The sequence below is a fragment of the Olea europaea genome, chromosome 8, assembly GCF_002742605.1.
Source record: "Olea europaea var. sylvestris chromosome 8, O_europaea_v1, whole genome shotgun sequence".
Taxonomy (NCBI): domain Eukaryota; kingdom Viridiplantae; phylum Streptophyta; class Magnoliopsida; order Lamiales; family Oleaceae; genus Olea; species Olea europaea.
Window position 1 is genome coordinate 16,120,434 of NC_036244.1, and position 108,957 is coordinate 16,229,390.

General features: G+C 34.7%; 6 protein-coding genes across 7 annotated transcripts; 3 read left to right on the forward strand and 3 right to left on the reverse strand.

Annotated features, from left to right (window-relative positions):
* The first annotated feature begins 31,493 nt into the window (after positions 1-31,493).
* On the forward strand, positions 31,494-34,241 carry LOC111398974 (receptor protein kinase-like protein ZAR1). The gene is made up of 2 exons (XM_023026157.1): positions 31,494-33,160; positions 33,274-34,241. The coding sequence occupies exons 1-2, from the start codon at positions 31,678-31,680 to the stop codon at positions 33,936-33,938; spliced, it is 2,148 nt and encodes a 715-aa protein (XP_022881925.1). The 5' UTR covers positions 31,494-31,677; the 3' UTR covers positions 33,939-34,241.
* Positions 34,242-37,022: 2,781 nt separating this feature from the next.
* LOC111398975 (elongator complex protein 2) lies at positions 37,023-50,700 on the forward strand. Its single transcript, XM_023026158.1, has 10 exons — positions 37,023-37,280; positions 37,378-37,465; positions 37,673-37,758; positions 39,811-39,961; positions 42,163-42,323; positions 42,427-43,083; positions 44,018-44,339; positions 48,164-48,381; positions 49,737-49,914; positions 50,058-50,700. The coding sequence occupies exons 1-10, from the start codon at positions 37,131-37,133 to the stop codon at positions 50,546-50,548; spliced, it is 2,502 nt and encodes an 833-aa protein (XP_022881926.1). The 5' UTR covers positions 37,023-37,130; the 3' UTR covers positions 50,549-50,700.
* A 4,611-nt stretch (positions 50,701-55,311) lies between these two features.
* On the forward strand, positions 55,312-56,909 carry LOC111398976. The gene is made up of 5 exons (XM_023026160.1): positions 55,312-55,691; positions 55,792-55,935; positions 56,112-56,185; positions 56,270-56,407; positions 56,528-56,909. Exons 1-4 carry the CDS (start codon positions 55,644-55,646, stop codon positions 56,403-56,405), a joined length of 402 nt encoding a protein of 133 aa, XP_022881928.1. The 5' UTR covers positions 55,312-55,643; the 3' UTR covers positions 56,406-56,407; positions 56,528-56,909.
* Positions 56,910-57,496: 587 nt separating this feature from the next.
* On the reverse strand, positions 57,497-60,240 carry LOC111398977. Its single transcript, XM_023026161.1, has 8 exons — positions 60,166-60,240; positions 59,782-59,873; positions 59,584-59,649; positions 59,404-59,501; positions 58,587-58,712; positions 58,247-58,480; positions 57,902-57,967; positions 57,497-57,822 (listed from the first exon to the last, which is right to left on the reverse strand). Exons 1-8 carry the CDS (start codon positions 60,213-60,215, stop codon positions 57,670-57,672), a joined length of 885 nt encoding a protein of 294 aa, XP_022881929.1. The 5' UTR covers positions 60,216-60,240; the 3' UTR covers positions 57,497-57,669.
* An 8,978-nt stretch (positions 60,241-69,218) lies between these two features.
* LOC111398978 lies at positions 69,219-71,728 on the reverse strand. Its single transcript, XM_023026162.1, has 2 exons — positions 70,503-71,728; positions 69,219-70,388 (listed from the first exon to the last, which is right to left on the reverse strand). The coding sequence occupies exons 1-2, from the start codon at positions 71,696-71,698 to the stop codon at positions 69,557-69,559; spliced, it is 2,028 nt and encodes a 675-aa protein (XP_022881930.1). The 5' UTR covers positions 71,699-71,728; the 3' UTR covers positions 69,219-69,556.
* A 4,298-nt stretch (positions 71,729-76,026) lies between these two features.
* Positions 76,027-86,291, reverse strand: LOC111398979 (uncharacterized protein At4g17910). Of its 2 annotated transcripts, none has more exons than XM_023026163.1 (16): positions 86,041-86,291; positions 85,885-85,948; positions 85,744-85,792; positions 85,441-85,556; positions 83,760-83,833; positions 83,532-83,607; positions 83,343-83,432; positions 81,823-81,896; positions 79,812-79,899; positions 78,944-79,070; positions 78,748-78,852; positions 77,906-78,035; positions 77,765-77,816; positions 77,577-77,621; positions 76,413-76,511; positions 76,027-76,334 (listed from the first exon to the last, which is right to left on the reverse strand). In XM_023026163.1, the coding sequence occupies exons 1-16, from the start codon at positions 86,109-86,111 to the stop codon at positions 76,182-76,184; spliced, it is 1,413 nt and encodes a 470-aa protein (XP_022881931.1). In that variant the 5' UTR covers positions 86,112-86,291; the 3' UTR covers positions 76,027-76,181. The 2 variants fall into 2 exon arrangements, with proteins under 2 accessions (XP_022881931.1, XP_022881932.1); XM_023026164.1 differs by having other exon boundaries at positions 86,062-86,290.
* Between the last annotated feature and the right edge of the window lie 22,666 nt (positions 86,292-108,957).

The following is a 108,957-nucleotide window of genomic DNA, read 5'->3' on the forward strand; positions in this document are numbered from 1 at the left end:
CGAAAAATTGTCTTAAAAGTTGCCCAAAAAATCTGAAAATCTGGACAGATTTTCAGATTTTTTGGGCAACTTTTAAGACAATTTTCCGATCGAATCCCTTGGAGTTATAATGAGATTTTGGTGGGTAATTGAAGAGGACATCGTGGGCTTTCCAACGGTATCAAAATTCGACATTCTTTGTGGTCGAAAGTTGTCGAAAATTTGCCATAAAAGTCGTCCAATTATTTGAAAAAATGAGTGGTGAATGAGTAATTATATGAAAAGATGAGTAAGCATTCAGTAATCTGTGAAAGATGAGTGAGCAAGTAGTAATCAAGGGTAAAGTTCAGTGATTATTAGTTAAATTTACTCCATGTTTGGTACAACTTGAAATCCAATTAAAATTAATTTTTTAACCGTTATTTCACTATTTTAGCCGAAATTTTTGAATTCTTCTCCCACAGATAAAACCCAATTTATTTCTAACAATTACAAGGTGAATTAGGGATGCAGAGATACCTTTATTACGATTGCAGAAAAAAGTTGGATCTCTTCATTATCCGAAAAGGACTGGGATTCTTTTGACCATTTATTTATTTGTATGTATATCCAGTGAGTCAGAGGAATCTGCCTTGCTCAACAATTAAAGATAAGAATTGCTCATTCCCGGGTAAAGGAAATCCCAGTCTAGATGGTAAGACAATGGAAAAAAGCTGCAAGTGACGGTGATGGAGGAGGCGGTGGAGTTTTGGCTGCGGCGGTGCTCTTGCTCGGCCTTTATATTGTCATAACGGTTATATTTACATGCGCAGGAGGTGCTTCCAAGGACAAGGCTTCGGCAACCCACGGCGACACCTACGGTGGTGCTGGATGCTCCGCCGGTTGCGGCGCCACATGCGGCGCATGATTCAACCTAGCTCCTTCATCTTTTCTAATCTTTCACGTATCTATACTGATTACTGATAGAGGGGGAGAAAACACAGAGATTTATATTTCTTGTTTAGTTGAATTTTGAGTATAACAAGTACCGTTTTAATTTTTCAGTAATCCAATTGACGCAATTTTATTTAGTAGATTTTAATAAAAATTGATGTAATAAGCATTTGAAAAGTTATGAATTCTATAAAAATATGTGATTTTAATTAATTGTGAACTTTATTTTAGCTTTTAATTCTTCTTTTATTTTTATTTTTTTTTGGAAGGTTTAGTAGTTTGATGGCACTGTATATGCATAATGAACCAAATTGCTTAAAATTGAGTACGAGTGTCATAAGAAGAATTTTCATGGAATCCATAGGTTAGAGTCGAATAAGACTTCTTTTACATTTACTCGGATTTCTTGAAACCTCTTCTCTCCTCTCTCTCCAACCATTTCATTTCAGGTTTTTTTTACCCAATTTTTATTTTTTTATTTTTTATTTTTTATCAAGGTGTCCCCCTTCGGCGCGTATTCCTTGAGTCTGTGATCCGGCCCTCTTCACACAGACCAGTTAAACCGCGGGATGTGCCTCCAACTGACCAAGATCCGAGCATCTCTCCAACTGGACTGCCAAAGTGCCTAGTGAGCCAATTCATGTTGCGCCTTGCCTTCTAAGACACTCTTGCCTTCCAGGGTAAATCCTGCCTTTCAGTCTGTGCCTTGTCTTCCAAGAGCCTCAAGAATCGAACCCACGACCTCTGATCTGCCAGTTTTGAGGGAACCCGTCCTTTGCCAGTGAAAAAGTGCCCTGAGGGCTTTTTTACCCAATTTTATACCTTATGAACAAATGGTGGGAATACTTTGTCAAGATTGTCGAATCAAAATTAGCCTATGTTTGAACCCATTTTTTTTGTTGAAAACGAGTGTCGTAATAATGATTTTTTTTCAGAATGTTTAATAAAATTAAAAAAAAAATTTGATTTTGAATTTATGAGCAAAATATTTTATTAGGAGGATGTGTGATTGAAAATGAATTTTTAGATAATATAGCTTAAACAAAAACTAAGGGGTTGTTTAAGCCTCATTTTTATCAAAAAAATGCATTTTGAAATAGTGTTATGATGGAGAATGTGTGGTTAAAAAATAAAGATAAGTTTTGGATTCATCTGTAATATTATTTTATTGAAAAATATGTGATTAAAATGATGTTAAATTATTATTGAAAAATGTATTTTGATGAAAAAATGGGACTCGGCGAAATCTCAAAAATGCAAATTTTGGCTCATATTGAAATGACTTGACCCGGTAGTCAGTAGGCCAAGAGATGATTATAGAATTGGGCTTGCGTCAGTGAGCTGGGTTACAAGAGTATGTTGTATACCATATTAGACAAATTGGCTGTTGGGAAATTATCAACACCGAGAAAAATGGAGAATAATCAAGATATAGATAATATCAAGAAGATGAAGATGCACTAAAAATTATGACGAAAATGAAGGCTCAAACACTACATTATATCGTTGTCCTCAAATAATATTTGCCCCCTCTCGGTAACAATTTCAGTGCTTAAAGGTTTTGCGGCAAACGATTTGTAGAATTAAATAAGCCTTGTAGAGAATAAAACACTTAAGCACATGTGTGATTCTCCAAAACTTGAAGAACACAAAGAGGAAAAATGAATATGGAAGAAGACGACTTTGGTTTCTTCTTGTGGAATGAAAAGATGGTTATTTCCATATGTTTGTGATATGATTTATATCTCTTTGTAAACACCATCAAACACCTATTTATAGCCATGAAACATTATCACATGAAATGGTGCCAAAAGGAAGTGAAAAGCCGCCAAAAATCAAAACTTAAAATCGTCCAACGGTCATTTCTCCTTCCATGCGACCGCATGGTATTACTCCATACGGTCGCATGGAGTAACTCAAAAAGGCCTTTAAGTTTCGGGAAGTGGTCATGCAACCGCATAGCAATCTCGCATGACCAGATTGCTATGCGGTCGCATGTTATTCATCTTTGACCTCCGATCTAAGTTTCATTCCACACACATGATTCTTTTGATCTTGAACAGCAATATATATCATTGGATATTTATTTGTCTACAGCTGCATGAAAAATGGAATAGGATTTCAGCAATAATATTATACTAGGGTTGGAAGAAGTGAGGTGCCATAAAAGGAATTGATACTACCAAAATTCGTACTAAGTTTTGGACATAGACTTGAGATAATCACGAACAGTGCTCCTGAAAACAAAGGCTAAGAAGTGTGACTTCGTAGCTGGTTTGAAACTTAAGTGTAGAGAAAAATATAAGCAAAATGTTATGAACTGAAAGAGGAAAAAAAATCAATAATGATGTAATGTCCGCAATGAGGCAAAGGAAGCCCATAAATAATTAAATATAGTTTTTTGAGGAGCACTATCTCAATAGAACTAGGATGGTTGGAGTCTTGGGTCGATTGAAAATCCTAGGAGGTAGTGTCCCTATAGGACTTTATTGTTTAGCCAAGATCCTAATTATGAAAGAATCGGATTTTCTTGGATAAGGCTAAAAGGAAGGTAGAAGTTTAATAGCGTTCTTGACGCTGGCGCAAAGTCAAGAAGAGTACCCTGTAGATAATCAACAAGGCCCTCTCACTACATCGGGAATACCAACGGCCTCCTCAGACTCTTCATCATATTCCTCCCGTAGACCCAAATACTCGACTTGCATCTCTGATTCCTCATCTACCGCCCATGACTCTGGAAGCTTTCAAGCAACTCAAGTAGCAGATTGCCGCCATCACACAAATCCTCACCCAACAAGTGGTCCCTCCTATTTCGATGGTCATAAATTGGAATGTTGGGCTCCTAACAATATATGCATCCATTACCTCAAGTTACTTTTGCAATTTTAGTGACATATCTACAATTATTATACATGTTGCAGTGTTGTCACCATCATTGTTTTTATTGTAGTCAAGCACTTCCTCAGACATTGCTTCCTTAGCAGGAGCTTCTGACATTAACTTCTCTATGATACATTTATTTTTTCATGCTTGAGGATAATTCTAAATTTGTAACGTCAGCCCTAGGGATGTTAAACAAGTTGAGCGGCTTGTCAAAACTGGGCTCATGGGTGGCTCGGACTCGTCAAATCACAAGCCGGAGTGCAACGCCCCGTTTGGTGAGCGAGTCGGCTCGGCTGGCCAAACAGGCAAGCCACTCGTCCTCGAGCCCACGTGGCTCGTGTGCTATAGTAGCTGAATTTCGGCCACAAATTTGTTTTCCCTTCAAAATATTTGCCTATCAATATCGGCCATAATTTTTTTCCTCAAAAACAGTTGCCTATAAATACCCCACACAAGGCTCACCCATTTTCATCTTGCGTTACACAATTACAATTTTCTTATTGTTCCAATTTATCGTCTATGTGGCATACGATAAACTGGAAACTGAAAATGGATCTAAAAGAAATTGGTTAGATATCTACCTAATACATTTTTCAGTTTCCAATTTTTCGTATATCACAACTCACAACAAGTATTTTGGAAGCATTATTAATGTGCGTGAACGATTGGAAAGACGCTAATTTTCGACTACAAGATAAATTTTAATTTGTTGAAATTAAACGTTGTTAGGTAAGTCATAAGTGATATTTAATGCAATTTTAATCATATTAATCAGAATATGTTATTTTATAATATATTTTTTTAATTTTTAAAAAAAATTGTACACATTACAACATATAAGTCGTTCTGTACAATTTTTAACTCCGCCCACTCAAAATTTAAGTAGTCGGTCTCAATCTCAGATAAAGGAGGAGAGTTTGTTTAATTGTATTCTATTTTTATCTATTTAAATTTAAAAAATAAATTGGAAGTCGATAAGCTCGCGAGCCGAAGCTCAGCTCAGCTCAGCCCGAGCACGCACCTCAAGTAATGAGCCACCGCTAGTCAACCGAGGACACTTGGTCTAGTAAATTTGTTAGAATCTAGTACGTCTCTCAACTCATGTGATTACTCTTACTTCAAAATGAAATTACAGAATAGAATGATTAATTAAATGCATGAAATTAATTTAACAGTATTTTATTAAATTAACACAATTGCACCATTTGAATTAAATAAGTGCCCCTCAACATTAATCAGTATAACCCAATTATATTTTTAATGGGATAGGATCGCTTTTGTTTTATAAAAACCTTGAGATGCTCAACAATGCTAGTAAGACATCCATGTAGATAACAATTATTAATTAAATCTTCATGTAATTCCTATATCATCAAGTTGACAATTTTTTTGTCGCACACATCGTATGTGTTTACTAGATTGTGCTCCTAAAATTTTATTTCTTTAAATCATTCAATAAAAAATAAAATTTACTTAAGTCTTGCCCATTATTAAAAATATCCACAATCAAATAACTTCGAGTTACTCGATAATCTAACATCAATAAGGACTTTGATTTTTTTTACCATAACAATGCAAAGCACGTTGTATCGAATACTTGAATACAAACTTACTTTAAAAAGATAGTTTCGTCTCATCATAAGTATGTATATAAATTTGAAATGTGCCGTATGATCAATCATAATAATTAAGGGTGCTGCCACTACAATTTTTATTAAATACATCACATTTTAATTGAAGTTAAACTCCTTAATCTTCATTAGTTAGTACGTCCTCATCCTTGATAATGATTTATATTAAAATATTTTTCTTTCATGTTTTGAAATGAGAAAAAAAAACATTTTTCGCATTATTTATTTATTATTTTTTAAAAATATGATGAAAAATAAATTGTTTTACGCTATTTTAAGGGACTTTTGGACGTAAAACTATCATCAAATACAAAATATAATAACTAATAAAAATAATGAAGAACATAAGTGTTATAATGAGCAAAGATTAAAAATCTTAAATAAAATTAAAATGTGGTGTTAAAAATAAAAACGTAATGTTAATATAATTACACAATAATTAAACCATGGATGATTATGGACTAAAGCATCTTAGCTTTATCGAGACAAAAGAAAGACTGGTTGATCAATTTCTGAGGAATATTGCATCCCATTAATTTCTTTTCTCATTATTTAATTGATAATTGATTTAGATTGTATCTTCACACCCAAGTGCGGCTAGAATCTTTTACACATTTGGATGAAATAAGGAATTCGTCCATACCATCAGTAAAGTTTGGAAGACTGCGATTGATCCTGAAAGGGAATGAATGGAAAAAATAGCATGTTGTATCAACGGAGAGTTCCGAGTCTATTTCATTTCTATCAGATCGGTACAAAACCCTGTTCGAATTCTTAACAGAATAGAACAAAAAAAGTTGGGTCGAATGAATAAATGGATAGGGCCCTATGGCTTCGATTAATTGTGGGAAAGAAAAAGCAACCAACTTCTGTTCGTAAAATTGAATAATTTCCCGATCTAAATAGATATTAAAAGTAAATTAGTGCCTGATACGACAAGAAGTTCTCTCCTATGAGTGAATTCTATATTTTTTTAATGAATCCTAACTATTGGCATTCTCCATTTTAGAATGCTCTAATACAATAACTTTCATCTCCTGTTGCAATCCAGGCCATAATTACAACATCAAGCTTGCAAAGTGTGAAAATTATAAAATGGGCTTTAAGGTCCTAATGATTAGAAGTGAAAATTACGGATTCTAATAGATTAAAAATCCCAATTTCATAAATAAGATGTCATGTTTAATATTTCACAAATCATAAATTTTTTAATTAATTAATATATTTAAAAATTTATCTAATAAATAATAATTTCAAACTATAATCTTTCATATATAAATATTAAATATTAATTATACAAAATTCATTCTAAAACCCTAATCAATTTATTCTCTCTCCATCTCCCTTTCTTTCTTCACAGCCTCTCCATCTTCTCTCTCTCTCCCCCCTACGACTCTGGCAACAACACATAGAAGAAAGGCGGCTCAAGCTTCGACGATCGTTGCTGGTTTTGGCGGTGCATTGTAGGGTCCGGTGCACTGCTGCTAGTGACGATGGCGGTGACAATGAGTTTGTGTCGAACGAACGCGATGATACAATTTTGGATCAGGTTCTACTTTGATTTTGTTGACATTGTTTTGTAGTCGATGGTCAGGATGTTGGCGGTGATGTTGGCTGCGTTCTAGCTTTAGATCTAGCTTTGGGCTATGTTTTTTGTGGAGAGAACAAGGAAGAGGTAGGGATGGTGTGATGTTGGTAGTGGTTGGGGCGATGATCGATAAATTTGGATCTAATTTTTTTTATAGTGGCCATGGCCGGTAGTGATGAATTGTTGTGGCTGTGTCATGTTGCTGGCGACTGGACTGTATTAGTGGTGATGACGCTATTATTTGTGTTGTTGGTGTGGCCGCAAGTGGCTTTGGTGGCAGTCTGTGACCAACCATCTTGTTAATCTGTGACCAACCATTTGGTTATTCGTGACCAACCAATTAATTGTGACCCAAATATTCAATAATTTGTGATCGATGAAATTAACCAGGACCAATAAATTTGAAAATCTGTGACATATAAAAAAATTGTGACCTATAAATTTTTTTATTTGTGACCGATAAAATTAACAGTGATCAATTAATTTGATAATTTACATTGAATAAATAAGTTGTGACCAATAAAAGTTTGATTTTTGTGACAAATGAATAATTTTTGACCTATAAAATTTTTGATTCGTGACTGAGCAATAATTTGTGACCTATACAATTTTTTATTTGTGACAAATAATTTGATAAGTTGTGTCTGAAAATTAATCTGTGACTAATTAATTAGGTAACTGCGACCAAATTACATGGAATTGTGACTTCAATATATTTAATAAGTAAAATATATGTTTAATAAATTAATTTGTGTCATGAAATTTATGATTTGTGACTAAAAAATAGTAACTAATTAAATTGTTAATTTGTGACCAAATTGTATAGATATGTGACCTAAATATATTTAATTAAAAAATTAATTAATTAATTAATTAATTAAATCATATATAAATTTTAATAAAAATATGATTTTTAAAGTTTGAAACTTGTTTTCTTAATTTAGAAATATGCTGGACATAATCTCTTACTTATGAAATTTTCCCTAATTAGAATAACAGGCTCCTACGCCAAAATCGAATAAATAAATAAAGCAAGAAAGAATATTGGCAAATTTTCATATCTAAAAGATAAGTATGATCCATTTCAAAGTTAAGAAATTAGGTTTAAAATTTCAAAAATTAAAGATTAATTAAATTTTATTTATGAAATAATTAATTAAATATATTAAGATCACAATTTGGTCACAAATTTTCGAATCAATTGATCACAATTTTATCCTATTAATAAGTCACATATTATTCCTTAATCATAATTAAAAATTTATAGGTCACAACTTATTTAATGGTCACACAATATCAAATTAATGGGTAGGACTGGGCAAATCTCCCGAATCGAACCAAACCCGAACCGAACTGAACCGAACCCGATGGTTCTTGTCAAATTAAATACCCGAACGAGTATCTGAATTAAGAACCGACGGGTACGGTTCGGTTCTCGGTTCTAGACCAAGAATCAAAGAACCGAATAAGAATCGAATCTTTCTAATTTTATTTTTTATATTGAGTAAATCAAATTATTTTAATTTTAATTTTTTCTAAACAAATTAACAATTTCTAAATCCAAATTTTTGGCCCAATAATTTGTTTCATTTCTAATTTTTTAATTTTTGGCCCAATTACCCATTTTATTGTTTCATTTCTTAGCTCAACAAGATCCAATCCACTAAATAACCCTAAACACCTACACTAAAGTGCATAACGTTGTCTCGACTCTCATACTCATTCTCGCAACTTTGCTAATATTCCAAAACCTATACAATCGTCGACCGATACTGTGACCTCCCATCGAAACTGTGACCTTCGTCGACCGAATCTTTGACCGTAGTGATCATTTGAATAAGGTAGTTTACTAGTCTCTAACATTTCAAAATCATTGAATGTATCATTAGTTGTATTTATATAATGTTGTTATAAATGTCAAAAAGTTTAATTGTAGTACAAAACCGAATGGAACCGAACCGAACCGAACTGAATCGAACCCGAACGGTTCCATAATTATATTTGGACCCGACGGTTCCATTTACTAGATACCCGAAAATTTTAGTTCGGTTCGGTTCTCTTTAGAACCGAACCGAACCGACCCGTGCCCACCCCTATTAATGGGTCACAATCCCTAAATTATCAAATTATTGATCACAACTTAATACATTTTTAGGTCACATATTAGAAATTATCTATTTCATTGGTCACATATTATTTTCTAATCACATATTAACTAATTTATTGATCACAATCAGCCAAATAATTTGTAACACCCCGACCCCTAGTGGACCGGAACGCTACTTACTTTACTTAGCTTAACCGGTGGTTTAGTAACAAGTGTACACGTTTTAGCGAAAGCTTACATCTTCGAATAATAATTTAAATAACAATACTTCAAATACTTCAAACAAAAACACTGAATCATTTTTCAAAACAAACAAATGTAATTTATTTGAAGAAAACATAACTTGTTCTCGCATTCTACGTTATTCAAAACTTTAAAGAAACAACATTGAAAAACATTTCATAAAAATAAATCCAAATAACTTATTCACCGGATTTCCATGAGCTCGTTGCATCACTCTCTATCTTCTCCTCCATCCATTCCCGAGGTAGAATTCTTTCAATCTGTAGAGATGGGACTAAACCCGTGAGTTGAAAAACTCAATAGGTGTCATAGGTGCATTCGTGATCAAACTATACATTTCAAAATATTAACTTTATAACTTTCCATACATGTCGTACCCGAGGGCACCATTTGACATACGAACCTTTCTTCAACATAGAGGGGTATGCCGTACCGGAGTACCATTTGACTTACAACATTAATATAGAGGGTTATGCCGTACCGGAGTACCATTTGACATACAAACATTAACATGAATCGAAACTTATAACTTAACACGATTAAACACATTGCACCTCTACCTACCTTGATTGATGCTTTTGAAACATTGAAAACTTGGATTGAAAACTTCGATGAAACTTGGACGTTGAAAGAAATGCACTCCTTGGATGTTTGAAAACCGTTGAGAATTGATACTTGAAAACACTTCTTAAACTTCTAGGAAAAATAGTTTCCCTTCCTTTCTTTTTCTCTCTTGGAAACTCTTTCTTTAGTATGTAAAAGCTCTTGCTTTTGGTGTGAGAAAAATGAGTGAAACGAGGTCTCTATTTATAGGTAAATATCCCATAACTTAAAGCAAATGAAGGGTCAAATTTCATTTAAGAGAGAAAACATGAGTGCCATTTATGTTTGAGGTTAAATGCTTCAATTTAGTGGGATTTTTATTGCCAAAAACGTGGGTGGCCCTTTGAGAAAATAATTGATGAAAATAAATATTTAAATTCTAGAGAAAAACGAGAATTTTCATTTCAGGCAGTTTCGGTCGACCAGTTGTAATCCGGTTGACACTGCACAGCTTTCAGTGTTTTTATCATAACTTTTTCTCCCGATATCCGATTGAGGTAATTCAAAGTGCGTTGGAAAGTTAACTCAAACAGCTACAACTTTTATTTAGATATTATTTTTCAAATCGAATATTTCCTATATCGAAAATGGGTCTCAAATGAGACTAAAAATCTGAAGTATACTTTAGTTATCCAATATTCATGTCTTCGTGCCACTAAGGTGTCTAGAATTATTTGGGGTTCTACATCCCCCACACTTTAATTAAAATTTCGTCCTCGAAATTTACCTTCTGATTGGGCGAATAGTGTTGGATACTTGTCTTTGGCTTCTTCTTCTTTTTCCCAAGTGGCTTCTTCTACGCCGTGATGATTCCACTGTATCTTAACCAGCCGAATTTTTATTCCTTAGTTTATGCACTTTTCGATCCAATATCTTGATCGGTAGTTCCTCATACGACAAATCTTTCTGTACCTTCAAGGTTTGATAACTCACATCATGTACATACTTCTTTATCATCGATATATGGAACACATTGTGCACTGCCGACAATTCTGGTGGCAAAGCTAGTCGGTAAGCCACATTTCCGACTCTATCAAGTATCTCGAAAGGTCCGATATACCGGCGTCGTAGCTTGCCTTTCTTTTCAACTCTAAGTACACCTTTCATCGGTGCTACTTTCAGAAACACTTTATCCCCAACTTGAAATTCTAAATCCTTCCTCTTTGTATCTGCATAGCTCTTTTGTCGATCCTGTGCTGCCTTTATTCTTGCACGGATCTTATCGATTACCTCGACCGTCCTTTCAACTATTTCTGGTCCTAAAACTCTCTTCTCTCCGAATTCATCCCAATAAACAGGGGATCTACATCTTTTACCATAGAGAGCTTCGTATGGTGCCATTCCAATAGTTGTTTGGAAACTGTTATTAGAACCGAACTCTACTAGAGGTAAGTATAATTCCCAATTACCTCCTAGATCCAAAACACATGTTCTCAGTATGTCTTCCAAAATTTGAATGGTCCTTTCAGACTGACCATCGGATTGAGGGTGATATGCTGTACTAAAGTTCAGCTTCATTCCCATAGCTTCTTGTAGACTTTTCCAAAATTTGGACGTGAACCTTGGGTCTCTGTCAGACACAATGGATACAGGTACACCGTGTAATCTCACAACCTCTTTAATGTACAACTGTGCCAATTGGTCTAAACTAAATGTCATTTTCACTGGAAGAAAATGAGCTAATTTCGTTAGTCGATCCACTACTACCCATATAGCATTATTTCCTCTTGCTGACTTCGGGAATCCACTACAAAGTCTATCGTGATATTTTCTCATTTCCATTCAAGTATATCTAGTGGATTTAACAATCCAGTTGGTTTTTGGTGTTCTGCCTTAACCTGTTGACATACCATGCACTTCTGCACGTACAACCCTATACTTCTTTTCATATTTCTCCACCAAAATGTATCTCAAAGATCTCGATACATTTTCGTACCACCGGGATGTGCGGTGTACGGGGTGGAATGAGTTTCTTTTAATATCTCGTTTCTCAAGGCTTCATCCTTGGGCACGCAAATTCTTCCTCTAAATATCAGTGCCTGATCCTCAGCTACTCCAAAGTCCTTTTTTCTTATCGGTACCAATTTCATTTTTAATCTTCTGCAAAAATGAGTCTTTATTTTGTGTTTTTATAATTTGATCTCTAAGAGTAGGTCGAATTATTAAAGCTGCTAGACGAGCAATGACTTGTCCTGGTGTGGTAACCACTTCGATCTGCAACTTTTCCAAATCCTTGACTAACTCTACTTGAGAGGTGGGTAGTGACGTCAATTGTCCCATTGATTTTCTACTCAAAGCGTCGGCCACAACATTAGCCTTACCCGAATGGTAGTGAATAGTGCAATTGTAATCGTTCACCAATTCCAACCATCGTCTTTGTCGCATTTTCAATTCCTTTTGTGTGAAGAAATACTTGAGACTTTTGTAATCTGTGTAGATATCACACTTCTGTCCATACAAGTAGTATCGCCATATCTTCAAAGCGTGTACTACCGCTGCAAGTTCTAAATCATGCGTCGGGTAGTTCTACTCGTGTTTCTTCAATTGTCTTGAAGCATAGACTATCACTTTTTCATTCTGCATTAGTACAATCCCAATCCTCGCTTGGATGCATCGCTGTATATAACAAACCCTTCCGTACCTTTAGGTATTATTAATACTGGTGCTGATATCAACTTCTGCTTAAGTTCTTGGAAACTTTGTTCGCATTTTTCCGTCCATTGGAATTTTACTCCCTTCCTTGTAAGCTGCGTCATTGGTCCAGCTATTTTGGAAAATCCTTCTATGAATCTCCTATAATATCCAGCCAATACTAGAAAACTCTGTACTTCGCCAGCATTTGTTGGTGTTTTCCAGTTGGTTACTGCTTCTACTTTTGCTGGATCTACTTCAATCCCTTGGACAGTAACTACATGTCCAAGAAATCCAACTCGTTCAAGCCAAAACTCGCACTTCTTGAATTTGGCAAATAGCTTCTCCTTGCGTAATACCTCTAAAGTTATTCTCAAGTGCTCTTCATGTTGCTCCTTACTATTGGAATATATCAGAATGTCATCGATGAAGACTATGACAAACTTATCCAAGTATTGATGAAACACTCGATTCATCAGGTCTATGAACACTGCAAGTGCATTGGTTAGCCCAAACGGCATCACCGTAAACTCGTAGTGTCCATATCGAGTTCTAAAAACTGTCTTAGGTATATCCTTTGTCTCTACTTTCATTTGATGGTATCCCGAATACCTTAGCTCCTTTCAGTTGATCTAATAGATCCTCGATCCTCGGGAGTGGGTACTTATTCTTGATGGTTAATCGATTTATCTCCCTATAATCGATGCACATCCTCATGCGTCCATCTTTATTCTTTACAAACAACACCGGCGCACCCCATGAAGATACGCTTGGTCGTATGAAGCCCATATCTAGGAGTTCTTGCAACTGCTTCTTTAATTTTTGTAGTTCCTTTGGGGCCATTCGGTATGGGGCCTTAAATACTGGTGCCGCCCTGAAAATTAGGTCTATGGTGAATTCCACTTATCTATCGGGTGGAATACCAGATAGATCTTCTGGAAACACATCTACGAATTTCCGTACTACTGGTACATCTTCAACCCTTATCGTCTCTTATTTCCCTCCTGAAATACTTACTAGATATCCTTGACATGTTTCTTTTCTCAACATCTTCTCAGCTTGTAAAGCCGATAGTAGTCGAATAAGGGGTTTCGTCTTCATTCCAAGGAACGAAAATGGTTCCTCTCCTGATTTCTGAAATGATACTTCCATTTCCTTACATCGGATAGTGGCGTAATTACAACCTAACCAATCCATGCCTAGTATTACATCAAAATCCTTCATTTCTATCATGTATAGATTCGCTTCCATTGGTTTTCCCTCAACCTCGATACTTACTGACTTGGCTATTCTATCAGTATTCAAAGGGTTGCCCGAAGAAATACTAACTTTTAATGTACCTTCGAAATTGCTCGACCACTGAAGCATGGTTTGGAACATTAGGAGCTAGTGGTAGGGGTTGAGCTTGGTTTGGGTTTTGCCTGCCTAGGTCTTGAACCGCTCGGAGGAGATCTCTTATCAAGTTTTGGTTTGCGCGGGCCATTTTCTTTAGACAAAACGTATGGTTCTTATTAGTTTCATACTTCGAATTCTAACAAAGAAGATAAAATTTTATTTCTTGACATAAAGGAAGTTGTTACAAGGATTTAAATCTAATCCTTATAAGTTCTACGGATCTTCTTTGGTGGAGCTTCATCTTCGGATGAGTCTTCCGCCTCAGGTCCGGACTCTATGTCCATCTCAACCTGTAGCTCAGGCTCAGGATCATTCTCTAAATCATTCTCTGGTTCTTCTTCGAGATCTTCTTCCTCAGCTAAAGGTTCTTCCTCAAGCTCCTCATGAATTACATCATCCCACAAATCAATCAGGGTATGTCAATACCTCTAAAACTCGAATAGGTTTAGGTTGCCTTCTAATATTTCATCTCTAACCGTGACTCCCATATCTCCCCGTTGAGGTGGGAGGGAGTGTATGAGGTTATTTATGGCTTCAATATGCGTGATCTCCATACCAGCATTAACCGCCGTCATGCATCTCTCATAGATGTCATACACATGTTCGCTAAGCGGTCGGGTCGGATCAGTTACATAGTTTTCATAGGAATGAATAGCAATTCTACGGTTCAATGCTTCTCTATATGCCCTAACCGTTCTACGAGCCATATCTGTTGCATTTTCACATACATCATACTTTTTCTTTGCTTAAAGAAAACATGCGAATATTTAAACTTTCATATCATGCAATTCCCTTTAAACCTTTAGCTTTTGCCCAAGTCCATCACATATCTTTAAATAACACATCTCTAAATCATATCAAAACATCATAACATAAACATAATCATTAACTTTAAACATGAACATACCTGGGCCATAGGATGAGATTGGTGGATGGATGCACGATGCCATGGAATACCTTCAACTTTTCATTTTCCTTTTGTTTAAAAAAAAAAAATACTTGGTCTACAGAACCGGCTAAACCTTGCTTTGATACCACGCTGTAACACCCCGACCCCTAGTGAACCGAAACGCTACTTACTTTACTTAGCTTAACCGGTGGTTTAGTAACAAGTGTATACGTTTTAGCGGAAGCTTACATCTTCGGATAATAATTTAAATAACAATACTTCAAATATTTTAAACAAGAACATTGAATCATTTTTCAAAACAAACAAATGTAATTTATTTAAAGAAAATATAACTTGTTCTCGCATTTTGTATTATTCAAAACTTTAAAGAAATAACATTGGGAAATATTTCATAAAAATAAATCCAAATCACTTATTCACCGGATTTCTATGGGCTCGTTGCATCACTCTCCATCTTCTCCTCCATCCATACCCGAGGTAGAATTCCTTCAATCTGTAGAGATGGGACTAAACCCGTGAGTTGAAAAACTCAATAAGTGTCATAGGTGCATTCGTGATCAAGCTATACATTTCAAAACATTAACTTTATAACTTTTCATACATGCTGTACCCGGAGGCACTATTTGACATGAAGGGGTATGCCGTGCCCGAGAGCACCATTTGACATACGAACATTTCTTCAACATAGAGAGGTATGTCGTACCGGAGTACCATTTGACTTACAACCATTAACATAGAGGGATATGCCGTATCGGAGTACCATTTGACATACAAATATTAACATGAATCGAAACTTATAACTTAACATGATTAAACACATTGCACCTCTACCTACCTTGATTGATACTTTTGAAACTTTGAAAACTTGAATTGAAAACTTCGATGAAACTTGGACGTTGAAAGAAATGCACTCCTTAGATGTTTGAAAACCGTTGAGAATTGATACTTGAAAACACTTCCTAAATTTTTAGGAAAAATAGTTTTCCTCCCTCTCTTTTTCTCTCTTGGAAACTCTTTCTTTAGTATGTAAAAGCTTTTTCTTTTGGTGTGAGAAAAATGAGTGAAATGAGGTCTCTATTTATAGGTAAATATCCTATAACTTAAAGCAAATGAAGGGTCAAATTTCATTTAAGAGAGAAAACATGGGTACCATTTATGTTTGAGATTAAATGCTTCGATTTAGTGGAGGTTTTTATTGCTAAAAACGTGAGTGGCAATTTGAGAAAATAATTAATGAAAATAAATATTTAAATTTTAGAGAAAAACGAGAATTTTCATTTCAGGCAGTTTCGGTCGACCGGTTGTAGTCCTGTTGACACTGCACAATTTTCAGTGTTTCTATCATAACTTCTTCTCTCGATATCTGATTGAGGTAATTCGAAGTGCGTTGGAAAGCTAACTCAAAAAGCTACAATTTTATTTAGATATCATTTTGCAAATCGAATGTTTCCTATGTCAAAAATGGGTTTCAAATGAGAGTAAAAATCTGAAGTATACTTTAATCATCCAATATTCATGTCTTAGTGCCACTAAGGTGTCTAGAATTATTTGGAGTTCTACATAATTTGTAACCACCATCTTACAACTGCCTCTGACAACACCTCTGCCAAGACTATCGCCATCAAAACCATCACCATCGCCTCACGACAATCGACATCAACACCACCAAGTCCACCATCTCAAACAAACCAATTGCACCACAAATGCCATCACCACCGCCATCTACACAACCACCACTATTGTTTGCAAAACACCAACTACCACAAAACAAAACTCAAACTAACCAAATCTAATAAAAAAAAAGCAAAACCCTGCAATACCGGGGGCAGCGCACCATTGTGTTGCTCGGTAAGAGATACCTTGAGTTTACCATTGTGTTGTCATTCTGCAAGTGTACGAGTTAATTTTTCAAGTATCAAAATTAATTAACCGTCAGTTTCTTTGAAGGTTGACCTTACATTTGAGTGCATACGAGGCATCATGTAAGTCTTGTAATTGTTGAGATATTTTATTGGATCACATTTTCCTTCATATTTGGAAATTTTTGGTGGCACAAAATGATTGGAAACATGAATATTCTTCAACTCTTGTAAAAAAAAGAGGAATATCATCATCATCATTATCATCATCCAATTTTCTGAATCTTTCTTCCTTGGCTTGATTGCTTAACTAGATTCACTTTATATTTCAATGATACCAATTGCTTAAGTAACCTGAGTATCCTCAAGCTAGATAATTGGAAGAATTAATGGACACTATCCAAGTCAATCCCCATGTACCCACTCACAAGCTTGTAGATTTTTTACAGGCTACACTTGATCTGTTTTCCAAGATATATAGAGAGGAGTCATTGGTACGGAGAGAGAAGATAGAAGGCGCCGTTGAGAAAATGGAGAGAGGGAGAAAAGAGTGAAAATGGTTTTTGAATTTTGCTACTTGTACATAAAAATGTACATAATGGATTACGTAATATGATATGGAGGAAAAATATTGAATGAAAAAATTTAATTGTGTTTTATAATGACAATTGGTGGAATGTCATATAACATTATGTAAATATTAATGTACATGTACCAAGATATATGATTTTTAGGGTTTGAGAAGAAATTGAATTGGGGTTGGGCTGGATTAGTTTAATTATTATTATTATTATTTAAAATTTCAATTATCTAATTTTTGAAATTAAAAACTTGTGAATCTTTACTTTCATTTATCACGAACCCATTTCGACGTGGTTAAAGTGTTTTGATTATCATGAACCCCATATCATGAGGTGCCCGGTCGAAATACAAGGCCCAACTAATTAACAATATATTTTCCACTATTTTTTCTAACAATCAACTTAATTAATTAGTTATCTTTGATTAATAAATTGATATTAAAATTTTCAAAATAATAACACTTTTATTTTACAACCCAAACTAGAGTCAAGCCCTAATTTGGAGATTTGGAATATGATATGGTCAAAATTGCAATTTTGATAAAATTGAAAAGTGAAAATTACTTTATTCAAAATACAACTTCGATCAAAATAATTTAATTTGCTCAACCTATCATATTTTCGGTCAAACACAATTGAATTTGGTCAATACTGCATTTTGATAATTTTCAAAGTTTCCAATTTCAAATTGGCCCCTAATTTAAAAAAATTTCAAAGATGACCTTAGTAATTCTAGATTTACACAGTCAATCCATCCCCAATCCGAGTCCCCATTAAAGCCCTATTCATATTAGGGTTCGATCTTGGTAGCACTACCTTAGTGGCTTATCGTCGTGGATCGAGTGTGGGGAAATGGCCACGTCAATGTGTAACATATGTGGTTTCCATCCAGCAATGTAAAGACAATGCCAAATGTGATGGTGCTGCTATTTCGAACGGCGACGTTGGCGGTTTGACAAAGAATATTTACAATAACTGTTGATTTAATAGCAGAGTCCATTGCCTTCAAAAGTCAGTTGACCCACAACATTTGGAAGCGAGTTCGCACCCTGCCTTCAAAGGGCAAACATCTTCAATGGTGGTTGCTTCAAAAGCATCATCGCTGACCATCACTTTCAAAGGATGGTTTAGTGTTTTGCTTATTTTCTTGTGGTAGCAAGGAATGAAGATAGAGTTAAAATCCTAAACAATGGCTAAGTATTTATGAGATTTCCCAATCCTGATGGACCTAAGAACTAATTAGTTTTATTAATTAATCTTAACCCAAATACCCTATACACAATTAGTTTTGCTTGATGCCCAAGGTGGCCCGGGCCCGGGCCCTGGCCATGGCCAGACCCCTCACCAACCGGGGGCGCTACTAAATAATGGCCAGGGCCCCATGGCCAAATAGCTTTATTGATACACAATAAGCTTCCAATAGTAGTTAATTAAGTCCACAAAACAATTGGGCCTATAATGCTTATATTTTCTAGGCAAGTCACAAGTATTTTGGGCAAGTCAGTTCACCTTACAACTTATCTGAAGCAAAACTTGGATCGACCTAAACATGAGTCTGAATCATTTAACTCACTACACATTTCAAGCAAAAGCTTGGATCGAGCTAAACATGAAAAATTCAATTCATTTTACATCTCTACTATCACGTGAAGATTTTTTCTATTAAATGAGAAATGATGGAACACAGGTAGACTTCATAATCATACTCCCTTCATCTCAAAAAGATAATCTTATTTTTCTATTTAGTCTGTCTCAAATTATAGCTCTATTTCTTTTTTGAGAGCGTAGTTAATAAATTAATTTCCTAATACCCTTATATAATGTGCTTTGTTACCACAAATATAACTTAGTGTGTATTCGAGCCACATTATTTTAAAATAGTGGATTAATGGAGAATATGTGGTTAAACAATGAAGAAAATTTTTAGATTTACGTGTAATATTATTTTATTGAAAATGTGTTGTTGAAATTATGTTAAATTACTATTTAAGAATGTATATATATATATTTTAAAGAATGCGACTCAAATAAGGCTTTAATTGAGTAACGCTATTTAAATCCACCGGGATTGTAACCCTAGTTTAGGTGACGTTAAATAATAGGTTGAAAGAAATGCGAAATTAGGGACTTATTTAATTACACCAATCATTTAATGTCACATTAATACCACTTAGAATGAGAATGTAATCCCAGTGGGGCTAAATAACATTATTCAATTTAATTACTTTGAATATTGATTGCGTTAGTGTAGGGATATATTAGAAAAAATGATAGCAAAATTTATTATTTCAACTATATTAACTAAACTTTTTTAATTTGTGTGAAAAAAGAAATATGACTATCTTTATGGGACGGAGGGGACATTATTTATACTAACTACTAGATATAGATATTGTAGATTATTCCCTAAACTTGATTGCACATTCAATAATAACAAACACACTCTTAGGTTAAAATAATGAATGTAACGGCTTTGCTAAAGAGGCTCCAAGTCATAATTACAATTATGCTACAAAAGCTCAACCTCGCAAAAGAGAATTGTAAAATAATAAATTCAGCATGTAAAATAATAAATTCAGCATTTATATAAAAGCTATAAATTCTCCAAGTAGGCTCTGAAAAAACCAAACTTTCTCTTCTCGATCAAAACAACTTTTAGTCGCTAAGGAAACTATTTGGACCATGAATTTCTTTAAGAATGTTTTCAATATAGTAAGAAGTTCTATAATTTCATTTGAGTTTTGTACAAGAAAAATTCCCTAAGTGCAGAGATTTTTTCACAAATTCTCAACAGATGCGGTTGTGGTAGCACTTGATTAGCAGACAATTTTTTTATTATTTTGTTATCTGTCAATAAATTTGTGCCATGTAAAATCCTATAAAATTTATGTGAAGATTTCCCGTATCATTACTCTTTGTACGCTCTAAGCCTTGTTAGACATAATTAGAAAGATTGGTTAAAATAACTTATTAGTACAAAAAAGTATCCCAAGCTGGCTCTAAATATATTTAATTTTGTCTTCTCGAACAAAATAACTTTCAATCGTCAAAGAAATTATTTGGACCACGAGTTTTGAAGAATGTTTTTTTATACAGAAAAAAGCTCTATAGTCTCATTTGAGCTTTGTGCGCGCTATAACGCCTCGACCTGTATGAATCAAAACGTCGCTAGATTAATTGTACTTTAGCCGCAAACTTAATAATTAACTATACTTTAAGTGGAAAGCATAAAATTTTAATTTAAGAATTTATTTCAAAAATTATTTAATTTTAAACAACATCAATTCATTTTAAGGGATCATCTAATTACTTCTTAAAAGTAATGTCACTTTTGGACAGCAGCAAAAATAGTGAAATGACAACGAAATTTTTGAATAAAATCCGTGCAAATTCTACTGTTTACATGAACAATGATATGCACAAAAAGTTAGGTAAAGTTGTTGTCGATTTTATCCCGTAACTGAACGGATCGTAACAAGTAATAGTGGATCTAAGAGTCCGGATTGTCGATCCCACAAGGACTATTTTAAAGAACTTAATTCAATTTTTTTCTTTAACTACTATTTGATGGAAACAAATTAAAAGTTGTATGATTTGAGTTTTAATCTAAAATCTAGAAAATAAATGAATGCTCACAGGGACGGACCCAGACAGTTCAAATTGTGGGGTCAAAAATGAATTTTTTTTGAACAACGTATCATGAACAAAAAGGAGAAATCGATGGTTTGCTGTTCGTGTTCGGTGTTTGCACTTTGGAAAGAAATTGGTGGATTATATGATATATCTATGGATTAACTAATGGATGTGGAACATGTGATATGGATATAAATTTAGGATTTGGGCTTTTTGGGCATTGGGTTAGGGAAATTAATTGGGTTGGCTCACTTGGCTGTTGGCAGCAGCAATAACTTGGCAGAAAATTACGTTTTCAACAGAGACAAAAAAATCCAAAAAATTGTGAGGTCATTTGACTCCACATGGCCCCATAGGGGTCCACCCCTGAATGCTCACACGATTGGTTGGAAAATCAAATAATAAATAGATGTTAAGACAGAATAACTTCACATATTGATCGTCTTTACATCTCAAATTAAAACTCAATTCTAATGTAGTGTTCGGTCAAATTCTCCTATTGTATTCAATTTACCCCTCTCGAGTTCTCATTGAACCTATTTAACTAATTAAATTTCATATCTCTATGCAAATTCAACTTAATTAAACGAGTTCTTTGTCCTCAGAATTCAATTATGATCACAATAAATGGTATAGGTATCTCTACTCGTTATATCAATGTACTGAATTTTACTACATGATTTAAATCCTAAACTCATATATCTATTTGTAAAGAATTCACAAAAATTATCAAATTATTGATTAGATAATTTAATGCATTCAACGCATAGCAAAATTAACACATGAAAAATTTTAAAACTAAAAATCTTAATAAGACGATATAAATGATCTCAATTTGTTACATTATTCGCCCTAACAATGAATTTTGCTACTCATAATGTAAGACGAAAAATAGTAAATTGTCTTAGAATATATCACCGGATTTGTAATAAAGATATAGAAGAAAAAGTAAAATTCTTGTACCAAGATCTCCTTCCCCTTCCAATCAATGCTTCAAATCTTCAATTGCTTGGTATTATTCTCTTTGAATTTCTCTTTTGAATCTCCATTTTTGTTGTCTTGCCTCCCAATGTGAGAAGAACCCTTCAAAAGTATGAGAAAAATATATTTATAGGTGCTCACCTCCATTTTGTGTAGAAAGTAGAATTTTTATGAACTTTAATACGGCCCAAAAACGCGCTCTAGACGAACCAGACGCAGCGCCTAAGAGCTAGGAGCCAGCGCCGCGTCAATTTAAGCGCAGCGCCTAAGCGCTACGTCTACAGCGCCTAGGTGCTGATGGTATTGCTCGTGCGCTATGATTGCAGCGCTTGGGTGCTGCCTCTCAGGTTCAAATTTCAATTTTTCTTCAGTTTTGTAGGCCTAGGCGCTACTAACACTGTCTTTTTGATCTAATTTTCTTATTTTTGATCTCTTCGTCCACTTTAGTTCCTCTTTTTTTCTATTGCCTTTCTTAATCTTCAAAACAACACTAACAAACACATAAAAAACATTCTATACTCACAAGATCTAGCAAATAATCAAGCTAAAATTGTGCAAAATTCATGAACGAAACAAACTCATCAAAAGTAATCATTTTTTTAATACAACATAATTCAATACTAAAAGAAACATATTCAAAAAAAATGTCTTTAGAATAATTACCATGTATGTATTCATTATTGACGTGAAATTCTAGGCAAAAATTTTAAAAAATAAATATTGATGTTTTGCCTGCTATCTCAAGCGGCAATTGACAAAATAAATTCATCAGCATAGCTATCAACCTCGAAATTTTATAAACTTTTAATGTAAAGTAGAAAACTCCTTATAATATGACATATCCAAAAATTGGCTTCCGTTGGTAACATATAAGGTATTAAAATATTTTTCAAACCCTACAACGACTCAGGTTGGAGGGTTACTCAATGCAATTTACTTAAAGTGAAATATAAAATTCTACAGATATTGGATGGACATGATTTTAATTTTATTCAGTACCTAATCCATGAGACTATCAAAACCCGTTGGTTTTGTCCAAAAATTCCAAGTAACGATTCAGAGTCTGAGGGCTAGATTTTTTAGATCTCTTGTGTTGTACTTCTTAAACACTTGATATTTTTGTTGGTTCTAGTGGATTGGAGCGATAACCACTTAAGGTGGATGCTCAACGTGGTAATGAGCCCTTTGTGGGTGAACATTCGAACCTAAGGGCGAAAAATTCTCAGTGTTCTTTTATTTACTGCTGCTATTTTGTTTACTTTTGGGACTGAAAATACCTACATTGGTATCAAAGCCCTTCGATCTGTTCATATAATCTTCGATCTTGCCTTTTGCGTTCTTCTTGATGGTCAGAACCCTCGATCTTCATAGATCGATATTTTAAAAGAGTTCGTGATCACTGCCTCAGTGGAAAAGTAAAATAGTCTTGGTATTCATTATTTTACACTATTGGCCTGAGGCAAGTTTGGTAACGAGTTTTTAACCCTAAAATTAATTTTTTTTGACTCTTTAGATAGTTCTTTCTTTTTCTTGGTTGAAGCCCACCTAGATCTAACTTTGTCTAGGGTTTCACACGAGAACCCTAAAATCTGAGGGGACTGGGTTTAACGGCTTCTTCAAAATTAGTTGTGAAATCTGTCTACTGAAATTAATTGTTCTGTGGTTTATTAGTTACTTGATTTACCTGCTCTTTCTGTTGTATATTTTGTACATCTGTGTGAGAATCAATTTCACTCTAACACTTTGTGTATACGCCTGTGCATATAAATTTGTTTTTTCTCTCACACTGTATACTTCAACTTGCATTGGCCTAAAGATCGTTAAAGTTTTTAAATCATGGCAAGCACTAAGATTGATATTGAAATCTGGAACGGCGAAGGAGACTTTAGTCTCTGGAGTAAAAAATTGAAGGCTCTTTTAATGCAACAAAGATGTGTGAAAGCTAATGATTTAGTGGGGTCCTAAAATTACTGAAAATAGGAGGACTGATCAAGATGAAATTGCTTGGAGTACAATTTTCTTGCATTTATCTGATAGTGTGATTAGAGAGGTAGGAAAAACAAAAACTGCTGCTGAAATTTGGACAAAGCTTGAATCTCTTTATCAAACCAGAACTCTTCCCAATAAATGTTAATGGTGGAAACAATTCTTCAACTTTAAATTTGACCCTAATAGTGATCTTGAAATGAATCTTGATAGATTTAATAAACTATCACAAGATATCACCAATAGTGATGAAACTCTGTCTGATGATCAAAAATCTGTGGCCTTATTATCATCTTTGCTTGACAAATACAAAGAAGTGAAACATGCCATTGAATATGGTAGAACATCTGTAATTGTTGATATCATCATTACTTCCTTGAGGAATAAGGAACTAGAATTCAAAAGTGAATCTAAAACCTCCATAACTGGAGTAGGATATAATGTAAGAGGAAATTCTTCTTTTAAGAAAAAAATTTTTGGAAAACCAAAAGATTTTACTGGAATTTTTTAGAAGGGCAAATTAAAATTTAATAAATAACAGTAAGGCCAAAAGGTAGAAAATGTTATTTTTCTGGTAAAATGGGTTATTATATTAAAGACTGTATAAAAGGAATTGAGGAATTGAAAATCACTAATAAGGTTGAAGGTGGAGCTGCTATAGCTTATGAAAAAGCTGCAGCCTCAAATGAACAAGTCTATGTGACATGTCAATTCCCAGTCAAAGATGACTGGATTCTTGATTCTGGATGTACTTTTCATATATCACCCTATAAAGAATACTTTATTGATCTTTATCAAATTAATGGGGGACATGTAATAATGGGAAATGATTTTTCTTACAAAATTAAAGCCATTGGTAAGATTGTATTAAAACTTGAAAATGGAAATGTGCTGATCTTAAATAAAGCTAGATATATTCCAAATTTAAAGAGAAATTTAATCTCTTTAGGAACTTTTGATGATGAAGGTTTTAATACAATCATAACCAAAGGAATTCTATCACTTCAAAAGAATTTTGCAAAAGTTATTCAAGTAGAAAAATCAAATGGCATATATGCTTCAAAGGCTATACATCTAAAGAATCAAAACATTGCTGCAAATGTATCCCTGTCTGATAAATCTGAAATTTGGCATAAAAGGTTGGGATACATAAGTGATAAGAGCCTACATGTTCTTAAGAAACAAGGTGTTTTAGGAAAAGATAAGATAGAAAGGATGTCTTTTTGCGAACACTGCATATATGGGAAGCAAAAGAAACTTCCTTTTTCTACTGGTACCCATAAATCTAAATCCACTCTTGATTACTTGCATGCAGATCTATGGGGACCAGCTACCGTGTCCACTTATTCTGATCTTAAATACTATCTATTGATTGTTTATGATTTTTTAAGGAAAAATTCGGTGAAATTTTTGAAAAATAAATTTGATACTTTTCAAAGCTTTTTCACTTGAAAAATTCTTGCTGAAAATCAAATAAATAAAAGTGTTAAAACTCTTAGGACTGATAATAACATTGAATTCTGCAATGAAGAATTTGGTAATTCTTGTAAGGAAAATGGGTAAGCATAATGGATAAGTGAGACCTGGATTTTGGTAACTAAACCTAAAGAGGAGAGACTTATTGACTACAAATGGGTCTATAAGATAAAGGAAGGTGACCAAAAGGATGGAAATGTTAGGTTCAAGGCCAAATTAGTTGCAAAATATTTTAACCAAAGAGAAGGAATTGACTACAATGAAATTTTCTCCCCTGTAGTCAAATGTACATCTATAAGAATCTTACTTGCTCTTGTTTCACATTTTAATTTTGAATTAGAACACTAGATGTGAAAATTGCTTTTCTTTATGGAAATTTAGATGAAAAGATTTATATGACCCAACTTAAAATTTTTGAATAGAAAGGCAAAGAAAACTGTGTTTGCCTTTTGCAGAAATCTCTCTATGGCTTGAAACAAGCCCTCGAGCAATGGTACATCATGTTTGATGCTTTTATTAAAGGTCTTGATTTTAATAGAAGTGAATATGATCCTTGCTTTTACTATAAAGGAAATGGAAGACCTAATTCTTATTATCTTTTGTTATATTTTGATAATATGTTACTTGCTGGACATGATTCAACTGAGATAAATAACATTAAACAAAAGTTAAAACAGGAATTTGAAATGAAAGAATTAGGTTCTACCAAGAGAATTTTAGGAATGGAAATTAGTAGAAATAGAAATAATCACAATCTATTCCTCACTCAACAATCATATATTTCAAAAATATTATGCAAATTTTCTATGAATGAAGCCAAAGAAGCCAATCTCCCTTTAGGCAGCCATTTTAAATTTTCTACAGAGCAGTATCCTAAAACTAAAATAGAAAGAAATAGAACGAAAAAGGTGCCTTATGCAAATGCTGTTGGATCAATTATGTATATCATTGTTTGTACTAGACTTGATCTTGCCTTTGCTATTAGTATTTTAAGTAGATACATGAGTAATCCAAGTGAATATCATTGGAAAGCAATGAAATGGTTGTTAAGGTATTTAAAAGGGGCATCACACTTAGGATTAATGTTTAGTGAAGGAAAAATAGGGATAAAACTCAAAGGTTATGTTGGTTCAGACTTTGTTGGTAACTGTGACAATAGGAAATCAACATCTGCATATGTTTTTACTCTAAATGATACTTGCATAAGTTGGAAATCACGACTGCAAAAATTGGTTGCCTTGTCATCAACAGAAGCTGAGTACATTGCAGCTACTGATGCTGTAAATGAAGGAATCTGGGTGAAAAATCTGTTAAATGAAATTGGTTTTTCTGATAATAATGCTACTATATTCTCTGACAGTCAATCAGCTATAAATCTTAGTAGAAATCCAACTTTTCATGATACAACTAAACATATAGATATGAAATTTCATTTCATAAGGGATATCATAGAAAAAGAAATCATAAAAATTGAAAAGATTTCTACTAAGTGTAATCCAACTGTATGGAAACAAAGATACTTCCTTTACATAAATTTAGGGATTGCTTAAATCTCCTAAATATTGTTACTAATTAAAGGTTTTTTTTGCAAGTAATAAGAGCAAATGAAACCTAAAGGAAGAGTTATTCTCTAATCCACATGAAACCCAAAATGTCAAAGCAAGGCGGAGAATGTTGAATTTATGCTCGACATTTTAAGTGTATTGAAGCCCAATGATGCAGCCCAATTTAAGTGGCCTTTTTTTCAAATGGTATGTGACTCGGTTTTGGCCCCTTGTGCACATCTCGCGTTACTTAAAAGCACGCCTTTGATAAATGGCTAAGATTGTGCCACTTGTTGCCGGCTGGACCGTTGGATACAAGTGACCTTTTATATATCCCAACTTTTCCTTTTCTGAGGCACAAATTCGAGAGACTGCTAGGGTTTTCGTGAGTCTTGTTCTCTGTTCGTCCCTTCTCTGAAAACTCTTGATTTTCATCTATAATCTTTTGGTTCTAGGTGTTCTTGGTGAGATCTAGTGTAGATTACAGTGTTCTTGTGATGATTCTACTAACTGATTTGGTATATGTTACTTTGGTATAATCTACGTGGGTAAGAATTCGTGTGTTTTTCAGAGTCTGAGGGCTAGATCTTTTAGATATCTTATGCTATACTTCTTAAACACTTGATATTCTTGTTGGTTCTAGTGGATTTGAGCGATAACCACTTAAGGTGGATGCTCAACGTGGTGATTAGTCCTTTGTGGGTGAACATCCGGGACTAAGGGCGAAAAATTCTTAGTGTTCTTTTATTTTCTATTGCTATTTTGTTTATTTCTGGGATTGAAAATACCTACAATAACCTTTAACATTTTAAATTGTTTTGTACAAATGTGTGTGTGTGTGTTTATTTTTATTTTTTTTATTTGCAGAAAAATAAAGTGGGTCATTAAATAAATTTTATACTTGTTCCCTACAATTTATTTACTTAACAAGATAAAAAAAATATCAACATAAATAATCAAATAGAAACTTATAAATTCTCTTTTCAAATCATTTTTAAACTTATAATTCGGTTCCTTTAAAAAATAATGTGTAAGCAAATTTGGTTTTAAAAATATTTATTTTAGACATATCGAACTAGTATTGACTTTTATTTCATACGTAGACCGGACATAAAGTTCGTCTAAAGGTTAGGCTCATGGTGCTAGATCATCGCATTAAACTGACTTGTGAGCCTTTTTTTGGTCCGCATAATAAATAAATAAAAAGATTGGTTAAAATTTGAACAGTACTTCAATTAAAATTTTTTTTTTTTTTGCAACGATCTTTCTCCCATTATGGTTTGTCTTCAAATAATAATAAGATTTTGATATGGACATAAATAATTGGGCCTAAATTTACAATTTTATCTAGAAATAGGACATAAGTCACTGTATAGGTGCGCTGCCCCGTGGCTTTTCGTGAAACAGTCCAATTTCTTTATCCCCACTCAGAGGCTCCTGTCTCAAACGGCTATTTTCCAAGTTCACAAGTCATTTAATACCAATTTGTCCTTTCCCATCTCGTGCTGTTTCTCTAGAACATGGCTCCTCGTCCATATGAGTTAACAATTCGCGGCAAGAAATGATAAATTAAATGAAGAAAATTCATTTAACTGGCACTAAATCCATTTGATTTAGATAAAAATTAAATTTTTAGTAAATTTTGATTAAATTTGATAGAAAGTATTGTTAAAAAGTTATGATTTCCATAAATATGTGGTTAAAATTAAATTGTTGATTTTGATTTAAATTTTAATATAAATTTTTAGTTGAACAAAATAGGAGCTAAGCAACCCCATTAAAAATAAGAAATTTCACATATTTTGATCAACTTCTACATAGGTAAATCTTTGCTCGTTAAGAAGAGATTCTCAATGTGACTAAAAGCCCGTTTGATAGGACTTTTAATAAAGAAAATATGCCCATCAAATTAATAAGTTATTTGTGAATATATTTGAATAATTTTTTAAAAATATTTTTTTTGGTTAGTAGAACTTTTAGAGAAAGCTGATTTAAGATTATTTCTTCAAAAACTCTTTTACAAGTATTATAAGCAAAAATAGAAATCTCATAACAAGTATATGTGACCGTTTGCGTGGACAATAAAGTGCACAGAAGATATGTGTGTTTATCTCGAAATAAAACTATTATGTGCGTTTGTCTCGAAATAAAACTATACTATCTTTTTTCTTATTATATTGAATCAATAAAAAGAGGGTCAGTGCTATAATCCCCTTTTGTCGACTTTACTTACTAGTCTCACAAATTTTTGTGTCGCTAAATTAAAAAATATTGACAGTTAGGTTTTTATAGATATTTTTTATATAGATAAGGTTAAATGGCATGTGTTCTAATTATAGCAGTCAACAAAAACTATGGTATTTGCTTGATAACAGCATTGGTTGTAAATTTCTATTTGTTACATCCATAATGGTCCAACATTTTGAAGACAATCAAGACTGTCAAGTGTACTCACTTTTAATCTTGGCCTTCAATTTTACTTTGTGATTCCAATCAAAGAAACAAAAGAACACATCTTCAATTAATATAATCAAGAAAACCCATTTAGCTATTCTCATTCAAGTTGTCATGCCTCTACTTTGTAGAAAAAATATAGTTAAATCATTTCATCAAGAAACTACAAAAATATAGTTGAGCCATTTTTTCAATAAAGTTATGATTAAAGATGAGAAAGTTATCAACTTATATCTTTGTAATACCCCTTCACATGCACATTAAACTAGTCTATATTTAGCTAATGTGCACAAACTATTCATAGTCAATCAAATACTTTTTATTTAGACATTCGTAAGAATTATAAGTGAATATAGTTAAATCATTTCATCAAGAAACTACAAAAATATAGTTGAGCCATTTTTTCAATAAAGTTATGATTAAAGATGAGAAAGTTATCAACTTATATCTTTGTAATACCCCTTCACATGCACATTATACTAGTCTATATTTAGCTAATGTGCACAAACTATTCATAGTCAATCAAATACTTTTTATTTAGACATTCGTAAGAATTATAAGTACAATAAACTTTTTCTCCATTCATTTCTTTCTATTTACAATTTAAATAATTTATAAACACTTTCCATATATATTGATTTGAAAGTAAAACATGAATTTTCCATTCTGATGTTTACTTCCACTCGAAACTACTAGTGAATTGCACCAATGGCCCCTAACTTGTTGTTTTGAAAATATATTCTATTACCTTCATTGATAATAACGAAAAATATTGGACGTATGTTATTATTGCAACTTCCTGAATGGTATGAGGATTTAGAGGAATGGAATAAGGAGATGCATGTTAAATGTACCTATAATGGTGTTCAATTGTCCTACGAGAAGGGGGCTCTTGATGAGAGCATTGCTAAACAAATTAGTCTCAAACTTACGGAGCATAACGATTGTAACCTCTCAATCCATCTTCAAGGATAGAAATAGTTCAAAATGATAGAAACACGTTGTAGATGATGGCCACATATTTATTTAATCAAGATTTGGATAGTTTTTGTTAAATTGATTGTACAATTGTAATGAAAACTTATATGATAAACTTGTTCATTTTTCAAGATTAGACACCAATTTATTATTTGAATGATAGATTAAGCACCAGTGTTGAAAATTTAACATAAAGTACAGTCTTTTTCACTATGGTTACAAGCTTATTTTTCAATTTTTTATTTCCTGATTGTATTTGGTAGAAAACTAATCTATTCTCCCAATGGCCTCTTTTGCTGTGCTGAAAATAACTTTACTATTCCCCAACACACCTTTTCGAGTTAATTGTTCCCATGGTCACTGAACTTAGATCAATATTTTTGATTGGTCACTAAAGTTTAAAACGTCAAGTTTTGGTTACTTAACTTAGGCCAATATCTTTGATTGCTCATTGAAATTTAAAATTTCGAATTTTGGTCATTGAGTTTAGGTCAATGTTTTCGATTGCTCACCAAACTTAGGTCCATGTCTTACATTACTCACTTAATTTTAAAATGTCGAGTTTTGACCACTAAATTTTGGAATATGCTGTATATTACTCACTAGTATAACTGTTGAACTTTGAAAAATATCATATTTACAGTGAGTAATGTACAATATTTTTCAAAATTCAGTGAGTAATGTACAATATTTTTCACAGTTCAATGAGTAATGTACAATATTTTTCCAAAAAAAGTGATCAAAACTCGACATTTTAAATTCAGTGAGCAATCGAAAATATGGATCTAAGTTCAGTAACCAAAACTTGACATTTTTCAAATTTCAGTGGCCAAACTTCGACATTTTAAATTCAGTGAGCAATCGAAGATATGGATTTAAGTTCAGTAACCAAAACTTGACATTTTTCAAATTTCAGTGGCCAAATTTCGACATTTTAAATTTCAGTAAGCAATCAAAAATATGAACTTAAGTTTAATGACTAAAACTCGATATTTTAAAATTTGGTGACCAATCAAAGATATAAATTTAAGTTTAGTGACTATTGTAACAATTAACTCCACCTTTTCTCCTCTCCTCTAAAGCTCAGGCCATACTGTCAAAGCATTCACACACTCTCTAACTCTATCTCTCTCGGTCTCTCTGAAGCACCATTCCATCTCTAGTTTTCTTTGCATCCACTTGGGTTTCTGGTGCAAAGGTAAGAGTTATAAAGAACCCATCTTTTTCTTTTGCCTGCAATAATTCCAACGGTTACTTTCTGGGTTTTGTGATTTTGTTGGAAATGTTAGCTTTTGCTTATTTTCTCATATTACTACTATGTAATTGTGGTAATGTTCTTGTGTATTCTTTGAATGATGAAGGTCATACCCTTTTATCATTCAAACAGTCAATCAAAGAAGACCCTGAAGGGTCACTAAATAACTGGAACTATACTGATGAAACCCCTTGTTCTTGGAACGGCATTACGTGCAAAGAACAAAGAGTTATTTCTGTTAGCATTCCAAATAAGAAACTCTCTGGTTTTCTTTCTTCTTCTCTTGGATCTCTTTCTGAGCTTAGGCATGTGAATTTAAGGAATAATAAATTTTCTGGAAGCTTGCCTTCTGGGCTTTTCAAGGCTCAGGGGATGCAAAGTTTGGTCCTTTATGGGAATTCTCTTTCTGGGTCTCTACCTTTTGAGATTGGGAACCTTAATTTCCTCCAAGCTTTGGATTTATCAGAGAATTTCTTTAATGGGTCTTTGCCGACATCATTGATTCAGTGTAAAAGGTTGAGGACTCTTGATCTTAGTCAAAATAAATTTAGTGGTTCTTTGCCTAGTGGATTTGGGAAAAACTTGGTTTTGTTGGAAAAACTTGATCTTTCTTACAATAATTTTAGCAGTTCCATTCCTAGTGACTTGGGAAATTTGTCCAATTTACAAGGGACTGTTGATTTGTCTCATAATATGTTTAATGGTTCGATTCCATCTAGTCTCGGTAACCTTCCTGAGAAGGTTTATATTGATCTGACACATAACAATTTAAGCGGTCAAATTCCGCAAAATGGTGCTCTAATAAATCGAGGACCAACAGCCTTTATTGGAAATCCGGGACTCTGTGGCCCTCCATTGAAAAATCTTTGTTCTTCTGATAGCGAGGCTAGTTCACCTTCTTCATTTCCTTTTTTGCCTAGCAATAACCCTCCCCAAGGTGGAGATAGTGTTGGAAAAGTTATTGGTGGACAAGGTCTGAGTAAAACTGCTGTAATTGCCATTATTGTGAGTGACGTGATTGGAATTTGCGTTATTGGTTTGCTTTTCTCGTACTGTTACTCGAGGGTTTGCTCTTGTGGCAAGAGGAAAGATGAAAACGGGTATGGTTTTGATCAGAAGAGAGGCAAAGGGAGGAAGGAATGTTTATGTTTCAGGAAAGATGAATCTGAGACTTTATCAGAAAACATAGAACAGTACGATCTAGTGCCATTGGATGCACAGGTGGCCTTTGATCTTGATGAACTTCTCAAGGCGTCGGCTTTCGTGCTTGGTAAAAGTGGCATTGGAATTGTTTACAAAGTTGTCCTCGAGGATGGGCTTACCTTGGCTGTGAGAAGATTGGGTGAAGGAGGTTCACAGAGGTTTAAGGAATTCCAAACGGAAGTCGAAGCAATTGGAAAGCTGAGACATCCTAATATTGTGACTCTTAGAGCCTATTATTGGTCAGTGGATGAGAAGCTGCTGATATACGATTTCATACCAAATGGGAACCTTGCTACTGCAATTCATGGTGAGTTTTACAGCTTAAGCAACTTGTTAAATGTAGTCAATTTGGTCAATTATTAGTTTACTTGCAATGCTTCTTTCTTTACTTGATTGTTTTGTGTGCAATAATGTCCTCAGGAAAGCCTGGATTGGTAAGTTTTACGCCTCTTTCTTGGTCTATGCGAGTGAACATAATGAAAGGAGTTGCAAAAGGCTTGGTTTATCTGCACGAGTTTAGTCCCAAAAAGTATGTCCATGGAGATCTGAAGCCTTCTAATATACTGCTTGGACATGATATGGAGCCCAAAATCTCAGATTTTGGACTTGGACGTCTTGCAAATATAGCTGGTGGATCCCCAACCCTGCAATCCAGTCGTATGGTCTCTGAACAACACAGACAACCAAGCAGTACACCTTCAGAAGTCGCGACAGCTGCCTCTGCTGCAGCTTTTGGGTCCAACTATCAAGCTCCGGAGGTACTGAAAGTGGTGAAGCCATCCCAAAAGTGGGACGTGTACTCGTATGGAGTGATCTTATTGGAAATGATTACTGGAAGAACTCCATTAGTCCAAGTCGGGAACTCGGAAATAGATCTCGTTCATTGGATGCAGCTATGCATCGAAGAGAAGAAGCCACTTTCCGATGTGTTAGATCCGCACTTGGCTCAGGATGCCGAGAAAGAAGAGGAAATGATCGCTGTTCTAAAGATTGCAATGGCATGCACGCAGAGCAGTCCCGAGAGGAGACCTACAATAAGGCACGTCTCTGACGCATTGGAAAGATTGCCTGTTTTATCCGATTAGCTGAAATTCATATTCATCAATTGATATTAGGGATTTCATTAAAATCGTGACATGTTGGACCTAGGAACGGGATGACGATGCACGCGAGATTTCTTGATCACATCACTTGCTGTAGGAATCTCCTTTCTTAATTGCAAAAAAAGGCTATGCTGTTAAAGACTGCCTGTTTCTTCATGTGTGTGTGTATAAGAATGTTATTTGCTTGTCTTGTTGCTACCCTTATTGTAGACCTTTTGTTTGTTTGTTGTTCTTTTTTGGTGAGAATATTATTTGTTATCCTAGCATGTGAACAATCTACTTTTGGATCTCTGCCCATGGCAACATTAGAGAAATTGGTCTCGTTTGAGGCAGGGGTAGGTGGGGGTATTGAAATTGTACTTCCTTTTAATACAAAAAGAACGGTTTTTAAGTGGTAGTTTGACAAAGTTTTAGGTAATAATTTTAGCAAAATTTAATAAAAATGGATATAATGCGTGGATTCAATGAAATGTGTTGTTAAAATTAATTATTGTCTTTGACATCAAGTTTTTAAGCTATACCAAACAAGCACATAGACTTTGTCGAGGGGAAAACAGGTAAATGACACTAATAGTCTGCAAAGTTCATAAAAGGTAACTCTTTAGTCTTCAAATTCTAATTTTAGCATATTTTATGTTGTAATTTGGTCCTTGTTAACCGTGCATCATCATATGCATAAATTGACTATACTTATGGATATGTAGTTATTAGTGAAATATGACAAAAGGGATTAAATTACATGAGAATCCTAATATTGGATACTAAAATGTTGTAATTAAAATTTATGGTTACTAAGTTGAGACTATTTCAAAATTTAGATATTATGAAGATATTTGACCCAAAAAAGTTTTAGCAATTTCGTTAAAATTGAATGCATGTTTTGTACACGGTACTCAACCGAGTAATACTATATAGTATTACTTGTGTTAAGTACTAGTCTACTAGCAACATATTAATATTAACTGATTTCTATATCCCTGTATTTAATTGGACTTATCATATATTGTCGTGCAGATGCTAAACACGAATTGGAAGTTCTTTCTAATATTTTATTTTGTTATTTCAAACATAGTGGGGTCAAATCAACAAGTAGTACTCAGATAGAATTCTTTATCATTTATCATCCCCAAGTTTATCTCCCTATACATCTTTACTTTTCAAACATGACAATTGTAAAGACATTAGGGCTGAAAAGGTTTGGCCATTGCCATGTCACTCTTATGTATCAAAGGGAACATGGCAACTCATAAGTAGAGTTAATGTTATGTGTATTTAGACATCTACATTACTTAATTCATGCATTCTTTAGCCCCTCATTTTACCTCTATTAATTTTCATTACATTACATTTCATTTTTATCTATCTTATTTTAACCATACAATCTCTCATAAAATAATATTATACATAAATCGAAAACTTTTGGTTATTTTTTAACTACCCACTTTTAAAAAAAAAAAAAAAACACTATTACACATTTTCATTTCCACAAAATAGAGGCCCAACTAGAGTAATGTTCTCGCTCTTAGCTTTTCCTTTTTCATTTCTGTATGATTATCTCTCTATCTAAATGCTGTATTACAGCAATCACGAGTTCAAGTCTCGATGATCGATACCGTGAAGTTATTTAACACTTAGGTGCGATTTATATTGAAATAGGGTGGGGATAGGGGTAGAGTGGGGTCAATAAAATTAATGGGGCCAATGGTTTGCACAAAGAGAATTATCTGACCCAAACCAGTTGTTGACATTGATTGGCAATAAATTGGTATTTTATTTGACTTCTTTAGCAGCGCAAAATTCTTGTTGGGAATAACTTACATTTTCAACTGTTTGAAATAATTGTCATCCGCCAATCATGCCTACTGGGCTGGAGATCTACACTAAGTTGTGGATTTTGGGTTCGAAAATTGTCAATGCACATCTTTTATTCAGTATACAAAATCAAAATGAACTAGTCATGAAACAATATAATAAACGAGAGGAAAGTTTATACGTCTCTTTAGAAAATATAGTTCAGTATTGTACATAGTCGTACCTAATAAGTTATTTCTTCTAATCTGCCATAAATTGGGCTGTCAAGAATTGTCCCAACAATTTATAGATAATTAATAGGGAACACTTATCAAATGCATTATTATTATTATTATTATTATTGTTATTATTATTATTATTATTATTATTATTATTATTTATATAAATTTAAACACATATTTGATGTTACCATGTACTTGGGGATAATCGGAGCAGAAAAAAATATGATGGATGAGCGCGATGTTGTAATCTCATTCGAATTAGAACACTAGGACCACATAGGATTGAATTCTTGATTATCTTAAAACTTGTGATGTAGTCAATGACATAGTGTAAGAGGGAGTAAGTTGGACATGAAATTAAGCCTCTGTATGGTTTTCATTAAATTAAATTTCATTTTTCAATCTTTTCTTATCAATCGCACGTTTTTCAATAAAATAATATTACATATAAATCTAAAAACATTTCCTTTTTTTTTAACCATACATTTTTCAAAAAATTACTATTCCTTTAATTATAATTTGAAATAATGGAGCCCAAACATGGGCTATATGAGTCACTAGAGGCCCAGAGTGCTTAAGCCCATGTCCGGTTTAGGTACACCAAACATGGGTATTAAAAAATCGATGATGAATAGAGAAGAGTCAACATATTTCTTTTCCACTTAACTTACCGTGAGCTATTGTTTCCAATTCTACCGAAAACTTGAGAACAATGCAAAGCAGGAGACCATTTCTAACCAAGGTTTCCTCTTGGGTTGTGCTATTTGCACAGTGTGCACAGGGCCCTGTGCAAGGAGAAATATCCTTCCTCTTATATGCATTATAAAGTAACAAAATTGAAGGCAACGAACTGACCTCCTCAGGGTGACAAAAGAACAAGGATAGAGCTGAGAAGAAAATATAATTGAAATAACTGCGGTTTCAGCCTTTTACTGTGACTTGGGCTTTGTTTATATTGGGCCAACGGCCCACAGTAAAAAAAGAGCTATTGGGCCGTCGAGTTGAACCCATTCCATACTAGACTATCTTCCAGTTCCAGCGTCTCTTCCCCTAAACCTCTCCCTCACGTTAAACCGCTTTCCACTCGTGGTTGAATCCGAACACGCTGCACGCCGCGCGTGCTCTTATATATAGCCATTTCATGGCTGCTAATAGCAACGAAGTGCAAGTGGGACTGGAGAGAGTGTTCATAGGGGCAGGTTGCAACAGGATAGTGAACAACGTTTCATGGGGTGCCTGTGATTTGGTCTCTTTTGGTACCCAAAACGCGGTTGCCATTTTTTGTCCAAAGGTTTACTCCCTTTCCCACTACTTATTGTCAAATTTCATTATCCATTAATAAGTGTGTGCTATGTCAACAATTTTAATGTTATTTTTTTTTTGTCTAGATTGGACAAATCTTGATTACGCTTCCCGGTCACAATGCACATGTTAATTGTACTCACTGGTTGCCAAGCAACAAGTTTGCATTTAAAGGTACAATCTTTTAAGTACAATTCTGCTCAAAATGTTTCCTTTTGTACTGGTTTTTAAGTGTTAGAATTGGGAATTCACGTCATGATTTGTTGTTCAGAAAGGTTTTATTTGAAATATGTATGAATTAATTGAAATTTTTAACTTTTTTGGACAAATAGATTAAGTATTTTGTAGCTTTATGTGGTGAATATGGTTATGCATATGCAGCCAAACATCTGGAAAGGCACTATCTGCTATCTGGAGATGCCGATGGAGCTATTACTTTATGGGAGTTTTCTATTGCAGATAAGAAGGTGCGTTCTGGATATCTTTTTTGTTTTGCTATCACTGTGTATGGTATTATTTCTTATTGTCTCTATCCATAAATGTTTTCTATAGCTGCAATATACTTTGGTTGCAAATTATTCGTTTATTGGTGAAGTTTGAAAGCTACTGGCAATCTTTTATTAAATAAATTGATTATTATTTTTATTATTATTTTTTTAATGGAAACACCGATAGCGTGTGGGTGATTGGGGCCCTTGGGGGTGGTGGTGCTATGCTTCTTGCTTAGCCACCACCCACCAGGCTTTTCTTATCTAGCATTGACCAAAGAAGCCCAGTTTGTGGAATATATATCTCTTGAAAGTTTCTTGATATAGACTCATGATTGACTAGTACTATATGTGAACAAATATATATGTAGATGTGTGTTCCCAATACAGGCACGTCTCTAATATACCCCTCAGTATGCTTCAACTATCATCAATTGATGTGGAGTCCAAGACAATTTATATAAAGCTCTTTCTAATCTAAAGGAGCTTATGAAATCTAATGACAGATATGGTCTTATTCGTAGTTGCTCGTTGTCTGAAACTAACATCAGGTTAGCTAGCTATATGTAGTGAAGAGATTAGGATGCTTATATAATCTTGCATTCTGCGGTTTGCTACGCTTGCTTGAATTTCTTGTGCATGGGGCACATCTTAGTGAAAGATAATCTTCGAAATGGTGCAAACTCATAGCATGTTTGGGGAAGTGATTATAATTTAATCATTTCTTATCAAAACATAATTTTTATTTACGCATTTCATAGGACTTACAACTACTACTAACTTATTATTCATACATTTCATATGACTCATAATCTCTTAAAATTTTAGTCAAAAGCATGTTTGGGAGTTGTTTATAATATGTTTAAATTATAAATATATAGAATTGAGTGGTAGATAAGTGGGGTAGTACTTATGAGTTTCACAAAATATGTAGATAAAAAATGTTTTGACCAATTATAAATAGTTTATAAATAAGTGCCAAACAAGGACTTAATCACTGCCCAAAGATGCAATTAATTACATTTTCTCCTTGTTTCAACTGCATTGTAAGTGAAAGGATTTCTTTTTCCAAATCCAAAAATGTCAGGTTGCTGCAACTTTTATATGTTTGGCACAATATGCTAATTTTTAAGGGAAATTCTGTGTCCTACAAAACTTATACTGGAGGGTGAGTACGTATGGTTTAAAACTTAAGATACAGGAAGTCTTTCCTGTAGTCATTTGATGTTGATGTTCTAATTACTTCTCTTAACAAGTTGATTATTAGGCTCCAAAGTGGGCAGCCTGTAAATGCAGTGAAGCAAACACATAAAATCCTCTAGTATCCTTGTCATAAAAATAAATGCAAAGCCAACAAATAAAAGTTACTAACATTTTCTTTGATGCATCAGTGCCTGGATAAGTATTGATTGTTCATCACTAGTAGTCATGGATGGCGTTGTAGTAGTTTAGTTGAGTCAGAGAACTTAAGATAAAATTTTGGATCGGACCAATTAGTTATTGTTTAGAGTCAATTAGATATGCATCACTTTACCCATTGGCACAAGTCAAGATGATCCATACCCTCGATACAATGTTTCTTTAATGCTTTCGATTTTCCCTTTTGCTGTATGTTTTTGGTTGTGAGAATGTGATTAAATTGGACCTCCCATATATCTAGTGGGCCGAACAGACTGTTGGAAAATGATTCCTGTAGTCAATCCCAAATTATTGGCACTAACACTTACTTTGTTATTATTCTGGGCCTGGACAAGATGGAGTAGTTATGAAGACAGGAAGATAAAAGTGGTCATAAAATGCAAGAAATTATTTTAGAAAAGAACCTGCTATTTATTCCTGCTTTTCAGTTTTACTTCACGATGAAAAAGCTGCCAACATTTATTGCTGTTTGTCCTTTCAATTTTTGATTTAACCTAATGTAAGATAATCAATTTCAAAATGAAATCTTTTAAAAAGAGATGTGAATGGTAATGATCTTTCTTTATAAGCCCTTTTACTATCTCATCTGAATTGCTACCAATTTTTTTGCAGTGGAGGCATGTGTTACAAGTACTCGAACACAAAAAAGGTGTTACATGCTTTACTGCAATCATGGTGTCTGATACAGATGCGCTGTTTGCATCCACCTCTTCTGATGGTGTTGTAAATGTGTGGGAAGTAATCCTTCCATCTAGTTCTGGAGGTGAGTGGCTTGGAGTTGAACTATGCCATGGTCATGCTAACTCCATTTGCATTAATTTTGCTATTTTATGCCACCGTTGCTTAGTCAAGGGAGTTATGTTCATAGTATTTAAATGCATAAAGTACATCAAAGTGCCAAGACTTTCTATTGGCTTAAGTGCAAAGTCCAAAGTGAGTAACATGCTCCATTGAAGCAAAGTTATTCTTAGTGAAAATTTTACATACAAGCATGGTATCTCCTGAAAAATTCTGAAATTATTTTATTTTGAAATCAATTCTGGCAAATGCAGGATTAAGTTTTTATGCACATTCAGCAACCAAAATATCAATGAAACATAACAATTACCTATGATACGTTATTCTGATGAAAAAAGGACTTAAAAGGCCTAGAATTGTTAGAAAGCCAGCATGAAGCTCTGAGATTTAACTCCTAAAAAGTAGCGAGGGCAAGTCTTGCACTTAGGTGCATGACTAGACGCTCTATCGGTAAATATGGTAATGTTCGTAACTGTCAACATCCATTCCCCACTTTCCGTTGCATTCTTATTTTTCTATTGGATGCTAATGATTATTTCCTTCTCCTTGTTACAGATAATATATGTAAATTATATGTAACTAGCATTTACCATTAAGGCAGGGTTTGCAAGTCGTTTGTTTTTTGTTTTATATACATATATATATTTATTTATTTATATTTATTTATTTATTATTTTTTTTTTATGACCATGAATGTCCAGGCCAGCTCACGCGCACCTCGACTAATCTGACGGGGCCTTGAAGTTTTATGTTATATAGTTGTATGAAACATAGGATCATTGTAATTTTATTGTATTATATTTAAGCTAGTGGCTATTGCTCAACTTGGTTCAGATTTTGACAGTCTACATTGAGCAGTTTAATTTGTTTTGATCAATGACATGAAGCTTAAGTTGCAATTAAAAAAGTATCTTGTCTTGTTGACTTATAAATAGTGGAGTGAGCTGGCACAAGGCTCAGAATCTCCTCCTGATAGCCCTTTTTCTTCTGAAGGAATGGCTATGACCTAACTTTCATTGGACCAGAGTAATTCCGTTTGTGCATGCGACTTCAAATTTTGATTCATTGACATGATATTTATTTCCCTTGAGATCCAAAGGAAACCCTTAATTGCATACCTTATACTCCTTTATTTAGTTTTCCATCTTGTTCATATTTAGCCCATGTTTGACATCCATTTTAATGAGTTTTTTGATGGTGAATTATTTATTTATTTTTGGTAAAATGTGTGGTTAAAAAGTGAGGAAAAAGTTCTAGGCTTATATGCAAAATATTTTATTATGTGGATTTGTGGTTGAAAATGAAGGAGAGAAAAAGAGTTTTCATTTAATGGATTTCAAACTGGAGTTTACTTCCATTTTTCTTCATCATTATTAATCTATGCGTTTCTCCCCCCTCCTTTACCAGTTCTAGTTGTTTTGGTGCATTCTTGTAAACACTCGTTGACTATTTATTGGAATCAAACTTTTCCTTGCCGAAATGGTTCAGGTCCTACTAGTATCCATGATACAAGTCAAACTCTAGATGTAGAAATATAAGAAGGTGGGCCTTCTCTCCGTCTTTAATGAATTAGATGTCATGTAAGTTTAGATGAAATGTCATCTGCAAACGGAAAAGAGCAATATCAATTCCTTACGCAGCAAGAATATAAGATTTCAAATTATAGAAATTAATCATAAAATAGCATTCTAGGAGCTTCTGATCCCTGGAGCTGCATTGAAGTCCTTGGTCTAGGCTAGGTCAAGTTGAGAAATACTTCCTTCAGAAAGGCATCGCCACACTCAAATATTCTGGATTAGAGGTTTTTTTGTGTCACTCACTAGGGGAATACTTCAGATTTATTTTTATTTTTTTTAAATATTTCTGCCGGATGCAAGCTGTTCAACAAACAATCTATTATCCACTGCTCTTGCCTTATGAATCTTTATGGCCTTTTTGGGATTATAAAGATTTCAAAGGATGATGACTGTCTTCCAGCTCAATTCTTCTCTCTCCTTAATCTGGAATTTATATTGAAATCTTTACATTTGTACGAGACTATGATAGGTGAGCTAGTCTATTTTGTATATTATATACATTTTTGCACAACATCATCTTCTGATTGTTGTATACTAAATTGCATTGAATTTTAAGTTTAAGATCAAGTTATTAATTTGCATATCGCAGGTGAATGCAAATTGTCTAGTTTGGACTCCTTGTTTGTTGGGAGAAAACCTATGGTGGCTCTTTCATTAGCACAGTTGCCTGGGAACTCGGGTCAACTAGTCCTGGCCACGGGGGGACTGGATAACAAGATTCATATATACTGCGGTGAGAGGACAGGAAAAGTGTGTAGCACCTTATGGATCCTTTTTTTTTTTTTTTTAAACATGATTTCACCACTAACATTTTCTTTTGCTAAAATGAATATTGTGGTTTATTTATTCCCAGTTTGTTCATGCCTGTGAGTTGAAAGGGCATACTGATTGGATTCGTAGTCTGGATTTCTCTTTACCTATATATACAAATGGTGAAACATCTAGTGTTCTGCTAGTAAGTTCATCTCAAGACAAAGGCATACGCATATGGAAGATGGCTTTATGTGATTCTCTTTCTAATAAGGGAACAAGTTTGGCATCTTACATTAAAGGTCCTGCATTTGTAGCTGGTTCATCATCTTATCAAATATCTCTGGAATCTCTCCTCATTGGCCATGAGGATTGGGTATACTCAGTGCAATGGCAGCCACCTCAAAGCTCATCTACTGAGGGTACGGAATGTAATCAGCCTCAAAGCATTTTATCTGCATCCATGGATAAAACGATGATGATCTGGCAACCTGAAAAGACTACTGGCATATGGATAAATGTGGTCACCGTTGGGGAACTAAGTCACTCTGCTTTGGGGTTTTATGGTGGGCATTGGAGCCCAAGTGGAGACTCAACTTTAGCTCATGGTTATGGTGGATCTTTCCATTTATGGAAAAATGTTGGCATTGATTTTGATGATTGGAAACCACAGAAAGTTCCTTCTGGACACTTTGCACCTGTATCAGACATTTCATGGGCTAGATGCGGGGAGTATCTGCTGTCCGTCAGTCATGATCAAGTAATGTATCTGTTGATTGTAGAATCGATTTGATGAAATCTATCTCTCCTCTCACTTTCTTTCTTTCTCTCACACACTACACACGCCACGCCACACCTTCAACCCCCTTTAAAAAAATGCTGAATTTTCTCTTTGAACATTAATGTGACATTTATATTGGCTGGTTTTAATCTTCTCGCTGTGTTGGATTATTCTAATTTTCTGAACTTTGCATGTGTGGCAATCTGTTTCATGTGTTGATATTGAGAAAATATTCAGACAGTCATTGAATATGGATTATTTTGCCTAACTATTCGTGAATTTTTTGTCAGAATGAGATGGATGCTATTTTCATGCTCTTTAATTCTCTCGCCTTGACTCTGACTCACACTCTCTCTCTCACACTAAATTTTATGTGATTGAAGCATTTATCATCGAATTTCTTGAGTTTTTGTTCCAGTGGTGGACTCACACTCAATTAGAAAATATGAAAAAAGAATGAAGACCTTTTCACTGAAAATTAAATGTTGCATTTACATATGTGATTGGACTTGACCTTGTGAATGTATGTGTAGCCCAAGTAGTACTTTACGGTTGCAGAGTTGTGATGTTCGCATATAGTAAGAGTTTCAATATGCAGTGCTCATAATTTTTTTTCTGGTACCTTTTTTTTTTTTTTTTTTTATTCAATGTTCATATTTCATTCTATCTTATCCTGTGGAGAGTATAATGAGGATCCAATAGCTGCCCGGGTAGCTAAGTATATCCAGCAGCCTCTGATGAAGAATTAATTTTGTTTGAACAGACATTGTTTATATTTTTGATGTGTTGAAAAATCTGAAAGATGTAACACTGAGCAAAATCTTGTGCATGTAATTTTTCCCCATCTTTTTCTTGTTTCAAACTTTGTCAGATAAAAAAAATATTTGATAGCAGCTTTCATGTTCTTTTGCAGACAACTAGAGTGTTTGCTCCGTGGTGTAACGTATCTTCTTCAGACGATGGAGAAGCTTGGCATGAAATTGCACGTCCTCAAGTTCATGGCCATGATATTAACTGTGTGACAATAATCAAAGGAAAGGGGAACCACCGTTTTGTAAGTGGGGCCGATGAGAAAGTTGGTAGAGTTTTTGAAGCTCCTCTATCCTTTTTAAAGTCTTTGAATCATACAAATTCATGGAAATTTAATTCTTCCAATGACCACCTAGCTGACATGCAAATTTTGGGTGCAAATATGTCTGCTCTAGGTCTATCCCAGAAGCCTATATATGTTCAAGGTAAGCTTTATGTTATTTCTCTCCTGGAATTTGGCTCTGGTACCAACACTTTTATGTCTTTATACATCCAAGAGTATTGTAAGACTGTGTAAGGCAAAATTGATTGTTCCCTGCTAACTTTTATGAACTCCATCATTCCTCTATGTGTTGAGTGGTGTTTTTGGCTATAAAATAGGTTACCTCCCTTTTTGGATGCAACCCTATAAGAACTTTCAATCCTTAATACTAATTGATAACTAGCCTGACATATGAAACCCAGTGAGACCTTCCTTGAAATGAAGTTACATGGCTTCTGTGAACATAGTTTCTCATGTTATGTTCATCTTTTTATATTTTGGGGGGTGGCAAGCTTCTCTCCTCTGGGTCGAGGGAAAGAAGAGGAGATCTGATCATAAGATTGTTATGTCAAAATCTTGATATTCATACCTATAATGGTGGATTTAGCTTGAGCATGTCATTTTCTTTAGATTTCTGGCACCTACCTATCAGACTACCATTACAATACCTTAATCACATAATTTGTGTATGTGTGTGTGTATATATAAGTAATCAAATATTTTATTAATTAGAAGATAATACACAGGAAGTGTATTATACGTAAACATCATGAAATTGGGCGGCCCATCTATGTGATTGGAAGCCGCAGCATTAAACCAATTATACAATGTCAAATAAAACAATTCTCTAAACTGCTCTATTGTCTGTATTTGATTATCAAAACAGCGTCTGTTTCTTTCTCTCCACACGCACAGTACAACCTGGAATAAGGTCCCAAATAAGTTTAATGTCCTTGTCACGAAACTTTCTCCTCCATGCCTTTAACATATCTTCCATACATATTGGCATCACCCAATCCACATGTTGAAAAGCCTGAATATCATTTCACACCAAGCGAGCGCCCTCGCGATGGAGAAACAAATGATCAATCGTCTCCTCATCATTTCTGCACATATAACACTACTCTGTAATATAAAACCCCCTCAATCGAAGATTATCCGTATTTAACACTTGTCCCCTCACCATCTCCATAGTAAAAACGCCATCCTTGGAGGTAGTTCACATTTCCAAACCACCTTCTAGGGGAATGAATTCTCCGCATATCCTTATAAGGATCTAAAATAAGTGCTAAATGAGAAAATGCCATCCCTTGCCAATGTCCACCTGATGCGGTCACTCTCTCCTAACCTGATATGCACTTCATACAAAGAGTTCAATAGCAGAGCATAATCATCCACTTCCCAATCTTGAAGGTCCTCCCAAAAACAATGTTCCAGTTGATGTTCCCGTTATGTGTATCTAAGATATTCACCATAGCAGATGGCATCACGGCAATACGATACAAAGAAGGAAATCTCTCAGCGGTTGATCACTATACCTACAATCATCCTAAAAGCTGATAGTATTGCCATTCCCCACACCAAAGGTCACTCTATCCCAAAAGTCACTTCACCCTCGCCGGATATACTACCACAAACCTACCCCATGGGTACCACGACCCTCAACTGAACACCATTCACTCTCCATAAAATCATATTTTTCTCCTATAATTTCTCTCCAGAAACTCTCCTCTCCACTCCAAATCGCCATAACCACTTAACCAACAAGGCCTTATTAAACAATATGAGGCTCCTCAATCCGAGTCCCCCCACTCTTATGGGAGAACAAACTGCACCCCAATTGACCAAATGAAATTTCCTCTCTTCTCCCATCCCTCCCCAAAAAAATTCCCTTTGGATCGTCTCTAGTCTTTTACTGAAGGCCTTCATTACAATAACAAATAGTAATAGAGACAAAGAATCCCCTTGCCTCAAACCTCTGCTACTCCGGAAATGACCTTCAGGAATGCTGTTCACCAAAACTGAAAAAGAAATAGTAGAAATACAAAATTGAATCCACTGACACCACTTAGCCCCGAAGCCACATTGCTTGAGCATATACAAAAGGAATCCCCAGTTCAGGTGATCATAGGCCTTTTGAATATCAAGCTTACATAGCATCCCTGGAACCTCTTGACGTAGTCTTAAGTTAATGCATTCATTTGCTATGCGTACGGAATCCAAGATGTGGTGTCCTTTGACAAAAGCATTCTGAACCTTAGACACCACTTTTTTCAGCACATCCTTTAATATATTAGCCAAAACCTTTGCAATAACCTTATACACCCCACTTACCACACTGATAGGTCGGAAGTCCTTAATATGTCGCTCCTGATTTTTTTGGGATCAGCACAATAAATGTGGCATTTGAGCTTCTCAAGAACCTGCCACACTGGAAAAAATAAGTAAAAACATCCACAATGTCCGATCATACCACATCCCAACAAGCCTTATAGAATGTGAAGGCAAATCCGTCGGGTCGTGGGGCCTTATCATCATACATACTGAACACCGCCTCCCTAATTTTGTCCTTCCCAAATGGTCTTTTTACTGACATTCTCCTCAGTAATAGTGGAAAACTCTAGCCCCTCTCTGGTCTCCAATCAAACTGCTCCCTATAAAGATTTTGATGGAAGTTTACCATTTTTTTCTTAATGCTTATATAAAACCTACATTCTAAATAAGTGGGACAAAATAAGTATCATGTGTATTACATATACATTTGTGTCATTGGGTCACTGCTCTTATTGACTTAAGCAACTGTGTAAGCAATTGTGAATTATTAGGTGGTTGTTTCATGATTCAATCTTGGAATTGGATTGCCTCAATTCCAATAAAATTGGCTGAGTTTGATCTGGATCAATGTCTCAGTTAGAGTGTACAACTTGTATGATGTTTTACTTTTATCCGCAATTAACTGAAGTGGGTTCCAGGGAAAATGTAATTTTAGCCTTTTGTTTGTCCACTTCACTATGGCCAATTACTACTCCAACCTTACCTGAAGTCTGGCCCTCCTCTTTGCCATTGTGTACTACAAACGCCCTTTATGTCCTGCACAGTGCATCAAAAACCACCAAAAAGAGGCATCAAAATGGAAAAAAAGGGTATTGACCACCAGCATTGGTGTTGCATCTAGCTCTACCTATGAACCTAGTCACAAAGTGCAATTTGAAAAACAAAAATTCAAAATACCTTTATTTTTATTATTATTATTTTTCTTATGACCGTGTGTGTCCGGACCAACTTACGCACACTTCGACTAATCTTATGGGACCCTGAAGTTTACAGTCGAGTACTCACCTCAATAATCCTGATGGTACTCGAACTGCTGACCATTGGAGAGCAAACCCAAAGTTAGACCACTGAGCTATCCCTTAGAGTTAAAACCTATAGCTATAGTACTTGATAGTAATTTGGAGTTCTATGTATTGTTCATTTCCCTGCCTTGAATTTTAATATTTGGTAATGGGTTTCTTGTAGCTTCCTTCTGTGGTGGTGAAAAAAATGGTGTTTGTTTGGTGGCATTGGTTATATAAAAGGTAGGTGTTAGTAGTGGCAGTTTTGATGTGTTGGAGGAGATGGTGTCTATGGTGTTTAGCCTATGATCATATGTGTGGATTGTATATGGTGGGGGTATAGTAGTTTGGAGATCATGCCAGTTGCAACAACAGCTGGATGGCAACAGCAATGTGGTTTTAATGTTGTGGGGAAAGAGTTTGTTATGAGTGGTGGGGAGAAGATGATGTAATAGGTACTCCCCATGTTTTGATTGACTTTTACTATTTATTGAGTAAATTGTATTATGATAAAGAGACGTTCAGGATATTACCATTTGGATAAGTAGCCATTTATGTAAAACACCCAAAAAAGGAAAGGTTGTCAATCTTTCTAAAAACGTAGTGAAGCACCAAATGGAGTCAAGAACTAATTCGCTATTTTCTTCTGCAGCTCCATCTGCATCAGTTGACAAAAATAGCAACGAAGGCATTGATACCCTTGAAACGATTCCAGCAGCAGTTCCAGTTGTGCTTACAGAACCACCCATTGAAGAACAACTTGCATGGCATACACTGTGGCCAGAGTCCCACAAGCTTTACGGTCATGGTAATGAACTTTTTTCTCTGTGTTGTGACCATGAGGGCAAGCTTGTTGCTTCATCCTGCAAGGTATATCACATTCTCATCCATCATGCTGTGATAGAACTTGGGCATACAGTATTGTATATGGATGTATCTGCTCAACTTTCAACTGATTGTGTTCTCAGGGAATGAATTTTGAGATGTACATGCTGCATTATATTGATGTTGCTATTTTTTGTGAAGACGTATAATTATTTGAAATTTCGAGGGTTGTTGCTTTCTCTTCACCTCACCAACTTCCACATTCTGAACCAATTAATTGCGTGGTTAATTTTGTAAGTCATTCTTATGGATGACTGCCTTGACTCTGTTATGATGATAGAGGACTGGTTAATAAATAAAAAAAGATCTGCTTCTCAGAAGCCACATGCAAATGTTTGTTCGTTTAGTGATAGTGGTCTTCATTGAATATTGAATAGTGTAAAATCATTGCAAATCACAGAAAATAATTTTGAAGAAAATGTCACCACCTTCTCTATATATCCAGTATTACTAGATAGATGGCCAAGAATAATCAAAAGATGCCTCTTAATAGACTAATTCTTGTTGCATAGTCTGTTTTCATATTCTCAAGTCAATCTCTTAATATTGAACTGCTTATGGAGATATTGGAAGCTGAAATTATGGGTGACTAAATTGTTATTCTTTCATGGCCTTTGTCTGCAAATCAGTCGATTGCTATTGCATTCTTCTCATTTTCCAAGACCCCCTTCTGCCAATTTTAGTTCTCAAGATCATCCTAATGTAGTACTCGTAGTTACTTGTTAAAGTGAAGGGAACTACTACATTGGAAGCTTTAACAGTTAGCTACCGTGGCATGAGAATTCTTCTTTTTTTAAATAAAGCATTTATTATTGTGCTTCGAGAAATCAAGGACTAGTGGCACCAGGCTGATTCACACTGTCATTCATTAAAATTCTGTGCTCAGTACATCTATCATTTTCCTCATTGTATAAAATGTATGATTATTTTTGTTTAATTTGAATTGATAACACGATTCCTGTTTGTGATTCGGAAAATTGGTAATCTTTATATGAGATCATTTACCGCGCACATCTAAATTAGGTATTTAAATTATCTAAAACTGGAATCATGATGCTTATGTTAGTCGGATTCATACAGTAGATTGCGAATATGTGCACCTGATGCTTTTGATATTTGAAAGCCCATCAAAATTATCATCAATTCCATGCAGTTTACGCATTTTACCATCTGAAAATTCTCCTGTTACTGTTCCTGTAGTGACCCTGAAAAGTATTAAAAATGCCTGTGAATTGGGATTGTTTTCTTAGTCATTTTACTTTTTCTTTTGAACAAGGATTATTTGTGTCATGCTGACAATTATACTGGCAATCCGAATTCACGGTTGTAGAATCTTGCAGGCTCAGTCAGCATCTGTGGCAGAAATATGGCTTTGGCAAGTTGGCTCTTGGAAATCTGTTGGCCGCTTGCATTCTCACACTTTAACAGTGACACAAATGGAGTTCTCGTATGACAATAATTTTCTTTTGACAGTCTCGAGAGATCGTCATTTTTCTATTTTTGAAATCAAGCAGACAGGTATAGTTAACTTATTCTTTAGTTTTCTGATTAGTTTGCTAGTGCTTAAATAGACTGCGTGCCGTTACATCCCAGAGGTGGAACGAGTACTGACTTATTATACGGTCGTATGTTAAATCTTTGACTTCTTAATAATGAGACAGGATTGGATGAAATTAGTCATCAGCTTGTAATTAGGCAGGAAGCACATAAAAGAATAATATGGGCATGTTCTTGGAACCCTTTCGGTCATGAATTTGCGACAGGTTCAAGGGATAAGACTGTTAAGATCTGGGCGGTTGAAAATGGATCGTCAGTTAAGCTACTTACAACTCTACCAACGTTCAGAAGTAGTGTCACGGCCCTATCTTGGCTGGGCATTGATCGGCAGAGAAACCGAGGGCTTCTTGCAGTTGGGATGGAAAATGGGCTCATCGAAATGTTGAGTCTTTCCAATGCAAAAGCCGAAGATGGAAGCTTCCCAGTGCTGAATGCAACTCTTGTTGTCCAGTTTGATCCACTGATATGCCACGTGTCTACAGTTAACCGGTTAAGATGGAAAAACTCGGACAAGGGTGAAGATTCTTCGGCCGTGCAGCTTGCATCCTGCGGGGCTGATCATTGTGTGAGAGTATTTGAGGTTAAATGTTCTTAATCTTAACTTTAGACATTGGTTGTATCTTTACATAGAATTATAGGTTAGTAATGTTGTCATATCGACCATTTTTCTCCGCTATACCTATGATGGAACTATTCGCTATATTATTGGAATCAGGATAAGGGTTAATTCTTTTTTTCTTCGTGCAACACATTTTTGTTAACTTCGTCAGCCAGCACTGATAGCTGCAAATTTAATCGAATTAATGGACTATGCCCTACGGTTTCCGCTGCTCGGATTGAGGTTGACCGACGTGAGGAATCCTAGAATTACACGAGTGTGTTAGCTCCGACACAGGAAGATCGACTATTCAAAACTCTGGAAGTGGCAAAAGCTCTATTTGTGGAACCACTATATCAAATTCGCTTCTCTGTGAGATGCGAGCATAATGTTGGATACATTGTAAACTTGAATGACAATACTTGCACGTGTAAACAATTTCAGTTGGAGAGTTTTCCATGTGCGTATGCTGTCGCAATGACTATGTATATATGATTTCCACCACACAGCTTATGCAGTCATTATTATATGGCTGATTTTTGGAGAGCAACGTATGTCGAAACTATATTTCCTCTAAGTTGAGTAGGAAGTTCCTGATTATATTGTAGCACTTAATAATTTGTTGCCACTTGAAGTTCCACCGCGTACTCCTAGTCGTAGACGGACGTCTAAAATACCATCTATATGAGAGTTTCCACAACCGCGTAAGTGTGGGAGGTGCGGTGCTACAGGACATACACGTCGATTTTGTACAAATCAGATCCTACTAAACAATGACTCGACGGATGTGTAGTATCTATATAAATAATATATATTCTCTATTTGTAATATGTTTTTTATTTTCTCAATTTAAATCGAATGTAATTTTAATCACATCGTTTAATTACTCTTTCTAACAACATATGTGAATAAAAAAAAAGGATTGATTTAAATATTGCAATTTAATAATTGATATATTGCAGCAGTTAAATATTTAATTGGTTATGTATAATTTGTTAAGTTTTTCTTTAATTAATTATATTAATTGGTTAAGTAAAAAATTAATTATTTCATATTTAATTACTTATTTCGATTATATTAAGTGACAACGATATATATTAACTGACAATATGGAGAGATTACAGACACAACAACAATGTAAATTAAAATAATACTATTTTGTTAATTATGTTAGTACGTATATTAATTATTTTATATTTAATTATTTATTTCGATTATTTATTTGAATAAAAATAATAGCACTTACTTCGAGTTTGCGTTTAAGTATTTCTTTCATTAATTATCTTCATTTGATATGTATATTTGATTATTTATATTCCTTTAAAAATTATATTTCGTTAATTATCTTAATGTGTATATTGTTTATTTAATATTTAATTGCTATATTTTGATTAATTATATAAATTAAAATAATAATATTTTGTTTTTTTCTTTTAATACAAGTGAGACAACGATATATATATATTAACTGACAATATGGAGATGTTATAGACACAACAACAATGTAAATTAAAATAATAATATTTTGTTAATTATCTTAGCACGTATATAAATTATTTATTTGAATAAAAATAATAGCACTTACTTCGAGTTTGCGTTTAAGTATTTCTTTCATTAATTATCTTCATTTGGTACGTATATTTGATTATTTATATTCTTTTAAAAATTATATTTCGTTAATTATCTTAATGTGTATATTGTTTATTTAATATTTGATTGCTATATTTCAATTACTTATGTAAATTAAAATAATAATATATATTTTTTTTGTTTAAGTATTTCTGTAATTAAATATTTAAAAAAATTATTACATTACAACACGAATCATACTGAAGTAAACGACATTTACATTTCAATAAAATAATATACAATGCACTAAGGATCACAATTATATTCATACAAGTCGCAAGCTAATTTATGTCTCCACATATCAATCCAAAATTGATTACGCATATTATTCATTTCATATTTAATTATTCTATTTCGATTATTTTTTTGAATAAAAAAATAATATTTAATTCAATTTTTCATTTAACCATTTCTTTAATTAATTATTTTAATTGGTTAAGTAAGAAAATTATTATTCAATTTAATTTATTCTTTAAATACTTCGTTAATTATTTATATTATTCATTTCATATTTAATTATTCTATTTCGATTATTTATTTGAATAAAAATAATAATATTTAATTCGATTTTTCATTTAACCATTTCTTTAATTAATTATCTTAATTGGTTAAGTAAGAAAATTATTATTCAATTTAATTTATTCTTTAAATATTTCGTTAATTATGCATATTATTCATTTCATATTTAATTATTCTATTTCGATTATTTATTTGAATAAAAATAATGATATTTAATTCGATTTTTCATTTTACCATTTCTTTAATTAATTATCTTAATTGGTTAAGTAAGAAAATTATTATTCAATTTAATTTATTCTTTAAATATTTCATTAATTATGTATATTATTTATTTTATATTTCATTATTCTATTTCGATTATTTATTTGAATAAAAATAATAATATTTAATTCAATTTTTCATTTCACTATTTTTTTAATTAATTATCTTAATTTGATAAGTAAAAAAAATATTATTCAATTTAATTTATTCTTTAAATATTTCGTTAATTATGTGTATTATTCATTTCATATTTAATTATTCTATTTTGATTATTTATTTGAATAAAAATAATAATATTTAATTCAATTTTTCATTTAACCATTTCTTTAATTAATTATCTTAATTGATTAAGTAAGAAAATTATTATTCAAATATTTCGTTAATTATATATATATTATTGATTTCATATTTCATTATTCTATTTCAATTATTTATTTGAATAAAAATATATTAATATTTAATTCAATTTTTCATTTTACTATTCCTTTAATTAATTATCTTAATTCGATAAGTAAGAAAATTATTATTCAATTTAATTTATTCTTAAAATATTTCGTTAATTATGTATATTATTGATTTCATATTTCATTATTCTATTTCGATTATTTATTTGAATAAAAATATATTAATATTTTCATTTAAGTATTTCCTTAATTAATTATATTAATTGTTTCCATAATTAATTATTTTAATTGTCTTAAAATATATATTATTTATTTCATATATTTAATTACTAAACTTATTTAATTACTAAACATATATTTAAGTAAAAAAAATTAAAATTCTATTTAATTTATCTTTAAATATTTTGTTCATTATCTTAACATATATATTATTTATTTTATATTTAATTATATGTTTTAACATAAAAATTAAAATAAACTCAGGCAAAAAAAAACAAAAAAAAAGGAACCCATTTTTGGACCCGGACTCGGACCAAACCGAACTGAGATGGTCCGTAACGGGCTGGAGCTCGCCGGGAAACTCATTTTTTCATTTTTTTTCAACATTTCAACCTCAAATTCAATCTTTTCTTTCATTTTAACCATAAAAATTGAATTTAACTCATTCAAATCCTAAACATTCAAACTTTCACATATTCAAATAAATTATTTATATAGAACATGTCTAACCTTCCAGAAAATGGCGTTCTCCGGCTGATCGAGGTGCGTCCGTTCTTCGTTGAAGTGGTTCAGGTCCAGGTCGTCCGTAGGCAGCGAGATCCGGACTAATTTTTCCTTTTTTTTTTCTCCTCTTTTTCTCTCTCTATGAAACTTTTCTCTTCTTTGCAAATGAGAATGATATTTTCGACCAAAGAGATTTTGTTTATATATATATATATATATATATATAAACAAAATCTCTTTGGTCGAAAATAGCCATTTCATTTGCAAAGAAGAGAGGAGTTTCATAGAGAGAGAAAAAGAGGAGAAAAAAAGGAAAAATTAGTTCGAATCCCACCGCCTACGGACGACCCGGACCTGAACCACTTCGACCAAGACCGAACGCACCTCGATCAGCCGGAGAATGCCATTTTCTGGAAGGTTAGACATGTTCTATATAAATAATTTCTTTGAATATGTGAAAGTTTGAATGTTTATGATTTGAATATGAGTTAAATACAATTTTTTATGGTTAAACCAGCCCGTTACGGACCATCTGGTTCGGGTCCGGACTTGAAAATGGGTTCCTTTTTTTTATTTTTTTTCCTGAGTTTATTTTAATTTTTATGTTAGAAAATATAATTAAATATGAAATAAATAATATATATGTTAAGCTAATGAACGAAATATTTAAAGATAAATTAAAAAAAAATTTAATTTTTTTTACTTAAATATATGTTTAGTAATTATATATGAAATAAATAATAAATATATGTTTAGTAATTAAATAAGTTTAGTAATTAAATATATGAAATAAATAATATACATTTTAAGACAATTAAAATAATTAATTATGGAAACAATTAATATAATTAATTAATGAAATACTTAAATGAAAATATTAATATATTTTTATTCAGATAAATAATCGAAATAGAATAATGAAATATGAAATCAATAATATACATAATTAATGAAATATTTGAAGAATAAATTAAATTGAATAATAATTTTTTACTTAATCAATTAAGATAATTAATTAAAGAAATGGTTAAATGAAAAATCGAGTTAAATATTATTATTTTTATTCAAATAAATAATTGAAATAGAATAATTAAATATGAAATGAATAATATATATAATTAAAAAAATATTTAAAGAATAAATTAAATTGAATAATATTTTTTTTACTTATCGAATTAAGATAATTAATTAAAGAAATAGTGAAATGAAAAATTGAATTATGTTAGATTGATGACATGCTTGCTAAATGTAACTCTGCAATATTTGTTTATCATCTTTTGCAGGTTTACATTGTTTATTCCTCAAATGGTTGTTTTTTAAATTCACATTGCATTCAAGTACTAGCAACAGTCCACACTTCAATATGAATCTAAAAAACAATCATTTGAGGAATAGACAACGTCAACCTGCAAAAGACGATAACAAAATAACGTCCAATAAGATGCTCAAGTATCTAGCAACAGTCCATTCTTCAACATTATTTTTGCGGCTTCAAATTTGTGAATTCTGACATTTCATATATCTACTCGCTCCAGTTTTCACAAATATCATCCTAAATGGAAACTATAGGGACCACTGGCATGGCAAAACGCTTGAAACCTTCAGTATGTTTCTCCACTTTTTCTATTTTAAAGCATTAAGAATGAAAAATAGAGAATATAAATTCACTTACAATTCTCTAATGACCTAAACTTCAATTATTAGGTTGAGAAGAAGGAAACAGTGGTGGAAGATGGAACTACTGTAAAGGTTTCAGGAGAAGAAAGTGAGTCAGGCACTTTGAATTCCGAACAAATAGAGATGGAGATTGCTCAAATTCTGGAAAAGATTGATCGCTTTACTCAGCTGGTAATAGTCTTTAATACTGAGACACATTGTCTTGTCATGAATTCATATAAGAAAGACCTCTGCTTTCAGAGTGGAAAAATCCCTTGGTTAAATGTTCTAAATTCATTTCTATTAGGAAGTAATGTTTCTGCAATATATTTTCCTGTATGCATGAATCTTATTGTAATTTCATGAAGGTGTCTGAGTTGCTGGAATCAGGGAAGGCAATGCTGAAGGAACTGAGCAATGAATTTGAAGAGCGAGTGATTTTGTGAGTGATTTAAAAGAAGTAACTGCCCTTGTAATCACCAAGGATGAGGTTTTGATACACACTGTGACACTTACCTATTGGCAGAATACACAAGGAACAGATGGAAAAATTGCAGGAGGAAATCCAAGAAGTGCGCTTACTCGATGCGACAAATGAAGAGATTGATACTCTTCTGCAGAATGCTAAATACCTATTTCAGAATACTCATGGTGGAACCTGAAGGTAAGCTTCAATACAAGTTACAAAGAAGAGAAACACAAATGGACTGATATAAGTTGATAAATTTTTCTACAATAAAGACATTGCACCTTTTCATGTCAGCGTGAACTGAATTCTGTGCAGGTCCCTTGATTGGATAAAATGTTTTCAGCATCTCACCGGTTGATCCTTGTGAAAATAACATTTCTAGCACTTGGATTTTGTAGAATGTATATCCGGGATGAGTTTGTATATCCTGCTGTTATGGATCTAAAAGTCAAAATATTTTGGCAGCAGAATTTAGGTTTGAAACCTTAGCTGTAAGCGACTTAAGCATTCTCCTTTTGAATATACTAATATAGGAATAATGAATATGCTGAAATTGGAGCATCTAAATAGTTGAAGGCTAAATGTAAAGCTGGTTTGCACTTTCTGAGAATGAAGTACTTAATGCGGAAGCACTGAATGTAACAGATTATGCCAACACAGAGTTTCTCGTTTTGTTGAACTGTAATTTTGTGAGTCACTTCATTTGATTACAATTGATTCCAAGTGCGTGAGTATTATCCTGATGCATGTTACCATTCAGGGGAAGAAATACATACATTTATCTTGTAGTCGCTTTAATGCCTTAGAGATGCTCTTTTCATGTAACTTTTTGGATCCCCTTCCCCAATTCGGAATTGTACTAACCATAGTTAAGCATTTTGCCGGAATCAAATCCCATTACTGAAGTTTAATTTCTCTGGGAGTCCACTAAACTCTGGATTATTATCCACCTGTTTACGTCCCTGATCAAGGAAACATATCTTTCCCGTTTCTGTTTTTACTATGGGACCGATAATTGATGAAATGTAACTTACTGATTTTTCGATCCCGGCCTTGGTTAGAAGGATGAATTTGTAAGCTTCTCTTCAGTTGATGTCAAAGTTCTAGCTATTGTTACTCTAGTTGTTATACATTATTACGATGTTATTACAGTATTCTTCTTTCAAGACATCTTGGTTTCAGGTATGCAAACATGCTAACATTTTGATGCTTCCAGTTTTTTGCTAACTGTTGCTGGTTATAAGTTTCAGTCAAACATTCTAAAAGTTTTTTTTTGTAAATGTGAAAGAGATAAATTACTGTAATCTTATTTTTGCTTAATTATAATTAGTAAGTACGACCAACGCTTTACAGTACTTCTCGATTCTTTGCAAGTGGTCAACTTCTTCCATAAACATACTCTTACAAGTCTAATGAAACCTTCTTCCATAAACTATGAATCTTTAAGCAGATCTGGTCTATGCTAGGACTACTGTTTCTACTGCAGCAGGTTGAATAATTGGTTCCAAATGCTCCTCTTCTTCTTCCCATATCTCAGGCAGGGCTTCTCTAATATTATGGATGCTACTTAGAGCATAATCTGCTCCTGGCACCAGAGTTTCTCTCCCCACCTGCATTTCATAATTTATTGCATCAGAATAGGTCAGAGAATAATTGGTTAATTTAACATTAGGAAATTTATGGACTCACAATGACTGTGTGAAGTCCAGCAGCTTTTCCACTGGCAATGTTGCGAACACTGTCATCGAAGAAAAGCTGAAAGAGAAAAATGAAAAAACGAACGAACGTTTAATTATCATAACGACATGTTTCACATGCAATACCAGACAATACTTTGTTAAGATTTTGAGCTTCTTTGTTAGAAGTTACTGATTTTTGAGTCTTTTAGTTCACGAACTTATTTTCAAAAAGTATTACTGTTAAGCTCATTATAAGCTTAGCCGAAGATATTCAATTTACGCTTGATGCTATGTAATACTATCCCGTCCACCATTGTAAACATATCACGACAATAGGTAAGTTTTCAGTAATTACCGTTTTTTCAGGATCAACATTTGCTACGGCAATGGCAGCTTCCATTGCTTGCACAGAAGGTTTACACAGAATTTGTGTTTGAACATTTTCAGTCTGTCCTTCATCCATTCCATCTGATCCCAGTCCCACAGGAGGGTTAAGTGTTTCAAAGCATATTACACCATGAAAACAATCTTCCAAACCCAACCTTCTCAAAACTTGAGCCGCATGTGCTTCATCACCATTAGTGAAGATCTAAATTCACCCAAAAAAAATAAAAATAAATTAGAATTAAATTTCTTGAGAGTAAGAACTGTTATAATAATTTCTGAAATATAACTCGTCTACGCTTTTGGCGTACTATTTTCCGTTGGGGCATGGAATGTAGGAGATTGCGAAGTATTGGATCGGGTTTTAGCAGCTCATATGGCAACCTTCCATGGACAAAAGCATGAAACTCATCGTTATCAAATTCATAGCCAAGTGCCTGCAAGAAGTGACACAAATGAGAGTTAGTATTAAAGACTAACTTTAGTTCGCAGGGTAGACGTACGCTAAGTCTATAGAGAATCGTGAACCTAGCATGTCGTTACTAGCTAGGTTTATGTGTCATTTTTTACCTTGACAGTTGAATCTTTGAGGAGAAAATTTTGATAAAAAAATAAATTGGGTCAAATATTTTTTCTGGTATGTAAAAAAATTAACAAGGACTTCAAGTTTAACTTTGAGGTGCTTGATTCAATTGTCATCTCAGGTTACATTTATCAATATCTAATTTTAAGAAAAATTCTATCTCCTATGATTCTATTTTCTTATATTTTCAAGAAAATTTTATTATCTATAGTCCCTTTTTGCAAAATATTAAAAAAAAAAGAAAAAAAATCTTCAAACTTGTCCATATTTTCAAAAAATTATTTGATCTAGACTACCCTTAGCATGGAATAGTGCTATCTAGCATTCGTGATGTTTAGTGCCACTACTACTCTTATTATGGGATCATGAAATCCACACTTATCCAATAAATTAAAGATGCATTTTAATTGATTAGACAAACCTAGGTGGACCGTTGCTGCCGCTTAAGCTAGTGCTAAGCACACTCCTTAGCATCTGAATTAACCGTGAAATAATGATTTATTTAACCAAAATGACATACGTAGAATCTACGATGTTAATCTTACCTTAAGACCCGCCATTGTCGTCCCATATTCTCTATACAACTCCAAGCACATTCTTGGGACTTGACTTTCTTCAATATGCAAGTGGTGCAACATAAATTCTACAAAATAAAATAATATAATCAACAAAATAACGTATGAAGTGCCATTAAACTAGGTACAATCATTGCCAAGAATTGTTACCTTCTATATTCCTGCGACAGGCCAGGTTGATACCTAAGCTCAAGGGGTACAATGTATCATCCATATCTGAGAGAAAAACAAACTCAATATTACATTAAAATTCAACCCTTTAATGTTTTGTTTATGTTTATTTATTTTTTAAACTATTTCAAATACTACAATTTAGTTAGAATAATAAAAGGAAGAAGAATAACATACCAAAGAGTAAGCACTCATACATGGCTCCACTGGACCCTCCCACAGCTTCCATTTTCAGTTGAAGAAACAAAAAAACTTCTTCTTCTTTTAAACTAAAGTCAGAAAAACATAAAAGAAACGAAACTAAGATTACTAAGGAAGTATAATTAAAATTTAATTAATGACATTTCCAAGTTTTGATAGTTATGTTTAATAGCTAATTGACAAGTTATCGATCTCGACTTAGAATACACCTTTTTTTAAAACCATATTTCTAGGGAATATGGTATAAGCCATGATGAATTCTATGCATTAAACTTTGGAATAATACATATGAAGAAACTTTGAAAATATAATAAAATATATAGAGATGGCTAAAATAAGTTAAAACATGATTATAATCACCTTATACAAGGCTGAAGATAGACGTTTTGAATACATTGATTATGAGCCATTGAGGGGCTATTTATACTAATGGAAAGAGAGTAAATGGGAATAATTATGGGAGGCAATTATATAATGCAACTGCTGACAATGTGAACATTCTTTTTCTTCCACTCAGTGGGAGAATTTCTTATGTTCCTATTATTTAGTTGCTTTCTTTGAAGTCTAGGTCCTGTTTGGTATTCATTTTTTTCAAAATATATTTTTTTCTCTTCTTTTCAACCACACATTTCTCATCAATTTACCATTCTAAAATACATTTTTACATGAAAATGAAAATGAGTCTCAAACACCCTCTTAACCTAACTCACATGTGTCACGTCATAACACGAGGAAGAAAGAAGTTCGAGATATTTTACTTTAAATGAAGTGTGAGAAAGACTCCCACTTTAAGCCCCTGTTTGATGTCCATTACCTGAAAATGAAAATGGGGGGAATAATATTTTTTAGAAAAATAAATGATTGAAAAAGAAGGAAAAATTTTCGATTTACGTGTAATATTATTTTATGGAAGATTGTGTGGTTGAAAATAGAAGAGAGAAAAATGGAATGTAATGTAATTTAATTTAAGGGGATCAAACAGGGGCTAAATTACATAATTATGTGTTATCTTATAACAATTTTAAAAAATAATTTTTTAGCGTTAATTAAGAAGAGTAACTCAAACATTTAATATTGTTTTTTATATTTGTAAGATGACAACTTGTTTGAAAATATTAATCCAAGTCCTCATCTCAACTTTTTCAGCATTACTATATTGAATCTTGAAATTCATCTTAAAAAAATTAGATTATTATGAAAATGTCGTCCAAACATATAGAACTTATTCTCTATTTAAATTAATCGCGTGTGATGCAATACGTGTTTGCCTCCGCTTTTGACTAGTGTACTTATTTGGGTGGTGCGTAATAATTTATTCATGATATAATATGAGTGGTGTAAGCAATATGCTGGGTATATCTCCACTTGTCTCCTACTTTGATTAATTAGTAAAAAGATATGGATTTCGGGTGAGAATATTTGGTAGGATTAGTATTTTCATTAGAGAACATATTCTATCACGCCAACGTAAAGAATTAAGATAAAATATATTCTTATTCATATTCCATCAAGAAATGGACATTCTTGAATTAGTGGATTGTTGATAAATTTGTAATAGAGTAATGAAAAGAAATTCATGCACTAGGGTTGATGATACAGTATGTACTAAAGTTTAAAATAAGTAGAGCTGATTTGGAAGGCTAAATTTCGGTTCATCGTTTATATACAAGCTTTTGGGCCAATCCAAGAAAACCAAATCTCAAGTTGTGTCGAATTATCCGTTCAGTGTTCAAGATTAGCAACCTAAGTGGGTTGTGCTTCCGTAGTAACAGAAGAGACTTTCACAATCTATGCTTTCAAAAGATACAAGCAATTTCTACTCCATATATTGCTATCGAGATGCCTTTGGTACATTCTATCATCTCTTGGAACTTGCTTACGTTGTGAGCACCCGGACTTTTTTGAAAATTTGTCCTCTAGAAAATCTAGATTATTCCTTCCCTCTTTGACAAGATACTAGAACACTAGAAGAAATCGAGATAAATGAGATCTTCAGCTTCTCCCTTACTCTTCCAAGTAAAAGAATTTTCTCCCTAAGATGGATAATATTAATTATTCGATTAAAGATTTTATTTATGAAATAATGGTATGTATCCGCCTTGATTGTGACTTGGAGAAATTAGTTAGGTTTTGAAATATTTTGAAAATTGGACGATTTGAATATAGTACATATATTTATTAATGAATGTTGTGTAACCAATCAACCTCACTATCCATTTGTTATTCCCTATTTTGACAATATCTGCAATTTAATATCTTTTACGATTTGAGACTCCCAATTTGTGCACCATTTGCTTCTTCCATTTTTGGTACAAAAGTTTCTTCATAATCTGGTGACCGAATTGCAGATGCCTCCCATCAGAGTATCGATTTGAAGCAAATGTAAATTTCTCAATTCAATCGTATGCATGCTTTTTTAAGATCGCGGCTACTCAGAATAAGTCATAATCACTTACATATATGGGTGAATTCATGATTTATACAAGATCATAGCAATGCAGTACAAATGTCACAACTATTCAAAATGAGGAATGCTATATGTACACCCAAATTTTCCACACGAGTGTGACAAAATGCATAGGTGTCTGCATTGGCTAGTTGAATTTTATTTTTTGTCTACCAGCCAATGAACAGGTGACACATCTGCATTCTGTCACCCATGTGGTAAACATTGGTGTACAAGTAGCATAAATGATTCAAAAAATAGGTTACAATCCTTCATAAAAAGAACTAAATGCACAATAATGTCGCATCAAGGAGCTAAAAATATTTCACGAATCAGAAAAAGTCACAATCGCTTATAATGTGGGCATGAATGTATGATTTATATAAGGTCGGGAACTAAAAAGTCATAATTACTCAGAAAAAATCACAATCACTAATAATGATTTGAAACAGAATAATTACTTCCATCTAACGGTTTATTCTTTAAGCCCCGTCTCGTGTAGCTAAAAAATAGATTTTTAATAGGTAAGATTTTGATAAAAATTAATGAAATATGTAATTGAAAAATTGTAGCTCCCATGAAATACATGATTTTAAAATTAATTGTTAATTTTAACTTATATTTTAACAACAATTTTAAGTCATGCCAAACGGAGGCTAATTTATTTTACATAGAGCTTCATGTAGGTAAAAATAACATGTAAGATATTGTTTGGATGCATATTCCATTGAATTGCTCCCCATCTTAACATGCACTAGAATTGTTAAAAGTAATATTTATAGTTGTTGTATAATGCATATCTAAATTAAATGAATATTTTCATGTGATTATGTGACGTGGCTACTGTTTGCAGATTATATTGTTATTGTATAAATTGATTAATTGTTATTTTTGCATAAATTTTGAATTGCTGTGTATTGTGTTGCTAATTTTGAAAAACAAATTTTTATTCAAATATAATCACCTTAACGAATTGTTATTGTATGTGGTATAATCATACTAACAAATGTTTGTTAAAAGATGGTTTATAAAAATGATAATATCTGCTCTATATGTCTTTATAAAAGAAACAAATAATGAATTTATAATTGTGATAGTTTTTTTGTTAATGATTTAAGTCTCATAAGAATTCATGTGGAGCTCAACAAACTGTAAATTGCTTAAAAATTGAATTTGAGATTTAAAAAAAAAATGGAAAAAATCAAATTCCATCTTGGATTGCAAATTGAACATTTTCAATATGGATTAGTTATTCATCAGAAATGTTAAAATATTTTTATATGGATTAAGTACGTCTATTGGCATCATCCATACTCGTTTGATCATTGGTGTTGGAAAAATGATTTATTTCACCAACATAAAGATGAAGAAAATTTTCTTGACCTTGAAGTATTTAAGCGCAATTGGAGCATTAATTTATGGGTAATTAGTACAAAACTTCCTTACCTTTCGATATTTTTGTGGAATACGTCCTTACATTTCATTTTTTAGCGGATTACACTCTCACCTTTACCTTTTTTTGAGCAAAACGTCCTTTTGTCAACTCCCGGTTAAAATGCTCCGTTAAATCAAAGGGTAATTAGCACAAAAGGTCCCTATCTTTCAATATTATTGTGCAAAACGTCTCTACCTTTTGTTTTTTGGCATAATTAGCAAAAAAGTCCCTACTTTTCAATGTTATTGTGCAAAACGTCCATATATTTCATTTTTTTTGAGCATTTTCACCCATACCTTTCACTTTTCATCACGCAAAAGGTCATTTTCATCCATTTTTTCAATAAAATGATGATTTTACCCTTATATTCAAATAAAACAAAAAGAAAAGATGAATTACCAACTGTAATCATAGTCCTTAAATTTTTAAAAAATTACAAAGAAATCATAAATTCTCAACCACTACCACTTTCACAACCTATCAAGCCGTCAACTATAAATCCACATAACACCACCTTTCAACCACCATGCCCACCGGACTCCACCACCGTAAATGTGGTTGTTTCGGACAAATTGGTGACCAATACTATGGGAGAGGATATTGGGAAGAGTGAGGCGAAGCTGGTGGTGGTGGTGGTGGAGTCCGATAGGTGTTGTGGCCAAAAGGTGGTGCTATATGGATCTATAGGTGGTGGCTTGATGGGGTTGTGAAAGTGGCAATAATGAAAAAATTAGGATTTATCTATAATGTTTTGAAAGATTTAGAACTATGATTGTAATTAATTAATTATTTTTCTTTTCTTTTCTTTTTGTTTTATTTGAATAGGAGGGTAAAATCGTCATTTTATTGAAAAAAGGGATGAAAATGACGTTTTGCTCAATGAAAGGTGAAAGGTAGGGGTGAAAATGCTTAAAAAGAAAGGTATGGACGTTTTGCACAATAACATTGAAAGGTAGGAACCTTTTGTGCTAATTATGCCAAAAAATGAAAGGTATGGACGTTTTTCACAATAATATTGAAAAGTATGGACATTTTAATGGACGTTTTTCACAATAATATTGAAAGGTATGTATATTTTGTGCTAATTACCCTTTGATTTAACGGGAAGTTGACAAAATGATGTTTTGCGCAAAAAAAAAAAAAGTAAAGGTGAGGGTATAATCCGCCAAAAAATAAAAGGTAGGGACGTTTTTCACAAAAACATCGAAAGGTAGAGACGTTTTGTGCTAATTACTCTTAATTTATCTTGCAAATTGCACTCGATTAGACATAATTATTTTTAATAAATCTCCTTTCAAAATATAATTCTACACCAAGTCAAAGATATTAGTGTAGCGTTAAACATATTCTTCGTTGCCTAAGAGGTACTGTAAATATTAGATTATTTTATTTACAAAAATTGGGATCCTCTATAGTATGGTGTGCATATTAACATTATATGTTCGATCCATATTCTGTATGATGTGCCAAATTAAGGTTGTTTGTTCGATCTATATAAAGCAAAATTGCAAATAGGATATTTTTTTTATACATGGAGAAACAAACTATACTTTGAAGTTCTGACATTACAATTCATGAAGTAAGTCAATAATATGTATGATTGAGGAATATGACATATCATATACTAGCATTATGTGTGTTAATTCCAAATTATAATTAGTAACTAACAATTTTCTAAATCAAAATCAAGTCCTAGCTGAATTGAAGTAGGACTCTATTGAGTTATAATCAAAGTCAAAATAATTAGAAATTGATAGTATTGATCTTGAAGGAGTCCAAGATGTTAAAGATATTCAAGAAGATCACGTATGATCAAGAGAATGCAATTAGAACTATAAACGATGTTAAACAGCATTACAAGTTATGCTCTAAATTCTTAGTCGCAACTTTTAACCTATTTTTCACATAGAAAATATTCAATTTTGGAGAATGGTAAGAAGAATTGTAGTCATTTAAGTTAGCTTTCCAAAACATTTTGAATCACCTCAATCTAATATCAGAGAGAAAGTTATGATGAAAATACTGATAACTATCCAATTGTCACTCACCTAGTGCAAGCCTAAAGCTCGAGCAACGGTCAACGTCCAGCAATCCTATTTTGCTCTAAAAAAAAAAAACTTGATTTTGAATCCCCTTTCATCCAAAACACTTTCCCTATGCTGTAAACGTCCCATAATGTGTTGAATCGTATTTTCCACAGAGATAGTTCTTTGAAGATCCAAATATCATTCCTTGATCTTCAGATTCAACTACCATATCATTATGTTCATAAAATCTTTCCAAACCAAGATATTTCTTTGAACCATAAATCATTCCATTAATTGAGATATGCATTGAACCGTATATTTTCACATCCTTAAACATTAACCCACCGATCAAGACACAAACACCATCCCGAAGAACGAGGAATTTTTCATTTAATCCATCGGAGATAAATTGATACTAGGGATCAAAAGCTATTCCAGAAGCACAAATTTAGGACTAAGGTGAGGTACCAGGAGTCGAAATGTAACGTTAGAAACACGATGTCCAAAAGGGCTAAGATATAAATTAGGAGTCGGAATTTGTTTTGAAGGAGCATATCTTCAATAGGATCAAGGGAAATTGCAGGAATTGAGGTAAGAAGTTCTACAGGGTAGGCGGGTTTGGACCATACTGTAAGTTTGCTTTGATCTACAGTAGATTACATGCTTGCAAAGTGCTTGGAGTTTTTGCCCAGTTGAGATTTCTTCGTAATCATCTTTGGTGTTCTTAAATTGCTTTAATTATTGATTGTAGCATTCAAACCAAAGGATAATTGAACTTAATTGACTAATCACCTAGAAATAATTAAAAATAACTTGTTGATTGTTTATTGTTTATTTTCACACGTTGGGTCTAAATAAATAAATTAAAACTTTCAAAGAAAATTAGTTTCAACAAATGATAGTCTAACAATATTTTATGAAGATAATGCATCTTATGTTGTACAACTCATAGGAGGAGGTTATATAGAAACAAGATATAATATATTTCTCCAAAATTTTTTCATGCACATGAGTTTCAAAAGAATAAAAATATCGATGTTCAACAAATTCGTTCAAGTGATAATGTGTTTTGACTTTTTTACCAAAGCATTGTCGATATCTACATTCAAAAAATTGGTAAACGAGATTGGAATGCATAAACTCAAAATCAACGGTGATTAATATCAGAAAATTAGTTGTACTCCTTCGTCTGAATTTTCACCAACTGCAATTTTCTGACCAGATTTTAATGAGATAACAATTTTCATAATACTCCAAAATTTTAACAATTATTATACTCTTTTTTTCTTTGTTTTATTTTTTATTATACTTTATTTTTTTCAAACACGAGACAGTTATTATTTCAAATAATCATCAAATGAAAGCGTTGTAAAATTATGAATAATTACTTATTTGTCATGATACTTAGGTAAGTCTTATTCCAAAATTTTGTATTTTGATCAATTTGTAACTCAGTGAACTTTATATACCCATCGTTATAACAAAATTATATTTTACTTTTGACGTTTATTTTTATTTTATTCTCTCAATATCAAAAATGGAAGAAGCATAACAGCATCCTCAGACACTATTTTTGCTGGGATTGTGGTACTTGTACATGCAGTTTGACAAATACATTGACGGATGAAAAATCAGTTTGCCCGTCAACCATCTCACTTATCCGACGGAACCATGAAGTGGAAATGAAAACCTAGTTAGGTGACCTATTTCGATTAAAAAATGAGTTTAGTGCGATTAAAATGTAATATGCCATCAAGGTTGACTGTTAATCAAATAACTGTTCTAAACTAATTACTGTAGAATAACGTGAGAATCAATTATCAAAGTTATACTTCCAAGTTCCAGGCAACAAGTTTAATCAGTTCACCAGAAAACATTGCAATTTAATATTATACTATTTGCTCAATCAAATTCAAACTAAGCTCCCTGTTTGGCCCCCATTCTCTTTCATTTTTTTCTCTTCTCTTATTTTCAACCATACAATCTTCCATAAAATAATATTACTCGTAAATCGAAAACTTTTCATTCTTTTTCAACCACACATTCTTAATAAAAACCACTATTCCAAACATTAAAAATTGGAAAAAAAGGGGGGCCAAATGGGGGTAAGTAAACGAAAGATGAGTACATACCACAATTCCCCAGCGCAAAAAAATATCTACATAACACTGCAAAATGTGTCAATTGATCCTAATAAAAACACAGATTCTTTTACGCGAGCAGGAGTATGGATAAAAGCAGATGTATAAGCTTTCGTGCACAAATGCAAATCACATGGGAAAAATGTGACAACTTTTGTGCAGAAAGTGATCTTAGCATCAACAAAATAAAGTCAGACCTATGAATGAAAAGAAAGATGCAGGTTAGTAAAAATGAATATTCATATTTGATAGGCATGAACCGATATACAAAGAATTCGTATCAACAAATGAAGGCTTTTTCTTTACTTAAGTTCCCATAAATCGAAGTTAGACATATGTAGGGGTAGGAGGAGTCTAGTTCTCCCCTGTTAATCAACTATTTAGAATAAAAAGTAAGGCTTGCAGGAGAAAGAAAAAAATGAGCAGTAAAGTACCAAATGTATAGTGTAAAGCAATACCATCAATTTTGTTTCAAGTTAAATATGAAGGTTGACAGTTTCACATTAACTACCAATCATGAGATGGAGAAGGTATCGTGCTGCATAAAGAATCGGCGAGAAATAACCAATAAAGATTGATATAAACCATAGTATTCAATCACTAAAATTGTATTCGGATAAATCAGATAAATATGCATGTATAAAGATAATTCCAACTTAATAATCCATGACAATATAGATACTGTATACATGCAATGGTCACATCCCCATAGTGAAAAAGGGGTAAAATGCTCTCATAATTAAGAAACATTTTTGTGAAATTATTGGCAACTTGAAGTTCACGAAGTATACCTCATTACTGAACTTATTTCAATTGCAATTATTGCGTAACAGAACAGAACAATTACGTAGACTAGTTGTAAAGTGATAGGGGAAACCAATACATTTTTATGCAGAAGAATATATGCGAGTGCTATCCTTTATCATCCCAAGTATCTAGCTGGAATTACAAGAGGCACATGTGAAAAAGGGAATTTGATAAATTCACAAAATGTGTTCACCATATATGAAGCAATGATGAAACAATGAGCAACTAAACTTATTTGGATAAAAGGAACAACAGGTGCACAGGATAAACAGAATGAAGAGTGTTGAAGAACAAAAAGATGCCAAACAATAGTACAATCTCACCAATAAAGAATATTGTCAACTTTAACCTCATCAATCTATCATCAAACGTATCGTAATGCATTTTTTAATGGTAACCAAAACAAAAAGGCATAGGTGCCAACCAACGCTAATTTTTTAATGCATTCAAATTTTGCATTACAAGGATCAAGAAACAGGAAAGAAGAATAGCAAAGAAATGTATACATATCATCGGCACTAAAAGCCAGCATGCATCCACTGATACATAATAAAGCATGAACTGAAAGTAACCATGGTATAAACTACACATCAGATCCAAAGCTTTGTATACTATTTTTTACATTTATTCAGTAACTGGTATAGAATGACAATGTAACATGAGAGTTTGAGCTTCTGCAGCATGAAATCAAACCACATCAACTTTTACCAATAACAGCAATATGACATACACACAACAAGAAGAAAAACGAGCAAAGACTAGAATATCTTAATACATATCGCAAACCAATGAGCATAATAAAGAGACTCTGTAGTATAAACTGCATTGACAAACCAATCCATCGCTGCAAAATTGTTTATCCAGCCCAAAACTTACCTGTCTTGGCTGTGAAGTTTTATGATGCTTGATGTTCTCTGGATGCTGCAGTTGATGCATCAGGTGATACCACTGTAGGGGCTGATGTCATAGTCTGGTACTGAGCAGCCAAATGAGGTGGCAGAGGCTGGGAATATATTTCGGCGTGTCTAGGATCAGCATATGCATAAGCATAATTAGAATTGGCAGCTGAAGGGGGAGCCATTGATTGAGGAGGATAGATATGAGTGTAACCAACATACTGGGCTTGGTGCTGACTGGAAGGAACCTCGACTAATGGTGACGATGCTGCAGCTGCTGTTCTGTATACACCAATGGCCGTATCAGGTTTGGAAACAGGTGCGTTTCTGCTCTGACCGTAAGTTGCAGATGGAGGCATTGCAGCCAAAGGAGGCTTCTGGGGGTGGCCAGAAGGGGCAGGTGACACTAATTCACCATAATTTGGTTGCTGAATTGGTAAATTATAAGTTTGGGCTGGTCTAGCAGGCAAGAAATAAACTGGGTACTGCTGCTCAAGTGCAGAGTGGTGTGGATGAAATTGTTGCTGGGAAGAGTACACGGGGTAATACGACCCAACTGGCACCGGCCCAGCTGAGATATAAGGGGTACTGGAATGAACAAACTGTTGTGGCTGATGCATATGAGGATTACTTTGGTCAAACTGTCCTGGTAATACATAATAGGATTCCTGAACTTGAGGATGCATCTGAACCCTGCTATAGTTTTGATTCTCAGTCTTCAGATCAACTGGATCAGCCGAAACATTACTATTTCCAGATTGAATTTGTACAGTAGGCTCTTGATAAATAATTTGTCCCTGCCTAAAGAATGGGTTTGCTACACTTCCATCACTGTTCGGTTAAAAATCCCAATTCAGATCAATTTGGATTCAATATACTCAAAATTACACATATAAGTGCAGACAGCAAAAAATGCAAATTCTACTTATAAGTAATTAGGGGTACCTTGAAAGTGAGTCTGGGGAAAGCAAATCAACAGGTCCAGTTTGTTTCTGTTGAAATTGGGGAATCTGCTGTTGTAATTGTACCTGTTGTTGCTGCACTTGTTCTGGTTTCCTATTCCCACCGCGATCTGATCTCTCATCATCGGAGAAAACACGATTGGTATACTCCCCGCCAACCACCATCGGAACCATTGAAACCACCGCCCTAGCCGCGCCATCGGTGGCTACAACACCCCCAACCTCCTCCTGCTTTTGAGGTAAATTAACAATTCCACCAATCCCTACAGCCCCAAAATTTATCTGCTGAAATTGCTCCTCAATTCCCAACCCTCCCACTCTTTGATTTTCATCGACATGTAATTTTACAGGTGGAAGGTTCGCCGTGGACGGAGAACTCGAGGTAGACCCAAATGACGAGGTGGTTTCTAGCATAGGGGAATCCGGGACAGAATGCACGTCATGACTAAGGGAAGTCACATTCTCATTTCCAGTTCCGCCATTCTTTGACGCCTCAATTTGGGCTTCCACATCTTTCCCTCCGACAGCTGCCTTACCCACAAAATCATCTTCCAACCCAAGAAGGCAATTAACCGAAGAAGATTCAGAAAACCCACGATCACTAATCCCACCAGAAATATTACTAGCTTTCCCATTCAATGCATCTAGAAACCAATCCTCCGATTTAGTCGATGATGTCTCGACAAGAAGCTGTTCAATACTCGAACTCTTAGGAAACAAAAAAAGGCGGAGGCGACCAGATTTCGACCCACTCCCAAAATTAAGCCGGTCGTATTCTTCAACCAAGTTCTCGAAATCTTCATCCGTAGTAACAGAAATCAATGAGTCCAGGTCTTCGTTGGGGAGCTGGTATCTGAGAGTGAAAGGCTCGTTGTTGAGGAAGGTTTTTGAGAGCCGGTGGTGGATGTCAGAAACGGAGTCATTACGGTCAATGACGATGATACGGGTGGTGCCGCCGATGTAGCAAAGTGACTTGTCATGCGGACGGGGGACTATGTGGCCGCCATAGCTACACATAAGGCGTAGCTTTGGAAGTTTGGGCGATTTTTGAGGTGGGTCTTCCCAGCAGTTTGTTTGTCGGGAGTGGGTTGAAGAGTCTACAGAATTTGGTTGGAGTTGCTGCGGTGGTTGGGCGGCGGTGATGGGCGGAGCGGCGGAGAGTGGTGGTGGAGACTCCATGGCGTAGGAGTTGGAAAAAAGATGAAGCGAAATGTCGTGGTCAGAGTAGGATGATTATATAGTTCCTGCAGCTCCAGCTGTTTTCCAACTAATGTAGATGAATTTGTAGTCAAGGTCCTTAAACATTTCTTCATAGAGCATTAGATCCTCTTATTTTCTTTCCTTGTGATCACATCCCCTTCGTTTTATTACAGGTGCGCTTTAATCCTTCCTAGATGAACACCGTCTATTTTGCCATCAAAGTGTCACCTTTTACGCACCAAAATTATTTCCGAGAGGCAATTTCGTGAGTTCTTGCCCTTTTTTTCCTTTCAAAAGTTCCATTCTACCTTTTATTTAGAGGAATACTAGAATTCACTTTTAAGTATTAAATGATTTAGACATATACTATTAAATAGGAATTGGGAGTGAAAGATGAATAATGATGCTTAAAAGGTTAAACTCCACGAATCTTATCACATTAGTGCCATATTATATTTTTGTCTACGGGATTTCAGTTGGGTAATAAATTATTCAAAGATTTTGTTGATATAATGAAATAAAAATATTAAAATGGCAAGATTCAATAGTATCTTCAAAAATGAAATAGAATGTTTGAATAAATTAATGGATAATTGCAAAATTAGTATTTAATGAAATTGTTTTAAAAATGTCTATGTGCTTGTCAAATGGATACTTGAAGACGAAACTAACAATATATGTCCTCAATGAAGCAAGTGCATCAATTATGAAATTTTTTGTATTCAATTGCCGTTAAAACAAGAATTAGGACCCCATGTGTTCCAAGCATCAAGGTTTGGCGACCTTGGTTGCAAATTTCCATTAATTTGATGGAAAATATTATTTAATTCTATATTTGCTAATTAAATATTTATTAAATAGTAAGTAAAGTTGTAAATAGTTATAATATAATGAAATTTTAATTCGCATCTCTCATTTAATAATTAATACCAAGTTCCTGTTTGGTACAGTTCGCAAATTTAATAAAAATTAATAAAATATATGATAAAAAATTTGATAACAGGTGTAAATTTTATATATTATATATAGTTGAAAATAAGTTCCAAAAAAAAAAGAATTCTTAAAAAATTGAGGGCTAAACTGGAAGTTTGAGTCCCATTATTTCTTATTACATTAAATTAAATTTTTCTCTCCTACTTTTAACTACACAATCTTCAATAAAATAATATTAAACATAAATAAAAAACTTTTCAATTACTCATTTTAAAAAAAAACACTATTTATCTCATTATAATCTACAAATAATGGGGCTCAAACGGCCCCAAATATATTAGCAGTCAAGAATTTCAGGTATTACGCTTCCATATGCTTGTACAAATGTTTCTTTGACTATGTTTACAACAGATATAGGAAAATTTCTTTAAAAGAATTAAAAAATATGATTAATTCCACGTAGAAAAGGTAAGTTACCAAATTACCAACCAAAAAAAGTTGGCATAGTCATAACTCTTACAATAAATTTTTTATCAAGGAAAGATAACTTATTGAATTATAATAATCCAATTCACGTTCTCATAATAGAGACCGACATTTTTCAATCATGCATTTAGTATTTGTTAATTACGGATGATTTGTTAACTGAATCCTTTTAGATAGGGCTGGGCAAATCTCCCGAACCGAACCGACCGAACCGAACCCGAACCGAACCCGACGGTTCTTGTCAAATTAAATACCCGAACGGGTATCTGAATTGAGAACCGACGGGTACGGTTCGGTTCTCGGTTCTAGACCAAGAACCGAAGAACCGAATAAGAAATAATTAATACCAAGTTCCTGTTTGGTACAGTTCGCAAATTTAATAAAAATTAATAAAATATATGATAAAAAATTTGATAACAGGTGTAAATTTTATATATTATATATAGTTGAAAATAAGTTCCAAAAAAAAAAGAATTCTTAAAAAATTGAGGGCTAAACTGGAAGTTTGAGTCCCATTATTTCTTATTACATTAAATTAAATTTTTCTCTCCTACTTTTAACTACACAATCTTCAATAAAATAATATTAAACATAAATAAAAAACTTTTCAATTACTCATTTTAAAAAAAAACACTATTTATCTCATTATAATCTACAAATAATGGGGCTCAAACGGCCCCAAATATATTAGCAGTCAAGAATTTCAGGTATTACGCTTCCATATGCTTGTACAAATGTTTCTTTGACTATGTTTACAACAGATATAGGAAAATTTCTTTAAAAGAATTAAAAAATATGATTAATTCCACGTAGAAAAGGTAAGTTACCAAATTACCAACCAAAAAAAGTTGGCATAGTCATAACTCTTACAATAAATTTTTTATCAAGGAAAGATAACTTATTGAATTATAATAATCCAATTCACGTTCTCATAATAGAGACCGACATTTTTCAATCATGTATTTAGTATTTGTTAATTACGGATGATTTGTTAACTGAATCCTTTTAGAATTGTTTAACAACGTCACTGTTTAGTTCTTACTAAAATAAGAAAATTGGAGAAATTAGTAAAGAAAAAACGATGGGATTATTTTTATTTTTATATATAAGGAAGGAATAATCGAGGAGGCAAATAAAAATTGAAAATTCGAATTTGAAGGCAAAACCTTGGGTTTTGAAACCGTGGGAGTGTGTGGAAAATTTCACGTGGATTTGACAGTTAGAATTCGGTAATTGATTGGGGTGTGTGGTGGTGTGGGCCCGGATTTGTTCAGACTGGCTTATTTATCAGGTGACTCATCGCTCTCGAAGGATCTTGTAAATGCAGGAAGCTCAAGGGTACTGCACCATCTTTGTAAAAGCTTAAATTACAATTATAGACATAATTTATAATGTCATACGATCCACAATTTATAAGCATTTGGAGTAAGTTGTCAACAGATTATGCCCCCATTAAATTTCATTACATTACATTTCATTTTTATCTCTGCTATTTTCAACTTTACAATCTTTCATAAAATAATATTACACGTGAATCGAAAATTTTTCTTCTTTTTCAACCACTCATTTTTAAAATAAAAAAAAACACTATTCCACTCATTTTCATTTTCAGAAAATGGGGGCCAAACGAGCGCTACGTGCTACTTTCCTTCTCATGCTTTATCTTTGACAAGGCTTACTTGCGAAGGCAATCGTTCTGAATGGAGGTCTAGCAAACATTTGCACTGTAGTCAAGTCAATTGTTGGAAGAGCAAAACGCAAAGTATTTGGGTATAGGGACGTGTGAATGCAACTGAGCTTTGACAGAGGATTTGGCTTTTTGCAAACTTTTTTTCTTCTAGGGTTATCCTACTTATACATCACATACCCCTCGTATGAGAGGGCCGCACGAAAAAATATATACGTTATGAACCCCTCACAAGTGAGAGGATTGTCAAACTTGATGTACACCAAGGTGAACATCAAACATGACTCTTTCTTCAATGTGCACGCAGGAAAAATAGAATGAAAGGTATTTCGATCATTTTAAACATTCTGGACACTTATGGAGCCATGTAAAGCGAAATAGTGTCATTATCTTATTAAGATCTCTTTAAAAAATTGTTCTCAAAATAATGCTGCTTGAATAGGGAAAAAAATTTGTCATTGACACAACTGTTGTTTTTATGATACTTTCATCCTTCATTCATATTAATATCTTTCAAATAAAAATTTGTACTGTGATAACTGCATTAGATCGATTGACTCAATTAGTTGAACAATAAACATGATAATTCTATCCCATACATGAAATCATCCCATTTAATTATTCATATATTACGATTTAATTTGAATAACATAAAAAAAAAAAATAAATAAATAAATAAAAATTGGACTAATTTAAACAAAAAAAATATGCGATCCCTACGAAAATTCCCCATCCTACACTTGCACCACCAGACCTCGACCTTGCTACTTCCCATCCCATCGTCTAAAAATCCTCGACGAGGCAAGGACGGGAAGGGTGAACACTATCCGCCCCACCTGGCTGCCAAGCCTATAATTGTTAAAAGCATAAAAAATAAAGAGAAAAAAATAATTTTATTCAAACATTATTACGTAAATTCAATAATATTTATTTTCGTTTAAAAAATGTGCCATTTGAAAACAATAAACCTTCAGAAATGAGGAAAAACAAGAATAGTAAAATATTATTTAATAATAGTTTAAATTATATTATCAATACTTAAAATAGAAAATTAAAGTATACAATTGACTTACAATTTACAAGGAAGGAATCTGTTATTTAAAACAGACTTTATTGGAGATTTCTGAAATTTTAAAAACAAGAGAACTTAACAAGGAAGAAAACCGTCATTAAAAACAAACTTTAAAGGAGATTTCTGAAATTTTTAAAACAAGAGGTGGTGTCTCTAAAATTAACATAAATCCCGGAAAGGTTTCTGAAATTTAGCCATTTGATTTTCTCATATCGAATCTTTCCTGAAATGTTTAAAAAAGATCTGCTTTATAACACATAAATAAATAACAAGCCTATGCTTGACTACCAAAACTTCAACTTAATGCCAAGAAAATCTGCAAATCCAACAGCAAAAGATAAAATGAATCCGTAGGCAAACAAGATTGCTAGAGCAAAGATTGGTGGAACAAGCAAGGTATCGATAGACAAATTCACCAATCCTGTGAGGATGTTGGCCTGCAGATAGAGTAGGACTCTTGAGTGAACCAGAACAAGATATTGACGGTCAATGAGATAAAGGGAACTTCGTCTCACCAGAAGAAAAGATCCGAGTAAATTTCGATTAAATGCTTCTTCCATAGCTGAAACTTTACCTCCAGGCAAATAATCGGACAGCATCAGAATGGAGAGCACCTAAAAAATCAAATTTTATATAATTACAAAACTACTAAGTATGGATGAGCATTGAAGATGCCAAATTAAGATGAAAAATTTTCCAAAATAATAATAGGAAGAACACACTACCAAAGATTAAACTGAAAGTTTTTCTTGATCGGAAGAAAAACTTGCAAATTATGTGCATATGTTAGAGAGTGATATATCAACGACAGGATTGGAATAAAATATGAAACACCAGCACGAAGGAAGCGCAAAGCATAAGAAATATTATAAAGGGCAAGAAACAAGTAGAGTTCAAAAGATACAACCTGGATATATGAAGCACGTTTCACCGTAATAAACATCCAGAAAAAGGCTAGCAACAGAATAAGTTCACAACCAGAACATGCCCAGTTATATTACAGGATATTTGGGGAACTTCAACTCAGCCATACATTATTTTTATCTTTTTGAATTGAAAAAAAAAAATATATATATATATATATATAGTTGGTGCCTCCATGCTTTTTAATTCTATTTTCTATGAAAAAATTCAAATAGTTGAAATACTTGTCAAACATTATTAATCTTCACGTATGAATCTTCCCCATTACAAATATTGCCTTTTGCATATCTAGTTACCACCTGTAAGAACAATAATTAAATAAAATGACAGATATGTATGTGGTACTCTTTCTTGTCATGACATGTATGTCATACAAGTTTAACTACCAAGAGAAGTTACAAAGGAAGAGCGTGTTAGGTTTACACGGACGACAAATTGTCTCATCCTAGAAAAATAAGACAAAGTTGGCACATAGTCGTGTTTGCATGTAAATTATAGTATTGCTTTGGTTCACATGTTAGTTAGATAGCAATATGTACACGAGATATTATGTTGAACAAATATTCTCACAGGTTATTAGAAAGAATCCTTGTCATCTACCAGGAAAATGGCACAGAATGCAGTGCACTTCTAATCACATGAAGGTTAATTTTTGAATTTTTGTTTATAATTGTAGTTATTGTTGTTAACTTGTTATTATTAAACCTTAATTTGCACATAAAATAGACCCGTTAATAGACAAGAATGAGATTTACCTGAAGGTTTATAGCCAAAACGAGAGAAACATACGCCAAGTTGCACTGTGGAAAATTGTTTAGGTTATTTCCAGCTGAGGGACTTTAAATTTAACGGGTTCTTTTCCTCCTTCCAATAAAGAAAAGAAGGGCAATTGAAAAAGCATGGTTACTAAAAAGGAGTGATGTGGCAGAATTGGGCATTTTACCGTTCTGCGGGAGACTCTTTCTACATGCCAATCCAGAAACAAAGTTGTTAACCTGTGACAGCACAATGGAAATCAAATTCTCCACCAATAAAAGTAATTCGATGATAAAGCAGCACATGCTGTGTTAATAATGCTTCATACCAGAAGAAGAAGCAAAGGAACCAAACTCTAGTTCTTGTCCTTTTATTGTTTCTCAACATAGTATCAACATTGTTCTCAAAGAAAAGATAGTTTCCTATTCGAACACCAATAAGATACATACCCCAATACCCTGAGGCAAGAAAAATCAATGGACAATTACAACAAAGAATTAAAAGCACCGTTTAAGGATAACTTTAACTAATCATTGCTGTGGGTGGATTAATTGATGAACTACTTGCACAATTTTAATCAAGGCCGTAAGTTTACATTTTGACTCGGGGAAATAAAATGTTGAGCTAATCTCTTCCTGCTAGGTACACCAAAAGTAAATTTATTTCCATGGTAGATTATAATATCTTGCAATGTCTGATATGTTAATGGCCTTGCTTTTAGTTGTATTTTGCCCGGTCGGCAAGAGAGGCATATTCTGATATTCTGTGTTAACTTCTATAATATTAAAGCAAACTACTATATGATTTCTACAAAACCAGCGATGTTATGTGGGCTGAGTGTTCGAGACATTTACATGTACCAAGCATATCTAAGATGAGAATGCTGAGACAAATTTTTGTTAAGAAAAGAAAAAAGGGGAGAGAGAGAGAGAGAGAGAGAGAGTAATGCATTCTAGCAAACCATATTATTCTGAGACAAACCCGAGCATCATGAAAATGTAATGAAGTACATCAACTAAAAAAGGTACTGTTTTCTAGTTGACCAGCCCTCCCCCCACCTCCCACTCTCCAGCAGGAGGGGAAAAAAAGGAAACAATAAAGAAAAAAAAAAGGGGGAAAATGATAATAAGAATGAACATTTCATTCATTTTAGTACAGGGAGATCCTCACCAAATATGCTAAATATTCCTTCCTTATTCTGGTTCATCAAGTCTGTTCCCCTTTTCTCAGAAAGCAGATACTTGTTCAACCCACTTGACAGGAAAACTTGATACCCTAATACACGAAATAAGAGGTCAAACATTAACAAGGAAATTCAAAAAATATATGCAATTATGAACCAAAAAAGGAAAATTGTATTGCTTACCTATGAGGATAAGGGAGCCTAGAGTTCCACAATGATGTGGAGGAACATTAAATATGGATGTCAGAATAGACACAGCAGCAAGAGTGAAAAAGAAATTCCAATGGACTCCATATTCTCCAACGTGAACCTATGAGAATAAAAGACGAAGAACCTAAATATTTTAAGGATAAGAATGACAAGGTTATCTAATCCCTTGCAGAAGCATGAGATGAAGAGCAAAGATCATGGCCAACGATAAAATAGGAAGAGAAGATATTACAGGAAAATGCAGAAAGGAGAAAATCTATAAAGAACACCTTTTTCCCCTTGAAACTAATAAAGCATGGGCAAAGTTGCATACTTCATATTGGACTCTCACTAGAAAGTGCCATCAAGCACAGGTGGACCACGTTTAACTTAACCAGCTCTTTAGATCTGTCCAAAATTCTTAATTCCCTTGATTAACTAAAGTGAAACCAGCAAGTAGTAATTTTAACTACTTTCCTGTAAAACATATGCCTACAATTTCATTATCTCATTCCTTTACTCATCGAAAAAGGGATTACATGCAATTTCATTATTAATTCATTCTTTTCTTCTTTAACCCAACACCAGTTACTTAAGGAGAGGTAAAGTTAAAAAATTAACATTGTTATTCATATTATTGTTAACAGTTCCTTTTTATATTAATCCCTTAATTCTAATTACTTTAACAGCTTATCAACTTTTCCAAGTAAATATTAAAATATTATCAATTTAACATACAAATTTTACTTTTAGATTTTGCAAGCATACATAACCAGCATCCTAAGACTGCCAGTGCACAAATGTAGAAACATAGAGCTAATCTATGTTATGCAAAAAGAAGATTAAGATACTCATATCCTACCTGATAATCCACGCTTCTTGTGGAAATAAGTCGAGCAAATCCTAAAAAAATTAAAGGACTCGTCGAACAGAGTGCATTTCTCACTGTCCTGGATAATATGGACGAACAAGAATTTAAAACTATTTCAACAACAACGATGCTTGAAAAGATAAATGAAGTGAAACCGTTGTGTGCAACAGCAATTAACAGGATCATCTGACTGTAAATGGTTATATATATCAGCAAGCAACCAGTCACACATCCATACTGTATAGAGTGGAAAACAACAAACCAGAATCATCTGATAGACTAAGCTCTTGTTCGGGAATAGATTATAATCAGTTCAAATAGAAAGAAACAACTGGTGGATAGGTGAATAGTACTTGTGGGGCCCACAAAATGTGTGAATAAAAAGCACAATTGACCAATTCTGTTTATAAATAAAATAGGTGCCAAAAAAGGGCTAGATAAGATGGCAATTAACAATCTGGAATCCTCTGCAAACAATGTGGGTCCAATTCTTCCAGAAATCAATGCCACGGAGTGATGCAAGAACATAGGCAGCAGTCCTCAAAAAAATAATTATCTTAGAGTTGAAAGAAATTCCATGACTTCAAATCATATGTTTCAAAATATTACAACCCATTTGGATCCTGGATTATAGAGAGAAAACTATTAATAAAAAGACCTTTTGCAGTTGCTTGATTCCAGAGAAAAACCACACATTCATACTTGCAAAAGCCAATTTATACATTTATTTCATTTTCACAAGTTCAACTATATTCAAGAAACTTTTATAGTTGATTTTAGGTGGGAAAAAAAATGGAAGAAGAAGGCAAAATCACAATGTTTTGGATTGGGTACATGTGAATTAAATATCCGGTTCATTAAACATCCAAATTTTAGATACATGGATTCGACAAAATATCAATAATTTTTAATCTTTTAACTTTAATGGTAGAATTATATCTATTATAATTAAAATAGCTCAAAATGTGTATTCAACTTTTTTAAAATTGAATAAATTAAACATCTTTGAGATATGCTTTAGATTTATGATCACATCAGAATACAAGTAAAGCATTCCCTTGTCTGTATCAAGTATCCAATATAGAGGTGCTTTGTGCAGTTCGTACAGTTGACTACTCTCTGCAATTCCAACAATCCAGACACAGAGTCTTGAATTGAAGAATCTTACAATAAACATGTAATCAAAAATTTTATTATGGAGTTCAATGCTTCTACGACACGTATAATTTACAATATCCCACAGAAGGTGCTACATGATTTACCAATACAAGCTTGCAACAATAAGTATAGAATCAATATCACTCACAGGCAAGCACAAAGGCAAGGAAGAATGAGAAAAATATAGTCACCTGGATGAGAGAAGCGGAGAATTAATACTTTTCTCTTATATATATACAATAAAAACACATGCTCATTTAAGGGTTACAAAAATGCACGTGGAAATAGATGAATGGAAATCAATGCAAGTTACTAAAATAAAAGCAGGGATAAATATGAAATATATATCCTACCATAGAGACATAAAAATCTACATAGACCTAACAATATCTGTTTTTTTCTCTTTCAGGAACTATGTACAAGGAGATGGAATAGGCTGCGGACAACTAATATCATTTGTTCCAGAATCAAAGAACAGCAGTTGGTTAGCACCAAGAGAGAAGTATAGCTTGTTATTGAAATCATGCACTTTATGACAATTCACAAAGAAACAAATAATTAAAGGGCAATATACATTTCTTATCTTCTTTTGGTCACAAATAATATGCATGACCTCAAAGATTTTTCTTTGAAGCCAAGAAGTCTCATATTATTGAGACATTTACGAACCACGAGCCTCTATAAATTCAAATTTTAAGTGCCACTTTAATGTTAAAGTGTACATGTAAACAAGAAGCATGAAAAGAGCCAAATAGCACAGCCTATCATAAGAGGCTGAGCCATCTGTCGTATTTTTGGGACATGAGGTCAAATGAAAAGATGAAAAACGCATAGAAACACTTACATATTTGAGATGCCACGTGCCTTTCGTGAAACCAAGGAATTCACTAGCACAAATGAACCAACCCCAAGATCCATCTGATGTGATCACAAGTCAAAGGAAAAGGTAATTAGTGCATACGGATATTTTGCAATCAATAATTGAACTAGTACCTTCTAGATTCACCGGTTTTTAATTAATTATGCAGAACCATATCGAAGTAACCATGTCCGTTCGAACAAGAATCGGACCAGCACTTGGGTGAAAGTAATTTATGTAAATAGAGTCCAAGAATCACACGTAAAATTTTAGCACAATTTCCAAACAAAAATTACTACTACAAATACTGTAGAATATTTTTGAAAAATCCAAAAAGAACAAGAAAATTATAGTATAAGAATTTATTATTTTTTGGGTGGAGTAGGAGAAGGAAGCAAGACGAGCTATCCAAGAATTGGAACTAGATAGAAACAAAAGGAATTTCTAATACACGTATCAAGATTATTAAAGGCATGTATGATTTATTAGTCATGAGTGTGAATGGTAATAGCTCAAGATCTCCCTATCACTGTAGGCTTATACCAAAGTTTTGTTTTTAAGTCATTTTCTTTTCACACTAATCAAGCAGGAGCTGACTTATAGGATACATTCACAATGAGGTCCATCTGGTGTGGTTATGTTCTAATGATCTATTTCAGCGATAAGATTAAGAAGGGTAATCGCAAATTATATCTTAGAATAGTACTTTGAAATCTAAAGGTTTCAACTTTTAAGTTGAGTAGAACCAGCATTGAACAAATGTAATGTGAGGAATGAGGAATTGAAGAGGACGTAGTGCATAGGAGTAGAACAAACATGATGAAATGGAAATTGCTATAGGTCTCTTGAGTCACTAAAAATTTAGTAGCTTAGAAAACAATGAACAGAACGAAGTGGTGAGAGGACTCATTTAGCCAACCCAACTCTATTAGGAACAAAGCTAAGTTTGTTGTTGTCGATACAACAAACTCCTAATCAACCATTATCTCTGATTCTCTAATGCTCAATAGTTGCCACTGGCTTATAATCAAACATTATTTCTGACCTTGTCTTAGAGGAATAGTTTATTCATTTGTTTAAGTTAAAAAAAATCAAAAGACTTGCTCATTGATATTTGGTTTCGACTTCTATGTCAATAAGGACCAAAATTATAAATATTGTTGAAGTGCATATTAATATATCCACTATTCAAGAAGTCATGCTCTCGTCACCCTAACAAAAATGATCATCACGACCATTTTTAAAAACTAATCCATGTGATAACCTAGACAGGCTGGCAATGCAGTCTTTGATTTCAATGAATTGTGTATAAGCTTGGTAAAACATAAGTCTCTTGAGGTAGAACCACCTCCAAGACCATCCAAAAGTGGCCCAAGGAAGATTAGAAAATGATAATAGAGTGAACTCCTATTTATGCCAAAAATGAATGAACCAAATATGAACATATCCATAAATACGTGAAGAAGAAGGCATAGGCTTTATTAAATCAGCATCTAGACTCGTACCAAGCCAGTGCCATAGGTCTCCGTTTTAGCATATCTTCTTGGAAATATCTTGAAATCGACAGCCAGAATACAGAGGCATGTAACAAGCATCTGCAGCAATCATCCTTACAGCGAAATAAATAAAAAATTTAAGAAACATATAATTTAAACAAGAAATGTCATGTGCAAAGTGCACATCTGATCACATACCATAGAAACTCTGTACGTGGAGATATTTGCCCTAATGGAGTCCATGTTGCGTTCCTGAAGAAAAGAAGATCCATTTCTGTTTTGAAGACTTTATTAATTCCAGTTATATGCATTACTGAATTCACATTTTATAATTAGAGAACATCTAAAACTTTAGATTTCAAATTCAAAGAAGGAAAAATAAAAATTTAAAACTAATGTATATATACATATATATAGACAATTTACCTTTTAACTGCTATCATGAAAAGGAGAAGCAAAATCATCGAAATTGCAGTTATACATGTCCATTCTGCCAGAACCTGTCATTGACTAATCAAATTAGATCAACTACATTCAATACACAAAACCCAACTTCTTTATGTAAACGGTGCCAATAAAGTTACGTAAAACTTTCTTCTGTATACACCAATATCAATTTTAGATATTTGATATTGTGTTATATGTTGAAAAGCAACCAGTAAAATTATGCAACTTAATAATATTCCTGGTCAAATAAGAAACAATCTTTACCCTGCCATTGCATGGTACAGATTTCCACATACAATAGAACAAAAAACACGTTTTAGAAAGTAACAGTCTCCAAGTATACCAATATACTTTCCTTAATCATATAATTTAAGCATTGATCTCAACCACATTTTTGAAAGCAATTTTTGAGACTTGACTCTAAGATCACCTCAAGACAATAAAGAGAACCATTTGTCTTCTTAGGCATACGACCTACATGACGAGGCTTTGCCTTAAGTTATTTTAAATGCACTATCATTGAGTCATATGTTTTAACAAAAAATTGACTAAACCTAGGAAAAAAAGGATTTCTTTTTGCTAACATATTAGCAGTTCATGTTTTTGTGTGTGTAATAACTCCAGCCCTCACCCCCAAACCAAGCTAGCCATCCCTGACTTTAGGTCTAGATTTTCATAAATTATTTTCCTTTTCCAAAGACAAACTAGCTTCTATTTACTCAGTTCTTATCTTTTTGGATAGCTATTTCTGTTATTCATGGCCTTCCTCAAGCTGAACCTTTTTTTTTTTTTTGGAGGAAATTTCGTGGTTAGCAGAGAGAAAATGAAAAAGGGTCCTACTTAACATCTTGTTAAGTGGTCTGTATAATTGGTTATTTTATTATACCATTGTATGTATTTGTTAAATAACTTGTTCATCTTCTCCAATTGCAAATCGATTGGACCCAACTCAAGGTCAATTACTAGACCTGACTTGGAGTCCATTTGAGCAGATCGAGGGCCAGCTTTGACCAGGATAGGGATCGATTTGACTCTAACAGTTCTCCAATTTTGCTGACCGAGTGTTCACCAAAGGAAATCATCTAAGACATTTTACACAGCATTAAGGCCTTTTAAACTAGAAATTAGAAAGTAGGGCTATTTTCACCATGAACATTAAAATAATGCCATTTTCTTTCCATCAATTACTTCTGCACATTCTCAACCCTACAGAACTTTATTAGATTCTTACAGGGACCGGCAGTTGTGGAGATATCTATAGTTATAAAATAAAAACAATAATACATGAAGGGCGCACCTAATGCTTGAATCGTTCTCCTAGCCTAACCTTCGCCTTTCACCCCTAAAAACACTGATCCAGAAAATCTTCCACTTCTCTGTCTTTAAAGTCTTTCTAGAAATAGTTCACCAAACAATAACCCATTACTATTTCTATGACAAATGCACCCCCCCAACCCCCCACACACTCATTGATACTTCACTTTGCAACAATGTGAAGGTAAAAAGCATGAAACTCCTCACTCAAAATTCTTTGCTCATAGCAGGCATAATTCCAAAAAGGAGCCTCATTCCTCTTCCTAAATAACAAAAAACACAATTATAACACAGACTATGCTATGTGCTTGACTACAAAGATTTTGCGCAAATTGAGAATACTTACAGTCAAAAATAAGATGTATGGAACAACAATGCAGGTAGAATCAACAACCAGTGCTGCAATATACGCTCTCAAATTCTTGTTACAGTCGGAAGAAGCATCATTTTTCTTAATGGGGCCTGATAAAAAAAGCACGATAAATTTTGCTCAAGGACTCTGACCAGCCAGAATTGATTTTTCAATAAAACATGAAAACTGGCATAGTATAATGTCACTTTTCCTTCAATAGCATCATGGTACTAATCCTCCAAAATTACATTAAACTCTAGTAATAAACGTTTATAGATTTTTACTTTTATTTATTACCGGTAGTGTCGTAATTGAAGCCGATGCAACGCCGTATAAGAATCAGAACCTGATTTTACGAGCAGAGAGTAACAGAATTAACGATTTAAGAGTACAAAAACCAAAAACTAAAACCCAAAAAGAATACGGTTTAGTACTTACGGAGAAAGTCGTGAGTAGAAGGGAGATTTCGAGCTTGGAAGATCCTGTTAAGTTGCTCACAAATCTGAAATCACGTTTCATTTTCCATCATTAAACATAAATCAGAAAAGAAGAAACGTTTACAATATTTGGAAAAAGAAAAAAAGGGATAAATACGCAGATTTTGTTAGCGCATACTGTTCTTTGAGATGTTTGCTGGGATTGAAGGACCTATCGGTTGAGTCCATGGATACTCTGAATAGCTTTGAAATGCAACAAGATTTTGGTGCGTGATTTGCAGGAGACTGTGCAGTTATTCTCGTACGTTTTTATGCGCTTGATAATTTTAGGCGAAGCTTCATTGATCTCGCTAACCGAAGATCTGCTAAGACAACTTTGGGCCACCGTTGGGTAGTCCAACCTGTGTTTTAAGATTAGAAAACCCGAATAAGGCATCGACCCGATCAAGTACAGGTCCTCGAACCTCGATTCAATGGTTCGTTGAGCTAACAGGTCATAAGTCATTGCTAAGAGGTTATACTTAGCCTTTGTTTGAGCTTTATTCTTGTTAATATGGAAAATATGTGGTTATAAAATAAAAAAAAATATTTGAATTTACGTATAATGTTATTTTAATAAAAAATGTGTTATTGAAATGAGATCAAATTATTGTTGAATAAAGTATTTTGTTGGAACTAATGGAACTCAAACAATGACTTAAATAACAAAAATATAACACTAAAATTTAGGACATTCCTAGAATCAACGTCTTCTACAATCATTTTTGTAGTCGCCTCTTATTTAATGTTTCCATCAACATCATCATGCATTTTACTTGTAGTGTTAACGTAAAATTCGTTGAGTAACTCCTTTCAGCAACGTAATCGTGAATTGTTGAAAATCACTGATAACTCTAATGGTTCATGATCCACTCCAATGCTTAAGTCCATTGATTTTTCATAAGTGAGAACCAACAAAGCTCAGTACTCTAAGATTTTTTTTTTTTTTTTTTAACACAATTTCGACACACTACACCAAAAATGGTCATTTACAACATATAAAAGGCAACATTCGGTAGTTAAGTATTGCTAAAGGGATCTACTGCAAAGGCAACATTCGGTAATTAAGTATTGCTAAAGGGATCTACCGCAACATTTTGATAAACGAATGTTGCCATTAGTTAACATAATTAAGCTTTAGCAACATTTTGTAAATGGATGTTGCTAATGTAGCCTTTCGCAATATTTATTGAATGTTGCGAAAAGTTTTATTTTTTGCAATGTTTATTAAATGTTGCTAAAAGTTAATTTTATAACAACGGTCAATCAACGTTGCTGAAAGTCGCCTTTTGCAACCATCACACCTTTTGCAATCTTTATTGAACGTTGTGAAAATGTTCGTCTTTTGCAACGGTTACTAGCCGTTGCAAAAAGTTCACATTTTGGAATGTTTATTAAACTTTGCAAAAAGTTTCATTTTTCTCAACGTTCAATAAACATTACGAAAATATTTAGTTGATTTTACTTTTTGCAATACTTCATAAATGTTGCAAAAGAACTCTTTTCGCAACGTTCGTTCGTTGCAAAAAGTATAATCTTTTTAACCTTTTGCAACGTGCAACACATTCAAAATAGCTTGAGCCCATTCTCTGAACTTATTTATTCTCCTTCTCCATTCTCTCACGAAAACACCCACTATTCTTCCGTTTTCCACACATGGCCATACTTTCAATTCCGGCCAAAATTTCAACACCCATGACCCCGTATGCTCGTTCAATGTTCTTCGTCCTCCCCTTCGACGATTTCTCCAAAGCTATTTTTAGCCCTAGATGATGTCGATACTCCGATTTTGATAAATTCCACAACTCTGGACTTAAACCCGACTATGTCATTGACCTTAGTTCGTGGTCCCACATCTTCGAACCCCCAGCTTGTGTCAATGGTACCAACATAATCAATAATGAGGATAATAAAAATTATGAGGACATTTATTTTAAGGGTCTGAGGAAGATGTAGAGGCAGGGAGTGGTGGGGGATACAGAGTGATAGAGGAGGCTGTGTCTAAGATTGAGGTGGTTGCTGCGGTGGGGCATCCCCACGTGCATTCGGTGATTGGGTCTTGGTATAACAAGGGAATGACGAGGGAGATGAGCCGAGCTAAGGCGTTCTCATTCTTTTGCAACTGAGGGTGGGAATTTGCAATCCAAGATGGCACTGGCTTATTACCATCAGGAGGTAAGTTTTAAAGTTGGTATTGGTCGATTGAATAATTGACAGATAGAAGGATACAAGCATAAGGGTTTTGCATTGCTACCATTCAATTGCGAAATTTTGAATTTTGTATTGGTTAGTCATAAACCCCATAACTTTCAGATTTACACATTGCATTTTTATTTTCAAATTATTACAGTACGATTTGTATACTGCAGAATAAATGCCCGGTAAGAGAATTGACAATGTGTGTTTTGAGTCAATTTTGTTGCTAAACTATTTCTGTTGCAAGTATTATGTTGCTAGGCTGCCTTTTGGTTGAAGATTATCCATTTTCCTTTTCAGATGTCTGGGAATGAATTTATGTTTGGGCTTAAATTTATTAGGGATTTTAATTCTTTTATGTTTATGTTTTGTGTTCATTAACTGTTTAAATGGTTGGATTTGTTGGCAAGGGGGTTACAATAAATGAAATGGGGATTAGATTTGATTTAAAGTACTGAAAAAGGAAAGAATTAGAAGCTTATTGTTCTGTTATTAGCAGATTTTTCTCTTTAATTTGCTTGAGTTATGAATATAATTTCCATCCAAGTGGCTTTCGGTGATCGGAAACATCAGATATTGCGTTGGATGGAAGTGTTTGATTAGTTAGATGAATTAAGTTCCCATTATATCGTATCTTGAAATTAAAGTTTACATCTAAGGTAGAGAAACACCTAATATCTGGAGGTGAATGGGAGTAGATTCAAAGGATCTGATTTGAAAGTTGCAAAACATAATCGATTTTCTATAAAAACTCTTAACAGGTAACCAAATACTATCTCATTCTACTTTTTACATGTAATTTGTCTATACCTCTTTTTGGCTTCATTTTATTGTTTAGATGATCAAGACCATTTTCAGAAATAGCTAACGTTGATAAGTCTTTGGAGCTTTCTATACGAATATTTTTTATTTTTTATATAGATGTTATGAGCTCAACTAGATCATATGTTGATAATAGTTTTTCTTTACAAAGTTAGATTTTAATGCAGCAATTCGCCTTATGGAGAGCTGTCTCAGGACATATTTAGATTTATTATTTGAAAATTTTCTCTTCTGCTTTGTAATATTCATGATTATACTCTGCTATGGTACATTTTTCTTGTTGTTGGGTGTGGGTACATTGACTAAGCCTATTATTTTCATAGGATTGTCCTAACATAACTTAGGTGAAGTGCTATGTCATTATTTTACTCGTAAAATGCATATACATGAGACTCAAAACTTATCACAATTGAATTTCACAGGTTACGTTTATTGAAGCTTTAGATCAACTCATGCCTGATTTTGATCCTGAAATTTGAAAACTAGCTCAACTTATCAATCATTGCAAGATTGACTATCATACCGGTATATTTGCTAGCAAGGATGCAACTCAGTTGCCTGTTGCTCGCCTGCCAATAAATCAACTCAGATATTTAACATATTAGTTGCACATGAGTTTAACTTCTATCTACAGATCACTCCAGCAAAGGATGGAAAACCAATAATAATAGAACTCATCGATGCAAAGTCAAAGGATGGAATCTCTGGTAAAAACCTAATAATTTTTGGCAGATTTTCACTATGTTGCTGGGAACTACATAAAGTCTCTCCACATGGAAGATGTCATGCCTGAAGAACAACCCCTTTTTGCTATAGTTGTGTTCTTTCGACCAACCTTTGTTCGTTCAATTCTTAATGGTAAGAACAATGTCAAATTTTGTATCAATGGTAAGAACAACATTCAAGTAAGAAGTGTAGTTGATGGTTTTGCAGCTTTTGAAGTTGGGTTAAGAGCTTATCTGCTACCGATGCTCTGACCCACAGGGGACGACACGTTGGGAGATGGCTAAAACTTTGTAAAATTGAGAGAACACAACGTCCGAGGCGATGACCCATAGGGATCTCCGCGTGAGGTGCGTTGAAGCTTGTAAAGCTAGTTGAAGAGCTCATCTTCTACCGATGCACTGACTCACAGGGGACGACGCGTTGGGAGATGGTCACAGCTTTGTAAAGTTGAGAAAACGCAGCGTCCGAGGCGATGACCCACCGGGATCTCCACCTCAGATGCGTTAAAGCTTGTAAAGTTGGTTGAAGAGCTCATCTGCTACCGATGCGCTGACCCATATGGGACGATGCGTTGGGAGATGATCAAAACTTTGTAAAGCTGAGAAAACACAGCGTCTGAGACGATGATCCACAGGGATCTCCGCGTTAAGTGCGTTGAAGCTTGCAAAGCTAAGTACGTCATCGAAGGCGTATTGGGATGGACTGTCTCTGATCTGAAGCATCTAATTATGACGTTAATCGATGTGATAGCTGTCGTGTATTTCTAAGGCAAAAGTTGGATGTGCTGCCTGTTCCCAGAAAAAGGGCTGCTGCGGCTACTTATTGCTGACAGCTGTTGTTGTTCGAGGTGACGCGCTTTATGCGTGCGTGAGGGGCACAGTCAAATCTTAGGCGTTAATCAAATCTGGCGTTTCATTTCAACGATCCAGATTTGTAATGAGATGAACGGCCTAGATTGACATCATTTGAATTCAACAGTGGGGATCATCTAGGGTTTCCTATAAAAGGAGGACTTGAGCGTTGTTAGAGGTTTTCACTTTTGCGAAATTAGGCTCTCGATGCTTTCAAAATTCTCTATGATTTTCGACGATTTTCAAGTGTTTTCCGACCGCATTCTCAGTTTTTGGTGAGTACAGAGACCCATTTCTTATTTTTCGACTATAGAAAACCCCAATTCATTTGTTTCAGTAAGTATTTATCTAGTTCTTCGCATTTTTTGAATTCTGGAGATGGCTTCTGAGGGTAGTAAAGCTTCGGGGAGGGAGTTGGAGATAGTGAGGGTTGACTAGCCAGTGTTAGCGACTTTCTCGGAGTTGTTCGAGGTGATATTAGGAGGAAAGAACATTTGGAGGCACTCTGATATTCCGGTAGACACTTTTATACACTGGGGGCGTCTGATTACACTTCCAAACTTAAGTCTGCCAACCTTGATAGACTTAGGACGGAGTATAGGATCTCGGACAGTGTGGGCCTAATTTTGCCAGAGCTTGATGAGCGGCCTATTACCCTAGGCCGGGCTGTGTAGCTGTGAGCGAAGCGTTATTTAGGACTGGTCTTAGGTTGCCGATCCACCCTTTCTTTCGTTATGTTTTGAGGACTTATGGTCTGGCCCCGACCCAACTGAACCCCAATTCTTGGAGCCAAATGGTGGGGTCATGGATGCTATGGAAGGAGGAGTCGTTTGGGATAGAAATGCCCTTTTCAGTGCTTCAAACTTTGTATATCCCTAAGGTAGCGACAAGGGGTGGCATTACTTGACTTCATGGGGTTCCCACACTCCATTTGTGCTTGATCTGTCGAGCTCCATCAAGGAATGGAAGAACTCATGGTATTGGGCCTTAGGGAGATGGGACACAATGGAAGGGGCCCCTGGCGCCTCTTACGGTCCCCACAAAATATTCTATACTTAGTGAGTATTGAGCTTTGTGATTTTTTGTGTTTCGCATCAGCTCGGTAATTATCTCTTTGTTATTCTTGCAGATATTCTTCCTCGGTGCGAGCTCTCTGCCAAGGAGTTTGACATAATCTGTATCGTTTATCGGCTTTTGCTGAAGAGGAAGTCTTATAACGAGCTTATCAGGAAGAACATTCACTTCGTTACGTACGAGTTGATGGCTTCCCAAGGTAACTATCTGGAGTGTACCTATTATAATGTGTTTTCGAACTCATTGTACTTGTGTTAATCCCTTTTGTTTTGCTGTAGACGATTTCAACAAGAAGAGACTGGTGAGGCCCGACTTCAAAACTATCCAGCGGATGATAGCCGAGGCAAGGGCCCTGAAGACCTCCTCCTTTGCTTATAAAAAGCAAATGGAAGACATAGTGCTGCGAACAAACCGCTCCAACCCGCAGCAAAGGAGGAGCCAAAGGCAGCTCTCCAAAGGAAGGGGAAAAAGGCTGCCAGCTTGTTGGAGCGGCCTACAGTGGCAAGGGCTGCTCCGGTCCTTCACCAGACAACCATCCCTACTGGTGTGGCCATAAGGGAGAGGTCGACGGCTCCTGCTGCGACTACTGCTGCCCCGGTCGGTCCCCTATCACTGTTATTCCAATCGCACAAGTGCTGGGACAGCAAAGGAGAAAAATGGCTCGTCCAGAAAAGGAAGTGGACTTTCTGGGCACCAATAAAGAGGAGCCAGTGAGGGAGGTGTTGGAAACCTTGCCTCCGAAGACGGCGATCGTAGCCCTGGTCCACAGCAAGTATTGGACCGAGAAATGGAAACATCATACCTCCTCCTGCACCGCAGAGGAGTTGGTTGCTACTAACAATGCTTGCATCGCCCGGGCTCTAAGTACAAGTGTCCAATTTCAGCGCTTGGTCAAGGACCTCGACGCCAAGAGGGAGGATCTAGCCAAGCACCTAGAAGAGGCACTGCTCTACTAGGATGCGGTGCGAACTGCCCAAGATAAGGCCTCAGAGGCGGACGGCCGACTGGTGAAGGCCAATGAGGAGGTAGAGAGGCTGAAGAAGGAATTCTACGAAGTGGAGCGCCAGGTGGCTACTATGACGAGGAGGATTGATAATGCCAATGAGCACCACCGACTCATCACTGAGGCTCTGGATGCCTCGAACCAAGAGAAGGCAGAGCTGAGGTTACGGGCAAAGGCCCAGGTTGAGGAGATCGAATCTCTAAAGGCTGAGATGAAGGTGGCGAAGGAGTCAGCGGTGCAAAACTTCATCGATCATTTCAAAGAGCACCCACTGTATGACGACTTTGCCAACTTCCGAGCCTCGTGAAATGCCCAGGCAATGTTGGATCGCCTAAGGGAGGTCCACCCAACTCTGGATTTAACTTCATTGGAAGTGGAGTTTGCTGGGCCTACTGGAGGTTGACTCGATAGGGTCGTCGAGGAAGCAACCGAAGCCGTCCCAGAGGTCGAGTCGGAGACCGGAGCTAAGGATGACTCGAGAGTAGAATAGGAACACCTTGTAACGGCTTCAGCCTACATTTTGTACTTTGTTTTGATACTAATGAGATTAAAATTTGTCCAAGTATTGTTGCTTCTTCTTACTTTACTTTTATATTGAACTGTTTGTATCTTATGAGTAAAGTAAATATTAAGCTCCACTTACCAATAATAACCAGTCGATGATAGCAGAACTAACCCATATAAAGCACTAAAGAACTGAGGCACCAATTGGTTAACCAACATGCAATGGAGAGCTGTGGTGTTATAACTTTGAAACTTCCATCATCTTTTTACCAAGGCAGTTCAACACTTAGTAAGATAGGAATGTTATAATTCCAGACAAAATGTAGATCGGATCAGGACATACACATCATTGATAGTACTTCCTCAAGTATTTAGTGTTCCACTGATGAGGCAGTATCTTCCCTGCAATGTCTTCGATTTCATAAGTGCTGGGTCCGGACTTCTTGCAGATGCGATAAGGACCTTCCCAATTCGGTCCAAATACTCCAGACCCAGTTGACTTTGATGATTGGAAGACCCTTCTGAGGACAAGGTCCCCCACACGAAGAGTTCGATTTCTGACTTTCGAGTTGTAATAACGGGTCATCTTTCTTTAATACTTAGCCAATTTTATTTGAGAGGAATCACTCCTTTCTTCAAGGAGATAAAGTTCGTGCACTCGAGCTTCGTCATTGCTGATTTCAATGAAATGTGTCCAATAATGAGAGAGGACACCCACATCGACAGGACTCATGACTTCGGATCCGTAGGTCATGGAGAAGTGTGTTTCACCTATTGCAGTTCGATTGGTTATTTGAATGGCCCAGAGGACATGGGGAAGTTCATCGACCCACGTCCCTTTTGAGACGTCAAGCTTCCTTTTCAGGATATGCTTGATAGTTTTGTTCACTGCCTCAACTTACACAGTTGCTTGAGGGTGATGAAGTGTTGAGAAGTCCTTCCTTATGTTGAGTTTTCACACAAGTCTCGCATCTTTTTGTTGTCGAACTGTCTTCCGTTATTAGACACTAAAGGCCGGGGAATGCCGAGCCTGCAAATGATATTTTTTCAGACTAATTTTGTGATGTTCGCTTCAGTGATTTTTGCCAAAGGTTCAACTTCAACCCACTTGATGCAGGGGCGGACCCAGCCTTCTTGGGTTGTGGGGTCAAAAATTAATGTGTAATTTTTTTAAACAATATAATATTAATGAAAATAAGTTAATACACATTTGACACCTTGAATAATTATACCATTATCAATATTGTTAAATGAATTTTGTTATTGTATAGTTTTGTTTACCAGGTTACTTATGGATTTTGAGCTAACGACAAGTAAATCAAATTGGATGTAGCAGTAAATGAATTGAAATAAAATTCACATTGAATTTATGAAGTAAATGAAATTTAAGTTTAATGAAAAATAATTTAAAAGTAATTCAAATTACATTTAATCCGTAACGATTTTAGAATTTTTGAAGTCATTTTTAATGTAAAATTTTCTAATAAAATGATGTAAATTATATTGAAAAATTCATCGTGCAAAAATAATAAACGTCAAGGAAATAATTGATTTTTTTAAAAAGACAAGACGAGTTAAACGCCTCTTTTAGTACGTACGTTTGACGCATATTTAACTATTTTCAATATCTGTTTAACCCATTCGATATGACTACGATGTAGTTCTCAAAACAAGTTTTTAGATGATGTAGATGATTTATAGATTCAAAAATTTTAAAAGTTAGCATATTGCCAAAATTTTTGAAATATTAATTTGAATCGGCATACTTTAATACGTCGTAACTTTTCATATGATTGATCATTTCGCACGCTATTAAGAAGCAAAAAACTAGGCCATGAGCGCTTCGAAATGATATTAAGGATGCAATGTTTCGACTTCATTTGGCATGTATTAAAGTAGGTCGAAAATGGATTAAAACAACTATTTTTTGGGAAAAAAACCAAAATTTTGTGGGGTCATTTGAACCCACATGACCCCATGTGGGTTCGTCCCTGACTTGATGAAGTAGTCAATGGCAACAATGATAAAAGTAGCACTTCTTCTTCCTTTTAGGAACGGGCCAATAAAGTCTAAGCCCCACTTGGCGAACGACCACGGGCTATGACCACGGAGAGGCTTTGAGAAGGTTGCCTTTGAATGTTTGAGAAGTGTTGGCACTTGTCACATTTTAGAACAAACTGGCAAGAGTTCCTTTTTAGGATTGGCCAGAAGTAGCCTTGTCGAAGTACTTTGTGTGCTAGAGTCGTTCCTCCGGAGTGGTTACCGCACTCCCTCATGGATCTTTCTAAGTATATACACAATTTTTTCCCCTCTCACGCATCGGAGAAGTGGGGAGGAGAAGCCCCTTTTGTAGAGCACATCATCCTGGAGATCAAAGTGAACAGCTCTCCTCATCAATTTCTTCGACTCGCTTTTCAAGGCTGGCAGTGATTGATCTTTGAGGTAGGCTCCAATGGGTTGCATCCAAAGTGGAGTGCCTTCAATCCACAGTACTTCTTCACCTCTAAAGATGGAGGGCTTCGGTAGGCGCTCAATTGGGACAATTTTTAGTAACTCCGAATCCCTGGCCAATTTGGAAAAGGCGTCGGCGTGTGTATTTTTAAGGCGTGGGACTTGAACCAGTTTGAATCTCTCGAAGTGAGAGACTAGGTTCATAATCAATTTTAAATACGCAGCCATGTCACTGTCTTTGACTGCAAATTTTTCGTCGACCTGACTTACCATAAGCTGCGAGTCACTACTGGAGCCTTTTCACTTGCATTTCTTTGGTTAGTCTAAGGCTCGCTATGAAGGCCTCATATTTTGCAGGGTTGTTCGAGGCTTTAAAGCCGAACCTGGCCGCGTAGTTTAGCTTATGGCCCTCTGGGCTTTCAAAAATAACTCTTGCTTCGGAGCCAATTTCTCCAGATGATCCATCCACAAACAGGTTCTATGTTGGGTGTTCGGTCGATTCCATTGTCGCCTCCATTTCTGGGGCTTTGGCGAATTCAGCCACGAAATCTGTGAGGATTTGGCCCTTGATGGCGTTTCGGGTCGAAACAGTAGGTCGAACTCGCTGAGCTCGATTGCCTATTTTAGCAAATGGCCCGAAATGTCTATTCTCTACAACACTTATTTCAGGGAGAAGTTAGTGAAAACCTCAATCGAATGGACCTGGAAGTAAGGTCTCAACTTCATTGATGCTGTAAGAAGGGAGAGTGTAAACTTTTCCATATCTGGGTAGCGCGTCTCCCCTGGGAGTAGTGCCTTGCTAATATAGTACACCGGTAATTGATGCGTGTTTTCCTCTCTGACAAGGATTGCGCTGACAACCTCGTTTGAGATCGCCAAGTACAACAATAGTGGTTCTCGTGGTTTAAGTTTTGATAGTAGGGGCGCCTCTCCTAAGTGCTTCTTCAGCGTTTGGAAGGCTTCCTCGTACTCATCTGTCCATTGGAATTTCTTTCCTTATTTCAAGATTTTAAAGAAGGGTAGGCTCTTGTCAGTGGCCCTGGAGATGAAGCGGCTGATTGCGGCTATTCGACCGTTGAGGCTTTGGACCTCTTTTGGCTTCTGAGGTGACCTCATTTCCAGTAAGGCCCTTATCTTTTCTAGATTTGCCTCGATTCCTCTTTGGTTCACAATATACCCTAGAAATTGACTAGAAGCTACCCCGAATGTGCACTTCAGTGGGGTCAACTTCATTTTATACTTTCTAAATATCTGAAAGGTCTGGTCGAGGTGACCTACGTGTTTTTTCACCTAGAAGCTTTTAACTAGTATGTCGTCCACGTAAACTTTCATAGTTTTGCCAATGAGCTCGGCAAACATCATATTAACCAACCTTTGGTATGTAGCTCCTTCATTTTTCAACTCGAAGGGCATCATCTTATAGCAGTACAAACATCTATCTGTGATGAACGATGTGGATTCCTCATCAGGTCAGAACATGGGTATTTGGTTGTACCCTGACTATGCATCCATGAAGCTCAGGAGCTCATGTCTAGCAGTGGAGTCCACCAGTTGGTCTATCCTTGGAAGAGGGAAGCTGTCCTTGGGACATGCCTTATTCAGATTTGTGAAGTCTACACACACTCTCCATTTCCCGCTTGGTTTCTTTACGAGGACCGAATTTGATATCCACTTCGGATAGATAGCTTCTCTGATAAAGCCACTCCGGCTGAGTTTGTCGACTACTTCTTTGAGCATCTCATATCGCTCTGAATTGAGAGCTCGTCTTTTCTGCTGGTATGGGACGCAGGAGGAGTTGATATTGAGGTGGTGGCAACTTACCCTTGGGTCTACCCACCATGTCCTTGTGTTTCCAGGCGAAGACATCCAGGTTTCTTTTCAGGAAGTTCATCATTTCATTTTTCACTTTAGGGGGTAGCGCTTTCCCTATTCGCAAGACCTGAGTAGGGTCTTCATGGCTGATGGAAAAAGTTTCCAGTTCTTCCATTGGAGTAGCATTTGGTTTGAACTCGATAATTCAAGGATCTAACTCATCAAGAGGGTACCCTTCTTCAGGGGCATCTGCCATGTCGACGTCTTCCTCCTATTCGGAGGTATGCCCTTGTTTAGGGGCGTCGAGCATTTCTATGTCCATGTTGGCTTCGTCTGTGATACCTGTTATGATGACATTAATAGTGGGGGGTTTGATTTTTCGCAGAGAGTTCAGGTAACATGCCCTTGAACCCATTTGGTCACCTCGTACTGAAGCAATTCCCTGCTCAGTTGGGAACTTTATACACAAGTAATGGATGGAGGTAACTACCTAAAGACCTTTCAAGGTAGGTCGGCCTAATACTCCATGGTAAGTTGATCTGTGGTCCACCACCAGGAACTCCATGAAGTGGTGGGCCACTAGGGGGGCTGACCCCATCTCGATGGGTAGAGTAATTCGCCATCGTGGGACGATGTTGTTGCCCGTAAATCCAAATAGCAGGTCGGTCATGGGATCAACCCGTGTTCAATTGCATCTTATCAAAGGTGGATCCGAACAGTATATTCACCGAGCTGCCATTGTCGTCGAGCATACGTTTGAGTCCGTTTCGAGCCACTACAGCTCTTACCACTAATGCATCACAATGGGGGTGGTGAACTCCTTGTACATCTTTTGGAGAGAAAATGATTGGGGCCATTCTATTAGCCACTTGGGTTTGATTGACAATGTAAATAATTATTGGTGGATCATTTGCTTCTATTGTATAGCTCTTGGTGTTGCCCCCGATGTGAGGTCATCCAATGATTGTATCAATTTCCCTGATAACTTGGCCTCCAGATGGGGCCTGGTCCCTATGTCTGGATTCTCCTCTGTCCTTGAATTCTCTTCGGGCGATTGGCCTCTATATCGCCTTTCTTCCCTATTCGGGGAGATGAACTTGCAAGGATATTCTTCCCTCCGCGGGTTACTCCGGTTCGAGGATCGAGGAGCATCCCTATATTCGTTGGTGGCGTGCCCGTAAAGTTGGTGAAAGGTACAGAACCTTGCCCCTTCCAGGGGCCTGTTTCATCGCTTCTTCTTCTTCTTTCGATTGTTGTTTGTTCCTCCGGATGGTCTCGCTTCGGCAGGAGCATTTTCATATGCTAGCACTGGCACTGAATTTAGAGTAGCTGAAGCCAGTGCCTGTCCGGATGTAGGGGCTACCGTGTGATCGACCTGGGTCCATTGCTGGGTGACAAGGTGTGTTGTTGGTCCTCGACCTACCTGTCGCTTAGGTGGAGGGAGTCACTGCGTTGCACAATTTCGATGGTCAATCATCTCTTCATTGACAATCTCTACCCTCATCATTTCTACCAGTTCATCATAGGTAGTGGGATTCTTGCTACGTATATCCTTCCAGAATAAAGTGTTCATGTTGAGGCCACCTTTCAAAGCTGAAAGGGCTTCTCTATCAGTGACTTGCTCGTAATATGTGATTTCATTAGCGAATCTGGCAAGATAGCTTTTCAGCGTCTCGCCCTAAGCTTGCCTCATATCTTGCAGGCGTTGCACTGGGGCCTCTTCTTCCCTTCATGAAAGGTATTGATTTAGAAATGCTTTCTTCAAGTCTAGCCAGCTTCTGATGCTCAAGGGTGGTAATCTGTTGTACCACACTTCCGTAGCTCCGGTGAGAGTTAGATGAAAGGCCCTACATTTTAGTATCGGGGGGCTCATCTGAGGCTCATATGCGTCATGTACTTAGTCAGGTGTTTTTATGGGTCCCCCTTTCCTTTATACTTTGGGATTTTAGGGAGCATGAAGTTTGCAGGCATCAGGCAGCTTCGAATTTCTCTAGAGAAGAGGAGATTGTCATCATTGTCATCAATTTCGTAGGAGCGACATGGCCCTTCGAAGCCCTTTCCCTCTAATTCATTTTGGGAAGGTGGAGGTGCCTCTTCTCAACTACCCCAATCCACTAGGTTTCTCCTCTCCCGCCTATTTCTAGGCGAAGGATGTACTTGTCCTTGTTCCTGCTCTTGTCGAACTGATCTTTATGCGGAGCGAACCCTATTGTTAGGATTCTGCCATACTCTGTCAAAGACACTGACAGACCTTTGTGGTTCGTATTCTGGTGAGAAGTTCTCTCCTAGCGGTGGTTTTGCTGGTTGGCTCCCCTATGCGTAGGATGTGACATTAACACCCATTTCTCTTTCAAGGCGATGTTTTCGGCGCTGGCTCGACTGGCCTCGGCCATAAGACACAGGAATTTCTTGGGTTAGATATGGCCTTTGATGCATCTGGAAGCCTTGATAACATCGGGTCTGCATGAAGAATTCACACATCGCCATATTTTAAGCAACAATGTCCCTCATTCCAGCAACTATTTGAGTCATTCCTACAATGAGCGTTGTTGTCCTGTTGCCATGGTGATGCTGGTGATGGGTCCCCGATGCGTGACATTGGTCCGAATTACCTCTTCTTCAGAGGCATCTCTCTGCCCTGCGTAATTTGCATCTTCATTACTATAACTTATTTTGTCTACCTTTTCAAGAGTGTTAAGAACTTTGTAGGTTGACTTTGTTCTTTTTCAATAACGTGCCCTTTTCAGGGTAAGTCGGTGGTTTGCCAGTGGACAATGTGGAACTTTTGGACGAAAAGTTTCCACATACAGCGTCAATCTGTTGACCTCGAAATTTGGACCCTCCATGTGGCCAACGGATAATTACTCCACATAATCCTCCTTGTGCACAACAACACACGATCAGAAGCCCACGGTCGGAACCAACGATGGTGGTGGCGGTCGCATACACTCTGACGATCAAGTCAACGTTGGGTGATCAGCACAGTGCTCAAGTTATGCAAGAGAGTGGGGAGGAGAATGTATATTTCTTAGTATAGAGAGCTAAGTTAATAAGAGTTTCATTATCTCTTTCTCTTGCCAAACCTTGGGTATTTATAAATGTAGAGTATCGTTGGATGTAAGACACGTGTATGCATCTGACGGTGTGAGGCGTCCGCTCATAGGTGTCAATCAGTCGCGTCTAGAGTGGACGGACAATTAGTTCTTCTGAGTTGAATTAATATAAAGTTGATACGTCATATCAACTAAACCTATGGAAATGTCACATCAATTGATATTTGGAGATATCTGACAGTGGCGACGGGGGATCTGTCAATGGAGTGCTTCGGAGTTGAGGGACGCTTCAGTGGATCTACTCTTCACCCTGCGGCGCGCCATGTTGAGGTCTTCAGGAGTGGGCATCACTTCTGAACCACTTCAGACGAGCACGTGGCACTTCGGGGGTGGTGTGACTGTTTCTCCGAAGTGATTTAGTTAAGGGTGTAATAGTGTTGACCTCGAGATTTGGACCCTCCACGTGGCTAACGGATAGCTACTCTACGTAATCTTCCCTGTGCACAACAACACATGGTCAGAAGCACACGGCCAGAACCAGCGACGGTGGTGGTGGCCGCATACGTTCCGACGATCAAGTCAACGTTGGGTGATCGGCACAGTGCTCAAGTTATGCAAGAGAGTGGGGAGGAGAATATATATTTCTTAGTATGAAGAGCTAAGTTAATAAGAGTTTCATTATCTCTTTCTCTTGCCAAACCTTGGGTATTTATGAATGTAGAGCACCGTTGGATGTGAGACACGAGTATGCATCTGATGGTGAGAGGCGTCCGCTCATAGGCGTCAATCAGCCACGTCTAGAGTGGGCAGGCAATTAGTTTTTCTGAATTGAGTTGATATAAAGTCGATACATCACATCAACTAGACCTATAAAGATGTCACATCAATTGATCTTTGGAGATATCTGACAATGGCGGCGGGGGAATCTGTCAATGGAATGCTTCAGAATGTTCAGCACTTTGGAGTTGAGGGACACTTCAGTTATTTCAATGGATTTACTCTTCACCTTGCGGCGCGCCATGTTGAGGTCGTCAGGAGTGGGCATCACTTCGGAACCACTTTGGACGAGCATGTGGCATTTCGGGGGGTGGCATGACTGTTTCTCCTAAGTGATTTAGTTAGGGGTGTAACAGTTGCAAAAACTCTTCCCTCAACGGCAACATCAACCTTCGCAACACACGCTAAAACGTTGCAAAAGGTCTTTTGCATCATTTTTTGGCTGCTACAAAAACCTTTTTTTGGTGTAGTGACACATACTTAAAATTCTGTTGGCAATACTTGTAAAATCATGTAAACACACTTCTATCTAATTGTCGAAGCAAACACTTTCCAGTTCGTGTTGACTTTGTAAACTTTTACATGTTAATATCGTGCTAGCTTTGCATGTGGTTGAGTCATACAAGCTATCTCATTAACTTGACCTTTGCCCTCTCCAAATAGGTCTACACTAGGCACAAATCAAGACCTTAGCTAAAAATCTCCTCTAGTTAACTTGGGAGAACATGAGCTAAATAACATTAGATTCTTTATTCCCGGGCAATAATGATAAACCATTTGATCTTGAACGATAACTTGTTATAATTTTATGTTGGTGAATACTAATTTATAGTTGAAGTACTTAAAAATTTATTATTGTCCCAAAATTGTAACCAGCATGCTTAGACAACCAAATTGTATACAATGGGCTAAGATTAAGCCACTCTTATACAAGATTTTCAAATTTAAATTTAAATAGTTATAATACCTAAAGATAAATATACAAACTTGAAATTAAGGGTATTAAGAAGGAGATGCATGCTTTTATATAAAGAATGGTGTTACCAATGGTTAACTGTCTATTAACAGACTGTCTCTTAATAGGCATTATCAATTGTCGTTAAGAGTTAATCGATTAACCAACCATCTGACTAGTAGACATACTTAGCTAACTTATTAAAAAAAAAAAAATTGTATTAAAATGCAAATATGTTAAGAGTTAATCGATTAACCAACCATCTGACTAGTAGACATACTTAGCTAGGAGATGCATGCTTTTATATAAAGAATGGTGTTACCAATGGTTAACTGTCTATTAACAGACTGTCTCTTAATAGGCATTATCAATTGTCGTTAAGAGTTAATCGATTAACCAACCATCTGACTAGTAGACATACTTAGCTAACTTATTAAAAAAAAAAAAAAATTGTATTAAAATGCAAATATGTTAAGAGTTAATCGATTAACCAACCATCTGACTAGTAGACATACTTAGCTAACTTATTAAAAAAAAAAAAATTGTATTAAAATGCAAATATGTTAAGAGTTAATCGATTAACCAACCATCTGACTAGTAGACATACTTAGCTAACTTAAAAAAAAAAAAAAAAGAATTGTATTAAAATGCAAATATGGATTCGACACTCTTTGTTGTTTGTTACACTGGTGAGTTTTTAAGGAATAATTATGGTCGATGGATGTGAAATTAGATTGTATCATCATTGATACCTTAAAGTCGGTGTGTATATTATTTCAATTTTTACCAAGCCCTTATTCTCGCTGACTACTTACAGTTGATGAGAAATAAATCCTCACCAGCTTTCACCGAACCTTGGTGAACGTTTGAATTTAATTGGAATTTTATAGGAACTATTTTAGATCTAATTGCTTGATTATAATGTATTCATATTGGTATTTTAAACTTAGCCAAACATGCTCGTAGATCGATTTAAATTATGGAAAAAGAAAAGAAAGAAAAAATGGCCGAGAAATTAAATCCCCGAAGCATACTTTCGGTAGAAAATATTTATTTGTTGATAATGAATTGGTCCAAATTTTTTGTTTATGTACTTTAAAATGAAGTAAAAATGATTTCTCAACTACAGTATTTATTGTAATTTTTATTTATTTAAAAATATGATGAACAGATAAGTTCTTTTTTATATTTTTAACGGATCTTTTTAACGAAAATCACCGTCAAAGACGGGATATGTTAATTAATAGAAGTTTGATGACAATAATGTGATGAAAAAAGTTGAAAACATAATTTCTATAATAAAAAATATTAGAAATCTTGAATTCAATAAATATGTGGTGTAAGAAATAATTAATAACAAATGTGGTATGAATGTAATTAACCTATCTTTATTCTCTTTTCGGTCAATCGCCATTTCCATATGGTCCAATTTCCCAAAAATTAATTTTTAACATTGTTGACCATGTAACCAATATTGAAAATTTGTGTCCTCAATTGGTAATGTCGAGGGCCAATTGAAATTGCCTGCTTTTGAAATGGAGAGAAATAGTTAGCAACTGCCCATGGCTACACTCTCTCACTGTCTTCCCGCCATTACCAGTCAGCATTGTCGACTTGTCTTCAACACCAAAAAAATACATAAAAGCCAAACTTCTTAAAAGCCAAACTGCATTAAATTTAAAAATCAAATCTCAATACCAGTGGCAAAATCTCATAAATATATAAATAAATATGGAGATATAAACAAAAACATAAAAACATTCCCACAAAACGAACAATCCATGGTAGGCCTGAAAAGGAAATACTACAAAAAACTACAAAACAAACAAACATGTCAATGACAAAATGAAAAAACTACAAAAACACATTAATCATTAATGTAATGTGTATTTGTCATTTTTTCATAACAAAAGTTGGACCAAATATCTTCATTCCCCCTCAAGCCTACAACTTCATACAAATTTACTTATATACAGGCTTGAGCTGCAAGTCAGTTCCCAAAACAAACTTGTCAATGACAACATATTTCTTTTTCGGAGTCAGACGCGGAGGTGAAGGCGGCGTTGGACAAGGAGGTGCCGAAACCGGTAGAATATGTCGCTGTTCTTTCAATGCACGTACGATGGATGAAATCATGACGACGGATACCATGAGGACCTCCAGGATCAGATAGCCGTAAGCCATTGTCAGCTACCAAAAAAAAAAAAGAAAAAAAAAAAAAATATATATATATATATATATATCAGAAAGAAGAAGAAGAGAAACAAAAAAGGAAAACAAAATGAAAACAAAATAAACTTACCAAAAATGGGGAAACAGAAGAAGAAGAAGAAGAGAAACAAAAAAAGAAAAAAAAAATGGAAACAAAATAAACTTACCAAAAATGGGGAAACAAAATAAACTTACCGGTTCTCTGTTTTGAAAATGCTTCGTTTGGAACATCAATGATAATGAAGGATTTGTTTTAACCATTCTGATGCAAACGGCTCTAAACGCCGACAGTGATTTGACGTGCAAAAATCGCATGTGTGGTTCTCTTTTTACCTTTCTTAAAATTTTTATTTTAAGATGAAACTGTCCTGGCTCACAATTTTGAATTCAAAGAAACAAAGCAATTGGACTATATGCTTGGACTCGTTCTTAAAATATTTATTTCTTGTAGCTCACATTTTTGGATTCGAAGAAACAAATCATTTGATTCCTATTAAATGTCTCCGTAACATTTTTCTATTTCCTATGACATCATATTTGAATAAATTATCTAAAAAGACCAAAAATGTGTGATTTATGAGATGTCAAAAAATAATACTATTAGAACACAAAAGACATGTAATATTTAACAAACTGCTGTGTCAAAAGGTTAGAAAAAAGAAATGATTTTTTGGTTTGATGCATGGAATTGGTTAAGCATTTCATTTGAACAAATTTATGATCAAAATAGATGGGTTTATTTAAATAACTTGTTCTTCCATGCTTTCGCTTGAGTTGAGATTGATGATTTAGATAAAGGGAAATGAACCAATGAGTTTTAGGATTGTGAACGAATTTTGAGTGCAGTTATTCATCGCAAGCAATCATAATACTGAAGAAAAACTATACTACTTTAACTACAATGTAATGTCACCAAAAAAAACTATATAATATTTAAAAGCTCTACATTTCAATTCTGAACGAAGCATGGATGCTTGTCTTCTCTTGATGCTTGTCTTCTCTTTCTCTTCTGCTTTTTTGAAGAAATGCCAAATGTGAAGAAAATATCACCACCTCCAGTGAGGCAAAGATAAAAATGGGACAGCAAAGATTTCACTCTCAACCATGAACAAAGCAAAAAACAATTAGCACTGGATTATTTTTTTAACTACAATGTAATGTCACCAGAAAAATTATATAATATTTAAAAGCTTTACATTTCAATTCTGAACGAAGCATGGCTGCCTGTCTTCTCTTTCTCTTCTGCTTTTCTGAAGAAACGCTGGATGTGAAGAAAATATCACCACCTCCAGTGAGGCAAAGATAAAAATAGGGCAGCAAAGATTTCACTGTCAACCATGAACAAAGCAAAGAACAACTAGCACTAAGAACATAGTTATAAATGTGTCATAAGTATAATTACAATCTTGGATATGGTTCAACATGTATCATGTAAATGGGAATCATTGGGTTTCACTATTTAACAAGAAAATAAGTTGAGTAACATGAAGGAATTAGTTATATATTGTCGAACTAAAAGAGTGCAACTTTCCAAGTAAAAAGATCCAGAAAGGACTTACGTCCATGACATAGTGAAAAATATATGAATTGGTACTTCCAATGCCTCTACAACATGTGTATGCCCTGCAGCAGTTCTACTCTAGGTTAGTATTGCATAACAGCACTTGTAAGATCTCGATTGAGCCATGATTACACACAACAATCAACTTGAACTGGAAAAGATCAGTGCAAGCAAGGCATAAAGTGGAAGAGTTTATATCTTGGAAATTGGGAAATGCCATATATCCTCCTAAAATGATCACTGGACTGGAAACTCTTCATTGGCTGCAGCACATCCACATCTGCAAGGCTCAACTCACAGATTTGTGAATTTTGGGCACCTGGAGAATGGGGCATTGCCAAACTAAAAAGGGAGCTGTTGGAGCATGAGGTATTAAGGATTAGAGAAATTCCACTACAATAAGAGATGAAGGATAGATACACTGGATAGTGGATACCATCCAGTAATGAGGAGTTTTGTGAAATCTTGCTGGGTGGAAATGAGAACTAAAAATACCTATTCAACATCCTTCAAATTCCTGGGCACAAAGCCATACTTCTGAATTTCGTTTATCTGCTATGCCAACACAGGTGCCCGGTTGATGACATTGTGCAACAAAGATGTCAAATTTCCTTGGCATCTAATTAAATGCCTCAACTGGATCTGTCTCTTCTTTTTTGTGCAGGGAGAAATGTCTACACAGGTATGGGACAACTATTGTTATCTGTTCCAAATAGAAGACAAATACCAATGCTACCAACAAGGATAATCAGGAGACTAGAAGACAAAATTAAGTTGCTCATAAGGTTGGGTTGCTACTGAAAAATAAGTGGAAAGGAAATCAAAGGATTGTAAGTCAATATGGCAACCTATACCAATCCCTATTCCTAAAGTAATCCAAAGGCACAAATCCCCTAAAAGAACAAATAGGCTAAACACGAATACTACAAGTCGTCACCAGGACAAGCAGCAGGAAGTGGAATAGTGAAAAGTCATGGCTAGCTGATTTTTGCTTTCCATGAATCCCAAAGTAGTTGCATAGCTTCATGGCTGAGGTAAAGGCTCTAGAAAAAGGCCTCTCTATACGTAAGAAAAGCAACTAACAACATTAGAGTTGGACGTGGACTCATTAAACTTAGCAAACATTATAAGGACTAAGCAGAAGGTCACTATGCAAGCAGTATATTGACTTGACAGCATTAGAATAATGTTTTGAAAATTAGGGTAAACATCTCATGTCTCTAAAGAAGCCAACAAAGCTGTAGATTGGTGCGCAAAAAAGGTGCTCAAGATTAGAGAAAATACTGTGGTAGAAATTAATGAAGTAGAGGGTAGTAACAAAGGTACTCCGCGAACTGACAAACTGCGTATACCCTACATATTAATCTCATAAAAGAGGCGCAAGTTCATTGATTCATAAGGCACCCGGCAAGAAATTTATATTGAAATCATTGTGAATAATAAAGAGGATGACAACTGCTGAGAATAAAGGAAAGCCAGAGGATTCCTACAATTATTAGAGATGAGATCAGTTGTTAAGCTCCAATACACTTTGATTCCAATTGACAAATCCATGTTACTTTTCGTTTATGTAGGCTATATGTGATGTAGGGCAATGATGAGAACCCCTGCTAACTCCTTCCAGATTCTGTACCAAAACTATTCAGGCTAAATTTCTTTAGATCAACTACATAAATTATACTTGCAAACTCTTCCAGGGCTAGTGCAGAATTTGAAGTAAAGAAGGTATAGAGGTCACATATTCCCAAATATCGAAGAAGTAAAATTCCAAGACGACATCCATATAACTATCTACAATGGAAAATCACACAAAGAGACAAGAAGTGTGTGGGGGGGGGGGGGAGAGAAAAGTGGGGGGGAGAGAGAGAGAGATTCTAACCATATGCTGGGGGATTAGCAATGATTGCATCAGCTTTGAAAGGAATCCCTGAATCAATGTCCGGCTCTCTGCACGCTGGAAGTAGAGAATTTATTATTTCCTTCATTTGATTTCTTTGTATGGGTATTTCTAAAGGACTTGAAGGTAAAAAAACCCTTATTTTTAACCATGTCTGCATAAGAGAGGATTAACATTAGTCAATTGATTCATTCCTTTTGCAAAAAAATAGGGCAGCAGAGATTTCACTGTCAACCATGAACAAAGCAAAGAACAACTAGCACTGAGAATATAGTTATAAATGTGTCATAAGTATAATTACAATCTTGGATATGGCTCAACATGTATCATGTAAATGGTATAAATTGTCATCAATAGACATCAATAAAAAAAAAAAAAAATACCTAGGCATTAAGTTGTAAGCTTACCGATTTGTTTTTCTCAAATATTTCTAGGATGCCATTTCCATGGTGTATATCCTGCAAGTAACATGGAAGATAAAGATCTGCTGATTGAGAATATAATGTGCACACACAATAGACAGTATACACAAAATATTTACAATTTTGTCAAAAAAATTTGATGCAGTGGTAGTAATCTTAGGAATTAATGTCATTACCCAATCAATAATTAAGACCTTATGTCCTGCAATCTGAGGCGCACATGCAACAATGGTAGTATTACTGGGAAAGCAAAAACCCATGGACTATTTCACACCAGCATGATGACAAGGAGGGCGATCGTGACTCATTGATAGGAGAGTCCAGAAAGGAAAGCACAAAATGAAATTAGAGTTGAAGCAAAAGGTATCGATAGCGAGCCGTTAAAATCATAAAGTTGCTAAAACACCAGTACGAGAATTACAAAAATATTACCAGCAAAGAACAACTTTTGAAAGGCTTCTATGTCTTTTGTGGACTGTTGAAAATTACACTATTAAACTCACTCTCAATGTAAAACCACGTAGTACATTAAGGGGAAGCATGTGGGAAAATTTGTCAGTTGATAATAAACTACAATAATACTGATGTAATTCAAATAAAATAATAAATACGGACATGAGGCTAATAGGAAGAGATTTAAACAACACTTTTTCAAATGTGCAGCAAAGCACATTTAGTGGAAATAGAAGCTTAGATACCCAGCACACACACACACATTAC

What these genes read in the sequence shown, in the direction of transcription:
- LOC111398974 (XM_023026157.1), top strand. Translation starts at nt 31,678, where the DNA reads ATGTTAGCTTTTGCTTATTTTCTCATATTACTACTATGTAATTGTGGT. An exon ending in CCTTGCTACTGCAATTCATG is followed by an intron (nt 33,161 to 33,273) that starts GTGAGTTTTACA and finishes TAATGTCCTCAG; the next exon opens with GAAAGCCTGGATTGGTAAGT.
- LOC111398975 (XM_023026158.1), top strand. Translation starts at nt 37,131, where the DNA reads ATGGCTGCTAATAGCAACGAAGTGCAAGTGGGACTGGAGAGAGTGTTC. An exon ending in TGTCCGTCAGTCATGATCAA is followed by an intron (nt 43,084 to 44,017) that starts GTAATGTATCTG and finishes GTTCTTTTGCAG; the next exon opens with ACAACTAGAGTGTTTGCTCC. An exon ending in TTTTGAAATCAAGCAGACAG is followed by an intron (nt 49,915 to 50,057) that starts GTATAGTTAACT and finishes ATAATGAGACAG; the next exon opens with GATTGGATGAAATTAGTCAT.
- LOC111398976 (XM_023026160.1), top strand. Translation starts at nt 55,644, where the DNA reads ATGGAAACTATAGGGACCACTGGCATGGCAAAACGCTTGAAACCTTCA. An exon ending in CAAAACGCTTGAAACCTTCA is followed by an intron (nt 55,692 to 55,791) that starts GTATGTTTCTCC and finishes TTCAATTATTAG; the next exon opens with GTTGAGAAGAAGGAAACAGT. An exon ending in TTTGAAGAGCGAGTGATTTT is followed by an intron (nt 56,186 to 56,269) that starts GTGAGTGATTTA and finishes ACCTATTGGCAG; the next exon opens with AATACACAAGGAACAGATGG.
- LOC111398977 (XM_023026161.1), bottom strand. Translation starts at nt 60,215, where the DNA reads ATGGCTCATAATCAATGTATTCAAAACGTCTATCTTCAGCCTTGTATA. An exon ending in TATCTTCAGCCTTGTATAAG is followed by an intron (nt 59,874 to 60,165) that starts GTGATTATAATC and finishes TTCTGACTTTAG; the next exon opens with TTTAAAAGAAGAAGAAGTTT. An exon ending in ATGTTGATCCTGAAAAAACG is followed by an intron (nt 57,968 to 58,246) that starts GTAATTACTGAA and finishes TTTCTCTTTCAG; the next exon opens with CTTTTCTTCGATGACAGTGT.
- LOC111398978 (XM_023026162.1), bottom strand. Translation starts at nt 71,698, where the DNA reads ATGGAGTCTCCACCACCACTCTCCGCCGCTCCGCCCATCACCGCCGCC. An exon ending in TCCCCAGACTCACTTTCAAG is followed by an intron (nt 70,389 to 70,502) that starts GTACCCCTAATT and finishes TTAACCGAACAG; the next exon opens with TGATGGAAGTGTAGCAAACC.
- LOC111398979 (XM_023026163.1), bottom strand. Translation starts at nt 86,111, where the DNA reads ATGGACTCAACCGATAGGTCCTTCAATCCCAGCAAACATCTCAAAGAA. An exon ending in AGACCTATGGCACTGGCTTG is followed by an intron (nt 81,897 to 83,342) that starts GTACGAGTCTAG and finishes TGATCACATCAG; the next exon opens with ATGGATCTTGGGGTTGGTTC. An exon ending in CAAGAAGCGTGGATTATCAG is followed by an intron (nt 79,071 to 79,811) that starts GTAGGATATGAG and finishes TTATTCTCATAG; the next exon opens with GTTCACGTTGGAGAATATGG.